The sequence below is a fragment of the Rhinatrema bivittatum genome, chromosome 10 (genome assembly GCF_901001135.1).
Source record: "Rhinatrema bivittatum chromosome 10, aRhiBiv1.1, whole genome shotgun sequence".
Classification (NCBI taxonomy): Eukaryota; Metazoa; Chordata; class Amphibia; order Gymnophiona; family Rhinatrematidae; genus Rhinatrema; species Rhinatrema bivittatum.
The window spans coordinates 85,377,567-85,521,745 of NC_042624.1; the positions used below are offsets into that span (position 1 = coordinate 85,377,567).

Here is a 144,179-nt window from a genome sequence, read left to right on the forward strand (position 1 = left end):
TTTTGGGAAAAAGCAGGGCATGATATGGGCAGCACATGGGTGGGGCATGGGTGGGCTGGGGTTGAGGCAGGATTTCTGCACATACCTATTTATGTGCACAAGCTGTGCGCTAAGGTTCCTAAGCGCCTAACTTTACTTCTGCTATGGATGGCATGTAAGTTATAAAATAATAAAAAAAAAAAAGGTTACTCGGGTTTTGGGGGTCTGGCCTAACGGTAAAAGGTAGGCAAAGTAACAGGGCTGGAAGGCCGATTGGTTAACGGGGCAAACTGGGAATGAACTGAGAAAATGGGTTCTAGTGTCAGCGTACATCTAGTAAAATCCCCCTGGGGGAAGGCAGGGCTGGAGACGGCCGGTACAGCGGCCATTTGCCATTGTGCCGGGGAAGGGACTGCCGGTGCACACAGGTTGCTACTGCTCCAACGAATATGGGTTTTTTTTAACTGAGAGTGTGTGAGTCAGTGAGTGCATGTGAGAATGCATGAATCAGTGAGCATGACTGCATGAGTGTCAGTAAACGTGTCTGTGTGTGTGTGAGGGTGAGAGTGTGAGTCGAAATGAGTATGAAACAGAGCATATGTGAAAATCGGTGAGCATGAGTGTATGTGTGTGAACAAGTCAGTGAGAAAGCATGTGTGTCAGGGACCATTTGTGAGTGAGCATATGAATGTGTTTAAGAATGAACATGTGTGTTAGATCATGTCTGTATATAAGAGAGAGAAAATGTTTTTGCATGTCATCACTGACTAATCCACAATGTCAGAGCGACTGAAATCAAAGATTGCTAGGTATGGAGAGAAGGAGAATTTTTAAAAAAATCTTTTTAATTATTGGATGGAATTTAGTATGTCTGTTCTAAAGTATTTTGTAGGTATTAGGGATATTATTACAATTGTTTGATTTTTTTGTATTAGTGGATACTCTATTCATCAGCTAACATAAGAACATAAATGTTCTTTTTATTAGTATGGTTTTAGTAATAACATATTTTGTGCTTTTATTGTTGTAATTTAGTTAAATTATTGCCTTTTTGAGAGCCAAGACCACACCAACATGTGTAACAGTAGGTCTAATATTATATGACTTCTAAGGGGAAGGATCTGAAATATATACAAATAAGGAAGACGGACTCTCCCCATTCCCTATTTTCCATTGTCCAGTCGTGGTCAGCAGAAAAGTTGGCATCCTTAACCGGCCCTGACTCTCCCCAATTTAAATTTCTTGTTTCCCATGAGAAAATTCAGAAGATATGGTAAATTCTATGTATGTTAGAATAAAATGCCCTCCAAACAATTAATGAGGCGAATGGGTACAATGTTTCTTCCGTTCTAAAGCGTTGTCGTCCTCGTCAGTCTTTTCGAGGGTTTGCCCAGATCAAAGATGGCCACCATATATTTCTACCCCCAACTGCCCGTGCGACAGGAAGGAAACGCCTTCTATTAAGCTGACTCTCTTTGAGGCAATGTTTACCGTGCGGTCGTAAAGTGACGCAAGGAATGCCCGAAATGAATTACGGCACCCACAAGCACATGTCTGTTTGGGAGCCGAGTATGATTTGCCGCGCGAAGATGGAGGAAGCGGTTGCTGGATAGTGAGCGCTCTGGAGGAAGTTGTCGGATATCGCCGGGGATGGAGGAGGCACTGAGACTGGGACGGGAGCGTTCTGAAGAAAGTTGTCGGATATCGCCGGGGATGGAGGAGGCGCGGGGGCAGAAGCTGTCCGAAGAGAACCTTGGGGTGTCTCCGGAGATGGAGGTGGCAGCGGGACGAGAGCTCCCTGGGGACAGTTTCTGCGTATCTGAGACCGCAGATGCTGTGGGCCTTAAGCGCAAAATGTCTCTCTATAGGTGAGGAAAGCCACAGCCTTGGTCGGAGGTGTGCTGCTGCGGCCCTAATGTCGTGCCTCCCCCCAACCCCCCTACCTAATAATGTCTCTCGCTTATGAAGGAGGCGGGAGGGGCTCACGTATTTTACCTATTATAAATTGTACCTATCTGATCAATGACCTGTGCTGCTGTGATCATGGACTAAGACAGCAGACTGACACCTGGAAACGACGTTATAGTTTACCCTGAAGATAACTTGTTTAGTAACATATTATGGTAACATAGATCACGACAGAAAAAAAAATCAGCTGGCCTGTAAAGTATGTCCAGTTATTCGTATCCACGCTTCACACATATATTCGATTTAGAAACATAGAAATGACGGCAAAAGAAAACCAAATGGCCCATCCAGTCTGCCTAGCAAGCTTTCACACTATTTTTTTTCTCATACTAATGTTACTCTTGGCCCTTATTAGTAACATTTTGGTTCTAGTTACCTTCCACCTCCTCCACTAATGTAGAGAGTAGTGCTGGAGCTGCATCTAAGTGAAGTATCTAGCTTACGGGTCGCTACTGTAACGTGCGGTTGAAGATTTCCCGTCTGTAACGTGCTGGGAGCGCACAATTCGGACGCGTAAGGCGATTCAGCGATACAGTCTCCAGTTTCACGCGTCCTTAGCGCTTTTTAAAACAGACACATAACCCTTTCCGCAAGCAGCATGTATATGCTATGTAAATGAACGAATTAGCTGTATAATGAAGGAATTAGCTATTCCCCTCCAATACTGTGACGTGCGCTCAGATTATCTCCTTTGTAACCCGCTATTTTGCCGCGTCCTTAACCTGTTAGTTTACCGCCACCCTCTACTTGGTGTTAGTGTGGTGTTCGAAAATTAAAACGGGAATAAAGTGTAAAAAATGGTGTAAAAAAAGTGTAAAAACATTGCTTACCTGCCCTGGCCCCGTCCGGTCTCCGGTGCAGCCCCAGTCCTGTCCCCTCCTCCCGAAGCAAAAAAAAACAAAAAAAACCCGAAAAAGTAGCAAGGCTCGGGCCTGCTACGGTAGTCCCTTCTCCCTTCTCCTCTCCTCCTGATTTCGGCGCTCAAGGCGGCCGGGTGGGCGTGCATTCATCCAGGCAGAGGGAGCCGGCGGCGAAAGCGGCCTCCGGCTCCCTCTGCCTGGATGAATGCACGGCCCCCGCCGGCAGTGAATGAATGCCTGTGCGATTTCGGCGCTCAAGGCATGAGCGCCGAAATCGCACGGGCATTCATTCACTGCCGGCGGGGGCCATGCATTCATCCAGCGGCCCCCGCCGGCCGCGAATGAATGCCCGTGCGATTTCGGCGCTCAAGGCAGTCACATGACGTGACGTCACGCCTTGAGCGCCGAAATCGCACGGGCATTCATTCGCGGCCGGCGGGGGCCGGGCATTCATCCAGGCAGAGGGAGCCGGAGGCCGTTTTCGCCGCCGGCTCCCTCTGCCTGGATGAATGCACGGCCCCCGCGCTCTATACAGTAAAATGGGTTGCGCGGGCCTAACGCTTGCCTAAGGCTTCGCAGCCGCGGCATGCATTTGCATGCAATTAGAAGAGAGTATCGGGCGCTAGGTGAAGAGAACCGTGCGTGCGGGGAGGAAGGATGCGCCTGGCAATGCCACACTCTTTCTACCGCGGTCTTACAGTATCGAGCCGTAAATTGGTTAGGGGTAGTAACTGCTGCAATAAGCAAACTACTCTCACCCTTATTTGTTTACCCAGCCTGTGCCATTCAGTCCTTGTTGGTTGTTGTCTGAATATAATTCCTCTTTTCTTTATCCCCCCCCCGCCGTTGAAGCAGTGAGTTGTGCTGGATATTTAAAACATTTTTTGTTGGCCTTTATTGGCATTTTATATATATATATATGCTATCAGAAGTGATTTAAAATAAAAGGGAAACATCAAAATATTAATAACAGTAAAAATAAATTGTAGGGTACAGAAGGGACAATATAGAAGACAATTTCCAGGTTTTGATGCTGGGTGATATTGTCCCTTGACAGATTATTTCTAGTCTGATGGCAGGAAACATTTTGCTGCTGTTTCTCCTGTTTCCCCCAGGATTATACAGAGTTTATCCTGCTCATTCATTTGTTGGAAGCTTTTTATTTTCTCTATTCAGTTCTGGGAAATGTATATCACCAATATTTTCTGGGGTCATTTTCAAAAGGATTTATATGTTTAAACCTGGGTTTTACACATGTAAATGGGCTTTTGAAAATTGTTACAGTATGCCATTGAATTGCCATTAGGTTTTACAGGCATAAATAAGAACATAAGAACATAAGAAAATGCCATACTGGGTCAGACCAAGGGTCCATCAAGCCCAGCATCCTGTTTCCAACAGTGGCCAATCCAGGCCTTAAGAACCTGGCAAGTACCCAAAAACTAAGTCTATTCCATGTAACCATTGCTAATGGCAGTGGCTATTCTCTAAGTGAACTTAATAGCAGGTAATGGACTTCTCCTCCAAGAACTTATCCAATCCTTTTTTAAACACATACTAACTAACTGCACGAACCACATATACTAACTGCACGAACCACATTCTCTGGCAACAAATTCCAGAGTTTAATTGTGCGTTGAGTAAAAAAGAACTTTCTCCGATTAGTTTTAAATGTGCCCCATGCTAACTTCATGGAGTGCCCCCTAGTCTTTCTACTATCCGAAAGAGTAAATAACCGATTCACATCTACCCGTTCTAGACCTCTCATGATTTTAAACACCTCTATCATATCCCCCCTCAGTCGTCTCTTCTCCAAGCTAAAAAGTCCTAACCTCTTTAGTCTTTCCTCATAGGGGAGTTGTTCCATTCCCCTTATTTTGGTAGCCCTTCTCTGTACCTTCTCCATCGCAATTATATCTTTTTTGAGATGCGGCGACAAGAATTGTACACAGTATTCAAGGTGCGGTCTCACCATGGAGCGATACAGAGGCATTATGACATTTTCCGTTTTATTCATCATTCCTTTTCTAATAATTCCCAACATTCTGTTTGCTTTTTTGACTGCCGCAGCACACTGCACCGACGATTTCAATGTGTTATCCACTATGACACCTAGATCTCTTTCTTGGGTTCTAGCACCTAATATGGAACCCAACATTGTGTAATTATAGCATGGGTTATTTTTCCCTATATGCATCACCTTGCACTTATCCACATTAAATTTCATCTGCCATTTGGATGCCCAATTTTCCAGTCTCACAAGGTCTTCCTGCAATTTATCACAATCTGCTTGTGATTTAACTACTCTGAACAATTTTGTGTCATCTGCAAATTTGATTATCTCACTCGTCGTATTTCTTTCCAGATCATTTATAAATATATTGAACAGTAAGGGTCCCAATACAGATCCCTGAGGCACTCCACTGTCCACTCCCTTCCACTGAGAAAATTGCCCATTCAATCCTACTCACTGTTTCCTGTCTTTTAGCCAGTTTGCAATCCACGAAAGGACATCGCCACCTATCCCATGACTTTTTACTTTTCCTAGAAGCCTCTCATGAGGAACTTTGTCAAACGCCTTCTGAAAATCCAAGTATACTATATCTACCGGTTCACCTTTATCCACATGTTTATTAACTCCTTCAAAAAAGTGAAGCAGATTTGTGAGGCAAGACTTGCCCTGGGTAAAGCCATGCTGACTTTGTTCCATTAAACCATGTCTTTCTATATGTTCTGTGATTTTGATGTTTAGAACACTTTCCACTATTTTTCCTGGCACTGAAGTCAGGCTAACCGGTCTGTAGTTTCCCGGATCACCCCTGGAGCCCTTTTTAAATATTGGGGTTACATTTGCTATCCTCCAGTCTTCAGGTACAATGGATGATTTTAATGATAAGTTACAAATTTTTCTAATAGGTCTGAAATTTCATTTTTTAGTTCCTTCAGAACTCTGGGGTGTATACCATCCGGTCCAGGTGATTTACTACTCTTCAGTTTGTCAATCAGGCCTACCACATCTTCTAGATTCACCGTGATTTGATTCAGTCCATCTGAATCATTACCCATGAAAACCTTCTCCATTACAGGTACCTCCCCAACATCCTCTTCAGTAAACACCGAAGCAAAGAAATCATTTAATCTTTCCGCGATGGCCTTATCTTCTCTAAGTGCCCCTTTAACCCCTCGATCATCTAACGGTCCAACTGACTCCCTCACAGGCTTTCTGCTTCGGATATATTTAAAAATGTTTTTACTGTGAGTTTTTGCCTCTACAGCCAACTTCTTTTCAAATTCTCTCTTAGCCTGTCTTATCAATGTCTTACATTTAACTTGCCAATGTTTATGCTTTATCCTATTTTCTTCTGTTGGATCCTTCTTCCAATTTTTGAATGAGATCTTTTGGTTAAAATAGCTTCTTTCACCTCCCCTTTTAACCATGCCGGTAATCGTTTTGCCTTCTTTCCACCCTTTCTTAATGTGTGGAATACATCTGGACTGTGCTTCTAGAATGGTATTTTTTAACAATGACCACGCCTCTTGGACATATTTTACTTTTGTAGCTGCTCCTTTCAGTTTTTTTCTAACAATTTTTCTCATTTTATCAAGTTTCCCTTTTGAAAGTTTAGCACGAGAGCCTTGGATTTGCACACTGTTCCTTTTCCAGTCATTAAATCAAATTTGATCATATTATGATCACTATTGCCAAGCGGCCCCACCACCGTTACCTCTCTCACCAAGTCCCTGTGCTCCACTGAGAATTAGATCTAAAATTGCTCCCTCTCTCGTCGGTTCCTGAACCAATTGCTCCATAAAGCTATCATTTATTCCATCCAGGAACGTTATCTCTCTAGTGTGACCTGGATGATACATTTACCCAGTCTATATTGGGGTAATTGAAGTCTCCCATTATTACTGCACTACCAATTTGGTTAGCTTCCCTAATTTCTCTTAGCATTTCACTGTCCATCTCACCATCTTGACCAGGTGGACGGTAGTATACCCCTATCACTGTAGTCTTCCCTGACACACAAGGGATTTCTACCCATAAAGATTCAATTTTGTATTTAGTCTCATGCAGGATGTTTATCCTTTTGGACTCTATGCCATCCTGGACATAAAGCGCCAGACCGCCTCCCAGGTGCTCTTTTGTCACTGTGATATAATTTGTGCCCCCATATAGCACTGTCCCATTGGTTATCCTCTTTCCACCATGTCTCTGAGATGCCAATTATGTCTATGTCATCATTTACTGCTATACCTTCTAATTCTCCCATCTTACTTCTTAGACTTCTGGCATTAGCATACAAACATTTCAAGGTTTGTTTTTTGTTTGTATTTTTATTCTGTTTTTTAATTGATAGGGATAAGTTAGAATTTTTTAGCTCAGGTGAGTTTTTAGTTACAGGCACTTGGACTACTTTTCTAATTATGTGCACTTTATGTGCACAAATAGACTTTTGAAAATTGCTATAGTATTAAAATTGCATAGTTAAATATAAAGTTTCCATTTTTAAAAGCTATTACCCTTTCCAGTACCGCAGTATTTAAAATTGGAAAACCAGTGTGTACTATTTTTTTTATTTTTTTTTTTGCTGATTACACTTGTATACATTTTATATGCTCAGGATTAGTTCAAGAGACAGACTGAATGCAAAAATAAAATGGGGAAAAACACTGGGATTTATAGAACGTAAAATGCAATTACAAGAAAAGATTTGGATTTTTTTTATTGTGAATCCTTGATTCTGTGTGGGGTTTTTTTTTTTTTTGTGAGATGTTTGTTTACAAAACCATCAAAAGGAAAATGTCATGAGGAGAATTATTTGGTGGAAGGAATGAAAGAGGGGGCTTGCGTGCTCAGCAATATGAAATTTGGTGGGGCCAATGAGAGGAAAAAGCAGGCCAGTCATTGGAGAGTGGAGGTATAACTGCATCAGACTTTGTTAAATGAAAACAGTGGAATGACTGCATTGAATTGTATTAGGCTGCCATGGTTAAAGCCTAACTACTCTGGGGTAACTTGTATGGAGCGGCAGTTACAACCCTAAATGCATTGGTACAAATGCATCCAGTTTCCAATGAGACTGGTGTCATTTGCACGGCACAACAGTTAAAACTTTAAAAGTGGTGGTACAGGTGTATCAAGCTTTCAAGAAAGCTGTTTTAATCAATCTACAATGAGAGCAGGGTTAAAACCCAAACATCATTGACCATATGGAGAGGCTGGATGCTTTCAGACAGTCTTGCTAATTTTGTTGATGGTATGAATATTACAAAACTTACTGGTAAGAAATCTGAGGGCCTGGATGTTGAATTAAATTTGGGACTGTAGGAATTTAAAGAGGATGATGACAAAATCCTGGAATAGCCTGCCAGCAGAGGTAACTGAGGCCAGAACTTGTAATGGAATCTGGATATGCTTGGGTTAGTTATGGTAGGGAAAAGGTTGAATCAGGCCATAGGATAACCAGTTTGACACTGTCCAGCCTCAATTCCCCAGACTTCAACTGGGTTGGAGTGGTAACTAGGTACTATCCAGAAGGCTGATTAAAAAAAAAAATAGGCATGAGCACACTGTAGAACATGGGTAGCCAGACTGGCACCAGCAGGCTAAACTTTCTAGAAACCAAATGAGTCCATGCCAGCAGGTTGACTGGGTACTGTCCGGCAAGGCCACCAGGCTTTAGGAAACTTGATGTTCGAACAGTAGTCTCTCTGGTTTTGGTGACTGGATTGTTACAGGACTTAGAGGTGAGATTCAGAGAGATGGGGGTAAGGCTGATGGATGTGGAAACCTGGCTGCTTACTTGTGCAGCATGGAGAACCAAGGAGGAAGACAAAACCTGACTGGCAGACTGGCTTCTGCAGAGGGCAGATAGTATATGTCCTTGGCAGTATGGACCAGAATAAATGTGCAGATTGAATGGGTTAGTTGGCCTTTTTCTACCATCTTTTATGTATTTTACTATGCTTTTGGAGTTGGCTGTATAGCAACTTCACCCTCTGGTCTCTTTATGGAAATTGTCCCAGATTACGACGTAGCCAGTTCTGATCCCCTTTCTCTTATTTGCAATTTGTACTCTGCTCCCTGAGCAGAAACATTCGAAAAAATATCCTGCTGGGCTTCCTTTTTAAAGCGAAGGGGAGGCCAGAGTATTAGAGTATGTTCTAAAATTGTGGTGCATTCCAGTGTATAGCAATAAAAATTTAAGGTGGGAGGGGAGAGGTAATGGGCTCTGACACTTGCTTATTTTTGTAAATTTGTTTTGGAAAGATTGCTGGGTTGGTGCCATAGTGGTAAAGACATGAAGATTGTTTATTAAATCATATTTTTGCATAATATAACTACAGCACTGTGTGTTTTATCTCTTGTTTTATCTTAAAGTTGTGAGACCTGTGGCTCTGAAGAAGCAAAATACAGATGTCCACGTTGCATGAAGTACTCCTGCAGGTAGTCTGTTTTTAGTTTTTGTTATGTTCTTTCTTTTCTTGCTCGTGCACAGAAAATAAATCGGGCATGCACTTTTTTTTATTTTTTTTAAATCCTTTTAAGCTTACCTTGTGTGAAGAAGCACAAAGCTACCATCCGATGCAGTGGTGTCCGAGATAAAGCAGCATTTGTTTCCATAAGCCAGTTTGATGAAATGACTCTACTTAGTGGTAAGTGGATGTTCATCAAAGCACTGCTATGCTGAATCGAATCAAAAGTATCTACCTACCCCTGTCTCTAAGAGTGGCAAGTATCAGGTACTGAGAAGAGTTCTTGTATAAGAGGCTGGGCATATGTACAGTCGTGTAGTGATGAATCTAGGACTGTACCCGGACAGGTGTGTCCGATGGCCTCTCATTGACTTACCTTTCACAAATTTGTCTCCACAACATCCTATTTATTTAAAGGTATTGATTTATATCCCGCACTTCGACAAAATTCAAAGCGGGTTATGGTAAAACACTCAAAATAAAACTAAGACACGACAAAAAAAAAAAATAGATGTGCCAGAAATCTTTCTAAAAGCTGTTTGTGAACTGTAGCCAACAACTGTAAAGACCTAAGAGGATTCAACTTGGAAGGCCGCCTGACAGAAGTTTTTAGCGGCTTTCTGAATGTGGGAGTGCAGGTAGCTGTTTGCTATTCCAAAAAATAGGTGTGGCCACAGAAAAAGCTCTATCCATCCTCTCTCAGCTAAATGGACTGCTCATAGGGAAAGAATATCCAGCTGTCCAGATTGTGAGGATCATGGCGTATGGGTCCGAAGGACTGCAGCAGTCCATGAGGTCTCAATATGTAACTCCTTTTTAGTGGACTTGCAACCACAGAGGTGGTAAAAACCGTGGTTTCCCTGTCTGGATAATGGAGTACAGGAGGAGGGGGTACAACCTGGCAGAGACTCAGCAGCCAGGCCAGTGAGAGGGAGGAGCAGCTGCAGCCAGAGGTGTTTCAGGTTAGGTAGAAAAGGAAGCAGGGGTCTGGGGGAGAGAATATTTATTTATTTATTTAACATTTTTATATACCGGAGTTCATGTAGCAAAATTACATATCACTTCGGTTTATATTTTAACAGTAACAAGCATGTAAGAATGCGGATACATTAAACAAGGGAAATAACATGGATAAATGTGGGCAAGAAACTGATGGGAAGAGTCGGGGGTAGATGATTGCTTTTGGCTGCTCTATGCTGTGCTTCCACCAAAGCCCCCAAAAAAGAAGAAATCACTGAAAGCAAAATCCCATTTCTTTTTTTCCCCCTTTTACCTTCAGAAAAGCAGAAAGAACAAAATAAGCAAAGAAACAAAAAATTAGAGCAAACCAAATGGGGGGAGGGGGGAAGCATTGTAGGCAAAAAAAAAAAAGCAAGTGAAAAAAAACAGAAGTAAATTTATAAGAAAAAATTCTTATTTCCCCCTAACTCCTAAATATTTTGGCTGGCATTGAAGCTTTCTAAATATCTTTCCATCCCTGCACAACGAGATGTTTCTAGTGCATGAGCTCTAGAGACCACTTATGTCTCTTCAGATAGGACACATCTGAAAAAGGAATCTAGATGGTTTTGGCATCTTGTGAACTACTTTTTTTCTTTTTTTTCTTGTCTAATAAAAGGTATCACATGGTACAGAAATTCTAGTTTCCTTTGACAATGTGTGCCATAAGTTAGCTCTGTGTTGTGTGAAGAAATCCGTCCATTTGTTAATATTAAACCTGCTGGATAATTTCATTGGGTACCTTCAGTTTTTGGGGTTTTTTGTTTGTTTTTTAATGAATCAGGGACCGATATTCAAAGCCAATCCATCAATCTACATAAGAAATTAGCCAACAAGGGCCTCTATTTGAAAATTTGCCACCTCCGAGCAGATCAGTGTCACTGGCTAGATTTAACAACTTGCATTGATTTTAAAATCTCTTGTATCCTGCACCCTCCAAAGTTCAGGGCAGGTAACATAGAAACATCCATAAAAAGAAATTCATAGTAAAAATCAACACATACATATATATTTAAAGAAATAAAACTTATAAAAAATGACAGGCACATTTGGGGAGAGGGGGGGAGGACATATTAACTGATTAACCGCAGGAGTCTGATGTTAAATCTTTGAAGGCTTGATTGAAGAAATGTTTTTAGGGCTTCCTCGAATTCCTCTGAGTTACTAATATTGAGGAGTTGGAAAGGAAGGGAGTTCCACAATGCTGCAGCAGCAGTTGAAAAGAGACATTCTCTCGTGCAGTCAAGACGGGTGTGATGTGGTGAAGAGATATCGAGTAACAGCTGTGATGAGCGTAACGTTCTGCTGGGGGTATAGAAACGTGAGTGTTGCTTGTGTCCAAGGGGAGGTGATGTTATATATTAGATTATGGATAATGGTGGCCAGTCTATATCGAATTCTCCATGTCACTGTTAGCCACTGGAGAGAGAACAAACTGGTGTAATATGATTGCATATATTGGAAGCGGTCGAAAGCTGTGCTGCTGCATTTTGCATAATCTGCAAGGCGTGAAGAATGTTTTGTGGTAGACCAATGAAAAGTGAGTCACAGTAATCTATTGATGGGGGGAAAAAATGAAGGATTGGAGAAAAGTTCTGAAATCATTCTGATCTAAATACGGTTCAATGTGTCATAGCATCTTTAATTTCAGAAACCAGGTTTTTGTAATGTGTGAAATGTGGTTTCATGGACAGAGGTGAGTCAAATGTGACCCCTAGGGTTCTGTACCTTCTTAGATATATGGAGAATTTGATTATTGCAATGACTTAGAACGAGAACTTCAGGTTTTGGTTTTTTTTTAAGGTTTAGTGCTAGCCGGTTATGGGAGAACAAACTTTTTATGATTGAAAGGCAAAATATAGCAAAGTCAGCAGTAGCAGTTAATGAAGTTTTCAAGGGAAAAAAGATCTGAATGTAGTCTGTGTAGATTTTGAAAATGAGGCCAAGAGTTGAAAGGTGAGGTCAGGGAGGAGCTGTGGCGAGACCAGAACCTTGTGGTACACCCATAACAATGGTGTGCCAAGAAGAGGAAGAGTCCATCTGCACTTGGTAAGACCATTCAGAAAGATAAGAGGAAAACAAAGAGTGTTAATCCTGTTTCTTAAATAAGCAGTTCAGGCAGTCTTTTAAATTTAAGCAAAACGCTTTATTAGTGAGAGATGTAAGAAAGCAATACAGAATGTTATATAAAACTAAATAAAATCAATCAGGCAAATAAAGTATAAGATAAGATTCCGTAGGGACTAATATCCAATCTGCTATGCTGAACAGCCAAAAAGTTAGCAGAAGTGAATACCAGACACTGATCATTTGCTCTAGTCACACTTTTATACCTTTTCTTATCTTGAACACACCAGCATTTCTTGTTTGACTATATAGGGTATTTCCTCTGCCTTTCTTTGTATATTACTTTCTTGTATCCTGAGTACACATCCATCACAGTGCTTGATATCTATGTGTTACTTGGCATATGCATATCTTAACGAAGGAAGTCTCCTGATTGTTCAGAGTCTGAGGTTCAATACACAACCCGTCAGCATTTCCTCATTAGGAACAGAGAAACAATACACAACTTATTATTCCTCAAGAGCACCGGTCAAGATATTCCGCCATCATTCAAACGGGTTAGGAGGATGCTATGGTTTATTGTATTGAATGCTGAATTTACGTCTAGTAGAATTAACATATAACAAGTACCCATGTCAGATCCTCTGAGCATGATATCAGTGCTGTATAAGAGAAGGATTTCTGTATTGTTATAACGGTGGAAATCAAATTGATATTGATCAATGACTGAATTTTTGTCACATTCTGTTAACTGAACTAGAACACATGATTCCGTTACTTTTGTAAGGAAAAAAGTGAAGATTTTGGACGAAAATTAGCTGGATCATTGAAATTGGAGACGTTTTTGCTTGGGTAAAGGATGAACAATTGCTTTTTTCCTGTCGTGTAGCCAGATGGACTCAGAACAAATGGGTATAGTATGCTCGTGCTAGCAGTTGGAGACGGATCTGACGTCAGTGCGGGTGTATATATACCCCCACAGGAAGCGTAGCAACTTAGTAATTTCCGTCTCCAAAGCAGTTTGGAGAGCCTGCACGCTCGCTGAGCGTGTTTCCAAATCTACTTTCTACGCGGACATGAGAAGACTACTAGCAGGGGAGCCCCTTCCCCTGCCTCCTCTTCGGGACCTTCTACGTCAAGGTCCCATACTCCACGAGGATCAGACTCAATTCTCTCTTACGGTCTGGCCATTGAGAGGGCTAGACTGAAGAAAAGAGGTTACTCGGAGCCCGTGATAGATACACTTCTCCGAGCACGCAAGTTTTCCACTTCCCTCACCTACGTAAGGATCTGGAGAATATTTGAAGCATGGTACGACACTCATGGCACCAATCCACATGCGACCACAATCCCTATTGTTCTGGATTTCCTGCAAGATGGGCTTCAGAAGGGTCTCTCCCTAAGCTCCATCAAAGTCCAGGTGGCTGCACTGTCTTGCTATGGTCCCAGGAGGGATGGCAAGACCATTGCCACGCATCCAGATGTGTCTCGCTTCCTGAAAGGAGTTAAGCACATTCGTCCGCCAGTGAAGTGGCCAGTGCCTTTGTGGAACCTCAACCTTGTTTTGGATTTCCTCGCAGGATCCACCTTCAGACCCCTTCGGGGCATGTCTCTGCGTTCTCTAACCTTGAAGATGGTGTTCCTATTGGCGGTGTGTTCCACACACCGCGTCTCAGAGCTACAAGCGCTGTCCTGTCGTGATCCCTTTCTCAGAATCACTCCAGAGGCTATCCATCTTCGCACGGTTCCCTCCTTTCTACCTAAAGTGGTCTCACAGTTTCACCTTAACCAAACTATATCCTTGCCTACCACGGCGGGTTTGAAGAAATCTGAAGAAGGGCGTTTGCTACGCTATCTCGACATCGGCAGAATGCTGCCCAGATATCTGGAAATGACACAAGAAGTACGAAAGACGGACCATTTGTTCGTCCTGCACAGTGGGAAACGACAAGGGGAAGCGGCCTCTCGGCCCACCATAGCCCGCTGGATTAAAGAAGTCATCAGAGCAGCTTACGTGGAGGCTGGGAAGTCTCCACCTCTACAAGTCAAGGCTCATTCTACCAGAGCACAAGCGGCATCTTGGGCAGAATCCAGGATGCTGTCGCCTGCAGAAATCTGTAAAGCGGTGACGTGGTCCTCCCTCCATACCTTCTCCAGGTTCTACCATCTGGATGTCCAGGCCAGGGAGGACACAGCATTTGCGAGGGCGGTCCTACAGGGTCCTCAGGCAGCCTCCCGCCCAGGCTGGGAGTAAAGCTTTTGTACATCCCATTTGTTCTGAGTCCATCTGGCTACATGATAGGAAATGTTGAGATTACTTACCTGATAATCTCGTTTTCCTTAGTGTAGACAGATGGACTCAGCATCCCGCCCAGCTGCCTGTGTACATGGGTTTCACCGATTCAAGGTAAGCCATGTCATCTGTTTCCATAAGAGCGTACACTCTACCAGGTGTCAACGCCTTCCGGTTGGGAATGCTGGCGGTCTCCAGCTACTATCAATCGGTCAGGGGAATCCTGTTTCACTTTTCACTGAGCGTCAGTACACACACATCCATAACAGCTTTTGCAAGGAAGATTACTAAGTTGCTACGCTTCCTGTGGGGGCATATATACACCCGTGCTGACGTCAGATCCGTCTCCAACTGCTAGCACGAGCATACTATACCCATTTGTTCCGAGTCCATCTGTCTACACTAAGGAAAACGAGATTATCAGGTAAGTAATCTCAACATTTTTTAAGATGTGAAGGCATGTAACCTGAAAATAGAGAACGGTTAATGATTTGTGTTTTTGAATCCAAAATTATGTGACTGGAAAATTTTAGTAGTGCTGTTGAACAAGGGTTTAATGGTGAAGATGATGAGTTAAGCATGTTAATGGTTTGTAATACCTCGGTAGTGGTTACTGGTTCAGATTTGGTTCAGAGACTGGGTTTGTTTGTAAGGGGTGTATATGCTGGGAAAAGTAGCGCCAATGTTGGCTATCTTGTCTGAGAGAAATGAAGCAAACATTTTGCATGAATTCTGGGCAGTCCTGGGAATATGGTTAGGTCAGGGGTACTGACTTAGCGGTCTATTGCCAATCTTCAGCCCTAGTCGGGTAGGCTAGGCAGCTCTGACTGGCTTTAAATCTAGCTAGCTAGAGTTAGGTGACTTTTCAGCTACAGCTTAGCTGCCTATGTTTAAGATGAGCATGCTGTTAAAAAGATCCCCCATACTGAATTGTAGTTCATTTCCTTTGTGCCGTTTATGACTTTCTGTTTATTTTACATGTATCCTCTCCTTCGCAGTCATATTTGAAGAGTCCTGATATTTTGAGTTCACTTGCTGGTACAATTGCCCTTTCATGATCTTGCTCATATGTTTCCCTTCATTGTGCCCTTTTAAGACTAGAACCGTCCCCAGTTTTCACATGGCGCAAGTAAACGAAATAAGAGACACTTTTTTTTTTTTTTTCCTTTCCTTTCTTCAAAACTCAGACTATCGTTTTCTGGAAGATGTGGGAAGATCTTCTGATTGCGCTGCCAGAGATGTTTTGCTGCACAGACCAACGAGTTGTAGATTTGTAAGTAGACCAATGCAGATAAAGATTCAGAGGCAAGAGATGCCAACATTTTCGGGGACTGGGTGAGGATATTCTGACATCTCTTTGGGAGGTGCTGTCCCTTTCAAGTCTGAATGAGCCAGCCAGACTGACCCTGACAGTCACTCTCTCCCCTAAAGACTTTTCTGGGAAAAGTGCCCCCATGCCTGCTTCTGTTGTGCAAGTCATTTTTGCCAGAAAAAGAGCAGAGAAGGCAAGAGCTTCAAAGAAACCACTAAAGCCGGGGTCCTGTAAATGGGCTTTTTAAAGCAGCAGTGCTGTGATCAGCCTCATGGCCTGGCTGGAGTAGAGTTCAAGCCTTTAGCCCGATTGGGGCTTGGGCACATTTTGAAGCAGATCTGCTTTGAGATCCAGGAAAGGGGAGGGATACAGTAAATGGAGCTTTCCCTGTACGTACCTGGATCAGTCCAGACCGTGGGTTATGTCCCCAATCCAGCAGATGGAGTCAGACCAAAACTCTGAGGGGGCGTCACCATAAGTACTACTACCCCCTCTGCAGGAGTTCAGTATCTTCTGACTCCAGCAGATGCGAGTAGGGGAATCTGGGCTTGCTCCCGATTGCCAGTAACCTTCTTTTGTTCCTCTTGTTTGAGGCTTTCTTCTCTGTGTTGTTAGCTTTGGATCAAGTTGTATTTCTTTCAAAAAAAAAAAAAAAAAAAAAAAAGTTAATTAGTTAATTGGGGAGGCGTGGCTCCTTTCCTGTGCTCTCTGCCTCCTTTGCTTCTCTCCCGGCTCTAGTCTGCGTCCGTACCGAGGGTAAGTCGCATTGCCGTGTTTTTCTTGGTTGTAGTTTCTCTTGCAGCTCGGCTGGACGCGACGGCTGGTGGGACCGGCCTTCTTGGCGTTTTTGTTTTTGTTTTTTTTTTTTTTCTCTCCCTCCCGCAGCCATTTTGCCGGCACCTCGTGAGCGGCAGGGAGCAGGGAGATCCTCTTTAGCGGGTTGTGAGGCCAGGACGGCCCCCCCGCGGCGCCGCTTTACCTTCGGCGGGTAGTGCAGGCCATCCGGGCCCCCCCGCAGCGGCGCGCCGGCTCGCGGCCCCCCCCCCCCTCCCCCGAGGCTACTCGACTGTTTTGGACTGCCGGGTGTGTTTTTTTTACTCGCGCCTGTCATGCCGCGGCCGTCGCGTTGCTCGGCCTGCGGCGAGCCAGGATCGCGTATTTCAAGGGAGGGCATCTGTGCTAGATGCCTCCCAGGGGGGGAAGGTTCGTCCGGGCTCCTAACACATTTTTCAACGTTGGCTTTGCCCGGGCGGCGTGGGCCGGCCCCTCCCCCATTCTTGGCGGGAACGGCGGCCATTTTGCATGCGCTGCGTCCCGAAGGAGCTCCGACAGCGCTGGGGGATGGGGAGGCCTCGGAGGGCTCTCCCCCGAATTTACTACCGGAGTCAGATCCGGAGGCGGACCCGCAGGGGCGGGGTCCCCCGGGGTCCCCACCTGCGGAGGTCCCCCCGAGTAGACCGGGGTTTTCCCCGGAGTTTATCCGGCTGATGCACACGGCATACCTGCAGGAACTGGCTGCTCCTGCGGGACCTCCACCACCCAAGCTACCACGACCTTCGTCCCTCTCTCCGGCCCCCCCCGCTCCGGCGGGCGTGGGGGCCCCACAGCTCCCCGTCCACGCCCGGATCCCGGTGGGCTCGGGGGGGACTGGGTCGGCCCCAGTTTCCCCTGGATCGGACCCTGCGGCTTCGGGACAAGGGGACTCTACGTCAGAGGGAGAGGATCCACGCACGCTGCGCCTCTTCCAGCGGGAAGAGCTGGATGACCTAATCCCGCAAATCATTCAGGGGTTGGATCTCGATCCCCCGCCGGACCCGCCAGCTCCCGTCGCGCCCGCTGTTGTCACGTCTTCCAAGAAGGGGGATCCGGTCTTGGCAGCCCTTCGTCCGCGGGCGCGGGCTTTTCCCATTCACGAGTCTTTTCTGCAACTCCTCACCAGGGAATGGGATTTCCCGGAAGCTGCTCTAAAGGGCAGCCGCGCCATGGAGAGGCTGTACCCGCTGCCGGAAGATTTTCTGAATCTCATCAAGGTACCCAGGGTGGACTCCGCGGTGTCGGCGGTCACGAAGAGGACGACCATACCGGTGACAGGTGGAGCGGCGTTAAGGGATACGCAGGATCGCAAGTTGGAAGTCTTCCTCAAGCGAGTCTTCGAGGTCTCCGCAGTGGGGCTGCGGGCGGCGATGTGCAGCTCGCTTGCACAGCGGGCTAGTCTTCTCTGGGTGCAGCTACTGCTCACTTCTCAGGTGTTGCCACCCGAGGAGGCCGCCCAGGCGGATAGGCTGGAAGCCGCGGTGGCATACGGGGCTGACGCCTCCTATGATCTTTTTAGGGTCCTCGCCCGCTCCATGGCCTCGGTGGTGGCGGCGCGTCGGCTCCTATGGCTACGCAACTGGGCGGCGGACACGTCCTCCAAGTCGAGTCTGGGTTCCCTGCCTTTCAGGGGTAAATTCCTGTTCGGAGAGGATCTGGACCAGATCATCAAGTCTCTGGGGGAAAACGCGGTCCATCGCCTGCCGGAAGACAGGTATCGCTCCACCAGGGCATTTTCGTCCTCCCGGACCAGAGCCAGAGCACAAAGACGCTACAGGAATTACAGACCGGCGGCGTCTCGGCCCTCTACCCTCCAGGTCTCAGCCCTGGTCACGCTCCTTTCGCGGGCGCCGCCCCGCGCGTCCCGCTTCCACGGCGGGACAACCTTCTCCCAAGTCCTCTCAATGATGTTCAGCTCGCCCACTCCGCCGTCCCCAAGATTGGGGGGCGGCTGGCGTTCTTCTACAAGGAGTGGGCGCGGATCACCTCGGATCAGTGGGTCTTGGACACCATAGGACACGGCTACGCGTTGGAGTTTGTCCGCGCTCCCAAGGGACGGTTCGTCTTCTCCCCCTGCGGCTCGGCCATCAAACGAGGGGCGGTGCAGCTGACGTTGGACAGACTGTGGGAGATAGGCGCCATTGTGCCCGTACCCTCCGGAGAGGTGGGCTCGGGCCATTATTCCATCTACTTCGTGGTACCGAAGAAAGACGGTTCCTTCCGTCCCATACTGGACTTGAAGGAAGTCAACAAGTCCCTTCGGGTGGTCCGGTTCCGCATGGAAACGCTGCGGTCGGTGATCGCGGCGGTGCATCGGGGGGAGTTCCTGGCCTCCTTGGACCTGACGGAGGCCTACCTTCACATTCCCATCCGACGGGAGCATCATTGTCTTCTACGTTTCAAGATTCTGGATCAGCATTTCCAGTTTGTGGCGCTTCCGTTCGGTTTGGCAACGGCCCCGCGCACCTTTACCAAGATCATGGTAGTCGTGGCGGCTGCCCTTCGGAAGGAGGGCATCCTAGTCCACCCTTATTTGGACGATTGGCTCATCCGAGCGAAGTCTTTTCAGCATGGACAGGCGGCTGTGGCCAGGGTGATAGAGTTTCTGCAGTCCCTGGGATGGGTGGTGAACTTCTCCAAGAGCTCCCTCGTGCCCTCGCAGCGCTTGGACTTCTTGGGGGCGACCTTCGACACACGTCTGGGCGCGGTTTTTCTACGTCGGGACAAGGCGCAAGCCCTGCGGGATCACATACAGCGGTTCTCTGCATTACCAGCTCCCACCTCCTGGGACTATCTGCAGCTCCTGGGGGTCATGGGTTCCACCATCGACATGGTTCCTTGGGCATTTGCGCACCTCCGGCCCCTGCAACGAGCACTGCTATCCCGTTGGAAACCACTTTCGCAGGACTACCAGGTGATACTGCCACTGCCACAGTTTGCCAGGGACAGTCTGGCCTGGTGGATGGTCCCGGAGCACCTGGCTCGCGGCGTGTCCCTCGACCTACCGAATTGGGTAGTGGTCACCACCGACGCCAGTCTCTTAGGCTGGGGAGCAGTCTGCGACCGCAGCGCCACGCAGGGGACGTGGTCCGCGGAGGAGGCGAAGTGGTCCATCAATCGTCTGGAGACCAGAGCAGTCAGGCTGGCGCTTCTCCACTTCCTGCCACTCCTTCGGAATCGGGAAGTCAGAATCTTATCGGACAACGCGACTACGGTGGCCTACATCAACCGACAGGGCGGCACTCGCAGCCCGCAGGTCACGCTCGAGGCGGCGATGCTGATGCAGTGGGCGGAACGACATCTGGCCCGTCTGGCGGCCTCGCACATCGCGGGCGTGGACAACGTCCAGGCGGATTTCCTCAGCCGCCAGCTTCTGGATCCCGGAGAGTGGTCCCTCTCCGACGAGGCCATGCAGCTGCTCGTTCGACGGTGGGGCTCCCCCCACCTGGATCTCATGGCGTCCGCCCAAAACACCAAGGCTCCTCGGTTCTTCAGTCGCCGAAGAGAACGGGGGGCGGAGGGCGTCGATGCTCTCGCGCTCCCGTGGCCGGCCGATCTGCTTCTATACGCGTTCCCCCCGTGGCCACTGGTGGGAAGGCTACTGCGACGGATAGAGGCTCATCGAGGGACTGTCATCCTGGTCGCGCCAGAGTGGCCAAGACGACCTTGGTTTGCGGACCTCCTTCACCTAGTAATCGACGGACCCATCCGGCTGGGACATCTGCCCCGCCTTCTCCACCAGGGACCGGTATTTTTCGACCAGGCAGAACTATTCTGTCTTGCGGCCTGGCTTTTGAGAGGCGTCGACTTCGACGACGGGGATACCCGGAGGCGGTAGTGTCCACGCTGCTGCGTTCTCGGAAGACTTCGACGTCGGTGGCCTATGTGCGAGTCTGGAAGGTGTTCGAGCTGTGGTGTACCGGCCTGAACACAAGACCCTCGGAGGCGTCTGTCCCGCAGATCCTCCAGTTCCTACAAGCGGGGGTGGAAAAGGGGCTCGCTTACAACTCCCTTCGGGTTCAAGTGGCCGCTCTTGGCTCCCTCCTGCGCGACGGAAGATCACTGTGTCAACACCCGGACATCGCCCGTTTTCTCAAGGGGGTCAAGCATTTGCGTCCTCCTTTGCGGGATCCTTGTCCCTCCTGGAGTCTCAACCTGGTATTACGGTCCATGTCAGGACCACCGTTTGAACCGCTGCGGAATGCGTCGATCAAGGATCTCACTCTCAAGACTGTGTTCCTGGTGGCCATCTGCTCTGCTCGGCGGATTTCGGAGCTCCAGGCTCTGTCGTGTAGAGAACCCTATCTCCGGTTCTCCGATTCGGGAGTTTCTCTCCGTACTGTGCCCTCCTTCCTTCCGAAGGTGGTGTCTGCGTTCCATGTGAATCAGACGGTGGAACTTCCATCTTTCTCTTCGTCTGAGCCGAGATCTCTTCGTCTTCTTGATGTTAAGCGCACCCTGCGTATCTACCTGGAGGCTACGAATGATTTCCGGACTTCTGACCATCTCTTCGTCCTTTGGTCCGGTCCCCGGAAGGGATCTCAGGCCTCGAAGACGACCATTGCCAGATGGCTGAAGGCCGGCGTTGCTGCTGCCTACATTGGCGCGGGGCGGACTCCTCCGCCCGGCATTGTAGCGCATTCTACACAGTCTCAGTCAGCCTCTTGGGCGGAGACCCGCTCGGTCTCTTCGCAAGAAATCTGCAGAGCGGCTACCTGGAAATCGTTGCACACGTTCTCAAGACACTATCGACTACACCTCGCCTCTTCCGTCCATGGACACTTTGGCGAACAGGTTCTACGAGCGGGCCTCGCAGGACCCCACCCGGTTTAGGGACGCTTGGGTACATCCCACGGTCTGGACTGATCCAGGTACGTACAGGGAAAAGAAAATTATTACTTACCTGCTAATTTTCGTTCCTGTAGTACCATGGATCAGTCCAGACGCCCACCGCATTTGGGTCTTTCTCATCCTGCTCAGCTGTCTCTTTTGGGCGCTGATTCGGCTCGGCTCAGCTGGTATATGCTCAGCTGGTATATGGTAGTGTCTTTTCTGCTGTTTCTTTCACGTGTTCCCTGTTTCATTGTTTATCACTGTTTTCTTGGGGGTTGACACGCGATGTGACCTCCCACCCGTTGGTGGGACGGTACAGTTTTTCTCTATTTAAATTCAGCGGCTTCATGTTGCCGTCTTGTTTAAACTTGATCCAATGCAGGGGTTTTCTGTTTACTCGGGCTTTGATATACTCGATACTGAACTCCTGCAGAGGGGGTAGTAGTACTTATGGTGACGCCCCCTCAGAGTTTTGGTCTGACTCCATCTGCTGGATTGGGGACATAACCCACGGTCTGGACTGATCCATGGTACTACAGGAACGAAAATTAGCAGGTAAGTAATAATTTTCTTGTTTGACCCATGCCATTTTTTTTTGTACTGCAGAATCACCACAATCCACCCTCACGGGTGTGAACAATCAAAACCTACAGAAAAGAAACGTGAAATGCAATCCTTATATTAATTCTAAGGGGCGCACATCAAAAATGAATAAGTAAAACACTTCCTCCAGTTTTAATCATAGGTCACAAGATAATGAGTCCTGTTAGTAATTTTGTTAATGTATCATATGCAATAAATCAGCCTCTTAAAGAATCACAGACTCGTTAAGTCACTTTAGATTCTGTTACTAAGCTTATCCAACAAAGTTTTAAAGAGTTCAAAATAATGCTTTACCCAAGGCAAGTCTTGCCTCACAAATCTGCTTCACTTTTTTGAAGGAGTTTATAAACATGTAGATAAAGGTGAACCGGTAGATGTGGTATACTTGGATTTTCAGAAGGCATTTGACAAAGTTCCTCATGAGAGGCTTCTAGGAAAAGTAAAAAGTCATGGGATAGGTGGCGATGTCCTTTCGTGGATTACAAACTGGTTAAAAGACAGGAAACAGAGAGTAGGATTAAATGGACAATTTTCTCAGTGGAAGGGAGTGGGCAGTGGAGTGCCTCAGGGATCTGTATTGGGACCCTTACTTTTCAATATATTTATAAATGATCTGGAAAGAAATACGACGAGTGAGATAATCAAATTTGCAGATGATACAAAATTGTTCAGAGTAGTTAAATCACAAGCAGATTGTGATAAATTGCAGGAAGACCTTGTGAGACTGGAAAATTGGGCATCGAAATGGCAGATGAAATTTAATGTGGATAAGTGCAAGGTGGTGCATATAGGGAAAAATAACCCATGCTATAGTTACATAATGTTAGGTTCCATATTAGGTGCTACCACCCAAGAAAGAGATCTAGGCGTTATAGTGGATAACACATTGAAATCATCTGTTCAGTGTGCTGCGGCAGTCAAAAAAGCAAACAGAATGTTGGGAATTATTAGGAATGGAATGGTGAATAAAACTGAAAATGTCATAATGCCTCTGTATCGCTCCATGGTGAGACCGCACCTTGAATACTGTGTACAATTCTGGTCGCCGCATCTCAAAAAAGATATAAATGCGATGGAGAAGGTACAGAGAAGGGCTACCAAAATGATAAGGGGAATGGAACAGCTCCCCTATGAGGAAAGACTAAAGAGGTTAGAACTTTTCAGCTTGGAGAAGAGACGGCTGAGGGGGGATATGATAGAGGTGTTTAAAATCATGAGAGGTCTAGAACGGGTAGATGTGAATCGGTTATTTACTCTTTCGGATAATAGAAAGACTAGGGGGCACTCCATGAAGTTAGCATGTGGCACATTAAAAACTAATCGGAGAAAGTTCTTTTTCACTCAATGCACAATTAAACTCTGGAGTTTGTTGCCAGAGGATGTGGTTAGTGCAGTTAGTATAGCTGTGTTTAAAAAAAAAAAAAAAAAGGATTGGATAAGTTCTTGGAGGAGAAGTCCATTACCTACTATTAATTAAGTTGACTTAGAAAATAGCCACTGCTTTTACTAGCAATGGTAACATGGAATAGACTGTTTTGGGGTACTTGCCAGGTTCTTATGGCCTGGATTGGCCACTGTTGGAAACAGGATGCTGGGCTTGATAGACCCTTGGTCTCACCCAGTATAGCATGTTCTTATGTTCAGATAGATATCTCCAAATAAATGTGGTGAGACCAGCGAATCCGTAGGATGATGATGAAGAAGCACTGGACTAATAGCAGGTTAGATGGGTCATTTATGTCTCTTCCCACTATTGTTTACTAAGTTACTGTGTTAACTGACACAGGCCATGCTTTGATCAAAACTCTGCCTCGAGTATTTGCGATATCTATCTAAATATTTCTTCAACAGTCATTTCCAGTTCATAACAACATCTTCAACTTTACAAAAATGGCACACCACCTCCTGATGATATTAAATGTCAGAGATCAGCAGCAGTCCTCGCTCACAAACTGTGCTGAGGCAGGTAATTAATTGATGAAGGAGCAGAGCAGCTGCCAGTTTCAGCGCAAGGGGCGGAGACTCTGATCTTCCATTGGCAGAAACCTGTTGCTGACAGCACAAATGGGAGGAGCCAATGCAAATTTCCAGTGATGTAATGAGCAGAGTATTTACAAGGAGGGTAGTTTTTCAAACAGCTCGTGTCATGCCAGAGCTTCTGCATACTTCCTACCTGCAGGCTTTAGCCTGAATTTTCAAAGCGGATTTATGTGCATAAGCTGAGAATTCGCAGGTGGCCCCGGTGCATGTACGGTCACCCATGCAGAAAGTTACACCCCTCCCCCCCCTGCAAGAACATTAATGCGTATACTGCAGACAAAGCCAGACGGCCAATCCAGTCTGCCCAGTTACTCTGTACGTTGTGCTGCCAGCCACAGCGTGCCGTTTGTAAGATATCATTCCTTATCAAAGGCAGGTTTTGGTTTGTTTTTTTTGCCATCTTCCTCCTTTGTACTCCACCCTGTTGTGGAGGGGGAGCATTCATGGTCTCCCCTGTCTTATTCATCCCCAGCACCCCTCCCTTCCCATGTTGAGCTTTGTAGTAACCTATATTAGCCAGCAGTATGAGCATGGCTGTTGCCCAGACATCTGACCTCCTAAGTCTACTGCATTGCCTACCAGACAAACAGTTGCATGTTGAGCACCTGCGTTTCCACTAGGACTTGTGGCATCTTATAGCACTCGCTTTGCCATTCATCCTGGCAGCCCCAACTCTTGCTGATTTATATCATTTTCTTCACACCATTGAGTTTTGCGTTGTAGAAATCTGTGCAAGAGACTTTAACTAGTTATGGGAGATACCTTGATGTTATGCTTTTGTAAACTTGACAGCTCTGATTCCTAAACAACATTTTTTGGTTGATCCTGGTTTTAATTTTCGGCTCTTGCTAAATCACATTTTCTGTTTGCAAACTTGCTCTTTTGTGAATTATATTTTAGCTTAATTTCATGAAGAACAGGGCTCGGAAGCACCATATAGACCTGAAAATTTTACCTGTTGGATTCACGAAGAGACGACAGAATTCAACTTTTTTCAGTAAAAAGTAAGTTGAACATTTTGGCTGACATGTTTTGTTGGGATTTTTATTCTGACCACTCATTAGATAAATATTGTTGCTTTGATATTAGGGCCCTTTTTTGGTACAGTGCGAAAGAACAATTTAAACAGATTTTTAGACCACAGTTCCCTGTACATAACCCGGATCAGTCCAGACCGTGGGTTGAGCCTCCTGCCCAGCAGATGGAGACAGACCAAAACTGAAAGGGTATCCTATATCAGGACAGAGCCTACCCTGCAGCCCTTCAGTGTTTGTCTCCGGCAGATGCCGGCAGTTCACCCTGTGGTTCCCTGGCTTAATTCCTTAGCCTTTTACCCTGTTGGGTTTCTTTTCTTTTATTTCTGTCAGATCAAGCAAGTATTTTTATTCTCTTTAAACTAAAAAAAAAAAAAAAAAGACAGTTTTGTCAGACTTTGAACAGGCTCTGTCTCTCTCAGGAGATAGCGCTGTCTCCTCGCTCTTGGGGGGGGGGCCTAGGGGGGGTTTTAACCCCTTGTTTTATGCAGCCTAGGCTCCCTTCCTGGTGAACCTTCTGTTGGGTTGATACTGGTGGTCCAGTCCCTCCCCCTATTTAGCTACCATTTGCCTCACTATCTCTCGAGACGCTCATTCCCCTGCATTTTTAAAGTTTAAAAAAAAAAAGAGGCTTGTACTTCAGCTTAAGTGCTGACTGTTTTCACTGGCAGCTTTTGTTATTTAACTAGGGAGCGAGCAGTGTTCATTCACCTGCTCCTCAGCACCAGACAGCTCAGCTATTTTTAGCTCTCCTCGTGGCTTTTTTTCTCTGCAGTCATGCTGCGTTCTAATCGGTGCCTGGCCTGCAGGGAGCCTGCTTTTGCAGCTCTCCCGCGAAGGGCTTTGCTCGGGGTGCCTGCCGGATGGGGAGGGCCCCTCCCCGGCAGCGATCAAGCAGACTACCCAAGGGAGGTCCTCTCGCCGCATGGCCAGGCTGTTCCCGAGGCGGGAACAGCAGCCATTTTGGGGATCTCTGCAGCTCCCAATTCAGAGCTGCAGGAGACAGAAAAGCCTGACTTTTAGTTTTCTCCACCCAATTTGAGCCTCGTGTGGGCTCAGGGCGAGGCCCCCTCCCCTCCGGAAAATCCAGGCCACATTTTTCTTCGGAATTTGTGCTATTAATGCACAAATCTTATTTGGCTAGTTTACAAGAAGAGCAGGAACCTCCTCTGGGTCCTCCCCCTGCTAAAATTCCACAGATGCCCTCTCTGCTCGCTCCTGCGGCACCGAATGCGCAGGGGTCCGTTCAGTTTCGAGTGGTACCTGGGGGTCCTCCACCCCCGGATCTTCTGGCTCCACCTGTGGCACCAGATCAGGATGTGGATTTGGCTGGTCCTGCCCCCCTTCTGGAGGGGGATGACCCCCGAGTGCTCCGCTTGTTTCAGAGGGAAGAGCTGTAGCCGCTTATTCCCTTCATACTTCAGGAGCTGGGAATTGAGATTCCTCTGGAGGATACGATCGCGGCCGTGATGCCGGCTCACGTGGACCCGGTCCTGGCGGGACTCAGGGCTCCTCCACGCACTTTCCCCTTCCATCCTATGCACAACCTGCTGCTCCTTCGGAAATGGAAAGCTCCCGAGACGGGCTTGCAAGTGGGGAGAGGTATGTACAAGCTCTATCCCCTCCCCGAGGATTGCCTGGAGATGCTTAAAATTCCCAAGGTGGATTCTTCTGTGTCTGCGGTCACCAAGCACACCACTATTTCTGTGGTGGGAGCCACTGCTTTGAAAGACGTGCAGGACCGCAAGCTCGAATTCTATCAAGCGTATCTGCGAAGTCTTGGCCTTAGGAGTTCGGGCAACGATATGCAGCAGTCTCATGCAGCGGGCAAGCCTTAGGTGGGTTCAACAATTGCTCAGCACCCAGGACCTCCCGTCTGCAGAGGCAGAGCAGGCTGAATGGTTGGAAGGCGCTGTGGTGTATGGGGTGGATGCTCTTTACGACTTACTTCACGTACAGGCCAAGGCGATGGTTTCAGCGGTGTTGGCCAGACATCTTCTTTGGCTGCGCAATTGGTCGGCGCATTCTTCCTTCAAGTCTCAGGCACACTTCCTTTCAAGGGTAAGCTACTTTTTGGCGAGGACCTGGAACAGCTTATTAAGGCCTTGGGGGAGAACAAGGTCCATAAGATGTTTTAGGACCGCCCAAAACCCTCAAGGTCCTTTTTCCCTACCCGTTCCCGCTTCCGGGGTCAGCGAAGGTATAATAATCTAGTGCATGGTGCCTTCTCTAGAGGAAATTCCTCCAGGTCCCAGTCCTGGTCTCACTCCTTACGGGGCCGTCGTGCCTTCCGAGATGGTAATCCACAGCACTCCACCGCAAAGCCTGCCTCCCAATGAGATCTGGCTGGTCCATTCCTCCATTCCAAACTTAGGTGGTCGTCTCTCATTGTTCTTGGAGGAATGGGCCAAAATCACGTCGGACCAGTGGGTTCTCGAAATAATAGAGAAAGATTATACATTGGAGTTTGCTCGAGACCTGCTGGATCTGTACCTAGTCTCTCCTTGCGGCCAGCGAAAGCATTCTGCCGTATGTTAGACTCTTGCCAGGCTTCAGGAGCTGGGGGCCATAGACCCAGTCCCGGTGCCGGCCAGTATTCAATCTACTTTGTGGTGCCAAAAAAGGACAGTTCCTTCCATCCAATCTTGGACCTCAAAAGTCAACAGGGCCCTCAAGGTACCACACTTTCAAATGGAGACCCTGAGGGTGGTAATAGCAGCTGTTCTCTCCGACAAATATCTGACCTCTCTCGACTTGACGGAGGCTTACTTACACATACTTCTGATGCTCACATCGAATTGGTATCTCCGATTCAACATCCTAGGCCAGTATTTTCAGTTCCAGGCTCTGGCCTTCAGTCTAGCCACTGCGCCGCACACGTTTACAAAGGTCATGGTGGTGGTGGCGGCCGTTCTCCGGCGAGAAGGAGTCCTAGTCCATCCTTACCTGGACAATTGCCTCGTGCAGGCCAAGTCGGAGACCCTCTGCAGGCTGGCAGTCGACCGGGTCCTTGCTGTCCTCACCTCTCTCGGATGGATAGTCAGTTTTCCCAAGAGCAATCTGCAGCCAGCCCAGGTCTTGGAATTTCTGGGGGCACACTTCGATACCAGCGTGAGACTACCTTCAAGTGCTGGGAACCATGGCTTCCACTATAGACCTGGTCCCCTGGGCTTTTGCACATATGCGACTCTTACAGAAAGCTTTGCTATCCCGCTGGAAACCGGTGTCGGAACAATTTCAGACAATCCTCCCGCTCTCAGACTCTACCATTGCCGACATACTGTGGTGGCTATCGCTGACACACCTTCTGAGACTCCTCAGTGGATTGTAGTCACAACAGATGCCAGTCTCTCCAGGTGGGGAGCAGTCTGCCAGTCTCAAGCTACGCAGGGATACTGGTCCCCAGTCCAATCCCGCTGGTTCATCAGTCGCTTGGAGGCCCGGGTAGTCCGCCTGGCTCTCCAGTTTTTTTCTGCCTCTGATTCGCCGCAAGGCAGTGCAAGTACTCTCAGACAACTCCACCACTGTGGCTTATATCAATCGACAGAGGGGCGCCTGGTGTCCCTGGAAGCCAGCAAGCTCTTTGCCTGGGCAGAGCATCACTTGGAGCGCCTAGCAGCCTCCCATGTAGTGGGAAAGGAGAATGAACAAGCCAATTTCTTGAGTCGTCAATGTCTCAATCCAGGTGAATGGGAGTTATCAGACTGAGTAATGGATCTGATCGTCAGCAGGTGGGGTCTGCCTCACCTGGACCTGATGACGACCTTGAGCAATGCCAAAGCTCCCAGGTTCTTCAGCCACTGGAGGGAGCACTGTTCGGAAGGAGTGGATGCTCTAGTCCTTCCCTGGCCCCACAACATCCTTCTATATGTGTTTCCTCCTTGGCCTCTAGTGGGAAAGATCCTACAAAGAATAGAACTTCACAGGGGACCAGTCATCCTCGTGGCTCCCGAATGGCCCCGCAGACCATGGTTCGCGAATCTGGTAAACCTGGCGACGGACGGTCCTCTTCGCCTCTGTCATCTTCCTTGCCTGATCCGGCAGGGTCCCGTGTTTTTCGACCAGGCGGATCGCTTCTATCTAGCGGCCTGGCTTTTGAATGGCGAAAACAAAGAAAGAAGGGATATAAAGAGGAAGTTATATCCACTCTGCTTTGAGCCCATAAGCAGTCTACTTCACATGCTTATGTCCGAGTTTGGAAAGTTTTTGAAAATGTCTGCGTGGAATCGGGTGTCTCAGCTCGTTCACCTCCGGTTTCTATGATTCTTTCTTTCCTTCAGAAGGGTCTCTCCAAGGGTCTTTCCTTCAGCTTGTTGCGCGTCCAAGTGTCCGCTCTCTGCTCCCTCTTAGGCACCATTGAGAGTCACGTGGTAGCGTCTCACCCGGATGTTGTCAGTTTCCTCAAGGGCGCCAACCATTTGAAGCCGCCCGTCCAGGCCACTTGTCCTTCGTGGAGTCTTAATTTAGTCCTTCGGGCTCTTTGTGAAGCACCTTTCGAACCTCTCCGTCGGGCTACCCTCAAGGATTTGACGCTAAAGACCATCTTCCTGGTTTCTATCTGCTCCGCCAGAAGGGTGTCTGAGATTCAAGCGTTGTCCTGTGGGGAGCCTTTTCTGCGGTTTTCTGATTCAGGAGTTTCTCTCAAGACCATACCTTCTTTCTTGCCAAAGGTTGTTTCTTCCTTTCATGTCAGTCAGTCGGTGGAGCTTCCCGCGTTCTCTCCTGAGAATATAGCGGGTCCAGTTGGGAGTGATCTTCACCTCCTTGATGTAAAAATGCGTTTTACTGCATTACCTTCAAGTTACCAATGACGTCTGGTGGGTCTCAGATCATCTTTTTGTTCTGTGGAGTGATCCAAATAGGGGCAACCAAGCTTCTTGGGTGGTTGAAGGAGGCGATTTCTTCGACCTATATCTGCCAAGGCCGGGCGGTTCCAAAGGACCTAAAGACTCATTCCTTGCGTTCTCAGGCTACTTCTTGGGCAGAGAGTCAATCTGTCTCTCTGCAGGAAATATGCAGGGCTGCTACGTGGAAATCCCTGCATAACTTTGCTCGACATTACCGCCTTGACGTACAGGCGCCAGTGTCTGGTTCCTTTGGTCGGCAGGTGCTTTGAGCGGGACTGTCTCAGTCCCACTCTTTGTAGGGAAGCTTTGGTACATCCCACGGTCTGGATTGATCCGGGTACGTACAGGGAAAAGAAAATTAGTTCTTACCTGTTAATTTTCATTCCTGTAGTACTACGGATCAGTCCAGACACCCTCCCCTGTATTTTCTGTCGTCCACTCGAAGCTCTTTTTGCAGGTTACTGGATGTTTTTCATCGGTGATAATCCTTCAAGGCACCGGAAGCATCTGTTATTGATGACCATGGATATGCAAGGGCGTTCATATAGAGTCCATTCAGTGTTGTTGCAATTGTTTAATTTTAGTGAGTTCTCTGGTTACTTGCTTGATCTCTTACTGTTGTCTTTATTCTTATCTGCTTTGACAATGGTTATACTGAAGGGCTACAGGATAAGCTCTGTCCTGATATAGGATACCCTTTCAGTTTTGGTCTGTCTCCATCTGCTGGACAGGAGGCTCAACCCACAGTCTGGACTGATCCGTAGTACTACAGGAACGAAAATTAACAGGTAAAAACTAATTTTCCTTTATCTTGCCAGAGTCGTGTGCTGATAGGAAACAAAAAGAAAAGTATTTTTGGGTTTTTTTCTAGTGCAGCACTAGTAACTGTGTGTGTGTCAGTGCTGAAGAAATGTGGAAGCTGAGGGCCATATTCAAGACATTTTTCTCCCTGCTGTATCTGTAGGAAAAAAATCTTTATTGAAGTGGGCTCTTAGTAGATTGTGATGCCTGTGTTTTTTGTTGGCCCTTGAGAAAAAAAAAAAAAGTGTTGCACTACCCAGGGCCTTTCTTCAGATGAGAACTTTATTTAGCAATTTCAGAAACTCTCCTTATTTGTGAAAATCACTCTTACTATATTCTTATGGTTTTTTTTTAAATCGTTATAGCTCATTGTTCATTATTTATTGGCATGCAAGATGTATATAAATGAAAGCATTAAAGGCCAAATCTTAAATCTGCCACGTGCACAAATATCGTCATTTACACACGTCACTGGGCCCTGCACATGCACTTTCAAAAGGGCCAGGCCACGCACACAAATGACCATACATGTATGATTGCTGGGCCCTGATTGGGGGGAGGGGGGGAGAATGTGGTCTAGGCAGGATGGAAGCCAGCGTGCGCAAACTACTTCTGCTCCAGGGGAGCAGTAAGTAGTGAAACAAAAAAATTGTAAGTTTTTAGGGACTGGTTAAGGGGGTGGGGGAGAAGAGGGAGAGGGCTGGGGTCGGGAAGTTCCCTCCCAGTCCACTCCTTGGAGCGGACTGGGAAGGCCCAATTTCGTCACTGCACATACTTTTAAACAATTCGGCCCCCGTGCTCGTGCTGCCCGCACATAAGTGCAGGAGGTCGTTCAGCGGCGGTCCGGAACCCCCGCTGAACGACCTCCTGCAGTCGATCTCCTGCCGGCGCCATTTCCATACGGAAAATGGCGCCGGCCATACCATTTTCCGTACGAAAACGATTCGCGGCAAGAAATCGCTCCCGGAACCCCGCTGGACTCCCAGGAAACTTTTGGCCAGCTTGGGGGGGCCTCCTGACCCCCACAAGACTTGCCAAAAGTCCAGCGGGGGTCCGGAACGACCTCCTCCGTCGAATCGTTTTTGTCTATGGCCGCCGCCATTTTGCGGTGGCCATTTTGAAAAATGGCGCCGGCTGAAGACAACACGATTCTATTGAGGGGGCCGTTCCGGACCGCCGCCGTTCTGGACCACCGCCGGATCCCCAGGTAATTTTAAAGCATGGGGGGGGGTTCGGGAGGGTGGGGGATTTAATTTAAAGGGTCGGGGGTGGGTTTTAGGGGGTTTTAGTGTGCCGGTTTTCCTGCCCTCCCCCTTCCCCTGATTTACGATTTTTTAACGATAAATCGGGGGAATTGGTATTGTATCGTGGCCCTAACGATTTTTTGACGATTTAAAATATATCGGACGATATTTTAAATCGTCAAAAAATCCCTAATAAGAATCCCTAATAAGAATTGCCATACTGGGTCAGCCCAAGGGTTCTTCAAACTCAGCATCCTGTGTCCAACCGTGGCCAATCTAAGTCATAAGCACCTAAATATTAAATAGATCTCGAGCTACTATTCCTTATTGATTAATAGTGGTTTATGGACTTCTCTAGGCACTTATCCAGCATTTTTTCAACCCATTTACACTAACTGCTGTAACTATATCCTTTGGCAATGAATTCCAGAGCTCAACTATGCATGCAGTGAGAAATAATTTTCTCAGATTTGTATTAAATGAGCTACTTGCTAAATTCAAGGAGTGCCCCCTAGTCTTTCTATTATCTGAGAGAGTAAATAACCAATTTACATTAATCCTCCTGTTGGCTAAGGGAAAATACTGGAATTGTTTTCTAAGTTTACCACTGGGTGTCACTCTTATTAATGAAGGACAAGTTCCTCCATGCAAACAGCCCTTTCAGCTGGAAAATCAACAGTGCCTTGTTTCTGCTGCAATTTTAGGTTCTTTGCTCTGTAAAACTTCAGATTCACGATCATTCCAAACCGCACTAATGAACAGAAATAAAAGGTTAAACAACAAACAACAAATAATAGAAGGTGATATGAAGTACATTTCTTAAGCTAGCCGGTGGGCAGTATTCCCTGCATGCAAGTGGACTAATAGGGTAGCCATGCCACTTTACTGCACTGATGCAAGGTTTGGTACCTTGTTGTTAATCACCCCTCTCCAACAAACAAGTACCCCCGCAGAGGACAGGAGTATTCTCTGTATACTTTCTGTACATCAGACTTTTTGTTCTGAATGATAGTTAAGGGGTTATAAAAATAGATTTTTTTTTAAATTAAATATGTATCAATTGTGCGGGTTTTTTTTGTTTTTTTTTTCTTTTATCAAAAAACCATGATGGGGCATTGTTTGGTTGTTTTGATTGCATTGTTTTCCCATTGATTAAATGGTTGAATAAGATTTGTATTGAATGTAACATAAGCTTTGAGCTAGAGTGGCCAGTCTGATAGGCCAGATCAGCTCTCTTAGCATAGCCCTTCATCCTGACTTCCCTGCCCTCCGTTGGTGGGGGGAGTTGTGAAGCTCACGCTCCAGCGTGCATTGCAAACCCTGGGCCTCTGAGCAGAATGAAAGATTTGTCTGTCACCCACCCATGTGTAGGGAAGAGGCTCAAGCTCCTGAAAATTTTTTTTTATTTTTTTTTTAATGCTCAGAGCATTGCATTTACCCATCAGACTGTAATTTTCCATGTAGTTTAATTTCTTGGGAAAATTGAATCACAACATAATTTTCCTTTTTTATTAAAAAAAAAAAAAAAAATACACATGCATTGGGGACATATCAGATTGAGCGGAAGCATTTGCTTCTTGTTTTGAATGGAAGCGGACGCAGATGCCTGAATACACAATCTTTCTTTCAGTGAGCAAAAATAGTGCTTGCGGGGGAATCTCAGGTTGTCTGTTTTCTAGCTGCCCCCATGTCTGTTAGGCTGTGGGGATGACTGGCCCACTTGTTCTCTGCGTTGATATTTTTCTTCCATTTTGGCAGATTTAATGAATTATTATTAGCTGGAGGAAAAGGTCATACTGGGATGACTCACAATTGGTCTTTGGACTGTTTTTTTTGAGCGAGGTGTTGTTTTTCCTATATTCGTGTGCATATTTCCATGGAAAATTACACTGCAGAAAGCCATCTGTGTCCACCTTCTTGATGTTACCCTGCTGCGATGGAAAATCTAAAGGAATACGTCAGCTTGAGAGAGAGCTTAAACCAATAAACGAGAGACTACCTGAAGGGAAAAAAAAAAAAAGCAAACGGCCAAATCTAGGCATTTTATGGATCGCAGAGCTTGTGCTCCGTTGCGCAGCAATCAGAAGGCAGAGCTACTAAGAGCAAGGCCTCCCGGATCCTGCCTGTGCCAAAGATTTGTGACTCGCCCACACGCAGGTTCATACACTAGGGGAGGAAAAACTACAATGTTTTTGGTGTAACTACAGAAAATTTAAGTTTGCATAGAGTTGTGATGACTGTGACCCGAACTCTGAAACTGTTAAAAGTGTTTGAAAGATATGCTACTGCAGCTCTGACGCAGAACATCACGATGACAGATTGAAAAGAGCGTGTTGGAGCAGCACTTCGCTGTGTCTGCAAGGAAGAAATGCTGCCCTGCAGGTGAATATTGCACACATCAAAGAAGAACATAATATCTGTATATTTGAAAGTTATTTATATGGTAATTTCCTGCATGGTGGCTGCCAGGAACTTTGTGGGCAGGTTTATCAAAATATTCCTTTTGTTTTTTGCTTCGGTTTTTTTCCCATGAAAAATACTTTTAAATCTGGCACAGTTTCCTTAAAGTGCTCCATTACCCTGCTGGGCTAGTTCCCAGAGCCTGGGTTTTGTGACAAGCCCCCGACAAGCAGGCCGATTCAGTAAAAGTCGCAGGCAAGCGCCTGATCTCCCAGTGCGCGCACAGGCCACTCTCCTGTGCACGCGATTCAGTATTTAAATGAGGGACCGCGGTAAAAAGACGCTAGGGACACTAGCGCGTCCCTAGCGCCTTTTTTTTTTTTTTTTTTGACATGAGCGGCGGCTGTCAGAGTTTGACAGCCAATGCTCAATTTTGCCGGTGTCTGTTCTCAAACCCGCTGACAGCCACGGGTTCGGAAACCAGACGCCGGCAAATTTGAGCGTCTGGTTTTCGAGCCGCAGGCCAATTTTTTTTTTTTTTTTTAATTTAACTTTTGGGACCTCTGACTTAATATCACCATGCTATTAAGTCGGAGGGTATACAGAAAAGCAGTTTTTACTGCTTTTCTGTGCACTTCCCCGTGCCGGCAGAAGTTAACGCCTACCTTTTGGGTAGGCGCTAATTTCTGAAAGTAAAATGTGCAGCTTGGCTGCACATTTTACTTAGGGGTAGATTTTATAAAAGTACTCCCACGCGTACTTTTGTTCGCGTACCAGGCGCAAACAAGTACACCTGATTTTAATAGTTACAATGCGTAGCCTTTAAAATCAAGGGGTTGGTGCGCGCAAGGCTGTGCAAGATCAGCAGCCTGCGAGTGCAAGGCCTCGCAGCCTGCCTCCGTTCCCTCCGAGGCCGCTCCAAAATTGGAGCGGCCTCGGAGGGAACTTTTCTTCCACCCCCCAAGCCCTATCTAAACCCCCCCTACCTCTGTTGAAGCCCGAGGCAGGCGTAACTCGTGTGCGCCAGCCGCGCAATTCCCCGGCCCGGGAGCAGATTCGGAGACCTCAACGCCTGTGGCCCTGCCCCCGAATGAAGCGCCACTGCGACACGCGTCCCGGGGAACTTGGGGCAGGTTTTCGGAGCGCACTGTACTTTATCGGCCTGAAGGGAAGTAGAGATTAAAAGGCGGCCTTGAGGGTGGAATCGTGGCAATACTCAGACTTCCATGGAAAACAATTTTAAAGAAAAGATGCTTGTACCTTTTTGCAGATACACATGGAGGATAGCTGTTCGGCCTAGCTGAATGCTGGTGCGTGCCAATACCATTCTCAGTTGAGTGAAATAGCAAATTTAATCCATTTTAAATTTCTCCCAGCTATGGCTTTTTTCCTAGGAAGCTATGTTTTTAGTAACATTCAGTATGGTATGTGCAGTTGAGATTTACTTTGCAGACTTCTTGGATTGCATTCTTTAAAAAAAAAAAAAAAAGTCCAGTCTAGTTGTGCAAATACCATTTTTATTGAATCATTTGTAAAAAAACAAAAAACTTCTGAATGATTTTTTTTTTTTTTTTTTTTATCCTTTGGACCAGGGAGAGGAAGAGGAGTGACCGGAGCCTGGCAGAGCTGATTCTGCTTTCTCCCAACCCTCTCCCGGCTCACTATTCTGTCTCACCAGCTGAGTGGCGAGAGCCATTGTCAGCAGTATGGGCATGCACTCCCGTCTCTGCAGCTCCTTCAGCACAGGTTGGGACTGAGAGTGGTCAGGGCTGTGCCAAGGAGTGAGGGAATGAAGCAGGGTAGGCAGGGTGGGAGAAGCAGGCTCTCTGCAGCAGTTGCAGCCATTCCCTCTCCACCTCTTTTCCTTGCCTTTCTATTCTCATAGCTGTTGGAGGCAAGGGGAAGAAACTGACAGAGGGAGACACCACAAGGAGAGAGTTGTCATGAGCAGGAGCTGTGGAAGAGAACTGAACAGGTCATGGAAAATAGAAAAAAGAGGGAGGAGCTAATCCTAGGGGGGGGGGGGGTCCATCCTCCCCCCAATTGTCCTTCCTTCCTCTCCTGTGAGAGGAAGGAAAGGACAATTGTTCTTGGTGAGGAGGGCATACAAATTGATTTTTCTCCAGGTCCCACACCTCTCAAATCAGCTTTTGGGGAAGAAAGGAGAGGCAAGAAGAATTGCTGTGCAGAGAGAGAGATGGCAAATGGTTGAGGAGGGAAGAAGGGGAAATAAGGGGAAAGAGTAGAGACGGGGATAAGATTGCAGAAGAATAATATAGAAACTAAGGCCTAGATTTATCAAAAAGCAGTAAATATCGCATGTGATATAAAAAGGGGTGATAAATACTTTCTGACCTGGCACCACAATCAAATTAAATATCCAATTACTCTTGAAGTGAGACACCTAGGCATAACCGTACACAATGAACTACATTTTAAAAAATTTATAATCGCCACAATAAGGCTGCTATAACAAACTACGTATTAAAGAAATGAAGGCCCCCTCCTACATCACTGTGACTTCAGAACAGTTCTGCAGGCACTGATCCTCTCGAAAAGTTGATTTACTGTAACTCCTTACTATTAGGACTCCAGCTTCAACTATCAGACCCCTGCAACTCTTACAAAACATCACTGCCAGAGTCCTCACAAATACTCCGAAGAAATGAGCATATCACACCGATCCTAAAAGACCTCCACTGGCTCCCAATTACTTCTAGAATTCTCTTTAAAGAGTCTAACACTAATCCACAAAACCCTACATAATCAAAATGTTCATTGGCTTGATGCCTCCTTTCGCTTCCAGACCCCTCAAAAAACCACCAGATCCGCTAACACTGGAACCCTACCTACACCCTCGCCCAAATTTACACACCTACTCTCCACCCATGAACGATCACTATGCCTTGCTGGCCCATCCATCTGGAACGCAATGCCCCTAGAATTAACACTCAAGCCCTCCTCACACACTTTAAAAAAAAAAAAAAAAAATTAAAACCTGGCTTATCCATCAAGCTTACTTACCCCTAACACGCCCTCCTCTACCACTCCTTCAACATGAGCACACGTTATTATCGCCATTTACTCAATTCTCCTACATATCAATGTTTTCTTATAAGTTTTATATTTATATAAATTTATACTAATAATTCATTTCTCCTTATGTATTCCCTTTATATCCTTTTCCCCCCCTTTATCTCAACTGTTTGTGTAACCTTGAGATGTTTGAATTTTTGAGATGTAGCTTTCTATTTTCTAATACCATTTTGTTTATATTTAGTTCTCTGTAAACCGATGTGATGTGCAAACTTACATCGGTAAAAAAAAGCATTAAATAAAAACATTAAAATTTTTTGCATGCAAAAACACCAAAACGCGATTTGATAAATGACCGTGTAAGTTTGTAAAGGGATAGAAAAAAAGTACATAACAGGTACAGAGGAAATAGTGAAAAACAGTAAAAGAGAAGAGGAAAAGCTTGAGAGAGAGTAAAAGCATAATACAGGAAAATGTTTCGATTTTCTTATTTTAAAATGCTGACAATTTTGACTCTCAGTTACACAACCTTCTTGGGTAGCAGTGGGAGCTGCACAACAATTTTGACAGAAAATATCCCTGCCCTGGCATACCCCTGTAGTCTGTCAGGTGGCACTAAAACAGATTTGACTCTTTTTTTTTTTTTTTTTTTTTGGGGGGGGGGGGGGGGGAAAACAGGTCAAAACCTTGTTCATGTGAAGCAGCCATTATGAATTGGCCCTGCTGGAAGCTTGCACAGTCATTGCTGTGCCTCTGCCAAGTCTCGTAACTTAAAGTAAACTTTCCATGGCTCAATCCACAATGGCTCATGTAAGCAGTGAATGTTGTTTGCCTTCCCGAACAGACTGGGGTAAAACTACTCTTTCTGGATAGAGTTAATCTTGATTAGCTGATGGGAGGTTTTATATTTTTTTGTTTTATTGGTTTAAAAGACTTATTGGTACTACGCTGCACACTGGGCCAATCCTTATTGGTAGCAGACTCTGAACCTTTTTTTTTTTTTTTTTTTTTTTTGCACATGGGCCTAATTTATGAAAATATTTTTCCCCATAGGCACAAACTGGGAGAAAATCCTTTCTAAATTAAGCTGCTTCTTTTAAAGTCTTTTGTTACTCTCACGTGCGCTTTCCTCTCATACCAATTGACGCAGGAAGCCTTCTGCCATTTCGTTGGATGTAAGGTCCACATTTAGTAGGCTGGCGAACAGCAAGTTACCCAGTTAAACTGAAGCAGGTAATTGCAGCTAATACATCCAACAGGACAAGTCTACCCACTGACTATGCTGGGATAAATTCCCCCAGATAGTCATCCTGGTAACTTTGCCACTCACCGGCTTAGTCAGAGCTCTAGAGACATTATTCCAGTTTGTCAGCATCCAGAGAACTTGACTCCATGATTCAGTGCCAACAAAGCTCTGGTTTACAATCGCTGTTCCAGAGAGACTCTGGTCTAGGACCACTGCTCCAGAGAGATACCAGTTCGGCACCCTCTGTACCCAACATAGACTGTAATCCAAAAAAACATAGTAATCTACTGACCACAGCCCCCATGGTAAATGGGACATAGGAGGAGGGGATCTTGAAGGGGTGTAACTGACATGGTTTTGTGTGCTATGCAGCCTCGCCGTGCTCTAATATTGTCTGCTATGACACTTCCCCACCACCAGAGGCTTCGCTCACAGTTTTGCCAGCCACATCCTCATTGGTCACACCACACCTGAGCTTCAGTCTTATTTAACCCAACCTGCTCACTGCTTCGGTGCCTCTTCATCAAGTCTTCTTGGCTTCCTGTCTTGCCTTGTGGCCTTTCCTGGCCTCTTGCCTTACCTTATGGCCTCCAGGCCTGCTAGGTTCTCCTAGCCAATCTTGTGCCCTGTTGGGCTTCCCTGTTTTTTGTTGCCTGTCCTTGGCTAGTCCAGTCCTGTCCTTGTCCCATCTTGTCTTGGTTCCTGTCTTTGCCATGTATCCTGTGTCCAGCTCAGCCTGCACCATGATGTACATCCGTAGACGAGCATTACTGGCTCCCAGAACCAGGGCTCAACCTGTGGGGGAGAGGGTTTGGATGGGCTGCTCTAGTCCGGTCCTGCAGCCCTGTACTGCCACTGTGGGGGTGCCAGTCCGTGACAGAAGACTTTGCTTTCTCCTGCTCTGAATTCACAAGTGCTAAATTCTTTGTACGTAAAGTATACTATAAGCACTAAATCTCACCCCATCCCTACCCCCGCCAAAAAAGGCAAGTCTAGTGGTTCTTTGTCCTCCTACTGTTGAAAGCAGTTAGTTTTGGCCACTGGATTTCTAGTGTACTGATCTTAGCCAAAGTTGTTTTTGGTTAGAAAATAGCTAAAATGTTTGCATATTTTTATTTGCCACTTCTCCTCTTCCAGTCTATACTTCCTCCTGTATCAATATAAAAAAATGTCATTAGGCTTCTGTGCATTAATATTTAAATAAATGTAGAAGTTGCTTCCCCAAACCCCGGAGTGTCTTTCTTTTAACATCGGCACGCTTTCCTTCGCTTGTAACGATTTTTTTTTTTTTTTTTTTTAACATTTACTGAGCTGAGCTGTTAAATTACAATCTATGGCCCTTTGTACTAAGTGCAGAATTGATCATTTGCTGCTGTCTCTAATGGGGTGCCTACAAAGATGCCAGAGTTCATATCAGCTGTTGTAAAAAAAAGAAAACATTTTTTAAGCTTCAATTACTTAGAAAATTAAAACCACTTTTACTACCTTCTGATTTTTGTCGGTGACACAATCTCTTCTCTTATTTTAACAAGTCTCGACTATTGCAATGCATTATATCTTGGTTTGCCAAAATCTACTATATACCCATTACAGTTTAGTCCAAAATACCACCGCTCGTTTACTCTACAATATACCACTCAGAGCATATCACTCCGGTGATATACGGTAAGATATAGGTAACCATCTACACTGGTTACCTATATCTTACCGTATCACATATAAAATACTTATATCTTACCGTATCACATATAAAATACCTATATCTTACCGTATCACATATAAAATACTTAACATTATACACAACCTTTTATACAATACAAATTCAATATGGCTCTGTTCATTGCTCAAAATTTACAAACCAACAAGACAATTAAGATCAATGGATAAATGCATGCTGGAAGTACCATCAATAAAATCTGCCCACTTAGAATTTACCAGGAAACGAGCTTTTTCTGTCGCCGGACCAATCCTCTGGAATACTATCCCAGCTGAAATTGATCTAATAGCAAATGTAAAAGAATTTAAAAAGGCTTTGAAAACACATCTCTTTGCCGCGGCATACAACATTACTTAACAACTTTTAGAGTTAAATGAATTCAATGTCATGAACCCTAATTAATCTGTTTTGACTTTCTATAATGCCTTTTTAGATGTAGTTTATTAGTTTTAATTGTTTTAGATGTTTTTATTTGAAATATTATAACTGTTTTAATTAGTGTTTCTTATTATGTATGTTTATATACTTGTAAACCGCTTAGCCAGACAGATACTGTTTAATTTGCGGTATATAAATTCTTTTAAATAAATACATCAAAATACTGTTTCCATCATATCCCTTACTGTTATTATGCAAATATCATGTTTGTTACCAATAGATTTTCTTAAAATTCATTTTTTTTTTCCTTCTAACAGTTCCCAGATCTGGCCTTTGAACAACTCCATTTTTCAGGACAACCCATATGCAAATTAACCTGGCCCTTATATCGCATATATGCTGAAAACCAGGCCTGATTTGAAAGGGGGTTGAGTTGGGGGTGTTCTGAGGCCTACATCTGGGACCTGCTGCAGGTGCCTTCATGCTTTTTTTTTTTACTTTTATCCTCTCCAGAAAGTGTCTTGAGTCGTAATAATGTTAGACGCCTCTGTGTCATAGCCAAGGTTTTGTTACTGGATGGTGACTGAAGGTGAGCCATGTCTGAACTGCAGTCCCGGCAGACCAGATTACGCAGGATAGTCTTTTTTTTTCTGCCATCGTGTTTCTGTGCACGTGGAATGCCGGACATGGTAGTGGACTGTGGCAGCAAGTGGTACAGAGAAGGGCTACCAAAATGATAAGGGGAATGGAACAACTCCCCTATGAGGAAAGACTAAAGAGGTTAGGACTTTTCAGCTTGGAGAAGAGACGACTGAGGGGGGATATGATAGAGGTGTTTAAAATCATGAGAGGTCTAGAACGGGTAGATGTGAATCGGTTATTTACTCTTTCGGATAGTAGAAGGACTAGGGGACACTCCATGAAGTTAGCATGGGGCACATTTAAAACTAATCGGAGAAAGTTCTTTTTTACTCAACGCACAATTAAACTCTGGAATTTGTTGCCAGAGAATGTGGTTCGTGCAGTTAGTATAGCTGTGTTTAAAAAAGGATTGGATAAGTTCTTGGAGGAGAAGTCCATTACCTGCTATTAAGTTCACTTAGAGAATAGCCACTGCCATTAGCAATGGTTACATGGAATAGACTTAGTTTTTGGGTACTTGCCAGGTTCTTATGGCCTGGATTGGCCACTGTTGGAAACAGGATGCTGGGCTTGATGGACCCTTGCTCTGACCCAGTATGGCATTTTCTTATGTTCTTAAGTTCTGATAGCTTATGGGTCACGAATCCTGTCCTGGCAAAACAAGAACAAAGATGGTTCCCTCGACAGCGCCTCTTGAATGCTGTTTCTTTAAACTTTTATAGTTCTGTACATTACATAGAAGAATACATGTGCATATTTGGGACACATGGTAACAGACTGGTCGCAAGATTCAGACTTCTGCTAATTCCATCCCCTCTAGTTCTGTTCATAAGATGTAACGTTTAAAAAAAAAAATAATGGAGGATCTGGCATAGATTCACTTGGAGAAAGCTCCTTGGGTGTGGTTTTATGAGACACACAAGCGAGTCTGTTAGATGTGCAGCACTTCATTCCAGCTGCCTCACGGTGAGCTTCTGCCCTGCATAGTTCAGTGAAGTGCAGTGTACCATTTGAGTCAGTCCTCAGGTGCTTGTTATATTAAGCCAGATGTCCCAGACGCTTAGCTGTGGCAAATGTTCTTATAAATTCCTTGTGAGACAAACGCACAGAGAGCGGCATTGTATTGCTGGATGTTTGCTGGTCCAAGCTGCTCAGAGGTTTTCAGGAATGGTTCCAGACTTGAGCTCTCTCTGCATGAGATCTAGATATATATATATTATATATTTTTTTATTTATTTTTTTAAATTTTAGACACTATTCCCCAGAAGTAAAATTAAGGATGTATTTACTATCTTTTTTTTTTATTATTATTTAATTTTCATGTCTGTGGTGTGTGCCAGCTTTTTTTTGCTTTTCGTATACTGCGGCTGTTTCAGCGCTGTGTAGCATGTCCCTTAGTAGGGCCGCTCTGCATAAGGCAGACTTCATAAGATGAAATCTGGGCATTGCACCATAAAGACATGTACCCTTGCTTGTGACTGGGTCCACTTATCAAATGCCTTACCTGTGGCACATACAAACAGTAGGGAGTAGATCTGAACATCAGAAGAAACTGCTATTTAATAGTCATTTACAGTGAAGCTACAGTGTTGCATTTCCCAGAGGGCTTAAAGCTTGTACCTGAGACCACAGAGGGCAAAGTGACTTGCCCCAGTCAATAGACACATGAGTGAGGTTGTGAACCTGGCATCCCTGGTTCTCAGTAGGCTGCTGCTGCTCCTCCAGAAACAGACTAATAGTAAATTTTTAAATCTCATTTCAATTCACAACTATTTTTTATCAGAATCTTTCTCTGTCACTTTTTTTTTTCCAATACATTTTTATCTGTGAGGTATTTGTGCTGCAGGAGGAAGTAATTTCCCTATTTATCTGAAAATTTTCCATGAATGCAAGGTTTGCAGATTCCATGGTTTCTTTTTTTTTTTTTTTTAAACCAGCCCTCCCCCTGTTTTTCTAACTGGTTCCACAGCCTGACTCTCCCTCTTTCTCATATCTATCACTCATTTTCCTCTGATGCTCCTGTCTCTTCTCTGTTCCAAGAAGAATACCCAGAAGCAAAATAAAATAGCACCAGTAAGGATAGATGTCTAATCTGCCACTCCCTTTTTAGCATGTTCCAGTTAATGCCTACCAGGAGCCTGTGGTATGTGGGGGATACTTAAAATGGGTGTATTTCTCTGCATGCAAAAACCAAGAAAAGAAATACTCCCTTATATTTCAGTCTATGTACCAACGGTATCCTAGTGCCTTGGAAACTAGAGGACAGGAAGCTCGGAACCACCTGTGGAGAAGAAAAACAGTTTTTTGGGTTGTTTGTTTAAAGAGAATAAGGGGGGAAAAACCCCAGAAATGTAGAAAATTGATAGATAAAGACCTCCACGCTCATGTAGTCTATTGTCATAATATGTGGGGGGACATTCAGCAGCACCAAATGGACTCGTTTCTCCAAGCTGCTAGAGGTTTTTTTTTTGTCTGAGCACGAGCAGGGACATGTACTCCGTTTCTCCTTACTTTTGTTTTTTTTTCTGTAAACGTTAAATTTGATATTTTCTTACTGAGTCTTAGTTGCCTCTACAACACCCTCAACAGCAGTTTTCAGTGCTTACTTTTAAAAAAAAAAAGTCATTCAAAGACCATGCTTCCTTAGAATAAGACAAGGAAGGAAAAAAAACCTAGGGTGAGCAGATTACTTTGCTGCAAATGCAGTTTTTTTTAATGTCCCTCATGGATGGTCATGAGCTCTGCTAGTGATATGTCAGGCCATTGTGCAAGGATGTCCCCGTGCTCCCAGCGTTCCAGGGCCCTTAAGATTGAGCAACCGCATAAATCTCTCTGGAGTTGCAGCAGATCCTTCCACAGTGCACCATAGCTTACCTCACCAGGAAAGGAGTTGAGCAGCAGCTCAAAAACTCCCGTCAGGTCACAGCCCTGGGTGTCAAATAACATAAACCACTCTGCTTACGAGAAGAAACAGCATTGGTCCTCAGATCCATTGGAGCCTGCATGGACTAAGCATAAACGCTTGAAGCTCATTGCATCGGAATCTGTGCTGACAGGATGTCTTTTGTTGGTGCCATCAGCGCAGGGTTCACTGGCACACCCGAGGTACGATGCATCAAAACATTATGCTGCTTTGGAGCGCTCGAGACAGGGTGCAATAACATGATCAGTGTACCTTCATCCATGATGCTCGCAGCTCGTGTTTCAACGCATCTCAAGGCTTCTTTGCAAAGACAGCATTTTGCATCCAATCCTCTGATTATATTACCTTACAATGCACAGTGCAACACTCCTGAAGTGACTGACACTTGCATCACCACAGCTTTTCAATGGGACTACTGAAAGAGCCATCAATACAGTCAAAGTAACATTTCGAAAATGTCCAGGCATTTCACTTCATCTAAACCCATGGTTCCCAACCCTATCCTGGGGATCTCCCAGCCAGTCGGGTTTTCAGGATATCCACAATGGATATGCATGAGAGAAAATTTGCATGCACTGCCTCCATAACTTTTTATGCAGCTTTAATTTGGCCACAAATGGCATTTAATATATCTGGTTAGCCATTTAGACAGATAACTTCTTAGTTATCTATCCAATTGGCTTTTGAATATCCACCTCATCACTTCCAACATGTATATTATATTTACTTGAAAGGTTTTAATGATCCAAAGACAACGACAAACCTTTTTCCATTTCAAAAATATCAGCAGAAACCAGGGGTCACGATTTAAAAACTCCAGGGAGGAAGATTCAGAACCAATGTCAGGAAGTATTTCTTCACGGAGAGGGTGGTGGATGCCTGGAATGCCCCTTCCGGAGGAAGTGGTGAAGACTAAAACTGGAAAGGATTTTAAAGGGGCATGGGATAAACACTGTGTGGATCCATAAAGTCTTGAGGATTGTGAATGAAGAGTAAAGGCATGGGGGGTGGCTTGCAGGAATGATGGCTACTACCTGGTGATTAATACCCTTATTCAATAAACATACACACGGTTAATGTGACTCCAACATTGCTCTATGCTTCAACGTTAAGAGGAAATCTGGGACAAAGGATTTGCATTCACAAATAAGCGTGGGAGTAGCTTGCTTGTTGTGGCGGTTACTACCCCAAACCAATTAAGCCTGATACTTCACTTTGAATACATATATAGCGCAGCTCACTGCTTCAATGGCAGGGGAATGAAGAAAAGAGGATTTATAATAAGACGACAACCAACAAAGACTAAATTGCACAGGCTGGGTAGACAAGCGTGGGAGTAGCTTGCTTATTGAGGCGGTTACTACCCCTAACCAATTAGGCTTAATACTTCACTTTGATGCAGCTCCAGCACTGCTCTCTACATCGGTGGAAGGAAATTAGAACCAAAATGTTACCAATAAGGGCCCTGACCTCAACATTCAGAGTATGAGATAAGTATGAGAAAAATAACTGTGAAAGCTGACTGGGCAGACTGGATGGGCCGTTTGGTCTTCTTCTGCCATCATTTCTATGTTTCTATGTTTGTTACATTGCTGTGGAGCCACTAAGGCGTCTGAGAGCTGGGTCTGTGTTGATGCGGTCGGATGACGCCACCCATGCATAATGGCGGATTCATCCTGCTGTTTATGGAAAACTCCGTTCACAGGTAAGCAGACTTACTTTATTTTACTTTGAACAGTTATTTTAGCATGAGCTTTGCTTACCTCGGGTCTCTGTGTGGAGAAAGGTGAGATTCTTCCAGGGTTTTGAAGAGCATTTTCTGCTTTCTCCGAGAAGTTGTGCCTCATAAGTGCATGCCTGCAAATCAGCATGTGAATCCAGTACTCACTAGATCATTTACATAGAGTAGTATTCAAAGTAATATGTGAATTATGGGAGCTATTTTACCAAAGTAGGTTATAATCAGTCAGTGTACCTCTTGGGTCTTGTGTATATAATATATTGCTTGTCACTACATAATCATTCAGACTACATTCCATAGTTTGTTGTTTTTTATTATATAAAAAAAAAAAAACAAAAAACTTGAGACAAAAAACAAGTATCTCGGCTTTTTAAATTTTGGAATGGATTGAAACAGACTGAGACTGCAGACCTTTATTGCAACACCCGGCAGAATGTCATCAGTAATGGTATGTTCCCATATCATTTCTTCAGGAGTAATTGCTCAGGGTGCGGTGCACTCAATCCAGTGCCTTCTTTTTAGTATAAATCTGTTTATTGTTTCACCAATATACAGAATATCTAAGGTAATACATGTTGTGTTTCTTATACGTGCAGTGCTTTACATAGAAGCATAGAAATGACAGCAGAAAAGGACCAAACGGTCCATCCAGTCTGCCCAGCAAGCTTATGGTAGCATCTGCCCTGCCATACAAGTCACCCCCACACTTATCAATTTCCCAGACCTTCAGAGTCTGGGCCCTCGTTGGTTGCTGTTTGAATCCAATTTCCTTTTTCTCCCTGCTGTTGAAGCGGACAGCAATGATGGAGTTGCATCAACATTATGAAGACTTATTGGTTAAGGGTGGTAATTGCCACACCAGCAAGTTACCCCCATGCACTCGTTTCTTCATTCTCATTCTCTAGCCTTTAGGGATCCTTTGCAACAAAGTACAAAAACATTCAAGAGTTACTTGGATGAGATAATAACCCCCATCTTATGATATTCTTCCACCTAAAACTACCAATACCCATCACCCTACCCAACTAACCTCTACTGTCGCAAAACTACATGAAGCAGGGAAATCTTTAAAATCGTTTAAAGAAAAATCACATTGAAGAAGAAAAGACAAGCAAAAACTCAGTTCTCTTGGAAGTATTAGATAAAATCATTCATCCCAATACCTTTTGATTGGTGCTATATCCTAGCTAACTTATAGGCTATCTGTCACTTCTTCTTATTTCTCTTTGTGTTTGAATTCTACCATCTTCCTGTTTGTTATGTCATTTCTGCTTATAGCAGTCTGGAATTGAGTCCGGATTTGCTGCCTTCTAGCATCGTTGTTTGTGCTAGCATGCTCATCATAAGGATATAGGGAAATCTGAAGCCACATCATGTACCAAAGGCTCTTCCATTTGGTTAAGGAGTCTCTGAAGGTGGCATGGGTGGAGAGGCACAGGACCGCCTGAGGTCCTGATGCCAGAAGTGATGTTCCTGCTCTAGTGGGTAAAGGATCAGAAAGGCTGTTCTCCTCCCATTAGAGTGGGGTTGTGGTTTGCTGCTGCTGTCTCCATGGGTAAGTAGAGATGTGTAAGGCGTGTCAAGGTTCTTCCTTTGTGTAGGGTTAATTCAAATGTGAGTTAGCTAAGAGTGCAAAAACTGTGTTGAATTAAAATCAAGAATAAGAAATTATGTAGCATGTGTCCAGTCTTGCTTTACATCTGTTCTTTCATCCTAGTGATTCATTTTTTGTTGATGTGAAGAAATCATTTGCATGCCAGTTGCCATAAATCAGCTCAAGCACTTGTTTTGAAGCTGCATTTTCTCTGTTGCTGTCTTTACCCTGATTTAGCTTCATTTATTAACTATTCCTCTGTACCTGTTAAACTATTTGTATTTATTTTTTGCTTAATACATCTGGCCCAGAATGATCACCTTGCCATTGGATCTTCTGGAGAAACTGCTTTTAACGTGAAGGTAGGGGGAGGTGCTGCACAGAGGTTGTGGGGCTCCCTTTTTGGATTTCTGTCCTTCCGCATGGCGACAACAGTCTGACCCTGTTGACATCATGCACATGATGTCTGACCCTGATGACATCATGCACATGATGTCATCCAGGGCACGCTTTGAAAACGACATAACGTTGGGTGGAGACATCAAAGGGAGGACAATTGGAAATAGTATGCTTCTCTGTCTTTTTGAAAATCAATAAGAGATTTGAAAAAGAGTGATACTATAGTGCAAGAGACAGCACATCTGGCTAGCATTTATTTTTAAGATTGAATGCACATTCTTTTTATTCCCCAGAACCATAAAATAATTTTTTTCCTAAATCTGGATTAATTGAGCACCAGTAGACCTCCGGTTTCTCAGGGCCGGGAGCAGCTTTTTCTGCACCCGGAACAGATATTCAGAATTGCAACCTCTGTGGCTTCTCCGGCACAGTGCTTTCTCTTTTGGCCGCACAGTCACAACTGTGTCTCCGGTGGCAGCAGCTCCACCGAGGGCTCCTGCCCAGCACCCCTTCTCTTCCTCTCCACTCTCTCCTGTTTCTCACAGTTTTTTTTCTCTCTCCCATGCCCTGTATTGCCTCTTTCTCTCTCCCACCATTACTCGTTCAGCATTCCCCTTTCTCTCCCCCAGTAGCATCCCTGAACTCTCCCATCCATTCCTTGTCTAGAAGCTTCCCTCCTCTCCAATTCCTGCCCAGTTTCCCCTCTGTCCCCCAACCACCTGTTCAGCAAGAGACGTAACCCCTCAGCCCAGCAGCAGGAGCCCCTCTGTCATCCTACTCAGCTGCATACTCCTCTCCCTGCAGCCCCTTTCCCTCCACTCCTCTGCCTGACCATGGCAGCTCCTTCTCCACTGCTCTCCCCCCTCCCCCCCCAACCTTCTGCCTTTCTTTGGCTGCCCCCTTACCATCTCCTCCTTCCATGCTCCTTGGGCTGCAGTGCTGTAGATCTCCCTACAGCAACAATAGCTGCAGAAACTTAAAATCAGCACAGGGCCTGGTGGTTATGCACCTGAGGCAGGCCTGACCCTTCTCCCGCAAAAGCTTATTCGTTGCAGTATCCTGAATGGCTAAGGGCCTCCCAGGTCAGCCTGGGCAACCACTTCTTTTGCGTCCTTCAGCCTCGCGCCCTCTCCCTAATTCATTTCCAAGCCCTGAGATTTTGGTAACAAAACTCGGCAATCATTATATCCCCACCACAACCCTGCCAAGAACGATGGTGAAAATGACATAATTGGGCATCATACTTTTAAATATTAAACTTTGTTAGGTGTGTGTGTATATATACGCATACACGCACACATAATACAGATTTCTTTCAGAAATCATGCCACAGTATCTGGTAAATGTGTCATCTGTAATTTTTGGAGATAGACCACAAAAAAGAAAATCCCAGAAAATTCCTAAATGTCTCGTACTCGACTGAGTGAAAAAAAATCTCTGAAATGGCTGGCTAGACTGAACTGGAATTGTTTCCCCTTGCTGCTCCTTTAAATTGTTGCCACTTCAGTAACTGACAAAGTCCCTCCATTACCAGACACTTTACGAAGTAACACAAAGCCCTGCAAAAAGTCACTCAGAAACTAAACATAGAAACATGATATTTATTTATTTAACGCTTTTCTATACCGATCTTCATGGTTGGAAGACCATATCAGACCGGTTTACATCGAACAGGGTAATAGTAACAAACAACAGTAAAAATAGTAAATATTAGTAAAAAACCGGAAGAATAAAGTTACATTTAACAAGGTTGGTAAACTTGGAGCTATATACTGTTGGAAGGAAAAGGCATAGGAGCGCAGTAAACCAGAAGTGTAAACAATATGATAAAGGGTCTTATTAAGTGCTGGAGGGGGTATAGTGATTCATAGTACAAGATGATGTTCGGTCGTCTGGTGTGTAGCCGGGGGATCTGAGAATGCTTGGTGGAAAAGCCATGTCTTCAGTTTTTTCCTGAATGTTAGGAGGCAGGGATCCAGCCTAAGGTCTGGTGGGATGTTGTTCCAGGCAGCTGGGCCTGCTGTAGAGAAGGATCGGTCTTTGGTCGAGATGAGGCGTGTTGCTTTGGAAGGCGGTGCTTGTAGGATTCCTTTGTATAGTTCTCTTGTTGGTCGATTGGAGGTATGGAGTTTGAGAGGGTATTCCAGGTCCAGATGAAGGTGATTATAAATGGATTTGTGGATTATGGTGAGCGATTTGTGGAGGATTCTGAAGTTCACTGGAAGCCAATGTAAGTTACGGAGTATGGGTGAGATGTGTTCTCCACGTTTGGTGCTGGTTAGAAAAAGATTGTATGGCCTATCCAATCTGCCCAGCCAACCAATTAATTTAGCTTTGTAATTCCCATCACTTCTTTAGAGATCCCCCTGCATTTATCCTGTGCTTTTTTTTGAATTCTCCACTGGGAGGCTGTTCCATTTATTTCCCCCGCCCCCCTGTAATATTTCCTAAGATTACTCCTTAGTCTACCCCCGTTCAACCTCATCCCATGACCCTACTTCCTGTGCATGGAAACCTTTGCTTTATTTGAATGTCTCTGTCATATCTCCCCTAACTTGCCTTTCCTCCAGTGTGTACATGTTTAGATCTATAAGTCAGTCCCTTGGTCTGACCCAGCATGGCAATTTCTTATGTTGTGTTCTTATCCCCATATGCTTTAGAATGACGACCACTGACCATTTTAGTAGCCACCCTCTGGACTGACTCCATCCTGTTTATATCCTTTCGAAGGTGCAGTTTCCAGAATTGTACACAGTATTTCAAGTGAGATCTTACCAGGGACCTATAAAAGGGCAATATCACCTCCCTTTTTCTGCTGACCATGCCTCTCCCTGTGCAGCCAAGAATTTTCTGGCTTTTTCGTCACTTTATCTACTTGTTTGGCCATCTTAAGATCATCAGATACAGTTACTGCCAGATCCGGCTCTTTTGTGTTTAGAAGAATTTCATTTCCAGTACTGTGTCTTTCCATTCGGCTTTTGCATCCTAAATATACTGCTTTGCATGTTTTTTAGCATTAAATCTTAGCTGTCAGACCTTAGACCATTCCTCAAGCTTTACTAGATCCCTCCTCGTGTTTTCCCATACGTTCCTGGCTGTCCAAACCTGCCATACCAAAACTGTATGAATTCTCAAACAGCATTAACTGTATGAAAATTCAATACTGCAAATATAACACCTGACCCTAAAATACCAATACAACTTCTAGGTGGCAAACAGATAAGGCTGGACTGCTACAGATCCTACATAGAACCTATACACTAGCAGAATACCGCACCTTGGTCTCCCATATAGAATAATGAATCACAAATTTGAATAAAATCAGGCAGACAGAAATTGAATTCTTTCTTCTGCTATCCCCTCCAGCTTCTCTCACACACACCCTCTTCCTCACCTCCCACCCCCTCCACCCTTTCTGGTTTCTGTTCCCTGAGGGAATGGAAGGGGAGAACAAGGAAGAAGAGAGGCTGCCTTAGGGAGTGGATGGCCCTTTTTTTTTTTTTTTTTGTTACTTTGCACTGTGCTCTGTCAGCTCTAGGCTCACCCCCCTCTAAGTCTCTTCCTTTTATACTGCCTGGGAAGGGTGGGGAGGGGCTGGAGCAGAGGGTTATTCTCTGCTGCCTGAGATTCTGGGCGCTGACCAATAGATTCATCATCGGAGCAGAGGCTTGTGTGTGTATGGCCACAGGTAAAAGCATTCATGCTGAAGATGCACTTCCTGGCCCTGAGCTCCATTCTTGTTATCAGACTCCCCTGCTGGTGTATGGAAAGCAGAAAAGATTCTCGATTTTTCTATTTCCCGTTGCACATAAGGGAGGACCACCATAGTGTACTTCTGTGTTTGTAATAAGATTGCATGAGAACAATTTTCTAATTCTTGTATTTTGCCCCTAAAATGTTTTTCAGATAATTTTGTGACCATACACAGGAATGTTCAAAGAGGAAAAAGTCTTTATGAGAACATCTTTTAAAAGAATGTTCCAAGGAAGTAATTACCAGAATAAAATATTCCTTTGAAATCCCTTTGTATGGTGTAATTACGTTTCCTTTGCAAATATAAACCTTTGTTTAATGATGAGTATGATAGAAGACTTAAAAGCCTTGGTGGCAGTTGTATAGCATTAGTCAATAATCCAACTTTTCTCTTGTAGAAACAAGCTAGTAAGTGTCGTAGCATTAATTTAGTATGAAAGCAAATACAGAGGTTGTGAATCTTTCAAATTAAGATAGATCAAAACAGAATCCTAATTTTGATAAGTGAGATGGAAAAGTATTCATTGCTAAGGACTGCAAGTTTTATAAGCTCGTAAATATCTGATGGTGGGAGAGTGAATGGACACCTTTCTGTGAGAAGTCACAAGCTTTTCTTTTATAGCTTTGTGACTCAGTCTATAAAACTGGATTTATTTTACTTTTTCTTGTGTTACTAGAAAGTGATCGGTGAGTCATTTCTTCTGGCCCTTCACCTAATGTTTTCTTCCATATTTGTCCTGCTAGCAAACACTGTGATTGTATCCTCTCTCTACAGAGTTAAATCCAAAAGAAATCTGAAGTGGTTTAAAAAATATAGTGATATAATTTTAGTCCAAATTTAAATTGTTTTTACAGACTTAAAGTTTAAAAAAAAACAAAAACTTGCTTGAAAGCCACCTCAAGCCTTTGTGGTTGAGGCCTGAGTTACTACAGATACAGAAAAACCTACTTCCGAAGAACGGTATTGAAACATAGGGACTTTCACCCTATTGTGTTAGTATCTAACTGGGAGTGGGATTGGGATGGGGGAGTCTGCTCAGAAAATCTTTGGAGGCAATGATTTTGGATATTAAGAAAGATACTGGTAGTTGATGTGTGTTCATTAATGTGGAAATGGGAGGAATGTTGCTTATTAAAGTTAGCCTATATGTTCCGAATGTTGATTAGAGACAGTTTTTTGATAGACTTACGGAGCAATTGGTTCCTTTTGATAAGGATACTTTACTTGTAGGAGGGGATTTAACCTAACCTTAAAACCTGAGGTGGGCAATTCTGCTCTCCCAGGATTGGCCTTGAAGAGGCATAGACCTAAATTGTTAACTATGCTTAAGACTTTGACTCTCAGATGTTTGGAGAGTTCTTCACCCATGTAATATATTGTAGGACTGACTTTACACTGGTAGAACTCACTCTGGGTGAGGTGCATGGAGCAGATAGCGCGAGTCATACTTGGTCTGACCATGCCCCAGTTTGAGTGAAATTTTGGACTATTCACACAGCTAATTTATGCTGGTTTTTTGGCATACATTTTTCAACTCATACACGAGTATATACGCTATTTTCAAACACTCCTGGTGAAGTTCCTAGGAATATGCTTAAAATTCAAAAGAAATTTCTTAATTCTGTCTGGAGGCAGAGACCTCCTAGAGTGAGAAAAGAGACATTGTACTGGCCTAGGGACATGAATGGGCTAGGGGTACTCAAGGTTGAAAACAACTATTTAGCTTCTTAGCTTAGGGTGTTGGCAGATTGGCAGGATAGATGTTCAATGCGCTCTTACCTATTGCTTCATCCTACAAGTGTATCTAGGCAGTACCCCGATGCAGGTATATCCATGGCTAGTGAAAAGGATCGTGGTAGAAGGGGTTTTACTTAACCCATATTTGAAGCATACATTACGATTTTGGGATAGATACTACCAAAGATGGTCTTTGTGGGGCATTGCTCTCCACTGACTCTTATTGGACATAATAAGGGATTTTGACTGGATTTGGAAGTAGCTGTGTTTCAAAGTTCGGAGGTGCAGGAGCTTCACTGTTGGGGTCAACTTTGTGCCAAGAGGGTAGTGGTGAGCATTGTGGAATTAAGAGAGAAGGTCTCTGTACCTAATTTGGATTTATTTGCATTTTTCCAAATTACACATTACTTAGAACATGAAGTAGGAAAAATCTCTCTGGGAGTTGCACGTAGTGTGTGTTAAAATTTTGTGCTCCAAGCCTACTGCCTCTAAGGGCTTTAACTAAAATCTACAAATTTTATTTATTTCCTGTTCTTCGGATAAGCTTAGGCATGAAATATCTTGGGAAAGGGATCAATCTTCATTTTTCTTTGGAAATTGAGGCTATACATTTTTTTCAGGGGGCTAAATTCTCTATTTCTGTGCACTTAGCAGAGAATATGCTTAAGGTTTTTTGTAGGTGGTTACATAAATTCTATACTTAGGTGCCAGGCACATGCTACGGGGCTGTGGACAGGAGGAGGATTCCTTGGGGCATATTTGGTATAACTGTAATGTGATGTGATTTCTCAGTTTTGGAAAGAAATTAAAAAAATTCATCCATACATTGGAGACCTTAAACACAGTTGGAGTATGGGCAGGGGGCAGCAGATGGAGAGCAGGGAAAATATTTTTCCTTTATCTTTTGGTTCTTGCTCATGTTTGTCTTGCTGAACTTCTATATGCCGCAAATAAGTATTATTTGCACTGTTTCTGTACAAGTTATTGGTAACTCTTTAAGAATTTAAATAAGAGATGAACATGATGCTAGGTATAAGACATACGATCACGGGTATCTGAATCTTTCCTGGTACTTGTGCATTGTATAGAGTTTGAAAGTGGAAGCATGTTTGCCAGTTGTACCAACTGTGATCACTTTCTTTTGAAGGGAAACTCCATGTGCAAAATTAAAGGTGGGTTATTGTGCTGCCGGGTGATGTACTATCCTGGCTAGACCACCTTTGAGACAGTGTGCTTTACTACTTTTGCTGGGAATATACACTGTGTGTGGACAGGAACAGCTGGCTTGTGACATCACTAACTGTGCCAAAATTTCGGTTTAAAAAACTGTATTAAGAATAGTGCAAGCTAATTTTTGCTTTTTAAGAATCAAATTTTTACAAAACATTGTTTGAAAAGAGAAGGTATTTAGTCTGAATTGGCAGTTGTGCCATTAAATCATTCTTATGCATGATACCGATATATTGCTAGCACTGCACAGACCAGTGTAAGTTTTTTTAAAAATGGTATTTAATCTTTCTTCAAAAAATTTTTTTTATATTCCTTGGGTTTTATCAGGTTTAACCCTAAAGCCACAGGATCTGAAGAGGATGAATGCTGCAACAACAGGAGTGCCTTAAGCATAAATGCCATGCTGGGTCAGATCAAAGGTCCATAAAGTCCAGCATCCTATCTTTGACAGTGGCCCAATCCAGCTCACAAATACCCAGCAATATCCCGGATCCAATCCTCCTTGCTCATAACCAGGAATAAGCAATGGCTTTCCCAAATGTACATGACTAGAAATAGTTTATGGATTTTTCCAATCATTAAACATATGTAAAGGTGCAAAATTTGTTTTAGAAACTTTGTTGTGCTATATAATAATCTACTGTCTTTTTGGCTGCAGTCAGAATTGTAGCCCACTGTAAGCAAAATCACTCAAATCACCTACCAGTTCTGCAAAACAAAACCTTATCCACTATTACAAATGTTTTCACCAAGCCCAAAAAATGTTTTTAAAAATGTGCATATCAGGAAAACATGTTGATTCACTCGCAAAAGGTGTACTTATCAGAAAAGTGGTTGCTTAAACTCTTCTCTACTGTCTTCCACTGTACATAATGCTCCCGTAGCCTGCCGGACATGGCCAGTGTTTCATCGATAAACTACCTTCATCAAGGGTCTAGGAGATTTTAATAAAACAAAATATAAATGTAGTCAGCGAAGAAAACTAATTCAAGAAAAATATGCATTCCACAAACTTCAAACATTTTACCTCTTTCCAGTCTGCTCATATATAGCTTTTCAATATGATGGTACAACGCTGTCAGAAAAGCCACACTATAAAAGCCAATAAGCATATAGGTAGAACTAATCAGGGTTAAGCTTGCAAAGCAAAACCAATTCCTCAAAATGGCATTGGTTGTAAATCTTTAACTGGCCAGTCGATTTTTCTTTATTCAAACCTCCTGGATGGACTGTATTTATTTAATTTATAAATCCATTTCTCATCGAACATTGAAGTTCTATTGATTTGTCAAAGGAAAGAGGCTCCATTGGTTGAGTAATGCTCATCATTATTTTGAGGAGCTTAAGTTTTCCGTGCTTGAGAATCCTCGAGTTAATTCTCATGGGGGGTAATCGTGACTTAATTCTTCTTAGGAAGGAGCACTTTTAATATATTTTTGATGATTTGACTAAAGATGTTTGCTTTTAGGATTTCCTGTAGAGTTTTTACTGTAATTCCTGGATTTTTTTCTTCTAAGAACTTGTCTAATCCTTTTTAAGCCCAGCTACACTAACTCTTTTCACCACATCTTCTGGCAGCTAATTCCACAGTTTGTGTGCTGAGTGAAAACATACTTTTCTTTGATTTGTTTTAAATTACCCATTGGCTTCATGGCATGTCCCCTAGTCCTAGTACTATCTCTTCTCAGTTGTCTCTTCTCCAGGCTGAAGAACATCAACTTATGTAGCCTCACTTCATAGGGAAGCCATTCTATCCTATCTATCATTTTGGTTGCCCTTCTGTTATTTTTCTAGTTCTGCTATATCGTTTTTATGAGATGGGGCAACCAGAACTACACACAGCACTCCTCCAGCACACCCTCCAGGTGGTGATCACAGGACCCTGGACTCTTTAGGAAGGAAGGTCTTCCAAGGGTCCATGCTGGCGGCCCGGATTGCATGTTACCAGCTGTATATGAGCCAATACTCCAAGAATCTCTGGAAACAAGTTCAGGATCTGGTTGAGCGCCTCCCTCAACAGTTCCAGGAGGTCTTCCTGAAAATGATCCAGCAAGGATTGGAATGTGACAAGTATGAGGTCAGGTCGGTTTGCAGTGTCTTTGAAACAGTGGTGAGGCATAGGAACTCGACATGTGGCCTGGCTTTGGGTTTCAGACCTCTGGCCAGAAGTGGAAGAGCGCATTGCGGACCTACCTTATACAGGGGGAAAATCTCTTTGGAGACAAGATCAAGGAGGCGGTAGCATGGCTTAAGAATTACCATGAAACCCTTCAACATCTGTCTGCCACTTCCTTGGACCTGCAGTCTGTGGATAAAAGGCCATCACAGCAAAGCTCGAGGTGTTGCTTTTACCGCCCGAGGAAGTATTATCCTCCAGCTAGTAGAACAAGGCCTTAACATGTGCCAGCTAGACTACGAATGAGGCAGCTGTGCACCCATCAGCTGCCACCAGCCCCACAGCAGAGTCCTGCTACAGGGTTTTGACTGGCTGCGAGGGAGCTTGAGCCAGCAATACGTACCCACGACGAACAGCCCCCCCAGTGGGAGGCAGTCTACAAAGCTTTGCAGACCGTTGGCTCGGACATCTTGAACCAATGGGTCCTATCCATTGTTTGGGGATACAGATCAGACTTCTAACGGGCCCCCCTGGAGTCCCCTCTGTGTCCATCTTGGAGATTTTTGACAAACCAGGTACTTAGAGTAGAGCTCTGCCCTCTTAATGGCCCAAGTGGTCGAGCCTGTCCTGCCAGATCAACAAAACAGCAGGTTTTACTTGAGGTATTTCCTGATTCCCAAGAAAACAAGGGGCCTTAGTCCTATCTTGGACCTGAGGGCTTTGAACAGGTTTCTTGTAAGAGAAATGTTCAAAATGGTTTCATTGGGTGCCCTAATCCCTCTCCTGAGGAGAGGGGGCTGGCTTTGCTTTCTTGACCTAAAAGACTCCTACCCTCGTATTGCAATCTCTCGCAGTCATCAAAAGTACTTCCGGTTCCTGGTGGGAGAGGAGCACTTTCAATATCAGGTGCTGCCTTTCGGTCTTTCATCCGTGCCACGTGTCTTCACAAAGTGCCTGGAGGTAGTCGGAGCATATCTCAGGTTGCAACGAGTGCAGGTCTTCTCCTACCTGAACAATTGGCTCATCAAGAGTGACACCATACAGGGGGGCATTATAGTCTCTCCAATCTACCATCCAGATCGTGGAGACCTTGGAGTTTCTGATCAACTACCCGAAGTCCCAGCTGGTTCCATCCTGACGCTTGGACTTCATTGGGGCCAAGTTCGACACGGCCCAGGGCAAGGCGCTTTTGCCCCTGGACTGAGTGCTGACCCTGGTATCCCAGGCCCAGGCAATCTCTCGGAGCCACCAAGCCTCTGAGCACAAGCTCCTGCATCTCTTGGGGCCCATAGCAGCGACTGTTCCTGTTACACCATTTGCTTTGCTCCACATGCACAAAACACAATGAACTTTGTGCTCCCAGTGGCATTGGGCCACCCAGGACCTTCAAGCATACATCCTAGTTACCACACCACTTCAAGAGTCCCTATAATGATGGGAGACACTGTCCAACCTAGAGGTGGCATTCCTTTATAGGTTTCTCCGCCTCAGGTCACTGTCACTAAGGATGCTTCCCACCTGGGTTGGGGTGCCCATGTCTGAGATCGCTGTACCCAGGGTCGATGGTCCATGGAACTCTGGGAAATTTGGTATGCTCTGGGAGTGTTCTGGGAGCACCTGATTAACAAGGTAGTCCTGGTTCAAACAGACAACCAAGTGGCAATGTGGTATCTGAACAAACAAGGAGGCATGGGCTTGTTCCTCCTCTGCCAGGAGACTGTGCAGATCTGGTCCTGGGCGCTCTCGAGGGCATCCTCCTTTGAGGCATATACCTGCCAGGGACCGAGAATGTGACAGCAGATGCTCCAAGCCATTCGTTCCGCCCTCATGAATGGTCCCTAAAACAGGAGGTTGCTGCTCGGATCTTCTGCCTTCCCCCTTCCCCGTGCAACAAGAAAGTGCACCAGTTCTGCACCCTGTTCAGGATGGACAGCAGGCTGGCCTCTGATGCCTTCACTCGCCATGGGGGCTCCGGCCTCCTATATGCATACCCACTGCTTCCACAGATATCAAAGACCCTTCTGAAGCTCCAGCAGGACCAAGGGACCATGATCCTCATTGCACTGTATTGGCCACAGCAGATCTGGTTCCCACTACTACAGGATCTGGCCTCCTGGGCCCCGATATCTTTGGGGACCTCTCCGAACCTGATCACATGGGATCAAGGCAGGCTGCGCCATCCCAACCTCCAGCCCTTGGCTTTCACAGCTTGGATATTGACCAGATGACCCTGCAGAACCTGGGCGCCTCAGCTTCTGGTAAAATCCAGAAAGCCTTTCACTAGGAAATGAGCTGTGCCATGACTCAAGTTGCAGTCCGGCCTGCATGTAGCAGAAAGATATACAATCCTTTAGCCAGTTGGACAAGGTCTGCTTGGACACTGCAGCACCCAACCTATTTCTGTCAAAGGATAGAAAGAGCTGTGTAGACTGCCCGTGGGCTGCTGAATGGTCCAGGTAGAAGGCCAGGGCCCTTTTACAAATCTAGTGTGTGCAGGGCCCACACACCCTTGTGGGAATGCAGCCTTGGAAAGAAGGTGGGCAGGATGTTAGTTCCATCTCAATCAGTCTTTGTCATCACTTTTGGCAGGAACTTAGAAGGTATATGCAGCACCTCCTTGTCATGAAAGAATTTTGTATAAGGTAGGTATGACATCAAAGCCTGAAGCTTGCAGACCCTGCATGCTGAGGTGACTGCAATCAGAAAAAGGACCATCCAGGACAGGTATTTCAGATCACAAGATCGCAGGGGTTCAAATGGGGGGGCCTTCATAAAATGGGATAAAACCACATTGAGGATCCAGGAGACCGCTGGAGGATGGATCGGCGGCTTGAGCTGGAGCAGTCCCTGGATGAAGCGGTCCATGAGAGGCAGCAGGGAGATGGGCAAGCCATCCACTTCCTGGTGATAAGCCCAATAGCAATAAGGAAGACCCTCACGGAGGTGGTCTTCAAGCCAGCCACAAAGAGGTGTACCAGGTAGTCCAGAAGTTTAGAGGTGGGGCATGAGAATGGATCCAAACTGTGTCCCTCACACCAGTCAGAGAACCTCGTCCACTTGAGATTCTGTATGAGCCATGGCAGCTTCGGTGGCCCACATGCATGCCCGTGGATGAGATTTGCAGGGCTGCAACTTGGAAGTTCCCGCCACATCTTCGCCTCTCATTACTGTCTGGACAAAGATGGCCAACGCGAAAGCAGTTTCGGTTACTCTGTCCTCCATAACTTTTTCCAGTTGTGAAAATCAACTCTTTCTGCCTTGGGCCCTTTATTCGGGTTCAGGCTGTCTCCCTCTGTAGCTGATGGCACCGGGTTGTTGGCACCTGGTTGGCACATCTTGCTGCTGTTCATGAGCAGCCTGTAGCTAGGTATTCACCCATGTGAGAGGACTGCCATTCTGCTTGTCCTAGGAGAAAGCAGAGTTGCTTTACCTGTAACACGAACTCCACCCGTCTTCCCGTGGAATTGTTTTCTTTCTTGGGTTTGTTTTATTTTTCATGAACTCTGTTATAGGACTGAAGAGGGACCCCACATGGGCATGTGGATAGTAGCATGCCCAGTGTGTTGGTCAAAGTTTCCCGTGTCAGGCTCCATCTGATGATGCCACCCATGTGAGGACTAACATCCTACTGTCCTAGGAGAACCCTTGTTACAGGTAAGCAACTCTGCTTTGCCTTCTATCCTATGACTTTTAAATTTCCTGATGAGTGTCTCATGATGGACTTTGTGAAATGCCTTCTGAAAATCCAGATACACTGTATCTGCCAACTCACCCTTAATATATTTGTTAGCCCCTTCAAAAATCTAACATTTGTAATGCAAGACTTCCCTTTGCCCCATTAATCTGTCTCTATCCCAATGGATAGTAGTTTTGCTTTTCGGAATAGCTTCTAGCATTTTGTGTGGCACTGATGTCAGTCTCGTCGGTCTGTAGTTTTCTGGATCACCCTTGAAGGTATTTTTATACATGGGTGTTACATTGGCCACCCTCTATTTCACAGGTTATGTAAGTGATTTGAATGAGATTACTAGTAAATCTGCAATTTCTTTTTTTTTTTTTTTTAATTCTTTCAGAACTCTGAGATGTATTCTATCCCATTCTAGTGATTTGCTACTCTTTGTAATATATTGATTTGCTCTATTACATCTTCCTGGTTCACCATGATTTGATTCAGTTCCTCTGAATCATCACCTTTAAAGAATGTTTCTGGCATAGATACCTCCTGAACACCCAGACCAAAGGAAGGAATTAATTTACTTTTTCTGCTTTGGCCTTGTCTTCCTTTTACTCCTTGGTTATTTAGTGGTCCAACCAACTCCTTCAAAGGCTTCTTGCTTTGAGTATACTTGTGTAAAAAAAAAAAAGGCTTATTTTGAAGTGTAGTTGAAGTTAGAAGCCTGCGAGGGAGTTGGACCACTGGATGATTGTAAACCGTTGTGATGGTAAAACCGAACGACAGTATATAAAACTCGATAAATAAATAAATGATTGAGGGGTAAAAGGGGAACTTGGGGAAGATAAGGCCACAGCAGAAAACCTACATAAATTAGTGGAACTAACCACAGTCTGCTTGGATCTAGATGTTGTTGTAACATGACAGGGCAGTGAGCCTCCTTTAAGAATGAGCACGGAGTTCCTCTTTTAAAGAGTTGCACTGAATATGACCTCACATCTCAGGAAAGGCTGTGGTTAGCACGCTGAGAGTCTACATTGATTCCAGCAAATAAACTCTGTACATCTCAAGTGCTGAAGAAAGCAATAACTCGGGCTTTCAGAATTAACGGTACTTAGCAACAAATTTGTTTTCTGCTGTTTTTGCTACTGAGTGCACGTACACTTTTGTTTCCATGAGGTTACCTAAAAACCATAACAGTTTTATACAGTAGGCAAAACTGATATACAAGCATACTAATACTTTTCAAGAAGATTTCAGCTCCATTATATTCATTCTAACTTTGTCTTCTATGAAAACTATAACTTTAGAGGCACAAGGTCTTTTGCTGTAAAGATAGTTGTACTTATGAAATCCTTCAGAGCCAAGCTTTGTGAAATTGTGGTTTATGTTCATGACTCATGAAATGGAGCTTTGGCAGCAGTGGGATCTTGAAACAGCCTTCTAATTAGGAATATATGCCCCTCCCTCCTGCCACCCCTGTCATTAATAAACAGGTTTGTTATTTCTTACAAAATTACCAGTTGTAATCTGTTTTGGGGCAGATTTTAAAAGCCCTGCGCACGCAAAATCCAGACGGATTTACGCATGCAGGGGACTTGCGCGCCTATGTTGCATTGGCTGCCGGCGTGCGCAAAGCCCCGGGACGTGCGTAAGTCCCGGGGCTTTGCTTGGGGGGGGGGGAGGGGGGTGTTCCGTGGGCGTGGTGCCTGCCCAGGGGCGTGGCCGAGGCCTCCGAAACAGCCCCCGGGCTGGGGAATGGCGCACCAGCACCCTGCAAGTTACGTCTGCCTTGGGCAGGTGTAACTTTGTTAACAAAGGTAGGGGGGGATTTAGTTAGGGCTGGGGGGGGCAGAAAAAAGTTCCCTTCGAGGCCGCTCAGATTTTGGAGCCTCCTCTGAGGGAACGGAGGCAGGTTGCTTAGCTCGGCGCACATGTTGCACAATTGTGCACCCCCCCCCCCCTACACGCGCCCACCCTGGATTTTATAACATGCGCACGGCAGAGCGCGCATGTTATAAAATTGGGCGTAGATTTGTTCGTGCTGGGTTGCGCAAACAAATCTACCCCACCTCTTTTTTTTTTTTTTTGTTTTGTTTGGGGTGTGTTGTTTTTTGTTGTTTTTTTTTACTTGAAATTGAGATATTGTTGTGTCTGCACTTTGTGATTAAGCATTAGGAGAATATCACACAGATAAAGGGATGTAAACAAAATATTCCTATATATTTGTTTAGTAATTTTAAGATATTTTGTAACAAAGACTTGTTTGTTCACATCAGAGCTTTTTTTGTCTGCTATAAGCTGGTCTGTCCATTTACTGTTAGCTAAATGAAATATGTAACTCTTTCAGATGATTTATCTTGTGGTACAAATGTATGATCTCCTTCCGGGTGGTGAGAGGAGCAGAAAGCTGAGCATTTCTGCCTTTACTTGCAAGGCACAACCCATATCTCCTGGCCCTCAGTGTCCTAGTTATTTAATATAAAACATGTTTTGTGTTGGGGGGGGTTTTTTTTGTTTGTTTACAAAACCTCATCAGGGAAACAAATTTCATCGTAAAAATAAGTGATATGCTCTCTCTTCCTGAAATATTTGCTGGGGAGCAGTGTATATGGAATTTGAGACATTTTTAATCATTCAGTTGATTGCCTCAATTTTGTCCTGCCAGACCAGTCCAAACAAGTGGATTACACTCTTGCGCCAGCAGGTGGCAGTAGAAATCAATTTCCTTTTCTGATATCATCTGAGCCTATCTATTCTAGGATAGCAAGATAACTTGCCAGTCATTCTCTGCCTTCTGCTGGTGAGGACTGCTCTGGGATAGCAAAAAAAAAAATAAAAAATGGGGCAATGGCTCATGGGTGAGTCAGTTTCTACAGGGAAGGAAAATTAGCTGCGGATTGTTATTCTTCCTCTCGGGGGGGGGGGGAAGGTGGGAGAAAATCCAGTTCCAGCTTGGGCCTTGTAGAAAGGTTGTGAGCAATGGTCCACAAAGAGCTGGACACACATGGAGTGAGAGAAATGCTGAGAGAGTGAAAGCAGCTACAGCCACCCACACCCTGGCCCATGGAGAGAAGTAGGAAGTACCTGCAGAGTTCCATAGCAAGTACTTTCTGCATCAAATGTGATGTGCCAGAAACCCTGTCGGAAAAACAGGTACGTAGGGGCATGCAGGAAATGGGATCTGAGCATGCCTGTGAGGTGCTGGCATCAGGGGAAGAGCCAATGCCGACATAGAGGGACGATCGAGTGGTGGCAGCTCAAGGTAAGAATGTCGGCGCGGAGGCCAACTCAAGGGAGGAAGCAGGCCCAAATCGGGAAGGTCAAGACTGTAGGAAAGCCTGGGGGGACATGAAATTTGTTCTCCTTATCCATAAGGTTTACAGAGAAATGAAAGAGGAAACTGGAACAGGGAATAGAGGACCCAGGTCTCCTCTAGGGACCCCTAGAGAGAGTGAGGTAGGGCTTAAAGAATCTGACATGGGGGGGGGTAGTAGAAAGCTTTCTCACTCCACGACATTCCCCTTTGGTTGACAGTGTTCAAACAGGAAGTATAGAAGAACTGAAAGGCCCTTGTGGTTCTGGAGATGACTCGGGTGATGAGACAGTCAAATGTCATAGTTAGGCTCTTTTGCAGCAAAGAGCGAAGTGCCCTCATTTCGAAAAGTGGAAGCAAACCTTAAATCTGGCAGAAGGAAGTCTACAGGTCTTCCAATCCTCCTGGGTATTAAGATGCCGATCAGAACCTTTCTCTTTCATTCAGCCATAATAAAGATGATTATTGCAGAATGGGATACCATAGACACAGATTTAAAGGCTAGACATTTAGGCCTCAATATTGAAAGCAATCCACTTAGGTAAGTTAACTGGATAAGACTTATCCATCTAAATTACATGGGATATTCTGCAGGACAGCTATGCTGCTAAATATCCCCATATTTGGCGCTACGTAGCCAGATAAGTTATATCCAGCAGAGACCACATGACACGAGCGTGTAAGGCGTACATTATGCCGGCTCCATGTGTCTCTCCCTAAATCTTAGTATTTTCAATGGCTTTAAGACAACTAAAGCGATCTTTCCATGTAAGCAATGTGGGAGCCATATTTATTTATTTATAAATTTATTTATTTATAAATTTTTATATACCGCCGCTCATCAAAGATATCACGTCGGTGTACAGTGAACAGGAACTTACGCCGGAGCGTTTTACATTTAACAGAGTTATATAAGCGTTATACAATTAAAAAAGGCAAGTATATAAATATTTGAACATAAAACAAGTAGAATCTTTTACAAAAACAGAACTATCATTTAGTTGTAACTTAACTGAGCTGAATTAAAACAACACTATAGAGTAAAGAGGGGAAAAAGGTAAAAGCTAAGGGAGAGGGTTAGAGGGTGATGGAGTTCTAAATAATAAGTGGTAAGAGGGGAGCGAAAGTGCTAATCTTAGATTAGGAGCAATATGGTAGGATCATTAGAATAGGAGCAGAAATAGGGGAAGTTAGAGATGGTATATAGACAGGGGGTGTCTGGTAGAAGGCAGGGCAGGTAAAGGAGGGGAGGACATATTTATTTCAAGTATAGGCATGTGTGAATAACCATGTCTTGAGTTTTTGCTTGAAAGTTTTGGGAGATGGCCTTGCAGTTCGGTGGGCCTTGCAGTTCGGTGGGCCTTGCAGTTCGGTGGGCATGGTATTCCATAACAAAGGGCCAGCAAAAGAAAGCGCTCGCGCTTTGGTAGAAGCATAGTTATATAGTTTGGGCGAGGGGGTCTGTAATGTGGCAAGGTATTGATTTCTGGTGGGTTTAATAGAGTTTTGAAATTGTAGAGTATTATTAAACCATTTCATTTCAGGATTGTGGAGGGCTTTATGGATAAGTGTTAGTGTCTTATAGTGTATGCGAGATTGAATGGGGAGCCAGTGTAAATCCTTCAAAACTGGCGTAATGTGTTCCTTTGCGTTTGTATTAGTGAGGATGCGGGCTGCAGTATTTTGCAGGATTTGTAAGGGGCGGATGGCATTTTTAGGTAGGCCTAGGAGGAGTGAATTGCAATAATCTGTTTTGGAAAACAACATGGCTTGTAAAACTGTCCGGAAATCAGATGCGTGAAGTAAGGGTTTCAATTTTTTGAGTGTATGTAATTTGAAAAAACACTCTTTAAGGATTGCGCTGATAAATTTTTTGAGGGCCATTTGGTCGTCAATAATGACTCCTAGGTCTCGGACTTGGTGGGAGAATTGTATGTGCGTCGATGTTATTGGTGAGGTGGGAGAAGCATGTAGAGGGGTGGGAGGAGAAATGAACATGAGTTCTGTTTTTGTGGAGTTGAGGGCAAGTTGTAAGGAGGTTAGTAGATTATTGATAGAAGCGAGGGTAGTGTCCCAGATTTCAATGGCTTTGGGTATGGATTCCGTTACTGGAATAAGAATTTGTACATCATCAGCGTACAAAAAGTGTGGAAGCTTAAGATTGGCGAGGAGATGGCAGAGTGGTAGGAGATAGATGTTAAAAAGGGTAGATGAAAGTGAAGAGCCTTGCGGGACTCCTTGCTTCAGGGGGATTTCTTTTGAAAGGTGGTTGCCAATTTTGACTTTATAGTTACGGTTGGACAGGTAGGAAGTAAACCAGTTATGAGCAGTACCAGTTATTCCAATCTCGTGAAGGCGTTGGAGGAGAATTTGGTGGTTAATGGTATCAAAAGCCGCTGAGATATCCAGGATTACTAGAAGATGAGGTAGATTTTTATCTAGGCTTTTGAGAAGGTAATCAGACAGAGATAAGAGCAGGGTTTCAGTACTATGTAGTTTGCGAAATCCGTATTGTGAGGGAGAGAGGATTTGGTGTTCTTCTAAATAGTCACTAAGTTGACGGTTGATAGTTTTTTCTAGGATTTTAGCAATAAATGGGAGATTAGAAATTGGGCGGTAATTGGCAAGGTCTAATGGGTCGAGCTTAGGTTTGTTTGTTGTGAAAAACTGGGAGGAAGGCATGCTGAAGTTAAAATGATGTTGGGGCCTCCTGGTCTGAGGATGTCTACCAGAGTGGAGGATTTATTATTGGAGGTAACTGCAGTGATGATAAAAGTTCTAGAAACAAAGCTGAATATGATTTCCAAAAAATTCAACAAATAAATGAGTAACTGACTGATACTAAAAATCAGCTGGTGGGCACACAAACTAGAATAGCAGAGAGAGAGAGACGCACAAGGCCCCAAAGCAGCATAGACACAAATTTCCTCACAAATTTTATGGAGAACAAAATTGAAGACTTGGAGCATAGAACCAAGAGGAATAACTTATAGTTTGTGGGGTTCTCAGAGTCTATTTTATATAGATATGCCAGCAGAAAAGGACCAAATGGTCCATCCAGTCTGCCCAACAAACTCATGGTAGCACCAGCCATGCCTTTCAGGTCTCCCCCATAAAGGTATCATCAGGGGATAGCAACTGCCGTGCCTTACAAGTTACGCTCTTACTTAGCTTCCCAAACCGTTAAAGTAAGGGCCCTTGTTGGTTGTTGTCAGAGTCCAATTCCCCACCATCTCCTGCCATTGAAGCAGAGAACACTGTCGAGTTTCATCACGAGCATAAGACTCATTGGTCAAGGGTAGCAACAGCTGCATCAGCAAGTTACCCCCATGATTATTTGTTTTCCCAGACCGAAAAAATTAATGTTCTTATTGGTTGCTGTCCAAAACGAATTCCTTTTTTCCTCTTTTCTCCCTGCAGTTAAAGCAGAGAGTAATAATGAGTTGCATCAATGGTATTTTGGCTTGTTTGATTAAGGGTAGTAACATTTCCATCCTCTAGCCTTTAGTGATCTACAGTGTTTATCCCATGCCCCTTTGAAATCCTTCACTGTTTTTGTCTTCACCACCTCCTCCAGAAGGGCATTCCAGGTATCCACCACCCTCGTTTGGTTCTGAGTCGTCCTCCCTGGAGTTTCATTTTGTGACAAACCCCCCCCCCCCCCCCCCCCCGTTTCTACTGATTTTCTTTCCAGTGGAGAAAGTTTGTCAAATGTGCATCATTAAAACCTTTCAGGTATCTGAAGATTTGTATCATATCTCCCCTGCACCTCCTCGCCTCCAGAGTATACATATTTAGGTCCTTCAACCTCTCCTCATAAGTCATTTAATGGAGCCCCCCCAACATTTTTGTCGCCCTTCTCTGGCCCGCCTCCATCCTATCTCTGTCCCTTTTTAGATTCGGTCTCCAGAACTGAACACACTATTCCAGGTGAAGCCTCACCAAGGACCTGTACAAGGGGATTATCACCTCCTTTTTCTTACTGGTTATTTCTCTCTCTATGCAGCCCAACATTTTTCTGGCTTTAGCTATCGCCTTGTCATGTTGCTTTGCTGTCTTGAAATCACTAGACACTATCACCCAAAGGTCCCTCTCTTGCTCCATGCACAACAGCCCTTCACCCCCATCACATACAGCTCTTTTGGATTACCACACCCCACATCCATGACTCTGCACTTCTTGGCATTGAATCCTAGCTGCCATATCTTCAACCACCATTCAAGCTTTCTTAAATCACGATTCATTCTCTCTACTTCTTCCGACGTATCCACTCTATTGCAGATCATAGTATCTGCAAAAAGGCAAACTTTACCTTTTTATCCCTTCTGCAATGTCGCTCACAAAATGTTGAACAGGACTGATCCCAACACAGATTCTTGCGGCACTCTGCTTATCACATTCTCTCTTTAGGTTCTGTTTTCCATCACACGCTGTCTTCTATCCGTCATCCAGTTTGTAATCTGTGCCACCACTTTGCACTTACTCCCAAGCTTCTCGTTTTATTCACGAGCCTCCTATGCGGGACCTTATCAAAAGGTTTGCTGAAATCCAAGATCACATTGAGCGCTCTTCCTCGATCCAATTCTTTAGTCACCCAAGCAAAAAAATCAATCAGGTTTGTGTGACAGAACCTTCCCCTGGTGAATCCATGTTGCATCGGGTCCGGCAATCCTCCAGATTGTAGATAGTTCACTATCCTTTCCTTCAGCAGTGTCTCCATTACTTTTCCCACCACCGAGGTGAGACTAACCTGTCTATAGTTTCCAGCCTTCTCTTTGCTCCCACTGTTGTGAAGTGGGACCACCACCTCTCTTCTCCAATCACTCGGCACCACTCCAGTTTCCAGGGATCTATTGAGCGTGTCAGGCAGCAGACTTGCCAGCACATCTCTGAGCTCCCTGAGTATCCTGGGATGAACCTCATCTGGCCCCATGGCTTGGTCCAACCATGATTTTTGTTCCCTACTGGAAGGTTGGCTGCTGAGGAAACTGGGGCTGGAAAATCTTGTTGGACAAGTACATTTTGAGAGGGCACCCAGGCTGGGGCTGCCACAATAAAATCAGAGCAAGCCACATGTCGCCATTGTGAAGTTGCTAAATGGCGTGCACAAGCTATTAATCCTGCAAACTTAACGCAAATGCACCAATCTGAGACATGAGGGAACAAACTTAGGGTTAGGGGGTTTATATTTTGAAGGTAGGGGGAGGGCATTTGGGTGTGGATGCCAGTTGTTGGGGAATGTCTTTCGTTGCTTTAGCACAGATACGTTCAGGAACTTCTGGAGTCCATTTCAAGTGGGCTGAGCACCAGGTAATGTCTATCAGTTCAGGCTAGGAAGCTGCCAGAAGAGTGGTAAAGATAAGAATCTTTAAGCAGAAGAACTTTAATATATATTTTTTTTTAATTAAATATGGGTGACCATATACGAATTGCTTCATGGAACAGAGCAGGGTTGGGATCCCCAGTGAAAAGAAGAAAAATGTTGCAAGCCTTGAATAGGTGTGCATACTGTCCATAATCAACCCTTCAACAAAGGTAACCGTAACGGTAACAATCACAATGTTACCATTACGCAAGCCTTGAATAGACATAAAGTACAAATAGCGTATAGACAAAAATGCATTTGAATGATGTGGAAAGTAAGAAACTATGCAGAGATTGGGTGGGGAAATGTTCTTACTCTCAGGCAGACAATAGAAAAGGAGGAGTAGCAATATTGATTAACAAAGCACTGCAATTTGAAATACTGACTAAAATGAGAGATCCTGGGGGTAGATAAGTGATTATAATTGGCAAATTATTTGGGCAGAGCATATCACTGTAACATTTACGCCCCTAATGTATACCAGCACTCTTTTTCTTTACCAGTTTAGTAAGTATTTTACTGCAATGTATGAAGAGTCGGTTGGTTTTAGCAGGAGACTTCAACTGCATCAATGTCCCAGATATGAATAAATCCTCTCAAATGCAGAGATCAGCATTGGGGAAGCAAAATGGGATATCCTATCTATGTACAAATTTTAATCTTATAGACCCATGGCAAATGTTGCACCCTAACAAAAGGAATTATACCCACGTTTCACAGGTGCATCTCACATTGTTGCGAATTGATTACATGTTAGTTACAGACACAGTTTTCTGGTATACTCAAAGCAGAAATATGCGACTGGGGGATATCAGATCATTCTGTGATCTGGGTAGACCTTTGTCCATCAAATATGTATTCAGATTTAAAGCTTTGGAAATTTCCTAGGTATCTGTTGGAAGATGAGGAACTTGTAGGTTATATTCTCTCAAAATGTTTGGAATTTGCAGAGAACAATGTTGGGGTTTCTGGAGTCAGGGAAACCCACCTGAGGAGCAGCACAGGGACTGCTAGGCAGGACTCTGGATGGAAGAAGAGCCGCTCGTCTGCCTAGCCCGTCCCCTTCCCTGCAGGTTGAGTCTTGGGATCTGGGGGCCAGTAGGTCTTTGTGGCGGTTATCCATGGAATGAGTCCCAAGGCTAGGCAGGCACGGTTTGGACGAGGTAAGGCTGCACGAGGCAGGCAGGCTGGACAGATGAGGCAAGGCTTGGCTGGATACTGGGCAGGACCTTGAACTAGACAAGAGACAGACTAAGGCAAGGGCAAGGATAGGAATCTGATACAGACAGGACTGGAGAAGTTACTAGTAATAGACAGGACAAGACCAAGGATAACAAGGAATAGAGAAAATATAAGCCCGAAGGCACCAAGGCAGGCCACTAGGCAACAGGAAGGCCGGGATAAGCACAAGGCAGGGTACTAGACAGATTGGCTCCAAAGGCCTCAAGGCAAGGCACAGGGCAAGAAGGCACAAAGGCTGCAAGACAAGAAGCAAGAAAGCCTGTAGACCACAAGCCAAGGCAAAGAACGAGGGTCAGAGCACGGAGGCAGAAGTGACACCATGAAAGACGAGGAGTTTCCACCAAGGCAGGTTACATAGTTCTGAGACTTGGCATGGCAAGTGGTGAGGTTTACTAAGGGCCTTTGCTGGTGGGGAGGCGGCTTTGCAGGAGTCAAGGTAAGATAAGGCTGCATAGTATCAGAACAACCCTATACTTTTTTGGGAAACAAAGCAGTCATGAGGAGAGAAATTACATCTTATAATATTTGGAAACCCAAGGAGATGACTAAAATGATTAAGAACATAAAACTTTTGGTATAGTGGGTCAAACAAAAGGTCCATCAAGCCCAGTATCCTGTTTCCAACGGTGGTCAATCTAGGCCACAAGTACCTGGCAGGAGCGCAAGGGGTTGATAGATTCCCTGCTGCTTATCCCAGGGATGAGCAGTGGATTTCTAGAACTCCACCTTGATAGTTTTTGGACTTTTCCTCCTGGATCTTTTCCAAACCTCAGCTATGCTAATAGCTTTCACCATGTCCTCTGGCAATGAATTCCAGAGCTTAATTATGCATTGAGTAAAAAAATATTTTCTCTTATTAGTTTTAAATGTATCACCTAATAACTTCATTGTGTGTCCCCTAGTCTTTGTACCTTTTGAAAGCGTAAAAACTGATTAATATTTACTCATTCCATTCCACTTATTATTTTATAGATCTCTATCATATCTGCACTCAGCCATCTCTTCTTCAAGCTGAAGAGTCCTAATCTGTTTAGCCTCTACTCATAGGGGTCTCATTCCATCATTTTGATTGCCCTTCTCTATACCGTTTCTAATTAATTCTGCTATATCGTTTTAGAGATGTGGTGAACAGAACTACACACATTACTCGAGATGAGGTTGCACCATGGAGCGATACAGAGGCATTATGATATTCTCTGTTTTTTTCTCCATTCCTTTCCTAATAATCCCTAGCATTATATTTGTTTGCTTGGCTCCTTCTGCACACTGAGCAGAAGATTTCACCATTTTCAACAATGACACCTAGATCCTTTTCCTGAATGGTAACTTCTAATGTGTAATCTTGCAGTGTAAGCTATAATTTAGATTACTCTTCCCTAAATGCATCACTTTGCACTTGTTTACATTAAATTTCATTGGTCATTTGCATGCCTAATCTCTGTTTTGCAAGATGGTTTTAATGATAGTTTACAAATTACTAGTAGCAGGTCTGCAATTTCATTTCTTGGTTCTTTCAGCATTCAGGGATGTATACCATCTGGTCCAAGTAATTTGCTACTCTTTAGTTTGTCAATTTGCCCTATTACATCCCCAGATATACTGAGATTTGATTCAGTTCTGCTGAATCAAATCAGCTTTGAATATCATTTCTGACATGGGTATCTCTCTATATCAACAGGATGTCAATAGGAGCTAGTGGTTACACACACCATATGTGGCAAATATCAAAATAGCCTGAAGTTGATCTCTGCAGGGGCCCCTCTCTCTCGTTCTCTCTCTCTCTCGTTCTCTTATAGGAGGCAAAGTACAATCCTCAATATAGGGAGAAGCTAGGGCAAGAGGCTACTGGCAAGTTATCCTGCTATCTGAGAATATATAGGCTCGGAGGATGTTATCTGCCTCCACCTGCTGGTGCAATCCACTTAGCTGGACTGGTCTGTCAGGACTCCACAAAAGTATATTGAATAAGTTTTTTAATTTCACCATATTTTGCAGTCCTGATAATGTCTGTTTGACTTGTATGATATTTTACTCTCTCTTGTTTTTAGGGAGCAGAGGTTCTACTGGCATTTGAAGCTTATATTTCCCCAAAGTCATGCAGAATACATAGAGAAAAGGTACCTATTTTAACTTGTAAACTAATTTTGGTTAAGTCATAACTTGTTTACATTGTGTAAATCCCCTAAAACTAGTGTGCTACCACTGCATCTGTTTGCAGCTTAAGAAATCAAACCTGAATCTAGCAGTAGTGATTTTCAGTAGAACATCTGGCTGGCTGAAAGAGGAATCCCACAAGAGATGTTGTAATATGTTCACAGGTGAATTGAGAATCCTGTTTCTCCCTTTCTTGTCTTTTGTAAATATTTTTTTATTAAGACTTAATATATGTTCAATAAATCAAGCATCAAAATGCAAAGTATAGATAAATAAATCTGAGGGTACAGTGAAACAGTCACAGCAATACTAAACATTGCTGATTCAACACTAGGACCAGATCAGTAGAAGAAAAGATATTGACACCAGATAAGACGTTCGCATGTATTACCATGATAGTTAAACTGAAAGCTGTGTCCACTAGGAGTAGCCTAGTGGTTAGAGCAGCGTGCTGTGAAATGGGTAAGTCGGGGAGAAAATCCCACTGCCGCTCTCCTTAGGACTCTGAGCAAGTCACTTCCCCCTCCATTGCCTCAGCTACAGACTTAAGGCCTGATTTATTGAGGCTTTTCCCCGTAGACATAGAATGGAAGAAAAGTCTTAGTAAATCAGGCTTTTGGATTATGAGCCTTCTGGAGACAGAGAAATACCTACAGTACCTGAATGTAATCCGCTTTGAAATACCTGAAAAAGCAAGATATAAATCAAATAAATATCAGCACTACCTCATACGCTTACTGTTGCTCCCCTAGTCTTTTACTCAAGGCTGTTGAATTGTGAATCCTGTTCCTTTATTTGTAATATATTTTGTTTTGTGGCACAGGGTACCAGACAATAAAACACTTCATGAGATCCTAAACAAATACATCAGTCCCAAAGACTCTGATCCTGTAGTTCGTCAGAGGTAAAGTGAACAAACATCTTCCTGTCTACTAAGATTTATTTATTTCTAAGCATTTGATATTCCATCTTTTCCTAAGATAGGTCCAAGCTGGATTGTAACGAAGCATTGAGTATATAAGTAATGGATACAGACAGATATGGTATATAGATGGGTAGATTGCAAATAAATAGATTAGCAGTAGGGAACATTAGATTGGAATAAGGACCTGGGTGCATTGGGTATAATTTGCTAAATATAGTTAAGAGGTAAGTTAAACACCAGTGGTGTGAAAGAGATGAAGAAACCAGTTAAAGGTCCAGAAGGGGCGAAGTTTGTGGAATTCGTGATCGGAAAGACTTCTACTGTGCAGGTGCTAGAGGATGTTGTTTCTGCTATGGAGTTTAGGGAAAGATCTTGCTAATCAGCCAGGCTTTGACTTGTTCTTCCAGAAGGTGAGGTTGCACGTTTTCAGGCAGTGTTAGAAGAAGTAACTTGTTCCATATTTTAGGGCTAGAGCAGCTGAATGAGGAAACATTTGTGCATGTTAGTCTAATTAAAGGCAGTGGAGGGAAAGACAGTCTATTCCTCTCATCCACACCAATCTCTCACAATCCTCTCATCCTAGCAGTCTCTCTCGTGTGTGCACACCAGCCCCTCTCATCTCCAGCAGTCTCTCTCTCTCTCTCCTAGCAATTTCTCTGTCTCTCTTCTCATGTGCACATAAGTCCTTCTCCTCCCCAGCAGTCATGCTTTACTGGAACTGTTTACATGCCCCAAACAAATTCCTTACTAATATACCAAGAAACTATTCATTAAGGTTCCAAAGACCGTCTTCAAATATCATAACAACCTTGGTTTGCCTGCCTGCCCGCCCCTGTATAAATAACATATGCAGGGTGGGCTGCTGAATGCTTCTCCCTTCCCAAACTGTCAATCTACCTCTCCACAAAATTAGCAGCCATTCACTACTTCTCACCACCACCCTGTAGCCTGCATACCCTGGCAGGCCCCTCTTCCCCCATCCACTCTCTTCAACAGTGTGCTGTTCCCCAACTGCCCCCTCCTGCACCAGGCCACCATTTAGAGCACAACAGACTGCCATTCTTGACAGGGTTACGCTGTAATATTCAGCACAGGGAAATGTAACTATAACATGTTAAACAATCGGAGGGAACATATTTACCGTTTTTGCTTTTTTTTTTTTTTTTTTAACTGGAATCCCCACAGAAGACTCTTTCAGAAAGCTGAATGTTAAAGCTGCCCACTTGAAAGGACATAAAAGCTCTATAAAGAGCCACAGAATCAGGTTGGGATAAAACACAAAGCTGGGAGGTTAGACTCCTTGTCTCTCAGCTTAACCAGAGCAACCTTTTCATATAACACAGAACATAGGCAGTCACAACTCCAAGCTGCAGGATAGAAGCAAGTACAATAAAAAAAAAAATCCTCTATACAACACCCAGATAGTGCTTTTAGTCACAGAAATCCATGCTATCTTTTCAGTCTCCCTGTATCCAGCTTCCTTAATGTGAACTCATACAGGCCAACTTTCGACTTCCGCAATGGCCTTATCTTAGGGAAGAAAAGGCCGTTGTGGAAAGACTTAATTCTTTGCTTTGGTGTTTACTGAGGAGGATGTTGGGGAGATACCCATTCCAGAGACGGTTTTCAAGGGTGATAAGATGATTTGACCCAAATCAAGGTGAACCTAGTAGATGCACTAAGCCAGATTGACAAACTGAAGAGCAACAAATCATCTGGACCGGATGGTATATATCCCAGGGTTCTGAAGGAATTAAAAAAAAAAAAAAGAAATTTCAGATCTATTACAAGTAATTTGTTACCTATCATTAAAATCATCCATTGTACATGAAGACTGGAAGGTGGCCAATGTAACCCCAATATTTAAAAAGGATTCCAGAGGTGATCCAGGAAACTACAGACCTGTGAGCCTGACTTCAATGCCAGGAAAAATCATGGAAACTATTATAAAGAATAAAATTATAGAACATATAGACAGACATGATTTAAGGGGCAAAGCCAGTATGGATTTACCCAAGGGAAGTCTTGCCTCACTAATCTGCTTCATTTTTTTTTTTTTTTTTTTTTAAGTATTAATAAACATGTGGATAAAGGTGAACCAGTAGATGTGGTGTATTTGGATTTTCAGAAGGTGTCTGACAAAGTTCCTCCTGAAAGGCTTCTAAGAAAACTAAAATGTCATGGGATAGGAGACTGTCCTTCTGTGGATTGCAAACTGGTTAAAAGACAGGTTTTTTTTCACAGTGGAAAAAGATAAATAGTGGAGTGCCTCAGGGATCTGTACTTGAACCAGTACTTTCTAAATAAATGATCCGGAAAGAAGTATGACAAGTGAGGATGACACAAAATTATTCAGAGTAGTTAAATCACAAGCGGATTGTGACAAATTTCACTTGCAAGACTGGAAGACTGGGCGTCAGTATGGCAGATGAAATTTAATGTGGAAAAATGCAAGGTGATGCATCTGCTTTTGCCGCGCATGCTAAAAAAAAATTAAAAGTGCAGAAAATTTGAGCCGATTTCCGCACAGGTCTTATCACTGTGGCTCCATTGAATCTACCCCCGAATTCTCATTGATGCCAATTGAGGAGACAAGTAGTGTCAAACAACCTTTCAGCACTTTAGTTCATTAGCTGACGGTTTACTAGTCAGGGTAATGTGATTAGATGTCAGGAATTGGAGGTCTGAAGCTGTTTGTGATTACTGTCCATATTCTAGAGACAGCAGCGCTAGATAATTTTACCCAAACTTTATAAGGAGCCTCCAACAGCTTAGATTTTTCACTTCTAGCTTGTCTGTGTCTTGATACACTTGCTTTTGTCTGTAATCCTGATCAGATTTCCTTTGTTTTGTTTACTTTTGACCTAATATATCTTATTTGTTAGCTTTTACATGCTTTCAGTATGAAAGATGGTCACCCTTTTTGCTACAGCTACACCATTTCCACAAAATCTCCTTTTGTAAGTTCAATGTTCAGTTGATCGTGCCATGTACATGATTGGCACTTACATGGGTTTCAGGTTCAAACCACCACAGCAGCTACCTAGTCTGAAATCCATCATGGTTGGCAGGTCTAAGCTGGAAGATTTTGCTGCAGTTTTAATATTCCTCCAGTGGACTCTGAAATAAAACCCGTGGCATGGCCACGGCCCGCCCATTTTGGGCTCATGCGCACCCAGTCGGCGTTGCCCAGTGGTTCAAGAAGAGAGGCCCTGTCACAGGGCCGTAACAGACATGCCAGGCATGCACATCTAGGCGAGCAGTGGCCAAGAAGAGGAAGTGCCCTCAAAGCCGCCGGTGGACCCATAGTATCGGCGTCCAAGAAAAGGACTAAGACTGGGAGGCTGGCAGTCAAAGGAAATGCCCTCACCGGAAGGCACCCATTCTCCTCCTCCTCCACGTGTGCTAGCCCTGCGGCATTCAAAACACATGCGGGCCAGTAAGTGCTCTATGCTGATCTCGTGCAAGCCCCACGAGTTTTGAATACTGCGGGCAGGCTCATGAGGCATAGCAGCAGAACAGGTGCCCCCTTTTTGCTTCTGATGGGGAACCTGCCTATTTTTGTTTGTGTGTATGGTATTGATAGCCTCCCTGGGTATGTGTGAATGGTAGCCTGCCTGGGTGTGAAGTGTGTATGTGGATGGTCACCTGCCCTGGGGTAGGTGGAGGGGGTTGTGTGTGAATGGTAGCCTGCTTGGGGAGGTGTGTGTGTGTGTGTCTGTGTGGGGAGGGGTGTATCCCTTATTCTGTCTTGGGTAAGGATCTCTGTGTTGCGTATGTGTGACAGAGATGCAGTATTTTGGCTAGCGTGTGGTTTCTCTGTAGGGATTTGTAGCAGTCCAGTTCAGTTTGCCAACTAGGTATTCTAGGGGCTGGCAAAATTAGTATTCTAGGGGCTGGCATAATGTTTGCCTTTGCTGCCATTTTGTAAATAAGGCTGCTTCTGTGCCATATGCAAAGTTAAAACAGTCAAAAATTTTTTTTGAGAAAATAATCTCTAGACACACGAAAGAATATCACGAAACTGAAATACCAAAAGAATTCACAGGGCTCAGACTACTTCCTTTAGTCTTAATGCAAGCCTCTGTTAATGAACTGCCCCCCCCCCCCCCCCCCCCCCCCCGGTAATCTTCTCCAGGGCTGGATTTAAGATTTGGGTGGCCATAGGCAAAGTGTCATGCCAACGACCTTTTGAAGCTGTGCCAGCACATGGCCTTAAAGCAAGTAGAAGCAGGCTCCTCTTTGGCCTGGATATTGTGCACCTTCAAAATTTGGCACCCTAGGCAGTTGCCTATCCACCTAAATTTGGGCCTGATCTTGTCAAGTGCTGTTCCAGTGAGAACCCACAGTCCCGACCAGCAGAAATTTCCGGGTTCTGCTCAGCATTGGCCGATGCTTCGGCAGTGCCTGCTTCAGGGGGAAAACATCCATTCAAACACATTCCAAAGAAATCTAACAATTTCCATAGATTTAGGCTTTCTGTCCTTTTCTTCTATTTGGAGCAAACCTTTCTTTCAATTTCACATAAAGGTTGCTTGGTATTTCTATCCCTAGCCAAAGTAATAATATTTTCCTGTCAAATATTTGTTCAACCTGGTTTACTCTAGCCTGTTTACCTCATTTTCAGATTAAAGACTTATATCCTGTCTCGGTCAGGTATCAGCATTTTCATGAAGGTGGAAAACAAGAAGCACAACTCAGTCAGGTAAGAGACTGATGTACTTGTGAGTCTTTAAGTGAAAATGCATATACAAATGTTAATTGCAAGCTCTGTTCTGTGATGGCAGTACAGATTTTCTGCTTTCTGTATCTCTCCCAGTCCTTCAAGCAAACCGTACTGACTCAAGGAGCAAGTGCTGAGGAGTTAAGCCACATAAGTTTGTCAGAGCTGTTGGGTTGCAAAAAGTGGTTCCATCAAATTGTGCTGGTTTTAACTTGAGAGCTGAAATTACTTTTCCCACCACCTTCCAAAGCATCAAGAAAAGAGCAACTCTGTCATAATAAGCAGATTTAGAAGAGCCAGTTAACTCTTAATATTTGAATGAGGTCTAGATTAATCAAAATGCTATAAATTTTGCATGGATAACGCCCATGATATGGAAAAGGGTTGTGGCTATGATAATTTAGAGTTACCGCACTGTGTGTTATTTTAGCACTTTACATAGGTATTTTATTGCAACGCTTGTTAAATTTGGCACGCCCTGCGATATTTTTACTTTGCAAGCAGAAAAGTACCCAGACAGGCATTTTCTTATTTTGGGCTGCTTCTGGCTAGATAGGGAGAGAAAGCGAGAGCAAGAGAGCCTCTTTATAAGGCTCTCATAGTAGTCAACTATTTATACCACTATAAGAGGGTAATCTAGTAACTTGAGGTGAGGTTTTGGTGATGGACTAGGGTTTTGGAGCCAATTTTACTTGTGTACTGTGCTGTTCGTACATCTGACTATACATCAGTGAAGATTGGATGGGATTTGGAGTGAGGAAAGATACACAAAGATGAGATTTCTACAGTGTACTCTTGTCCTAGCTTGATAGTACCCAGCATCAAGCTAGGACGAGAGTACACTGTAGAAATCTCATCTTTGTGTATCTTTCCTCACTCCAAATCCCATCCAATCTTCACTGATGTGTTCTGTGCTGTTCATACGTCTGTGCATGTAAAATTGGCCCCAAACCCTACTCCACCACCAAAACCTCACCTCGAGTTACCAGATTACCCTCCTAAAGTGGTATATATTGATGACAATTATGCGTGCCACTCCAGAGTCTCTTGCTCTGTCGCTCTTTTGCTCGCTCTCTCTCTCTGTGTTGCTCTTTTGCTCGCTCTCGCTCTTTTTCTCTCTCGCTCACTTGCTCTCCTCCACTCCTGATAAATATCGAGAATTCTATTTTGGGTATATTGCACAGCTTAACACCAGGAAAAACAGTGCAGTTATTTCCAGCATTACAACATGCATCACGCTATCGCATGCTGTGTTAATGCCCCTCGTTTTCATAGACCCCACCCAAACTCCTCTTTCAAAATTTGCATGCGCGATGCAGTAAATAACGCATGCGTTAGGGCCCTAACGCCCGCGATAATGGCCTAACGCATTTTGATGAACCCGTAAGTGTTTTGCATGAATCATGCAGAAGGTCCATGAGCTAACCTAGCCCCAATGCATTTTCTAAAGGCTTGCATCAGCCTCCAGGTTTTTCACCAAAGATTTCAGTGCTGCCCTAATTATATTAGATTTAGTCAGTGCTCAGAGTATTTTGTTCCTCTGTGTATTTGTTCTTTTTTTTTATTTTTACCCTAAAAGGTCACCTCCAGCATTAGGGAAGCAGAAAGGGAAGTAAGGCAAGCAGAGTCGCAGCAGATCACTGTGTTCAGCATGCTGCTCACTGCAATGGTTTTGATGGAAACTGCTGAGCAGCAGCACCGAGAGATAATGGGGAGTTTATTCTGGTTGACCAGTGAATCTTAATTAAGTTTGCTAAACTGCATTCCTTTCCTGAAATGCAACATGTCCCGATGACATTTAGCTGATCCCCTGAGGCATAGAATAGTGTTTAAAAAGAAAGGCATTCTGAAAGCAGTTGGGGTTTTTTTTTTTTTTTCTCCTCCTGTGTTGAGGATAAACATCTATTTTTCCTGTGAGATTTTCATTCGGTGACTTGTGTGGTACATAGAAATTTAATGTAATTTGAAATCAAATAATGAAAAAAAAATTGGCAGCTTTATTTATTATATTTATTTATTTTGCCTCTTAGCATTGTATAGGAGTCGCTGCTTTGTGCGCCTTTTGATTAGCATCCTGGGGAAATGTTAATCTTTTCCTTACAGCACAAGCCCAAGGTACAATCCTATTACTACTTTTTTTTTTTTCTCTAGAGTTACCAGACATACGTAACACTCTAGTCTCTGTAAGCTCCATAGTCAAGACACACAAGCAAGCCAAATAAGAGACTTCAGGAAGTGTATTTGGTCCAGTAAGCATGGGCAAAATCAACAAGGTTCTGATCAGGGAGAGCCAGGGTTGCTGGTTAGGAGGGCTTGCATATAGCCTGACGCACCAGGGCTGTTCCAGGCATGCAGTGCTATATGTGGCTCTTTGTTCTTGATCACATCACATCACTACATATGTTTCAACATTTGTCCAAATGCCTTTTAGGAAGGGTGTAATATTTAGAAAACTTGAGTGCCCGCATGTAAAAAAAAAAAAAAAAAGTTGTCTTTGTATTTTTTTTTTATTTTTTGCTTTTGTTTTGCTATCTTTTAAAAAGAAATGGTGGATGTTTTTGCTGTGTGTTTTTTGTTTTGTTTTTTGTTTTTTGCTTTTTCCTCCTCTTTGGCCTCTTCAGTACAGCTAGGGGTCAGCCCAGTCCACAGAGGCTCCTTCTAAGCCCAAGGTCTCAGGCCTGGGTAAATTAGGGGTACCAATATTTAGGTGTTAGCCACCACTGCCTTTCAGTAAATTCTTTTCTTTTCTGCTCTATAAGAAAAAAAAAAAAACAGTATGCATGGTTGGCCACCCCAGAGGTTGCTTGAAGGATAATTTGTGAATACTGTGATAGTCAAGTGTGTTGTGATCCAGTTCAAACAGGATTTTAAAAAAAAAAACAACCAAAAAATCTTGGTATCGCTTTATATAATATTTTTTAACATCTGAAAACTTTCAGTTTTACAAATAACATTTATAATTCTGAGCAGGCCTTTTCTCAGCAATAATAGCACATCCTTCCATCCGAAAAGCATTTGCTGTGTTCTTACCTTTACCTCTAATGGCATCCATTCTGTGTAATTTTTCCACACTAGTATAAATGACTTTGCTTTTCTGCTTTTGTTTAGCCAAATATTGGTACATTCTATTTCAAAACTCTCTCATTAATGAAATCCTCAATGATAGCTCTTATAGTCTTTTTTTTTTTTTTTTTTGCCCCTTTATATATTTGATACGAAATACCTACAGTATCTGAATGTAACCTGCTTTGAAGTGCCTGAAAAGCAGAATATGAATACATTATTTTAAAAAATGTTTTTCTTGCTGCCATTAATCCAATTAAAACCAGTTTTGCATATAATACCATTGCAGGTCATCCTGCTATGCCAGTCCAAACAGGTAGGTTTATGTCGCCCCCCACTACGCGCAGATGGAAGCGGAGCACCCTGACTTTGTCCATGACATCATCATCACTAGGGATAGGTGGTGCAGCAGATGCTAGGACTCTGTGGTGCAGCAGCACCTCCAGAAGGCACTGGTGCTGCTAAGGGCCAGGCCCCTGCGTTCATCCAGGAGAGCGAGTCCACTGTCCCAGAAAGAGAGGTTCCCAGACCCCGAAAGAACTTGGTAGAGCCTCCACGAGGGTGGGGAGCAAGGGTAATTTGTATCTTTACAGATCAGGTTCACAGTGTTAAAGAGACACTTTCAATCTCCTCCTCCCCACCGCAGCCCCACACTTCCCCACCTTCAGCTTCAAGAGAACTACAAAAAAAAAAAACAAAAGAAAATGTCACCTATTCAGAGCTTGCTGGAGAAGGGCCTCTCGGGCAGGAGACTCCAATTTAGAGGCAGACCTGATCACAGCTTTTACTGTCCCGTGGAGTAAGTGCAGTGCTTGGCGGGGGGGGGGGACGGACCTTAAGACGACTTTTGGACTTTTCTTGTTGCATCAGGCAGAGATAGGGCCACTATGGAAAAATCTGAGCACAGCTGCTGCTGCTCTGCATGCAGTTCCTGGAGGTTGGCATCAGCCACAGGGCCTCTCTTTGGCAGCTTACTGAGAAAGACCTTAGTTCACAGCAAAGTCTCTGCCAATATGGCACAGCTTCCCATGGACGTTTCGGCCCCTCAGAAACCTTTGAGTTTTGGGGTGGTTTTTGGGGATCCTCGCTCTGGTGGGGAGACCTTCACGTTGGTTTGCTGCATCAGGTTTGTGAATTTGGAGAGCTTTCACCTAAACTTTTTTTTTTCGTCTTTTACATCAGGCTTTCTATACCATAGAGAAATCTAATGGCCACTGTAAGCTCCCTGTTAGAGCCACCAGCCTTCAATTAGGGTCCTCAGTTTCTCTTAAAAGGCACCTATAAGTTTTTAGCTTTGAGTGGCTGAGATTAAACTCTCTGCAGCTCAAGATCTCTAAGTTTGAAAGTGATGCCTGGGTCTAGGTGGCCAATTTGAACTGGTGAATACTGGCTTATAGTGGTGCTAAAAACAAAACAAAAAAATCTCTTAAAACCCCAAGAAGGCGGAGGAGCAAGCTGTAGAATAACCAGGAGTGGGTAAGGCAAGGGGTGTCCTATTAAACCAAACTCAAGTCTTTCACTTATCTGATCACTGAAGGGGGCGGAGCAGGCCCCAGATGGCGCTTCTAGCTTTATTATATAATAAAACACACGCACAATTTATTATATAATGAAGCTAGAAGCTCCACTTTCTTATTTTTGTGCACCATTGATCTTGTATTATCTTTTAGGCACCTATCTTCTTTTTGCCTGTTCATTTGTAATAGCTGCGGTTTGAATATCAGAGGCAAAAAGTCATCTGGCTGCTTCATCTGACACACATTTGCCATATAATTTTTCATAATATGTTTTGAAGGTTTAGCCAGTATTTTAGTATCTTGTACCTGTCTCTTATGACTATTAAGATTTGGATGACTTGAGGTGTTAATTAAGCTTGCCATTAATTTTCCAGGCTTATTGTTAAATATATTATTTTTTTGCATATATTTTCTAAACCACCCAGAATTGTGGATGGAGCAGGATATCTTTTTTTTATAAATATGTTTCGAGTTTATATTTGTAGAGAAGAGTATCTTTAATTGCTGCTTTTTTTTTTTTGAGTGTCTGTGTTTGTTTTATTTTTTATTTATTTATTTTTTTTGGCATGCATTCCCTATGTATCTTCTTTGCTTGGTGCGCTTTTGTCCATGTCTATTGTTCATCTCTATCCTTAAATTTTTCTTTGTAATTTTAAGATATAGTATCCCCTCTTGAGACTGCCTTTGCAGCTTCCCATCCTGTAGCTGGTTCAGACGTGTCTGCCTAATTATGTATGTCATAATTTTCCCAGCACTTATATAATGACATGCAAAACTTCTTATGGTACAACCAAGGGTGGAATCTCCAGCTAAAGGGACCTCACTTTGTATAATTTAAGACAAAAAAAATTTGCCAAAAGATAATCTTGATAGTTTGGGTTTGATTTGACCCTTCATAGAAGTGAGTGTAATAATAAGCTGGGCAGCAGGAAATCATGTTGTGAATTGTCTGGTGCCCGTTTTTCTTTCAGCCACCTTGTGTACCTGTTAAGCAATGCAGAGGGAATGCTGCGGTTGGTGGAGTCATCTCGGGCTGAGAGGCTTTAAAAACTATAATATTTCCAGGTGTGGTGCCATGCGGTTCTTTCAGTTCGTGCATTTTAAGAAGATCATTTAAAAATTCTGTATCATTAAAAAGGCTGCAGTGGAACTGAAAAAAGCACACATGATTATGGGTTGCGAAAGTTGTAGCTTAATGCTTTGACTTAAGGTTAAGCCAAACAAAGACAGCTTTCAAGAAACACTAAACTCCTTATAGCTTCTTCTTGAAATGACTTCCGTTGTCAGTGCATTTCATTTTACTAGATTTCAATGTTTTGCAGAAACTGCCTGGCTTTCATTTTCAGGTTTTATTTCTGTCTCCTTGCCTTAGCAGAATGCAGAATCTCCAATCACAAACTCATCACTAGTGAACATAAATTCAAAGTTAACAAGAGCCTCTGTGCAAGCGGCTGCAGGAGAGCAGCAGGGAAGTACTTCTCTTGGGCATTGCTGCGCTGCCTTTTCCCATGGCCTGATGGTGCTGATAGGAATTATTTGGCAAAGAATAAAAGACAGGAGCGGTAACTTTGAAACAGCTGCACGGGCGCACATGTATACACGTGCCAGCTCACGCCAAGGGACGTGGCCATATTATAATATATGCATGCATGGTATAAAATAGGCTATATGCACAATGTTATATGGACACGCGCGCAGATGCCGCCTCTGTCACGTAAGTAGGAGGATTTCAGTAGACGTGCACCCCTACGCAATTACCAGTTTCCGTAGTTTGTTCCCAGCTCTCCCAGGTAAGGGATGGGACTTCTTAAATCCCCCCCCCTTGTTAAATAGCCTCCCTTTTACCCCATTAGCACCAACCCTTAAAATACTGCTGATTAGCCTAGAATTTTTTATTTTATTACTTACACGCCATCCAAAGCAGTAGTAAAGTCACACAGCAGGGGACCCTGGCATGCGCTTGTGCACACAAATACTTGCACGTACATTACATGTTCAAGTCCCGGATTGCCCATGTCCCGCCCATTGCCCTCTTTTTTTTTTTTTTGCTCCTACTTATTTGTGCTCGTGTTCACGAGCACCTTTTAAAATCCGCGCAGCATGCTCTGGGCTTTTAAAATTCATTCCAAAATGGGGAATGTAATAGCCGATCCATAGTGCAGCCACAATGTCCGTATTTGTATGTAATTCTGGTCACCGCACCTCAAAAAATAATATACAGCATAACGAGAAGTACAGCAAAGGGCTGTATTGGGACCCTTACTTTTCAATATATTTATAAATGATCTGGAAAAAAATACGACGAGTGAGGTAATCAAATATGCAGATGATACAAAATTGTTCAGAGTAGTTAAATCACAAGCAGATTGTGATAAATTGCAGGAAGACCTTGTGAGACTGGAAAATTGGGCATCGAAATGGCAGATGAAATTTAATGTGGATAAGTGCAAGGTGATGCATATAGGGAAAAATAACCCATGCTATAGTTACACAATGTTAGGTTCCATATTAGGTGCTACTACCCAAGAAAGAGATCTAAGCATCATAGTGGATAACACATTGAAATCGTGGGTTCAGTGTGCTGTGGCAGTCAAAAAAGCAAACAATGTTGGGAATTATTAGAAAGGGAATGATGAATAAAACAGAAAATGTCATAATGCCTCTGTATTGCTCCATGGTGAGACCGCACCTTGAATACTGTGTACAATTCTGGTCGCTGCATCTCAAAAAAGATATAATTGCGAAGGAGAAGGTACAGAGAAGGGCTACCAAAAAGATAAGGGGAATAGAACAGCTCCCCTATGAGGAAAGACTAAAGAGGTTAGGACTTTTCAGCTTGGAGAAGAGACAGCTGAGGGGGGGATATGATAGAGGTGTTTAAAATCATGAGAGGTCTAGAATGGATAGATGTGAATCGGTTTTTTACTCTTTCGGATAATAGACTCGGGGGCACTCCATGAAGTTAGCATGTGGCACATTTAAAACTAATCGGAGAAAGTTCTTTTTCCCTCAACGCACAATTAAACTCTGGAATTTGTTGCCAGAAGATGTGGTTAGTGCAGTTAGTATAGCTGTGTTTAAAAAAAGGATTGGATAAGTTCTTGGAGGAGAAGTCCATTACCTGCTATTAATTAAGTTGACTTAGTTTTTGGGTACTTGCCAGGTTCTTATGGCCTGGATTGGCCACTGTTGGAAACAGGATGCTGGGCTTGATGGACCCTTGGTCTGACCCAGTATGGCATGTTCTTATGTTCTTCCAGGCAACCTAGACTGGCTGCTGGGCTCAGTGGACATGTGGTCTGACCCAGCATGTCATTTCTTATGTTCTTAAGAGTTTGGGCTATAATGCCATTTGCCTTCACCAGGTTAAGCAAGTCGTGCTACTTTCTCCTTTGCAGACAAGTTAAAGGAGCCATTAGATATAATGTACTCTAGTACCCGTCATCACTAATGCTACGTCATGGTTAGCTCAAATGGCACTCGTGGCCTGTACCGTGTCTGCTGCCATTTTAGAGTATCCAGCAGTGAGACGTGGAGGTCTGTGCCCTTGATGATCTTACTCCTGAGTCTGGCATTAAAGGAGGTGCATCAGCCTGTGATGGGTCAAAACTGGCTTTCTGGCTGCTCGTCCATACACATTGCCCTGTGTGGACTGTGTTCTGCAGCGTACCTGCCACCTTAACACGTCTCCTTGCATGCTTTTAAGCAAGGCCCGTTGCTTTAGGTTGAGAGTGTATTTTGTAGCAAGTTTTATGGAATTCTCTGTCCAAAATAGTCGTATTTTTATTGCATATCCATAATTTAAAATGTTGCTATACTGTATGTGACTAAATGGTTTTACTAATTAGATATTGAAAACTTGTTATAGCTGCATAACTAATAAGTCAGGTGTTCCCTGTTAGATTGCCTTCAAGTCTTGTCCCTAGTTTAATAGAGGAGAATTGATTCACATGCTGCTTGAATGAAATTTCTCAAGGAAAGCAGGGTCTTCACCCATGTGCATTGATGCAGTGTTAAAGATTTGACATACCTGTTAAATACGCATAATAAAAATGCTGTTTTCCTTCGCCTGGTTCCTGTCGGGCATTTAAAGTACACTAGTGTTTCTCAGTTTTTAGTTCTTTCGCTGAAATGAGAGGTATTTTTTTGTATTTTGTTAAAATGATCGTGGATGGTCTGCTTGCTCAATATCATATTACCTAGGGTAAAACCCAAGGTACTCTCTGAAAACGCTAAGCTTTAAGTATGAGTATTAAACCATTTTCAGTCCCTTTTCTTTCTGTTAATTTAATGTGTTTGAAAGAATATTTTAAAAAGGAGAAATCCTGCAATAGTGTTTGAATCCACAGACTTGTAGAAAACTTAGATGGCCCTGTTTTGAAGTTGTCCTGCTTTCTGCAGAATGGTGGCAGTATGCTGTGTGGGCAAAGAATATGTGCCACGCCTCGAGTTTTCTCGGAGGATATCCATGTTGGATTGCAGGACGGCTTAGCTTAAAACAGAATGACATGTATAATGGGCGCAGTTATTTTGTGTAGTGTATTAAGTTTTCAGAGCCAGCCTTGTCACTAAGGAACATATGACATGAATTATAGCTTCTCCCAAAATAGAGGGTTTTAGGGTATACTTATAGAGCATCAATTATGGAATTCAAGCAGTACTGGAGAATAAATATTAAAGGGGATGTTTTCAAAAACTGATTTTAAGCGATGGAGACAGCGCCAAGAGTGGAATAGTCACTCATCCAACAGGGATTTGATGAGAGAGAGCGAAGGGAAAAAAAATACAGCCTGCTTGTTAGTATGGGCTGCAGTCCAGCTGCAGAGGTCTTTGTTGGTTTGTGAAGCTCCAGCATGTAGTGTGGAAAAGTAGGATAGCAGCTAGCTAGCTAGCGCCTAGGCAAGGATGACTATAGGGCTTAGTAACAGTAGCACCCTGTTCTCGCTTATTGAAACTGCACAGGGTTTAGAGTAGCAATTAGCCGCAACAATTTGCTGGATTGAAAAATGAAAGGACTGACACCATTAACAAAATGAGTAAGAGAAGCAGCTAGGAAACTAGAAGATTTTGAAAAAAAATATGAAGGTAGCTTACATTACAAAAGCATTGTCTAATCTTTTTGTGTAGCAGCACACTCACTTCATCGTGGCTCACCATCGTTTTCCCTCTCACCTCTATTTCCCCCCCCCCCCCCCCCCCAGCATTATGACCTCCTCTTCATGTTCCCTGGCATCATCACCTCACCTTCCCTCTCAAGTCATTGATCTATCCCTTCCGTGCCCCCCACCCCTTCCTTTATCCTGGAGCCAGGAGATGGCAGGGATCTGTGTCTACCTGCTGCATCTTCCTCCTCTGCCAGTTTCCCCCCTGCATTCGAAACTGCATGGGGCCCAGGGCTGGTGCAAGGGGATTCGGCGCCCTAGGCACCTTCAGCCTTGCGCCGCTGCCACCAGTCCACCCCCAGTCGCAGCCCCGACTCTAGGGGCAGGGACCACATGCCGCCACTCCCCCACCCTCCCCCTCCACCCCAAAAAAACCTCACAAAACACCTGGTCCAGCGGGAAGCCCCGAAGTGATCTGCCGCTCCCGTGTCCTTGGCTGCCACTAACCAAAATGGCGCCGGTGGCCTTTAGCCCCTACCATGTGACAGGGGCCAACCAATGGCACTGGTAGCCCCTGTCACATGGTAGGGGCTAAAGGCCACCGGCGCCATTTTGGTTAGTGGCAGCCGAGGCCCCGGGAGCGGCAGATCGCTCCCGGGCCCTCCACTGGACCACCAGGGGGGTGTCGGGAGGATGGCATGACAGGGGAGGGGGGAAGCAGGGTGAGGCGGGGGCTGGGCAGAATTTTGAAGGGGCACTTTTTGCCCTTTCAAAATTCTGCCGCCTGAAGTGCCTGCGAGCGGCAGTGGCGCCCCCTAAGTCTCTGCGCCCTAGGCACAGGCCTAGCTTGCCTAGTGGTTCCTCCAGCCCTGACGGGGCCCATAGGTCTTGGGAGACTGTGGGGCCCATTGCAGTTTCAGTTGTAGAGGAAAACTGGCACAGGAGGAAGTAGCAGATAAGCACTGTTCTCGGACTCCCCCTGCTGGTGTGTGGACAACCTGCAGGCCAGGAGGTTTAGAGGGAACAATAAAATGAAGACTTTGCCACAGCACGTCAACCTCTTCGTATCAGGCTCTGGCTAGTTGGAAGAAAGTTTGCTTCAACCATGGCACACTGATTGAGAAACACTGCCTTAATATGTAACTTTTGCATGAAATGTTGCCAACTGATTTATTTTAGTTAATTTTAAAGACTTGGATGCAAACTTGAAAACTCAAGATGTGTGTTCCTTTAACATTTTTCTGTGCTCCATGGAGACCATTGGGCGGGAAGGGCTACATTTTGTGACTTTTGGCGTTGTCGATGGGAATAGTGCATCACCAGAGAACAGTTATGCACTTCAGCAGCTGTGTAAGGGAAATATCAACTAATTTCAACTTTGAAAAGCAATAAAATAAACTAAGAAGGTTGCATCTTTCACTTTTATAAATGGTGCTGAGGTTTCCAACAGTGTTGACTAAATAATGAGCTGGTTCACAGTCTTTTTCATAAAAAGCTGTGTGCTGGGGTTTACATTTCCCTGTTTAGGCTGGATGAGACAGACAAGCCGGGGAAGAAGCTGCATCTGTTTATAAATGGAGAGTCCAGCGAATTAAGAGAGAGATTATACGAGGGCTTGCATAAGAAGTGTGCTGCGGAGGAGGGCAGCTTGTGGTAGAGGAGGGCCTTTGTGATAATGTTAAGGATCAGATTTACGAAAGTGGCTCTCTTAGGTAGTGTTTGTTTGCAGCCCTTTTTGCCGGTCTTTCAAGCTCAGAAACCTCAGACCATGGATCTCGATTGCTGAAGCGAAGGAATAGCTCCGTTAGACTAGCTAAGGGGGGAGAATCTTGGGAACGTTTTAATCTGCTCGCTTATTTCTCTTGCATGTTACTTCACCCCCCTCCCAGTATTTGTTGGGGAGCTCCTTCATAAATGTATCTCTGCAGGCTTTAGCTTAAGATTTGCAGTGTGGCAGTTGATGAAGAAGCTGAAAGATCAAGGGAAAAATAGATATTTATGTATCGAGTTTTATATACCATCGTTCGGTTTCACCATCACAACGGTTTACAAAGTTTCAAATTTTAACAGAGTTTCCAAAAGATTTGTATGGTTGCTAACATAGAAAATATCATTTTTATAAATTTAGTTTGTAGGTTAATCTCTACATATTTCAGTTCTGTGTTATAATATAGTCTTGTATTTGGTTCATCAGTTTGCATAGTGTTAATAGGAGGGGAGTGGAGTTTTGGAGTCATTGGGTGAGTTGGTAGGCTTTGGTAAACATCCATGTTTTTAGCTTTTTTTTTTTTTTTGAAAGTTTTTTTTAAGTTTTCTTGTGTTCTGAGTTCGATTGGGAGGGTGTTCCAGAGTTTTAGGGCTTCCTAGTGAAATTGCTCTCTCTTGCGTTGAGGTGAGTTGTTTAGAATGAGAAGGTGGAATCTTTAATAGTCCTTTATTTGCTGATCTGAGGTTTCTGTTTGGAGCATGCAATTTTATGGATGAACTTAGCCAGTTTGTTTGATTTTCGTATATTATTTTATGTAGAATGGATAGTATTTTGTATTCTATCCTAAATTTTATTGGGAGCCAGTGTAGTGATATAAGTGTGGGAGTAATGTGATCATGTTTTTTAGATCCAGTGAGTATTCTTGCAGCTGCGTTTTGTAGGATTTGGAGTGGTCGGATGGTGTTAAGAGGTAAGTTGAATAGAAGGTAGTCTAGGTTGGAGAAGATGAGTAGTTGAAGGACTGATCTGAAGTCGTTGGGGAGAGGAAAGGTTTTAATTGACGTAGTGTTAGGAGTTTGTGGTATCCGTCTTTGATTTTAGTTGTGATGTGGTGCTTGAAGGAAAGTTCCTTGTCGATGATGACTCCAAGGTTGTGTGCATGATTGACTGGAGAGATATCCACTTTTTGGTTCATTAGGTTGAGTGGTGGTAGATGAGTGTTGTTCTTTCTGTCTAGTATGATTATTTCAGTTTTATCAAAGTTTAGGATGAGTTTCATGTTGGTTAGAAGATGCTTTATTTTGTTTAGGTAAGTGGCTGTTTTTTTGTAGGTTTCTTCCAACAAGTTGTGTATTGGGATTAATATTTGTATGTCAGATTAAGGTTTGAAAGGAAGTGGCATATTGGCAGCAGGTAAATGTTGAAGAGTGTTGCTGATAGAGCGGAGCCTTGGGGGACTCCGGTGTCTAGGTTTATTTTTTTTGAAAGGGTGTCGTTGATCCACACTTGGTAGGTTCTTTGTGATAGATATGATGTGAACCATTGTAGGGTTTTTTCTTTTGCACCAATTTCTGATAGCCAGTCAATCATGATAGAGTGGTTTACCATGTCAAAGGCTGCTGATAGGTCGAGTAGGACTAGAAGGTAGCTGTGGCAGTTTTCGAAACCTTTGAGTACGGTGTAGTTTAATGATAGTAGTAGTGTCTCCATGTTCAGTTGTTTCCTGAAGCCAAATTGCGAGGGTAGTAGGATGTTGTTTTCTTCAAGGTGGTCATTGAGACTGGAGTGGACTATTTTCTCAATGATTTTGGCAATGAAGGGTAGGTTTGATTATGGGTCGATAGTTTAGTGGGTTTTCTGGATCAAGATTGTTCTTTTTCGGTATGGGTTTTGATAATTGTTGATTTTAGGCATTCTGGGTAGTTTCCTTCAGTGAGGGATAGGTTTACGAAGTCAGCATTTTAGTTATTGATGATTTGATTATTTTTTATCGTCGTTATGGGTATAGAATCATAGGGTGTTTAGCTGGGTTCATTTTTTTTTATGATCGTTTGGATCGTTTGATCGTCTTGATATACTAGATATACCCCATTCATCTTTGTTTTCCTTTCTCCTGATCAGAGAGGTGGGAACAGTTGTGGGGTTTTTTTTTTTTGGTTTTTTTTATATATATTTTCCATGCCATAGGCCAGAACTTCCTAAACTTGCCTTGGAGACACCACAGCCAGTGGGTTTTTCAAAGTATCCACAATAAATATGCATGAGAGAAATTTGTATATTCTGGGGCCTTGTTTCACAAGGATGAAATTGCAGCTCTGATTTGATCAAGTAGTTTCTTGCCTCTGAATAACGGCCTAGTAATGCTTTGGGATCCCATTATTAAAGGGCTCCACAAGTCCTTCAGGGTTTCCCCCTCTGATTGGGATGGTCTTATCTGCCTCTCCCAAAACTAAAACTAAAATGTTCTTAGCAAAGGGACTCTCAGCTGTAGCAATTTTTTTTTTTTTTTTTTTTTTTTGTAATGTATGCAATATTTCTTTCCAAAAATTCTTGTCACATTCTACAAAATATGAATAAATGAACATTGCTTATTACTTTTTAAGCATTCTGGCATTTGAAACTACCCCATTTTGAAATAAATATGCATGAGAGAAATTTGCATATCCTGGGTCTCTGTCATGTCCAGCGAGTCTCGAAGCAGCGGGGACAGCAGGCTGGGGCTCTATCAGGGAGAGTCATTCTAACTGTGGAGAGACGGGAGAACAGTATTCCTACCATTCAGGTATTAAGGGCTCTCATTGGTCTAAAGGGAGGTCAACCCTTGATAGAATACCCTGTGTAAACAATTAATCCATGAATCCCTGGGCCAGGTCTGCAAAAGGTTTTTAAACCTGTTTGAGTTGTTGTGGATATAAAACCTGGTTTGCCTGGAAAGAAAATGATCCTGTATTCATAGGAACATAAGATTTGCCAAACTGGGTCAGACCAGAGGTTCATCACACCCAGTATCCTTTTTCCAACAGTGGTCAATCCAGGTCAGAAGTACCTGGCAGGATCCCAAAATTTGTTGTTTCTCCTGCATAGTTTAAGCCAGGATCTTATTTTTGTTTCATGCTCTGTTATGAGCTCTTACCACTTATTGGTCAGATCCTGATAATCTGCAGTGTATGCAGATTTTATTTTGTGCATGTTGAATATCCTGAAAAGCCAACTAGCTGTGGGATCACCAAGACAGGTTTAGGGCGTTGTGCCATAGGTAATCTAGACAGACATTACTAGTGCACGGGGATAAGTGAAAACTAAATCAGTGTAAATGATAAAATGGGCACTCTGGAAGAATAATCAAAATTTAGCAATTATTTGTATTTTAATAGCTAACATTTCAGTTCTATCAAACAGTCATTGGAGTTTTGATAAAAACAAAATGTTGGATTTTAGATAGTAATGTGGCTTTTGGAGTCTTGTCCTTCACTAGATTAGCTGTTGGGAATTGTGTCTTCTTGCCATTGGTCATAAGCAACCTTTTGCCCATTTTCTTGGGTTTTTTTCTTTTTCTTCTCCTTTAGGCTCAGGCATAAGCATACTTTTGCACTTTCATGAAAAAATACCCAACATTTTAAAAAATTAAACCCAGAGTTTAATATCCGCATAGACGAGCTCACTGGAGGGCTTCAAGTCTGGTCACTAAATAGATGTGCACCGTGGCACATCAACTCGAAGACTTAAATCCCATCTGGTACCACAAAATTATCTTACTACTTACAACCAGCATTCGTAAAGCACATGAACGTGGGTTTAGGCATAGTTCTGGAAACCCACAACTAATGCATGCACGGGAAGAAATGAATAGAAGTGCATCACTGCTCTTGGCTTTAGCATAGACTTTCCTTTTATATACCATGCTCTATTTAGAAATTACAAACTTGGGGCCTGACTCACAGGAACGGTAACCTTTTTTTTAAACAGGTGTGCGGGCGTACATGTGCAAGCGTTCGTCGGCCCGCATCCAGGTACGTGGCCATTTTATAACACATGCGCATGTTATAAAATAACCTGAACACATGCACATGTGGCCGCAATTTTAAATGGACGTGGGCCTATGCACGTAACGGCTGCTTCTACCACGTAAATGGGAATTTAAAAGACGCGCACCGACGCCATTAGCAGTTTTACCAGTTTGTTCCCATTTCGCCCAGGTAAGGATAGGACTTCCAAAATCCCCCCGTTTAATAGCCTCCCTTCTCCCTTATTAGCCCCGACCCTTAAAACCCTGCTGATGTGTTTAATTTCTTTTGTTTTATGACTTACAAGCCATCCATAGCAGAAGTAAAGTTACACGGCAGGGGACCCCAATGCATGCCTGTGTGTGCAAATTTCAAGGTGAAATCCAGGAACTCCCATGCCACACCCCCTTTTCAGAACTTTTCATTTGTGTGGATAGCAGGAGATTCGTGCGTAAACAGGAGGCTTTTAAAATCCACTCAGCACACGATGGCCCAACTTATGCGTATATCCTGGTTTTGGCACTGGGCTTTCAAAATTCATCTTTAAGGCTTGCCTTCCATTCTGTGTCTTGGGGGGGGGGGGGGGGGGGGAATTAGTGATTCAAGCCCTTAGTACCATAATCTGCTTGCAGGGACATTTTGTTGTCAGTGCATCAGACTTGGATACATTTAAATTAAGAGTGTTTATCCACTTGTCCACACCATACTCCATACTTTTCAGGGCAAAATATGTTTTATTGGGGGACAAAGTATATATGTATCCAAAAAAACTGAAATCCAACAGTTGGCTAAGTCTTCATTTCCCCAAGCCAATACTTGGTGGAAACACCTTTGGCAGCATTTACATCTGTGAGGCTGTTGGGATGGGTCTCCACTACCTATGCACATCTGGATTTGCCTGTATTAGATCATTCTTCTTTACAGAAGTGTACAAAGAACTTGGCAGAGCTTGGAGAGCTTTAATGGACAACAATCTTGAAGTCGTGGCTTGAGGCCTGGGCTCTCACTTGGGTCACTTCAGGACATATCCCTTTTTGTTGCTTAGCCTTCCAGTGTTAAGTTTGGCTGTGTTTCAGGTCATTGTCATGCTGAAAGGTGAACTTTTCATCCCAATTTCATCCTTCTTGCAGAGGGGAGCAGGTTTTACTCAAGGAAATTTCTGTACCTTTTTCCATTCAGTGTCTCTTCAGTCCTGACAAGTGTCCCAGTCCCTGCTGTTGAGAAACTTCTCCACAGTAAGATATTGCCAGGGATGGTGTTCTCTAGGTGATGTGATATGTTGGGTTTGCGACATATGTAATGCTTTGCATTCAGGCTACAAAAGTTCTGATTTAGTTTTGTCTGACCACAAAACTTTTTTTCTACCACCTCGCTACTATGTCCCTGAGTGTTCCTCTGCATACTTCAAATGGGATTCAAGGTTTGTTTTCTTGTGTAATGGCTTTATTCTTGCCACCCTATCATTATAGGCAAGATTTGTAGAGTGCTTGGGATATTATTGTCACATGCATGCTGTGGCCAGTCTTGGCCATGGAAGCTTTTAGCTCTTTCAAAGTTGCTGTTGGCCTCTGGTCAGGGAGGCCACCAAGTCTCCTCCTTGCTTGGTCATCTAGTTTGGAGGGATGATCTAAATTAGGCAGGGTTTTGGTGGTGCCGTACATCCTCCACCTTTTATTAATTGTCTTGACCATGCTCTTGAGGAATGTTCAAGGACTTTGCAGTTCATTTATTCCCACTTCCAGATCTGTGCTTTTCCACAACTTTGTTCCAGAGTTCTTTTGACAGCTTCTTGGTGCTCATGGTTGGATCTTTGCTTGAAGAAAAATTACCCTTCCTACATTTTGTGTTAAATAGTGATTTGCTAATTGATATTGTCTTTGTCCAAGACCTTTTCTTTTTTTTTTCTTTAACTATCATAGTATTACCAATATTAAGTTAATTGTCATTTTTTCAGTGACCATCTGAAAAATCTGAGTTAGTGTAGCCTGCTGTCATTCTGCCGATTTTTCATTTCCTGCCCCTCCCCTCAGCCCCACCATTTATAGGTTAGCCATGTGTCTCACTATTATATAAATAAGAATTCTTCTTTTTTTTTTTTTTCTTCTGCTTCCACTTCCATGTTCCAGCTAATAACCACACCAAAGGATTATTCACTGCCCAGGAATGAACAGTGGTCTGTTAGTTATTAGCTCTGCTGGGCCACAACATTCAGGCACTAATGCAATTAGCTTTGGGAAGGGTTTTTAGACATGCTTCAGCTACTTAAATGAAGATGGCTCAGGGTGACCAGCAATGCCTGTATGTGTCCCTTGGATTGCCAGCTCCTTTCAACCAAGCAATTGTATTTTTATACTGCTGGAAAAATGTGTGTTCCCAATCGGGGAAGCTTTGTTCTTCATCTATGGGAAGCTTCCCATAGAATTTCACTTGAAATCTTGCAGCACTGCGTCCTAATAGCTGTACTGATCTTGGAGAAGCTTGTTCTTTGCTGGTTGTAATAACCTTTTATTGGGCCAATGTGGTGATGATTTGCCCAAGCTTTCAGAACCAAATATGTGTCTTGTTTATGTTCAGTCTGAAAAACAGCTCTCTCTAATCCCATACAGCGTCTTTTGTTAAAATCGTGCAGGATGTTTTTGTCGCACCTCTCTCTTTTTAGCAGAATTTTATTAGTTCACGAGCCAAGTTTGCGCCATCTTTTTTTTTTTTTTTTTTTTTTTTTTTTTTTAGAACCATAGAGAATAAGTGAAACATTTTCCTGTTCAGTGGCACAAGGCATAATATTGTGTTAGGACCCAAAAAACAAAGCGGTAGCCGATCCAGTGGGCTGTGTAACAGTGAAGACAATAGGAATCGGATGATGAAAACAAGCCCTTTATTAAAAACGCCCGACTCTGGCCAAGTTTCGCTCTTTTGCACAGAGCTGCCTCAGGGGCAACTGAAAATGGACATACAAATAATTAAAAACAAGATAAATGACATATATAAATATATTCACTCAAAATGTACAATGCATGAACTAAAACATACATGTATGTCATAAAATCATGTTTCAAAATCATAAAAAAAAAACAACTACATATATAGGTGTATAAACTTATGAATGCAATAAATTAAAAGACAACATATATGTATGGCAAACATCCAATTGGTACAAAAATAGATTCAGAGTAAAATATGTTACAGGTGAAGTTATGCAAAGAGATTGGAGGGGATGACTTTGGTCATGGATGGTTTTAAAATATATGAATCATGGAGTCAATACTGGTTCTGAACCAAATTATTAGGAAAAATTATGAAATCTTTAATAGTTTTAATCACATTATGCATAATGCTTACTTCATTTAACCAGGACTTGAGTTGGTCAATGTGGAAGTTATCGCATTAATTTTCCTATATCAAACAAAAACAAACAAATGAAATGAAAAAATCAAAAAGTTCAAAAATGAAAAAATAATAAAAAATAATAACAACCAATGTGTGTGGAAAACTTTTAAGGGTCTACCTACAGCGTAGATGAGTTCGCATCAAATCAAATGAGCATTCTCTTATCCACACAGCATTGCCATGTGATACCAGCATTGAAGTCAATAGCATTCAATGGATTGCAACTGTAATGAACAAAAGATAATGAAGGTATTATTTGCACATAGACAGCGCGCATTATTTGTTTGATGTCGGTGTCAGATATCTCAATGAACCATGTGCAACGTTATAAGACACTATGTATTGATTTTTAGCTATAAACTTATTACTCACGAACCGGACCTAGCCATATTTATTGACATATTCAAGGTGGCCGAAAATTCTTCAACCCATTGATTCATTAGTTTCCAATATTTGACCAGAGGGGCCCCTTCCTTTTGAGTGCAGATACAACTAAGATGTTCTAATATGCGAGTTTTCATTGATATGAAACAAAGTCAATACAGTGGCAGTAAACAGCACATTCAAATAGTTTGGAAGCCAAATGGAGGAGTGAGATGGGATGATAGTTGGCAAGATAGGGTCTAGTGAGGGTTTTTGAGGAGTATGATCACAGCATGTTTGAAGGCAGCAGGAATGGTAGCATTGGAAAGTGATAGATTGAGGGTCTGACAGCAGTAGAGATATAACTGAGAACTGGGTGGGGATGGAGTCAGAGGACTAAGTGAGTTTGGAGTAGAGAAGATGGGCAATTTCCTCCACTGTGACTTCTGAAAAGGAAGATAAAGTGGCGGAGGCCAGGAGAAGGGGAGAGCAAAATAGACAAGAGGGAGATAGAAGTGTTCCAATTAAGAACAATAAAAAAAAAATACAAAAAAGAAATTGATTTTGCAAAAAAATCGCACTATGCAAACAAAATACAAATGGCAACCCCACCATTTTATTCAATATCGTAAAATCCTTAACCTCGCAGAGAACTATGGCATACAATATTTCAAATGCTCACTGTAATAAAATTGCTCACTGTTTTCTAGATAAAACTCTAAAAATTTCCTCTGAATTCGCTCACTTGCCCATTCCAAAAATAGACCTATTTCCACTAATATGCTCCTGGTCTATCTTCTCAGAAATTGATTCATTTACCGTATCTCGTCTGCTTACAAAATTGAAAATTTTGAACTCTCCTTACAATCCCTGTCCAGGTTCATTACTGAAAGAAAGTAGAGAATACATCTCACCATTTATAGCGTAACTACTAAACCTATCCCTTAAAATTGGAACATTTCCTAATATATTAAAACAAACCTCAATCTTACCCATTCCAAAGAAAAAAACCTCTCAACTTCATTGACATCACTAACTTTCATCCAATAGCTTCCCTGACTACTCTTGATAAAATTATTGCATATGTTGTTCTTCATCAACTCACAGAATACATTATCGATAATATTCTTCACTCAAATCAACACAGCTTCCGCAAAGAACACAGCACAGAAACCTTACTCCTTTCCTCATTTGATTCCTTCATCCAAGGCTTTGATGCCAATGTAGACTTATATCATTATTCTCGACCTTACTGCAGCTTTTGATACTCTAAATCACAACATACTTCTTACCAGTTAATAGGTATTAAGGACATGGGGCTCCAGTGGTTCAACTTGTTCATATCTAATCATCCCCAGCAAATAAATCTAGGTACCCACCATTCAGATTGGTATACTACCACATATGGAGTTCCACAAGGCTCCTCATTATCAGCCATACTATTTAACATTTACCTACTCCCTGTTCTGTCACCTCTTAACCGTATTAGGCATAGATTTCAAAATCTATGCCAACTATTTTCAACTCCTCATACCCCATACATCCTCTTGGTCCCATACCTTTTCCTTAATTGTTCTCTATCTAGATACCATAAAAACATGGTTATCGCACAACTGACTGAAATTAAATGCTGCTAAAACTGAAATCATACACCTATCAACCATACCCAACTCCTACTGCTGCCCTCCCTCACTCTTCAGTTTTGACAACCACACAATCCCTATTGTTACCCATGCCCGCAATTTAGGAGTCATTCTTAATTCCAAACTATCTATGACAAATAACTTATTGAACTTAGTAAAAAAAATTCTTTCTACAAATTGAACTTTCTCAAGAAACAAAACCTTTGCTATTTCCTACTGACTTCAGAACTGTCCTGCAAGCCCTTATTCTTTTGAGTCTAGATTACTGAAACTCATTGTATGTTAGTCTTCCAGACTCAACAATCCATCTGCTCCAACTCATTCAAAATACTGTAGCTCGTCTTCTTACAAATACTAAGCTTTGAGAACGTATTACTCCAATCCTTCTTGAACTTCACTGGCTTCTCATCCGCAGCGCATCATTACAAAATCTTGACCCAAATCTTTAATCTAATCCACAACCCCTCCACCATCTAGCTGTATACCTCTCTGTACTTGTACCAACCACAGCACCCCTTACAGGTTCCCACGGTAAGAATTGCTAAGTTTAAAATGACCAGAAAACATGCTTTCTCTGTAGTAGGTCCCTCTCTCTGGAACTGTGTTCCAACATCATTCAGACTCCTGACTAACCCCCAAGGAATTTAAGAAAAAACTAAACCTATCTGTGCTCCATCACTTTGTTTACAAATCCCAAATTAATACCTTCCCCTTAAGTTCCTCCCTTTTAGACTGTAAATGTTTGTATTTGTTTATACTTGGTAAAATTTCTTATTTTGTAATAAGCTCATGTTTTATTGTTTAATTATGCATGTTTACAATCTGTAAACCATCTAGACCTTTATTTTTTTTGTATAAGCGGTATACAAAAGCTTTTAAATAAATAAAAACAATTTGTGAATATTTTCATGGAAGTAGCCAAAGTAGGGGAGGCAAAGGAAGTTTGAGGAGGGAATTCAGTATGGCAAAGAGACAATGAGGATTGGATGCAAGAGTGTTTGATATATGCACATAGTAGTCTTACTTGTCAAGTACAAGTGCTTGTTATGAATACTACCTCTGTAACACATCCTTATTTGTTGATTTGTAGCACCATTACATATCCTTGAGTCTCTACACGGTTTACCCTTCTCCACTGAGAAAACTGACCATTTAGTCTTACTCTCTGCTTCCTATCTTTAACAAGTTTGTGATTCACAATAGGACATTGCCTCCTATTCCGTGACTTTTTAATTTCCTCAGGAGTCTCTCATGGGACTCTTTGTCAAATACCTGCTGAAAATCCAAATGCAGTGCATCCACCAGCTCACCATTATCCACGTGCTTATTAACTCCTTCAAAATAATATAGCAGATTGGTGAAGCAAACTTTCCCTTGTGTAAAACCATGTTGGCTGTGTCCCATTAAACTATGTCTTTTTGTATATGTTCTGCGATTTTTGTTGTTTAGAATAGTTTCCATGTTTCCTGGGACTCACTGGTCTAAAGTATCCCAGATCACCCCAGGAGCCCTGTTTAAAAGTTGGGGTTACATTGGCTATCCTCCAGTCTTCAGGCATGGTGGACGATCCCAACAAAAGTTTACAAATTGCCAGTAACAGATTTGCAATTTCATTTTTTAGTTCTTTCAGAACTCTGTGTATACCATCTGGTCCAGACTATTTGCTACTCTTTAATTTCTCAATCTGCCTTATTATATCCAGTTTCACCGTTCGTCACTTCCGTTAATTGGTTTTGTCATTTCTATGGAGGGAGGGGGGCAGACCCAGGATACGATTAGCAGTTCTTATGCGAGAGAAGAAATGTGGGGGTTTAACAGTCCCGGATCTGCGATTATACAATGCTGCCTGTCTTTTACGTTATGTTCAAGACTGGGCGTCCCAGCAAAATAAGTAGAATCCTACTAGAGGAGGGGGCCCTCCCCTCCCACGGGATGTATTTATTTCCTCTCTGCCACCTTGGCTTTAACTCCTTTTGGATGGGGGTGGATGAGAGAGCCTGGAAGAGGTGGAGAGCTCTGTCCCACAGTTCACCCTCCGTGACCCCTTTTCTGCCACTTACAGGCAATAGGGATTTTCCCGCTGGTATGGATCCTTCTGTTTTTCACATCTGGCAGGAAAAGGGGCTGTTTTGCCTTGGAGACCTAGTAGATGCGGAGGAGCCTAGGTTGTGGTCCTTTCAACAGTTGTGTGATCAGAGGGACATCCCTGTCTCCTTTTTTTGCTTATTTACAATGTATGCATTATGTGCTGTCAATTAGCCTGGGGAGCATGACCCTTCTTCCCCTTTTTGAGGCAGAAGAAGGTTTTGGTTTTTTTTGGAAACTGCTCCCCCTTTTAATAAAATCTGTATCTGGGTACGCTCTTTACACAAGTCCCTGCCCTCTTCATCTAGGCAGATTGGCTGAGCAGTAGTGTGCAGACTTAAGAATTGAGATTGAGGCGTCTGACATCAGCACGGCACGCGATGTGCTGTATTAAACGTCTGGTTTCTGCTGATCTGCCGAGAAATTCATTTCCAGGTCATTCACAGATTCTATCTATCCAGGGATCTGGGGGGCCTCTGCCAAATGTTTGAAATGTTCTCGTGTGCGTGGTGATTCCTGGCACATGTTCACTGAAGGTCCAGAGCTGCGCTCTTATTGGCCACAGGTGTTCTTTTGGCAGTTGAAAATGTCTTGGGGATGGACTGTTACATGGGTTGGTGGTGACCTCTTTTATACTTGGTAGCTTTTCCCTGATACCTGTAATCTCCCTGGAGGGGGGGGGGGGGGAGGGCAATGTTTTATTTGTTCTATCTATAACCCTAGGTAAAACAGATTCTCATCCTACTGGAGCTCTCCAGTCACTCCCTCCTTGGAACTTTTGAGGAAAAAAAGACCTGGGGGCCAAAAAAGATGGTCCCATCCTTAAAGAATTACTTCATGCTCTGGGCGCGGGTATCTCGCTGGAAGCTTGGGTAACTGTAATCCACTTTTTTTTCCCTCTTGTAGTTCTGCTTCATTGGGTATTCTTGTGGGGTTCTGGGTGTGTGAATATGTGTATATATGAGCCATGGGGGGGGGGGATGGAAGCGACTTGTAATTATTGAAACTGGATGTATTGCTTGATGCTGCTTTTTATCTCTTTTGGTCTTGTTCTTTACTCTGGTGGTTTCACGTTTGTTTCAGACAGGTTGCTTTATTAAAGATTGTTTAAAAAAAAAAAAGCAGTGGCCGGTATAGATGACAGAATGGCAGGTGAGGTAAAGAATGTAGGAAATGGGGGAAGGTGGACTTGTGTTAGTGGTTTGTAGCAGGGAATAAGATTGGGGAGGATTAGCTTCAGAAAGAGAGAAAATGTAGTGGAGCCTCTCCAGTACCAGGCTGGCTGTTCGAGGTGTGCAGGGAGGGTTGTGGCGACTTCTGGAGTCAACCGTTGAGGCCGCTGGGGAGAAGCATGCAGGGAAAAGACTTGCTGGCTGAGCTCGCAGACCGCTTTGGCAGTCGGTGACCGTCTGTTCCAGTCCTTCCAGGCAAAATTCACACTGTACTAGTCTGCTGCTAAAATCCTTTAATAATGAAGATTACCATCAATCAATACTAAAAAGATAATCGGTGTGTTAACTTCCATTGGGCTACCTTTACTTCTTAAGTCACTTTTTTCCCTATCCCATTTCTTTCTATTGCTGCTGCTGTTGAAGCAGTATCTTCTTTCTCTAACATTCTCCTTGAGGGATTGAAGGAGAAGGGAGAGAGGACCCTGCTACCTTTAATTTTGTGAATCAGCCAGCAGAGTTAACCCCGAGACCAAAGCAACTCCCCCCCCCCCCCCCCCCACCTGAGAAACCAAGCTCACTGCCCTACGTGGCTTCCTCACATTGTCTGCCTTCATTGGCAGGGAAGAGAGTTCTGCACAGTAGCACTGCCCTACGTGGCTTCCTCACATTGTCTGCCTTCATTGGCAGGGAAGAGAGTTCTGCACAGTAGCACTGCCCTACGTGGCTTCCTCACATTGTCTGCCTTCATTGGCAGGGAAGAGAGTTCTGCACAGTAGCACTGCCCTACGTGGCTTCCTCACATTGTCTGCCTTCATTGGCAGGGAAGAGAGTTCTGCACAGTAGCACTGCCCTACGTGGCTTCCTCACATTGTCTGCCTTCATTGGCAGGGAAGAGAGTTCTGCACAGTAGCACTGCCCTACGTGGCTTCCTCACATTGTCTGCCTTCATTGGCAGGGAAGAGAGTTCTGCACAGTAGCACTGCCCTACGTGGCTTCCTCACATTGTCTGCCTTCATTGGCAGGGAAGAGAGTTCTGCACAGTAGCACTGCCCTACGTGGCTTCCTCACATTGTCTGCCTTCATTGGCAGGGAAGAGAGTTCTGCACAGTAGCACTGCCCTACGTGGCTTCCTCACATTGTCTGCCTTCATTGGCAGGGAAGAGAGTTCTGCACAGTAGCACTGCCCTACGTGGCTTCCTCACATTGTCTGCCTTCATTGGCAGGGAAGAGAGTTCTGCACAGTAGCACTGCCCTACGTGGCTTCCTCACATTGTCTGCCTTCATTGGCAGGGAAGAGAGTTCTGCACAGTAGCACGTTGCTAAGTTGCCAAGGCACAAAGCCAGGCAGGGGTTGCTTTTCAGGCATAATTGGCCTGATCTTCAAAATACCACGGAGTCAGAATGGGAAATAGATCCCAATGTGGTGAGGGACTGGCAGGAGAGTGCTTGCTATAAGCTTCCTTGACATTTGCAAGACCAAGCCAATCCTGTGGTTCAAACTAAATAAATCAGATTGCCATGTGCTTTTTTTTTTTCCCCCTCTTCCATTCTTCCTTTAACCACCGCACCCAAATGTACTGAAATAAAAGATGAGGCCATTGTTGATGAATTCCGTTGGTCTGACATTCTCATTATGGGTTGGAGGAGGAGGGAGGTAATTTCAAACTATCAGCATTGGCATAAATGCCACATGTGGACCTTGTTTTGAAAACACACACACACACACACACACAATTTTGAGAGAATAGATTTATGTGCATAAATCACTGTTTACATGCATCGGTCGCTTTGAGAATTACATTTCCTACATTTTAAAGCTGGTTTATAACTTTCTGTCTTATTAAGCACTCAGGAAGTCATGCATTAGTAAAGAAAATTAACAGCAGATTATTTTATCCAGCCAATAATGGGGCCAATGCAATACCGTGCGCACAGCCAAGCGCAGTGTTTAACCCGTGGTTGGACGCGCGCCCACAAACCCTTATGCTATTAGGGGATTAGCGTGGCTGTGCACAGGTTAGGAAAACAGATACTCGTAAAATTGAGCGTCTGTTATCCTAACCCGCTCGCATTTGTCCCTAGCACCTCCTTGGCAGCACAACCCCTCATTTAAATATTCGATTGTGCGCCCAGGAGAGGTGGCTGGGTGTGTGTTAGGAAAACGGGCACTCAACACTGAGTGCCCGTTTTCCACACATTTACTGTATCGGCCTCATTGTGTCCAGTTTGTTTAACACTTTGGAAAACTCTTCAAGAATTTTATGTACAAAGCTCTGCATTCTACATGATTTTTTTTTTCTTTTAACAAAAAAGCCACTTGGATTGTTCCTGTTATTAAAGCACACAAAACCGTAATGTTCTGCTCACCCAAAATGCTGCTTGCATATGGAAGGCCCTGCTAAGTCTTTTTCTTAGTGCATGCACTAAGAAAAAGTGCATGCACTTTGACCCCCATGCCCTAAAATGACAGGCATGGGGGTCAAAGAATGTTAATCATTTTAACCCTGTAATGTGTAAATTTGCATATGATGGAATTCTTTAAAAATATCATAGCAGTTCTACAAAATATAAAACCACAAAATAACATATAGATCTTTTTTTTTTTTTTGTTAAACATGATTACGTTTTTGTGTGTCTCTTACTTTGATCAAGTCTTATTGTATTGAGTGTGGTTGGTGCTTTAAATTTTTGTTTATCATCTAAGGTGGACAATGTGCATTGTGTCGTGTGTGTGTGTGTGTATCGTGAGGAAGCAAAGGAGCACCCCTTTGTCAGATGCGTGCAGGAATTGGGGGTTTGTTTGGCCTATTTGAGATCACCAGACTGTGTATTGGGGGTGAGAGATCTTCAGAGGTGGGCTTATTACTGCTGGCTTCAAGTCTGTAAGAATGGATCCAAACTTCAATATAGCCCCATGAAATGCCTAGGGATCTTTGTTTTACAGTTTTTATTTAATTTATCCTAGGAATTTATCAGTGTTTGTTGTAACAAAAGTGAGAGAAAATCAGTGGGGGTCAAAAAAAGAACTTCAAGCAACCAGCTCCATATTCCTTTAAGGTCTTTTCATCGTTTTTTTGCACCTTTTATGACAGATTTTTATTCCCTCTGGCTAGCTTTTGAGACCCGCACTGCCTTCATTGAGCTTAGTGCAAAATGAAGTAAGCATGGAACTGCCTGGATAAAATTATACATTTGCATTTAATGGTGACGTGGTGGTGGTTTTAGCTCATTTTGCATTGACCGGCTGAAAGGAGCATACTAGAAAGCTAGTCACAAGTGTATTAAGTTAATCCAGTTAAAAAGTATGGCCCTCAGCTTGCTTGTTGACCTTCTTTGTTTCCAGGTGGACTAACGCAACAACCACACTGCCGTAATTCTCTTTAGTAAAACTGAGGCATGCTGAGCACATAAAATACCAGTAATGAGATCTTTTAGGTGAATGAGTAACAAGATAAACCGTTTTCATCCGAATGGCTCAGAACAGTCAGCTTCGAGGCAGATTTCATACACAGACACTGTATTGTTTTGTAATTATAAATATAGCTGTATAAAATAGCTAAAGCACACTGGGCGGAGTTTTACCCACATGATAGAAAATAGACTTGTGTTGGTTTATTTTTAGAAAAAGTACATTTTTCCCAGGCCTCATGAAACTTAACAATTTTTTCATCATTTTTAGATATTCTAAGAAATGTAAATGGGGGGGGAACCCTTAAGTACTGTATACAACTAAAAAGGCACTTTTGGATTTATTTTAAGGTATTATGAACTGAATTCTGGAAAAAGTCTGCTTGAGAATTTGAAAAATAAGACGATAATTGAGTTCCCAACATTGCATGTGGTGTTGAAGGATTTCAAGAATGACTTTGTTGGGCCTGGCCAAGGTAAGCCCGGTTGTCAGTGCGTAGGATTTTAGCTGAAAGCGAATGCTGAATAATACGCAGTGTTACACATTTTCCTTTGACTGAGAAACCTTTTCTCGCATTTTGTGTGCGAGCGCCATTTTGTTAAACTTCATCAAAGTAGATGCATTCAGTTTCCTGAGCACGTACATCCCATATTTCTTGATTTAGTTTGTGTGTGTGTGTGTGTGTGTGCTGCTCCTTGTGCCATGGAAACGCCTCATAAACAGTGCCATCGCTCAGACTTCCTAGCTTACTCCATACTGAAGTTTGCACAAAAATGTTCTTTAAAACAAAACATTTACATAGTTGTTTAAGACGTTGGAGGGCTTACAGTGCTTCCCACTAATGTCATTTCCAGATATTGAGTAATTCCTCCTCACCCTTTATCTTCCTTCCCCCCCCCCCCCAACACAGATTTGGGCGTAGGAGCCAGTGATAGATACTGGAGAGGAAATGTGGTCTGGTGGTTGGATGATGAGTTAGGAAACGTTTTTTGGGTTGCAAGTTCAGACCTTGCACAGAGAGAACAGAATGCAAAACTTCAGGATGTGATCCCTTTTTTGAATCTGATGTCATCACACAGCTCAGATTTGGCTGTCTCGGTGCCCAATTATATCAGTTACAGACAGGAAACATTTTAGAGCAAAATTGTTACCTAACTGTCACTACCACCACGCAAGAATTTGTTGCAGTGGTGACTCAAATTTTTCTAGGAAATGTAAAAGATTAGATTATATATTTTTGAGCCTTTCTGTATGTGGTGGGGATTTTTTCTTCTGTTCCTGTTTCCTCTCTTCTTTCTCTGTTTTTCTATCTTCATGTTTATTCTTTTTTTTGTCTTGAAACATTTATGCTTATTTCATTCCCGTCTTTACTTTCCCCCTCCCTCCAACATTCCTTCTCTGTTTTTAGCTTCCATGCTCCACGGACACCTTGCCCGTCTGTCTCTGCAGCTGCCATTCTCCCTAAACTTCTCCTTCTCTTTCCTCTTGCTCACAGTGCTCGCCACCCTCCCTGATAAGCCTCTTCATCCCCTCCGTATTTGCAACCAGTGGAATAAACTCTTCTGGGTTTCCAAAAGCTCTGTGGCCTGTGTCCTTCAGATCCTCAATGTGGCAAGCAGAGCTTCCCCATCTGGCCTGACCTCATACGTGTTCCACCCAGCCCCATGTCCCTTCAGCGGCCCTACGGCCACATACACCAGCACTGGCAGCACCATAGCCATGTGTGTTGCTACCTCCCCTAGAGGCCTCACAGACACCTCAATTAATGACTCGAAGGCAGTCCCAGCACTGCCTCCATCCATCCGCTGTGCACTTAAGGGTCTGACAGGAGAAAATGTCATAGTATGGGGACTTCGTCCAGTGTTCTGTGCTACATGGAGGTCTTTGCTGTTTTAACAAAGCAGAAGCATCCGACAGGAGGGAGGACTGCTGTATCGCTACTGATGCAATGCTAGTCCAATAACGCATTGGGGAAAAAAACAAAACAACTTTGCATGCATTTTAGGGGCTTGGGGGTGGAATTATGTGATACCTGGAAAATTGTTCCTTGATTACAAAAAAACAAACAAACCCACATTCGTTGTCTTTCTACAGCAACTGAGAGAAAAAAATGTTAATTGCTAGACTAAGCAGATATGAACAGAAAGTGCTAGAGCAGCTCTCACACGCATCCCAGAGGTACAGTTTATAAATACCTACCTGCCTCACTGGGTAGACACTGTCAGTGTTTGAATGTGTATTTTTTTTTTGTCCTGCATTTTTTTTTTCTTCAGCATTTTTGCTGACACAACAACTAGGGGAAATTACAATCCCGGCTTTATAGCCTCTATGTACAAGGCACACTGGAAGGCTGTGAAGGGCTGTGCTGTTCATAAAATGATTAAATAGTTTTTATTTCCAAACAAAATGTGTCTGAGGAACTAACGGCAAATGCTACCTAAGGGAAATTTTGAAAAACAGCATAACGAGGCTTTATTAGCTAATTTTGCCCTGGCCACAAGCCATTGCCATGTGTCATATTTTATCAGTGCCTGGAAGTAAATATTTATACAGATGGGGAGGAGAGGCATAAGAATTGTTATAAATATCAAATCCTTGTTTTAATATTTTTCTAGAGACCTGTGAAACCAGAAGTCCAACATCATCTGCTTTATCTCAGCATGACGAGGAGGAAGAAGGGGAGATACGAGAGAGCAGCTGAAAGCTACAGACCTCCCTAAATAGCTGTCGAGGAGAGGAAAGAAGCAGTGTGTATGTGGAAGGGGGGGTGGCCTGATATCCATATATAAATAATGCGAACATCCAATTTTTTTAGATAATAAAATGTGCTTTATACCACACTTGCTTGAAATTCTTTGTAAATGTGAAAATGTTGGCTCTTTAGCTATAAAGCAGCAGTTCTCAAACTCCTGTGCTAGTGGTCCCTGAACAGGTCTGGTTTTTAGGAGATCTGAACTGAATATGCATATGCGAAAGGTTTAGGACTCAGGTTCATTTGCCTGTGTGGGCTGTCCTGAAAACCAGATTAGTGTGAGGACAGGAGAGAAGCAGATGAGTTAAGAAGCACTTTATAATGTTATCTCACTTGTTCCTCTCTGTGTAGGTCAGCATTATTATATTCATGCTTGCGTGTTTTATGTGCTGTATGTCAGAGTAATGATTTTGAACATGGGACACAGATACCTCTCTACTGGACATAGCTCCAGATCAGTATTGGGACCAGAGGATTGCTTTGTACAAATGTATAGAAGTCTTATATTTTAGAACCTGTGTCTGTGAAACTGCAAAGATGTCTTAATTTCGAAAGATCACAGGTTTATGCTTTTAATCAAAAAGTCTCCAGACTTCAAATTTAGGTCCTGATTTATTAAGGCTGTTCTCCCATTCCATTAGATAAATGCTTAGTAAATGAGGCCCTTAGATGGCAAGAGTGGCTGAATTCAGATCCAGATTTTTGAAGCTCATTCAGCATAAGCTGTTATTGAGCTGATACCACAAAGACAATATGATATGCCTTTAAAGGTTTGCAATGGGGAGTGTTTTCCCCCAGGAGTGTATGCTTTTAATTTTTATCATAAAGGAGTTATAGCTGCTATGGATCATGTTTCTATTTGTGGTATATTTTTCATTCAAACTTAGATTCTTGTGTTGATTATATTTTATAAAATGATGAAGGGGGGAAAAAGTGATTTGATTGGTTAGTAAGTGCCCAGAATATTATGGATAAATAAGCAGATCCCTGAAATTGCTCCTTTATATAGCATATTGATCATCTACCTTTAGGAATACAGCTTCTGGATATTTGATGACATCATAAAGTGGCTATTCTAGATTGCGTGGAGCGCCATGCCACATGGCGCTATAATCCTCCAGGATACAATTTTGGATGAACTCCTAACCATTCATAAATGAACTGACCCCAAGACAATTCACCCCTCTGGAGATGGAGAAACAGATTGAGGGAAGACTTGATTGATCATAAGATTTGGGAGGATGCTGAAATCTGCTTCTGAAACCAGGATCAAGTGCTCTGTAATAGTAAAGCATCTTGAACATTACTGTTCCTCAAAGTCTGAGTGAACAAAGTTGTAAACTCAATTACCAGGGTTTTTTTTAGAAAAATTGCAGGAGATATCAAAAGTGAAAGCGAACTTAAAAGATCGGTTCACATATGGGTGAACTTGAGGAAAGAGTTTTGACTCTGGAAGCTTCAGTCAAGGGGGGAAAAAAACCCTCTTGTAGGAAAAATGTGATAGAGATTCACGGAACTAAATTACCAACTGATGGACTTTAGAATCCAACTCGTAGAGAAACAATATAAGAATAATCACAGTTCTAGAGGGCAGCGAAATTGGGATATGAAAGCCCTGATCTGGGAAATGATTTCTATAGAATTCAGCAGAGATTATACAGAAAAATTTGAGATTAAAAGGACATATAGAGAGTTCTTGGGCCAAAGCTAAAAGGAGACCAAAGTTCACAGCTACCAATTATATATTTCTGTATTATTAGTTAGAAAAGAATTCTTTACAGCATGCAAAAAAAGACTATGGAAAAAGATGAAAATATGTTTCAAGGTTTGTCAAGAGGGAGAGGATTGCAGAGAGAGAAATTTCAAGAGGTGAAAAACTCTGTAGTCCAGAGGGAAATCAATTATACCCAGGGATTTGCCCCGGGCTGTCTGTGTCAAATGGAGAAGTGAGCAAAGAGCCTGAGGAAGCTGAAAAATTCTAGGAGCAGAGAAAAACAATCCACCACCAAAATACGAGACATATGACTATGACATGTGGATGAAGAAGAAACCATGGTGGGAGTGGATGAAGTGTGATCATGCTCTGGGAATAGAGGATAGAGCAGCAAATAATTCTGTGCTAAGGAGGTTTAGACATATGGGGGTGTGTTCACAGGCCCTGGGAAAAGGGGTAAGTCCTAGTCATTGTTAAGGGTAGTCATTGCCTGGTGTTCAGATTTAGTGCCCACCCTCAGGATTATTACTACAATAATCAGACTAAGAATAGTGGGAGGATCCCCAGGTAACTGCAAATGAAGCCTTAATGTACCAGAATTCCAGCACCTGAGCTGGAAGAAAAAGGAGAAAGATGGCACTACTGGGCAAAGAATGATTATTAATAATTATATGTGTATGAGGAAGGTGTGTTTTGTGGTTATGCATGTATATTTCTCTGTGTTGGGAGAAGATATGGGAATGTTCTGGTCCTAAGACCCAGTGAGAAGTTAGATGGCCTAACCTATTATTCGGGATTAGGAAATTGAAGGTAAGATTTTGGGAGGGAGTTGGGGAAGGGATCAAAAGTATGTGGGTATGGTGATTTATTGGCTCACAAAATTATTCAGAGTACCTAAATCACAAGCGGATTGTGATAAAAATGCAGGAGGACCTTGCAAGACTGGAAGATTGTGCATCCAAGTAGCAGATGAAATATAATGTGGACAATTGCAAGCTGCTGTGTATATAGGGAAAAAGTTGCACGATGTTAAATTCCATGTTAGGAGTTACCATGCAGGAAAAAGATCTGGGCTTCATAGTTGATATTACATTGAAGTCGTCAGCTCAGTATGCTGTGGCAGTAGAAAAAGCAAACAATGTTAGGAATTATTAGGAAGGGAATAGTGAATAAAATGGAGGATGTCATTATGCCTCTATTGCTCCATGGTGAGACCGCATCTTGAATACTGTGTGCAATTCTGGTCGCCACATCTCAAAGATATAGTTGCACTGGAAAAAAGTATAGAGAAGGACAATCAAAATGATAACGTGCAATGGAACGGCTTCCCTATGAGGGAAAAGCCAAAGAGGTTAGGACTGTTCAGCTTGGAGAAGAGACAACTTGGGGGGGGGGGGGGGGTGTGAAATATGATAGAGGTCTACAAAATCATGAAAGGACTTGAACGGTTAAATGTGAATCAGTTATTTACTTTTTGGATAATACAAGGACCAGAAGACACGCCATGAAGTTAGCAAGTAGCACATTTAAAACAAATTGGAGAACATATTTTTCACTCAACGCACAATTAAGCTCTCAAATTCATTGCCAGAAAATGTGGTTAAGGTAGTTAGAGTAACTGGGTTTAAAAAAGGTTTGGATAAGTTCCTGGAGGAGAAGTCCATAAACTGCTATTAATCAATACGGAATACCCACTGTCAGCTGGCATTAGTAGCATGGGATCTATTTAATGTTTGGGTACTTGCCAGATCCTTGTGACTTGCATTGGCCGCTGTTAGAAACAAGATGTTGGGCTTGAAGGACCCTTGGTCTGACCCAGTATGGCATATCTTATGTACTTATGTTCCATTGTTGTTTTGCACTCATGTTCTGAGTTATTTAGCAAATGTGGCTCAGTATTTTGAAAAAAAAAAAAAAAAGTGTAAAAATTTAACATGATTGCAGTTAATTTTCTTGTAATATGAATGGCTTTAATAATCCAGTGGAAAGATATATAAGAATAGAGACAGGATGGAAGCGGTCCAGAGAAGGGCATCCAAAATAGTGTGGGATCTGCACCTAAAGACTTTTGAGATAAGACTGGAAGACCTAAATATATATATATCCTGGGAGAGAGGGGAGATATGATATAGACTTTGAAATACCTTAAAGGTATGAATGGTACACAAGAATTAAATATTTTCCATTGGAAAGGAAGCTGCAAAACTAGGGGTCATGATATGAAACTCCAAGGGAGAAGACTCGAGAATACTGTCAGGAAATATTTCTTCTCAGAAAGGGTGGTGGATGCCTGGAATGCCCTCCCAAAGACGAGAACAGTAACGGAATTCAAAGGGGCATGAGATAAACATAGAGGATCCCTAGTGGCTAGGGGATGGCGATGAAGAAATGGGGTAACCTGTGTTAACTTTAGACCATGCCCTTACCCTCCCAGGATTGGGTGGACCCAGCTGGAGAAAATGCATTATTAGCAAGTTGCCACATATTTTTTTATAGTTTGCTACAGAATCAACATTCCCGAAAGCTTTCACACTTCTTAACTCAGTCTTCTGAAGAAATCTGCAGGGTGCCTGCCTCCCTTCAGTCTCTGCTCCAGCCCATCCCCTCCTGGACAGCCTGCAGGGAACCTTCCCTGGTTACCTCCACCCATCTTATTCTGTCCTGAAGTGAGTAGGGTGGGTTGGAGTGGAGAGAGAAAGCAGTCAGAATGTTTTTAATCCTTCAAAGATCTCGTTTAAATCCTTCTCAAACCAAAGATGATTTTGATATCATTCCTGGATGGTGGGGATGTCCTTTTAGAAGAATTGAATCTTTATACAAAGGCTCTTGCACTTCCCTATGTTTGCCAGTTGTACATTATTTACCAAGACTTTTGTTTTTTGCAAGTCTGCAACTGCTGGTGTCTGGCAGCTGGCAGAGAGGGCATTAATTTCAGTTCATAGAAGCCACGAGGACTGGCACTACTGCAGACAAGTTTCAAACTTAAGCTGGCCCTATCTGTTACAATGTGTCCAATTGATGTGCGCACATCTTCTTTTGTAATTAATAGCAATGCAAACTGCTGATGTGGAGAGCATTTTTAGCAGACAAGCTCATATACTTGGAAAGACCAGGACTTTTACCAAGAAATATAAAAGGAAGGTTGCACTATTTGAATTCAAAATAGAAGTGACGTTGCACAGTTAGGTTTGTCTTGATAAATTGTTGATTTTTGTGCTTGGTACATTGTTTTATTGGAATATAGTTTAAATATTGTTAAACATATATGGTTTTCGGTAAGAAAAAAAAAACAAAAGGCTTGTATAATTAGAGGAGTGAATCTTTATGCAAAATTATGCAAATTGTCACAAAATTTGCAATCTCTAGCTGTAGAATCTTATAGAAACATAGAAACATAGAAATGACGGCAGAAGAAGACCAAACGGCCCATCCAGTCTGCCCAGCAAGCTACGCAGTTTATCCATTTTTTTTTTTTATCTTCCCCCTCCCCCGTCACTATTGGCTTCCAGCACCCTCCGGCCCCAATTCCCTTCCACCCCTCCACCAATGCAGAGAGCAGTGCCGTATCCGCATCCCAATGAACATCCAGCTCAATCAGGGGTAGCAACTGCCGCAATAAACGGCCACACCCCTGCCCCATACTCTTACCCACCTCTGTTTTGTTTGTTTGTTTTTGGTTTTTTTGTTTTGGGTTTTTTGTTTTTTGTTTTTTTTGGAGATGGCAGCCCTCCAACCTTCCGCTCCGTGAAGGTGGAACACAAACCACTGGCATCCCGCTCCGTGAATGCCTCTGTGGCTACTGCCGCTCCGTGCAGTATTTTGCTGCCTGAAGGTGGAACAACTACTGGCCACTGGCATCCCGCTCCGTGAATGCCTCTGTGGCTACTGCCGCTCTGTGCAGTGTTTTACCACCACCTCTATATTTACGCCCACTAGACTTGATGGATCCACAGTGTTTATCCCACGCCCCTTTGAAGTCTTTCACAGTTTTAGACTTCACCACTTCCTCCGGAAGGGCATTCCAGGCATCCACCACCCTTTCCGTGAAGAAATACTTCCTGACATTGGTTCTTAGTCTTCCTCCCCGGAGCCTCAGCTCGTGACCTCTGGTTCTGCTGATTTTTTTCCGTCTGAAAAGGTTTGTCGTTGTCTTTGGATCATTAAAGTTTTTCATGTATCTGAAAGTCTGAAACACCTCCTTTCCTCCAGGGTGTACATATTTAGATTCTTCAATCTCTCCTCGTACGTCATCCAATGAAGATCCTCCACCTTCTTGGTCGCCCTTCTCTGTACCGCTTCCATCTTGTCTTTGTCTCTTTGTAGATACGGTCTCCAGAACTGAACACAGTACTCCAGGTGAGGCCTCACCAAGGACCTGTACAAGGGAATAATCACTTCCCTTTTCTTACTCGATATTCCTCTCTCTATGCAGCCCAGCATAGAGAAAAATCTGCTGCAGGAAACCGGAGGCCCTGACTTTAGGTATAACATTTTCTGCGTGGGGATGACGTGCATGGAGCGGCAGATGGCAGATAGCGACCCGAATGGTCCATCTTAATCCTCAGCGGATGTTTCCCTTTTGCTAGAAGCACACTTAGGTTCTGAACGTGCCAAATTTGAAAAGGTGGGTGGCACAGGTTTTCTGTAGCTCCTCACTGAGACAGCCGGGAGTTGGCAGTTTTGATTAGAAAAGGTTGTGCTTTGCAGCTGTTAAAATCTTTTATTGATCCTGCAGGGAGATGTATTGCAATAATGGGACAGACAAAGGGAAGATCAGGTGATGTTTGTTTCATGTTACAGCCCAAATGATGGCTGTGTGAAATCATTGAAGCAGATATATAATTAGGGCTTCTCTTTTTAAGCGTGTTTTAGAAATTGTAAATTTAAGCGATATTTCCCAGCTAATTAGGGGTTCTTTGAGGATACAAAAAAATTGGTGCACTAGCAGCCCTGCAATGTTTTGCTTTTATTTTATTTATTTACTTTTTTTTTTTAAATTATCTACACTTGACAGTGGCACAGGCTTGGGGCCGCCACTGACGTCAGCGGGAGCTTTGGCGGTGTTGGCTGGCAGTGCAGTATTCACATCAGCATTCACCCTCCGTATTGTACAAAATGCAGTTGATGTGCTACCTGATATTCTTTAAGTTTGGAAAACGGTGGGGGGGGAGAGATTGGTTAAATGAGCAATGAGCCCCTGCAGAAGCTTTGCAAGTGAAACATGTTGGGCTAGCAGTGTTTGTGTGATGACCATCACCAAGTGCTGCTTGCTTGGTGATAAAACCACACCGGTGGTATTTCCTGGTTGTTTTTGGAAGTTCCTGTATGAAGAATGCAGATGAATTAATAACAAGACTGGACTTTCTTTTCATGTCAGCTACAATAACCTCCTGGCATGTTTCTTAGTTCCTCAGTTTGAAATAATTTGGAACAAGGACTTTTTTTTTTTAAAGTGAATATAGTATCTGATTTGCTTGAAGTAACTGAATCTACGTATTGGAACTTTTAGTTTCACAGCCATCGGATTTGTTCTAGTTATTAGTGATAGAGAAGACATTTTTTTAAATATATTCACTGCTAAAATCTAATTGCTATTGTTGTGGTTTGATCGGGTAGGATCATGTAGGGAAGGGTGTGTTTAATTATAGGTGTGGTTGGATGTTCGCTTGGGCCCTTTGCAGTGTATTTGAAATTGCGTGTGTTGGTTGGTTGGGGTGTATAGAAGCACAGTAGCAAAATTCCTGATGAAAGGGATATTTATATTTTGTAAATTGTATTAAATTATGATGGATACGAATGCTTCAAAAGGAATACAGATTTGATGAAAGTAGTTGTACCGCACATATCATTTATTTCTGTTAAGATTTGTTTCCATTTTTCCAGCAACTCCAAGCTTTGCTGACTCAACATCTAAAAATGAGCAGCCTTAAACTGTTCTAGAATGGTGCTGTACTAGTATGGTGCCTCTTGTTTCACAAGTTAGTGTCTCTTATACAAACAGCCTTTGTTTTTTATTCCTCCTGCTTTGGCAATAGTCATTACATCATGTCTCCAGTGGGGTCAGGTGGCAGGGCGTTAACTCCCTCTATTGTACAGGCTCTTAATCTCGTCCCAAAAAAGCTAAGAAGGGGCCATCCTCAGCTCATAGCTCTGACCTTACACTTGGATCTCAGCCAATATGAGACTGAGAAGAGATTAAACTGCAGCACATAGGACGGGTGCAGAAAGCATTTTGCACAGCTTATTAATTACCGGTATTTGTGTGGGAGGTTTAATCCTCCCGTTTGGCAGTGGTTGCTATATCATTGTGTCCCCAATGGGGTCGGATGGTAATGTGTTAACCCCTCCATATTGTACAGATGCTCAGTCTCGGCTAAAAGGCCAAGCTCATAGCTCAGACTCTGCACTTAGATCCCAGCCTCAGCCTCAGTTTATTACCGTACTCTCCTGACCTTCATTGCTTGCTTCAGCTTACTGACATTAAACTGCCATGACTTCAGAAACAATCAAGAAGACATCATAGTAACATAGTAATGATGGCAGAAAAAGACCAAATGGTAGTAACTCCTGCTCTGTGCAGGTTATTTTATTTATTTAGATTTTTATATTCCGCTTTTCACACTTTTTTTTTTTTCAGCGCTTCAAAGCAAGATTATATTCAGGTACTGTAGGTATTTCCCTGACCCCAGAGGGCTTACACTCTAAGGTGCCGATGCAGTCCGCAGGTTGAATAGGTGCTAATGAATCCCCTAATGCAATAAGGGAATTAGCACCTATTCAATGCGCATCTGAGGTGGAGTGAATCTAATAGCGCTAATCACATGCAGGCGTTAATAGCTGAGGGCATTTAAAACAAGTACAGAAAAGAAACTAGACCTAAAAGATGGCCGAGTTAGGGAAATCAACGTTGTTAAAATCTGTGTCTGTTTTCCGAACCTGCAGATGGATGCAAGGAGGTGCTAGGGGCATGCAAGCTAATGTGACCCCTTAATTTAAATATTGCATGGCACACACCCCCCCCCCTCCCCTTGGGGGCATGTTAAGAAAGTGGGTGCTGACTGTTCAGCACCCACTTTCTACACACTTTTATTGCATCGGCCCCTAAGCCTGTACCTGAGGCAATGGAGGATAAAGTGACTTGCCCAAGGTCACAAGGAGCGACAGTGGGAACTGAACCCGGGTCTCCTGCTTCATAGCTCACTGCTCTAATCACTAGGCCACTCCACTCCACTCCACTGGGTGAGCAGCCTTCTTGATAATTCATTCAGTGCTGCTTGAACGTCCTTTGCTTGTTCCCTAATGTCTGCGGATCATTATGCTGGACCATCAGTCAGGGCCCAGCGTTGGCTGTCATCTAAATTCCTTTTTATTTTTTTTCCCTCCCCACCATGGAAGCAGAGAGCAATGTTGCATCAAAATCATGAAAGCTAAATGATTAAGGATAGAAATCCCCCTGCCTTCTGTTAGAGGTAGTAGCTGTTGCTCAGTGCAGGCTACCTCCCATGCACACTTTTTTCTTCATTTCTAACCACTAGCCTTTAAGGATACCCAGTGTTTATCCCATGCCCTTTTGAATTCGTTTGGTTTCATTCTCACCACCTCTTTCGGAAGGGCATTCCAGGCATCCACCACCCTCTCCGTGAAGAAATATTTCCTGATGTTGGTTCTGAGTCGTCTCCCCTGGAGTTTCATTTTGTGACCCTTAGTGTTTCCTGGACTCATATTGATGTAGAACTTTTCAGAAAGTGAACAATTCTGTTTTCCATGCTTTCCAAAATTACATTTGGTGTTTCTTACCCAGAGGTGGTTACATTTCTAGCCTTGATCTAAATATTTACTACTGAAATGCTGCTTATATACTTTGTAGAATGGTTGCTGTATTTTTTTTTACAATAAATGCATACTGTTTTGTTGGATAAAATTCTGTTCATTCATCTGTATGCCATTTCAAGTGGGAGCACCGGAGGAATTTTTCTTCTAGTAATTTATATATTTTACTACCTGGCTAGTAAGAAATTAAAGACCTGTCTTTGGGTTATATGCAGTATATCTCATATTAAAATGTTTTGATTGCCTGGCTTTTTGTCTTTCCATTCAAACTAATCAGTCACAGCAGGAAAGGTAAGTGGTTGGTAGAGTAAGACTTTATTTGCATATAACTAAAATTGTAAGTTTAAAAAGTAGTGTGCCTCATCCTTTTGCAGAGTGACACAAATTTATATCATTTAGGGATCTCAAACTGTGACTCTTTGGACCTATGCAGGTCTCATTTTCAAGATATCAGCAATCATTCATGAAATTTACTTGCACGCAGTAAGTTTAGTCAATGGGCTACTCCTGTCTTGAGTCTCACCCCCTTGGAGCCTCTTCTCGTGACGCCTTGTTTTAGAACTTCCTTTTCATATTTTGATTTATCTTGTACACCAGACCTGTGTTTTCCAGCTCTCAATACAATAAAATGATCTGGGAGGACCAAATAGTTCATCTCTGTTTGTGGTCTTAGATCCCTAAATTGTTTAAACTTACAAATTTTATAAGTTATTAGGTTTGGTTACTGTGGCACTTGGGAGCTGAAGTGCCCATGCAAGCAAAGAGTAGCGATAAGCAGAAGGAACTGGGGCCAATGCGATAAGCTATGTAAAACCTGCTGTGGGTTTTTGCTCAGGTAATTACACGTGGTTTTCCGTAATAATTTTATGCACATATATAATGCATTTAGTGCAGAAAAATCACGTGCACATACTTGCGTAATAACCTGCAGCAGGTTTTGTGCGAGTGCATGCAAATGGCTTGTGAAGGAGTTAATTCTCTAGTCATGGGCTATGCAGGAAGCTACGCTGTCAGGGAGCTCGGTTAGTGCGGGTTTTTTAGTGCCTGGGTCAGGGCAGGAGTTAAGGGAAAAGGGCCTGTCTGGAGGCCCTTTTATTCCATTGCTGGCATTAGCTTTGTTGAGTTACTTTAAACTCCCTTCATTTCCTGAATATTTTTCTGATGCCAGGTTCTGTGTCCGTGCAGCCTTTTTCCCCCCTCTGGGTGCCTGGGGCTTGCTGATCGCGATCCCTCCTACCACTTTGGTGGCTTTTGGTCCCAGTCCAGGTCCCGGCAATGCTGTGGCTCTGGGCAGTGTTGGCGCTTGTCTGAAGCCTCTGAAGATCACAGTCCTGCTCTCGCCCAGTGGGGCTGATCTATGCTGAGCAGCCCTGGGTGCCTGGCGAGGAAAAGACTGCACGGACACACAACCACACTAATGCCAGCAGTGGATTAAAAGGGCCGGTAGGGGCTGAAACTATTTATTTTTGAATATCATGGTGCCATTGTAATCAGCAGTAAGTTAGAATACCCCTTGCGAGTCTGCAACACTTTCAGTTGCACCAATGTTTTTTCCCACGGCTTTTTGCATCAGGTCTTTTATGCGGGTATTGATGCGTGTGGTTGGTCTTGCTTGCATTTATTAATTTGCCTGCTGGCCCCTTATTACATCCCGTGGAAGCGTCCACTTTTGCCACATGCACTAAAAAAAAAGTACGTGCAGAAAAATTGTGCCAATTCTGCATGGGTCTTATTACTTCTGCCCTGGTGTGCCCCATACATCTCTTCAAATAATCACTAAGATTTCATGTTCTTTGCTCAGCTCCTACAGTGCTTCTAAAGGAAACGAGCAAGGCTTGACAGGCATGCGGGCAAAATCAGCAAAATGGATCCTCATGCAAGTTTCGCTACCGAAAGATAAAGAATTGCTTCAGAATAAAATACAGGAAAATACTGAATGCTTGCCTCAGAGTTTGAATGTGCCTCTTAGAAAAGCTGACTTGCAGATTGCCATTAAATCTTGTCTAACTAAAGAATGGAATTCTTTTCTTCAGTGGTTTCAGTATGAGTTGGATTGCTTGAGTCTTTGACTGGCACAAGCCTTTCTGCTGGTTAGCAGTGCCTATCATGGCACGGAGAGCCCCTTGTCCGGCCTCTGCCAGCTGAAAAGCATTTATTTCTAGTAAATTTCCTAGTTATGTAAGACCATTTTTTTTCATTTACCTGAAATTGCTTGTCAGAATCAAAACATCCATCAACGATCACTTTTAGGGTAAATGGCCTATTAGAACGCTATTAAAAGGTGGATTTCTGTGTCCATGAATAAGAGGTAGTGTAAGCTTCCTAAACCAATATGATTCCCTTTTTTGCAAGCAAAAGTAACATTTTTTTGTTTGTTTTGGGGGGGGGGGGGGGTTAAATTTAGTCATGAATTTAGCAGCTTGTGAGAAGTAGTAGATTGACAGGCAACTTTGTAAACTGAAGTGCTCCTTGTTAATAGTAATAGAGAAAATGAGAACAGGTAAGCGTCACAGGACCCAGCTAGCCTGCCAGTTCCTAATGGAATAACGTGGAGCCTACTCATCTCATATCCTTGTATCAAAGGATCCTTTGTGCTTCTCCCATGCTGTCTTGCATTCTGTTATGGTTTTGATTTGGGAGGCTCGTCCATGTATCTGCCATCTTTTTATGTGAAGAAATATTTCCTTCTGCTACTCCTGTCTTGAGTCCCACCCCCTTGGAGCCTCTTCTCGTGACGCCTTGTTTTAGAACTTCCTTTTCACTAGAAACCCTTGTGTCTGGTGCATTATCTATACTTATGAGTGAGACATTTTGTTTCATCCAATCACCCTCCTGTTTTCTAAGGTACACACATTTAGCTTCTTAAGTCTTGTTATGGAGGGCTAATAGTGCAGGCCCTACAATTTTGGTAGATTTTTTTTTCTTTTCTGCTACTACCTTTTTCTGTAATGCTAATAGACATCCAGATACATGTAATAAACAGTCCTTGCTTCATAGAGCTTACAGTCTAGTCGAGACACACATGCAGGATAAGCAAGAGACTACAGGAAAAGTGTTTATATCCTTTTGGAGAATGGCCTCCAAAATTGGACACTAACTAATGGTCTGAGCAGAGGTATTATCACCTCCTTTTATTTTCTATTGGTAATACTCTTCTTCTGCACCCGTAGTATTCTTCTGGCTGTTGCCACGGATTTCATGTATTGTTTTGATCACACTGAAATCATGACACGCTGAGATCTCTCTCTTAGTTGGTGCACATTTGTCTTCACTTCCATTATGTAGTCTCACTTGGATTTCAGTGCTCCAAATTCCTGACTCTCTGGGTTTTTTGCATTCTAGCATGCTTGCCAAATGCTTGACCACTTCTTTATTATATCATTCCTTAGTTCTGTCTGGAGTGTCCACGCTTTTGCAGATCTTTGTATCTGTGAAAAGGCAAATCTTTCATACTAAATCCTCTGCAATATCGCTGATAGAATATTGAAAGGAACTGGCCCCAGGCCTGATCCTTGAGACACTCTACTGATAACCCCACTTTTCATAAGAACATAAGAAAATGCCATACTGGGTCAGACCAAGGGTCCATCAAGCCCAGCATCCTGTTTCCAACAGTGGCCAATCCAGGCCACAAGAATCTGGCAAGTACCCAAAAACTAAGTCGTTACCATTGCTAATGCCAGTGGCTATTCTCTAGGTGAACTTAATAGCAGGTAATGGACTTCTCCTCCAAGAACTTATCCAATCCTTTTTTAAACACAGCTATACTAACTGCACTAACCACATCCTCTGGCAACAAATTCCAGAGTTTAATTGTGCGTTGAGTAAAAAAGAACTTTCTCCGATTAGTTTTAAATGTGCCCCATGCTAACTTCATGGAGTGCCCCCTAGTCTTTCTACTATCCGAAAGAGTAAATAACCGATTCACATCTACCCGTTCTAGACCTCTCATGATTTTAAACACCTTTATCATATCCCCCTCAGTCGTCACTTCTCCAAGCTGAAAAGTCCTAACCTCTTTAGTCTTTCCTCACAGGGAAGTTGTTCCATTCCCCTTATCATTTTGGTAGCCCTTCTCTGTACCTTCTCCATCGCAATTATATCTTTTTTGAGATGCGGCAACCAGAATTGTACACAGTATTCAAGGTGCGGTCTCACCATGGAGCGATACAGAGGCATTATGACATCTTCCATTTTATTCACCATTCCCTTTCTAATAATTCCCAACATTCTGTTTGCTTTTTTGACTGCCGCAGCACACTGAACCGACGATTTCAATGTGTTATCCACTATGACACCTAGATCTCTTTCTTGGGTTGTAGCACCTAATATGGAACCCAACATTGTGTAATTATAGCATGGGTTATTTTTCCCTATATGCATCACCTTGCACTTATCCACATTAAATTTCATCTGCCATTTGGATGCCCAATTTTCCAGTCTCACAAGGTCTTCCTGCAATTTATCACAATCTGCTTGTGATTTAATTACTCTGAACAATTTTGTGTCATCTGCAAATTTGATTATCTCACTCATCGTATTTCTTTCCAGATCATTTATAAATATATTGAAAAGTAAGGGTCCCAGTACAGATCCCTGAGGCACTCCATTGTCCATTTAATCCTACTCTCTGTTTCCTGTCTTTTAGCCAGTTTGCAATCCATGAAAGGACATCGCCACATATCCCCTAACTTCAGTTAGTCAGCTTGAGTGACTCACTGCTCTCTTGATTAACAAATGTTGGTCCCTATTCAAACCCATTCACACTACCTCAACACCTTTCCAAGGTGAGTAACTGAGCTGAACTATTCAACTTTTTTACTTAGGTATACACTGCTCCTAGCTTATTTTTAGCTTCTGGCTACTTTTTGGGTTGGGTTTTTTTTTTGTGGGTTTTTTTTTTTTCAATACAAGCACTCGGTTAGTATTAAATACAAACAGTTCTTTAAAAGTCTGGAGAACACTCAGTTCTGCAGACTTTTAAAAATAAACACACTACCTACTGCTACCTTATTGACTGACTAAAAATACAAACAGTCTAACTTGTTTATTCACTGCCTACCTACTGCTAGCTTTTTGATTGACTATTTAAAAATACACACTGTATCCTAAAATCCCATCATCTCAATAATTAATATTCAATAGCGCATACATTATATGACCTTCATACTAGGCGTCATAGTGTGGTAATCCATACCATTTTGTCACTCTGCCTTATGCTTAATCATTGGTCAGTCCTTTTTATATAATATTTTTTCATGTGCAAGTGCTCCGTGTATTAAAACTTTCAGTATTTTAACTTTTCTTCTCAATACTTATCTTGAATTAACATAATTTCTTTGCATGTTATAGTTGCAGCCCGAGTCTCTCCAAACCGATGGTCCACAGCAATATGACCAATCTCACATTGCCTCACCGTGTCAGTGCCCGACACTGTACAGGGTTTCGGACTTGTCGTCCTTCCTCAAGGGCAAAGATTCATTTCGGGTTCATAATGGCTCTCAGTGTTTTTTTTGTGCATCTCTTCTAATACACGGAGCACTTGCACATGAAAAAATATTATATAAAAAGGACTGACCAATGATTAAGCATAAGGCAGAGTGACAAAATGGTATGGATTACCACACTATGATGCCTAGCATGAAGGTCATATAATGTATGTGCTATTGAATATTAATTATTGAGATGATGGGATTTTAGGATACAGTGTGGTTAGTATTTTGATCCCTTGCTCACAAGAAAATTCAATGGTCGATGACAGGGGAGTAATTGTGTATTTAAAAATACAAACAGTCTAACTTGTTTATTCACTGCCTTTCTGACTATTAAAGGCACAAACACACTAAATAATATTCCCAAATAGTTAACTTTGCCCCAATACTTTGGGTTTTGTTGTTGTTTTTTTTTTTTGGATGAACTCTGATTACCACTGTCATGTGTTACCCAGTTTACTACCTTAAGACCCAACCCCAGGCTGCTCAAGTTATTTATGAACCTTATGTGTGGAACAGGGTCAGAAACCTTAATTAAATCTAAGTAATCCATATCCATGGCTCCTCCCTGATCTAATGCTTTGGTCATCCAGTCAAAAGATCTGTTCAGATTTGTTTGCTGTGATTTTCTGGTAAAACCAAGTTACTCTGAATTCTTTTTCTTTTTTAGCAATTGCATTAATTTACCCGGCGCAGCTATCGGACTAACTGGCCAATAGTTACCTGCCTCCTCCATATTTCTCTTTTATGAAGAGGGAGACTATCTGTGCATCTCCTGTCCTGAAAGAATGATTCAGTAGAGCTGTCAGTAAAACAGCAAGAACCTCTTGTAACTTAGTGAGATGTATCCTAGCTTGCCTTGTCCATTTTCAGTTTTGTCAATTCCATGCCAGACATCTACTCTGTAACACAGAAAACTTTTTGTGGGTGGCAGCAATGCAAACTTCTTCATGCTGCCCTGCTAGACAGTGAATAGGTCAGGTTCACTTACCCGTTCACTCTTTTGCCTATCTGAGGCTGTCAGCTGGCAAGACCAACTATGGTAGCTTGTCTTTTGGTGTTGGACAGTGGTTGACTGGAAATTTAGAATAAGGCAATTGGCTTGATTGACATGTAGGGCAGTGATAATGTTGAATTACTTGTAACCAGGTCTAACATTCAAATCTGTAATCTTGATATGATGTCATGGAGCCCTAGGATGTCCATTTATAAATGGACCACGTAGCTCCATGTCAAGGGGGACAAACTAGTTTTACCCTATTGCATGCATGGAGATTGTAGTCCTCCTTTTCTTAGGGAGCTCGATAGGGAAATCAGAACTACATCTCCATCTCCATACATACAATATGGCAAAACCAGAACTGGCTCAGCTTCCCCCATGGATATGGAGCTATATGATGTCACTAATTGTAAACCTAAAGAGTGTGATCATGAATGGAAGGATGAGAAGCAGGGATTTCCGCCGCACCCGTCTCAAGCCAAACCAGACCTGCTTTTTTCTCGTCGCATGCATGGAATTATAATTTCTGATTTCTCTAAGAAATTCAAGCATGCAGTGGGACAAAACGGAGGGGGCAGGATCAGCCTGCTTGGATTGACCTGGGTTGGGTGGTAACCCTAATGAGATGCTTTAGTTCTCATTGGTCAGTTTTGCCCAGCTGTGAAAACATTTCATTATCTTGCTGAAAAGATAGAAACCTCCTCACATTTTGTATGTATTAGCCTTCTGAACATCAATCAGTGTCCCCGTTCGCCTCCTTTTTAACGCAGTGTCTCATTAGCATACTGCGTCACGCACCTGGGAGAGATGGATGGGCACGCGTTAGGAAAGTAGGGGGGGGGGGGCTCAGTCACACGGATATTGCATCAGCCTGTTTGCTTTTCAAGATGTATATAATGCATATGAATAAGATGTATTTGCATGCATTGGAGATCCAAGGCTAGAGAGTTGGTGCCCATGGGAACGTTCTTCCTTCCACGTCTCTCCCTGGTTTTACAGTTAAGTTGTCCCACAAGGTGGTGCTGTTTGCTAATGATGTGCTACTACACTTGTTGGAAAGCTTTTTGCTGTTCTGACAAAACCATTATTCTGAAATGATCATTCTTAATGTTAAAAATTGTAGCCAAATTACACATTGTTTAAAGCAGCAATGCTAGACAGGCATACCTCTGCTATTACTAATAGGTGTGTTTTTTTTCCGATTTTTCATTTTCAAGTGGAACCAAGAAAGCTGTGGCGGGTTTCTCACCATATTTTTAGGTTTATAATGGGGCTGTGTAACGGGGCCGTGTGCCTCCATGCAGTCCTTGTGTGCATTGCTGTCGCTTTCTTGGGGGTTCTAGAAATGTTGGTTAGGGCCAGGTATGAAATGTGCAGGTGCTGTCTCTTCCTTACACAACTCTGCTGATGACCCCCTCGTTGCTATTCCAGTAATAAGTCTCTCTGTGCATACTATAAATAGACTTGTGATGTGACTGAATCTCAATTTCAGTAAGAATAATGGAGCCTGCAATTGAATTCTCAACGCCATTGCCTTGCTCAAGAATTAGTTTGGCACTGACAAAGCAAAAATAACTGCATTTTTTGAAGCACTGAGTTTTGTGATGTATTATCTTCATTGTTCCATTGATTTTGAAACCACATTTGACCATAAGAATAATTTAAGCTGTATTTTGGCATTTATATTTTATAGTATGTGTATTGAGGTTCCTTCCCCAAAGAGCTTCCAGTTGAAGTGGTACCTGAGGAAATTACAAATAAAATGACTTGCTCAGTCACGTGTTGGTGGCAGAAGCAGGGTATGAACCATTATCCTAACCACTTGGTCACTTGCTGCTCCATGAATCCACTCTGGAACCACTCTGCCGAGAAAATGTTATGCAGAAACAAATACCATATGCCTTGATCTTCTTTCTTTGTGCAATGTTGTCCCCTACTCAGCTTTTTATATGGAGGTTGACCGTGCCATCACATCACTGTAATTTTGGGACGAGGAGAGTATAAACCAAGATGCAGCAGTATTTGGGCGCACACATATGATAGAACTGAAAGCGACAAATATACTCCATTCTAGCTTTACCCATCCCTATGATCTCTCGTACGGGCTTTTTTTTTTCTATAATTCTCAGAACATTATGGGGTAGATTTTAAAAGGAGTACGCCCGATTTTATAACTTGCTCGTGCAAGCTATAAAATTGATCGGCGCTCCCTCCCCCCGTTCCCCCCCCCCCCCCCCCCCCCCAACCTTTCCTCCCCCTAGTCCCTACTCTAACCCCCCAAAAATTTTTATTTTACCTTTGGTGTCAGCCGGCAGCCTGCCAGCACACAATCCTTCAACACGGCAGCAATGGCTGCTGTGTCAGAAACCTCTGGCCCTGCCCCCAGACTGCCCCTTTTAGTAAAGCCCCGGGACTTACACGCGCATCGCCGGGCCTTTTTAAAAGAGGCCCGGCGTGCATAACCTTTTGAAAATCCGACCCTATGTGAAAACGTGCAAGTAACTTAAATGAAACTCTGTGGATACACTCGAACCTCTGTGAATGACTTGAACATTCATGGAAAGCATTTCTATGAGATCTTTCCTTTAGCCAAGTAATTCACTATATTGGCAACTGGTCTGAAATGATAGTAATCCTTGCTACTATTTGCTGATTAATTAATTAAATCAACTTATAAAACTGCCCGTCCAGCAAGGGATCTGAAGAAACAATCCATGTATTCAGTAACTTAAAAAAAATAACTCAAAAATTATACAATAAATCAGTTAAAAATCAAATAAAACATTAAACAACAATGCCAAGACAGATAATCATTGCAGCCTAGATCAATCAACTAAATGCAAGGATGAACAGCCAGGTCTTGCAAGATTTGCAGAAGCTTAAATAATCTGTAGTTGGAACGGTTTTCTTTTAGCAACAAATTCCAGAATGATGGGCCCAGGAAAGAGTTTCTAGTTTGATACCCTTTGTAAATGAAGCTTGATCAATGGATATTTTCAAAAAAAACATTTGAGAGGATCATAAGGTTCTTTTTGGAAAGTATGGAGAAACATGTTTCAAATATCATGGACAAGTGTTAGGTAGTGATTTGAATATAAAAGATTTTAAATTGGATTCTATAGGTGACAGATAACCAACAAAGTAAATTTAATGTTCAGTGCTGCTGTGAGGGTGTCCAGCCACCCTAGGTGGTGACATCATCACCCCATCATGTGATCTCTCTCTCAACCGATTCACACTACCCATGTCCCCAGAACTACATTCCAAATCCTCATCAACATCCACATCCCAGTACACAACTCCATCACCTTCAAAAATTGCGCCCCACTCCTTTGCTTCAAAAAAAAAAAAATGCCGCCTTCATGTCGAACTATGGCACCTCACCCACTTCCAGTGAACTAGGCGTCCGCCTAATGCCTCCCACCAGCCCTGATGCTGTTGAAATATGATCATGTAATTCAAGATTGCATAGAATTCTGGCAGCGGTATTTTGAATTAGATGTAGCCAAAGTTTTAAGTCCTGAATAGAGTGAATTACAATAATCCAAGTGCATGGTTAATTGTTGCTAAAGTATTTCTTGTGAGATACAGGGGCAAGGATTTGTATTTTCTGCTGTTACATATCACAAATATTGAAACTATACATTTTTATTGTATTGTGAACTCTGCAGCTATGATGAGGAATATTGACAGCACACGTTAACGTCACAAAAAGGGTGGTGAATTCATGGAAGAGTCTCCCAGTGGAGGGTGGTGGAGACTAGGACAGTATCTGAATTCAAGAAAGCATGGGTCTATCATAGAGGATGTCTGAGGAAGTGGTAGGAATTGTAGAGCTGAGCAGTTGTGTGGATGGGCAGACTAGGCTATATGGTCTCTTTCTGCCATCATATTTCTATATTTTGTTATTTATTAGAACATAAGATGTCAGGCTGAGTAACAGCAAGGGTCCATTGAGCCCTACATCCTGTCTCTGACTGTGCCCAATCCTTGATCCTGGCAAATCCATTCCTTGTTGCTCATTCCCACAAATAAGTAGTGATTTTTACCCAAGCCTACCACCTAATAAGTATTTATGGTCTTTTATTCCAAGAACTTGTCTAAAGCCTGTGTAAAGTCAGCTGTGCTAGATATCTTGACCACATCCTACAGCAGCAAAGCTTGATTGTGCACTAATTGAAAAAAAACTTTCTCCAACTTGTTTTGAATCTGATGCCAGTTATTTTCATGGAGTGTCCCATAGTCCTAGTACTATTTGAAAGGTAAATAACTGCTCCCACTACACTCATGATTTTATAAATCTCTATTTATATCCACTTTTGGTCATCTCTTCTCCAAGCTGAAGATCCCTAACCTGTTTAGCCTTTCTTCATAAAGGAGTTCATTTATTTTTTTTGTTGTCCTTCTCTGTTACTTTTCTAGTTCTGCTATATCTTTCTTGAGGTGGGGCAACCAGAACTACACACAATACTCAAGGTGCAGTTCCACCTTGGCTCTAAAGAAAAGCAGGATGATATTCTCAGTTGTGTTCTCAATTCCTTTCCAAACAATCGCTAACATTCTATTTGCTTTTTGGCAACAGGTATTCTCAGCTGAAGAGTAGCCTAGTGGTTAGAGCAGTAGGCTCTGAACTAGGGAAACCAGGGTTCAAATCCCACTGCTGCTGTTTGTAAGCTTGGGCAAGTTATTTCATTACCTCAGGTACAAATGTAGATTGTGAGCCCTCTGGGGATAGGGAAATGCAGACAGTACCTGAATGTAATCTGCTTTGACCTTCTGAAAGGCATAAAATAAATATTGTCCACAATGAATCCAAGATCCTTTTCCTAATATTGAATGTAGTTTCTGGTTGATTTTAAAAGCCCGCTGAGGTAGATCTTAAATAAGTAGGCGCGTCCGTACTTTAGTTTCCCCAACTGGCGCGTATCATAAATCCGGGGTCGGCGCGTGCAAGGCTGCGCAAAATCGGCAGCCTGACTCCGTTCCCTCCGAGGCCGCTCCGAAATCAGAGCGGCCTCAGAGGGAACTTTCCTTCCGCATCCACCCCCCTACCTTTGTTGTGCAAATTACGCCTGCTTGAAGCAGGCATAACTTGCGCGTGCCGCCTCTGCATCCCCCGGCACAGGCCGCAGTGCCGGGGGACCCGCTCCCGGACATGCCCCCTCCCACCCCTTTTACGAAGCCCTGGGACTTACGCACGCCGGCACGCGAATGCCCTGCGCGCTTAAATCTGGCAGGATTTACGCGCGCAGGGCTTTTAAAATCTAGCCCTATGTGTGCCAAAGTCAAGATATGAACGTGACTTGGCCTAGCGCGTGCTGCATAGATTTTAAAAACCACATGAATATGTGCATATCTCCTGGTACATGTATAAAAAATATTTTCACAAAAGGTGTGGTATGGTCTGGCGGGCCATGGGCAAGCCGGGACTGCACCATGAATCCTGCGCATATTTATGCACACGCAAGCACGCTGGGGTCCCCTACCATGTAACTTTACTTCTGCTATGGACGGTGTGTAAGTCATAAAACAAACAAAATTAGGCTAGTCAGGCTAATAGGGTAAAAGGGAGGCAAGTTAGCAAGGGGGTTTAGGAGGTCATGTCTTTTACTGGGATGAACTGGGAACGAACTCTGGGAAGCAGGTAATTGTTGGCACATGTATCTACTAAAATTCCCCCACTTACACGCTCAAGTCACCATTTCTGCACAGATATGTGTGTTAATATAAAAATCGTGCATGCATGTATGTGCGTATGTTATCGTGCTGACAAACGTGCGCCCGCACACAGGTCTTAAAATTTACTTCTTTGCGTTTCTCATCATTGAATGTCATTTGACATTTAGATACCTCATTCCCCAGTCTGCAAAGGTCCTTCTGCAGTTCCTCACAACCTGCTTGTGTTTTAACTGACTATTTTTGTGATCTCTTTCCACATTGTTCACTTTTTCAGATTATTAATGAATAAGTTAAACAATGGTCCCAATACAGATCCCTGAGGCACTTCACTATTTACCTCTTTCCATTAGGAGAATTGACCATTTAGTCCTGTTCGTTATCTTTTAACTTGTTACCAATCCACATTAAGGCATTACCGCCTATCCCATTACAGAACTGCGACACTTTGACAAAAAGATTTTTACGCCCTCTGAATCCATGATCTGATATTCGACGTGAAGGCTCTCTTCTCATGTTTCGGAACTCACTAAAACTGCCACCTCATCTATTCCTGATGACCTAGCCCAATCGAAAGCCAATGATCTGGCCCTCTTCTTCCAGAATAAAATCTCCAACACTCTAACTAGATTACCTTCCAGCCCTAACACACCACCTTTGGCTTCTTCCTACCTCCATAACTCGGAAGCTGTGTTGGAATCTTTCGAACCTACTTATACTATAGAGATTGAAACCATTCACTCACCCTCTAGACCATATTCCATCCAAATCACTATTTCTAGTACCGGACTCCATCTCTAAATATCTAGCAGACATCATCCACTGCTCACTCTCACAAGGAATCTACCCGGACGCTCTCAAACTAGCTACTCTCAAACCCATACTCAAGAAACCGAACCTGGACCCTGACGACCCTAACAATTATGGCCCTATTTCCAACCTGCCATTTATAGCCAAGATCATGGAAAAAGTGGTAAATAATCAACTATCAAACTATTTGGAAGAACATAAAATTCTCCATCTGTCACAATACAGATTCCGTAAATCACATAGTACTGAAACCCTCCTCATCTCTCTCTTAGACCACACATGCATGGGCCTTGACAAAGGACACTACTTTCTGCTAGCGCTCCTTGATATCTCTGCAGTGTTCGACACAGTAAATCACTGCACCTTATTAAAGCGGCTATCAGATATAGGAATCACAGGATCCGCTCTAAGATGGTTTGACTCATTCCTCAGCAATAGAGGCTATAAGGTTAAAATCAATAACAAGGAATCACCATGCACCAATTCTCCACACGGAGTCCCCCAGGTCTCCTCTCTATCTCCCACCTTGTTTAATATCTATCTCCTCCCTCTCTGCCAACTGCTCACAACTCTAAAACTGAAATTCTATATATATGCAGACGACGAACAAATTTTGATCCCCGTAACTGACTCGTTGGCAACAGCAGTCAAACAATGGGACACTTACCTGCAAACGATCAACATTCACCTTACAGGCCTTAACTTGGTACTTAACACTGCCAAGACAGAACTCCTGCTTGTCACTCCAGAAGATGGTCATCACCAACAACAGTCTCTTGCTAACACCCAAATCTCTCATGCAAGAGACCTGGGAGTCATAATCGATTAGACACCTGAGCTTAAAGAAGTTCATAAACCACACTACCAAGGAGTGCTTCTATAAATTAACCCAAGCCTCTACTATACCATCATGATTTCAGATCTGTTCTCCAGGCTATCCTGTTCTCCAAGGTTGATTATTGCAATTCTATTCTACAAGGTCTCCCAGCATCTACGATAAAACCCCTCCAGATGCTTCAAAATGCGGCGGTGAGAATCCTGATTAATACTAATCGGAGAGAGCACATTACACCTATACTAAAGGATCTGCACTGGCTCCCAGTTAACTTTAGAATACTTCACAAATCGCTCACTATTATTCACAAAAGCATCCACCATCAGACCCCCCTTGACCTGCTATATCCGTTCAAACTTCACTCTATGGCTAGACCTATAAGGGAAGCTTACAAGGGATCTCTACATGCCCCCTCCCCCCCCCCTCCCCAAACAAAGTTGTGCACCGATCAACCATCAGAGATCGGGCATTCTCAACAGCAGGTCCCTCCATCTGGAATGCCATACCCCCGGACCTCCAGCAGGAAACTTGTCTCCTAACTTTTAAAAAAAAAACAAAACTCAAAACATGATTGTTCGGTCAAGCCTTCCCCTGTTCCTAGACTAGCATTACTTTTACAGAATCTAAACTAGCATTTTGTTTGCAAAACCCAGACAAGCATTACGTTCACATAACCATGTCATAGTTTAGAGGTAGGCTATTCAAGCCTCCCCACACACTTATCTGTATTTAGTTTTATTATCATTCTCTCCCCCTCTTCATTTCCAATTCCCAGTTGTATTCCCTTGTTTTATTGTAACTTTATACTTCTTCTAATTACGGTTTCATGTTTAATGTTATTGTTATGGATAAGATCTTTGTTCTCTGTAAACCGATTAGATTTGTCTCAAGAAAGTCGGTATAAAAAAGCTCTAAATAAATAAAATATCCTGTGACTTTTTAATTTCCCGATGAGTCTTTCATATGAGATTATATCAAATGCCTTCTGAAAATACAAATATAATATATTGACTGGTCCACCTTTGTCCATTGGCTCTGAAACTCTTTTTGAAAATGGCATTATGTTGACTACCCTCCAGTCCTCATCTACAGAGGTAAATTGGAATGATAAGTTACAAATTAGCAGTAAAAGGTTTGCAGTTTCCTATTTGAATTCCTCTACTGCCCTGGGGTGAATACTATCAGGTCCCAGTGCTTTGCTACTATTTAATTTGACAATTTTCTCTAGCAGCTTTTCAAGATTCTCATTAATTTATTTCTGTTCCTCTGAATTATCATCTAAGAAAGATGATTCAAGCATGGATATCTCTTTAATATCGTCCACAGTAAAGATTTAATTTAGTTTTTGAACTATGGCCTTATCCTTCCTGAGTGTTCCTTTTGCCCCTGGTCATCTAATGAGCCAGCTGACTCTTTTGCAGATTTCTTGTTTTTTTATGTACTTGAAAAAGCTTTTATTGTTAGCTCTTGCCTCTTTGGCAACTGTGTGCTTAAATTCTCTCATTGCCTGCTTTTAGTGCTTTATATCTCATTTGCCAATGCTAATGTGCCTTCCTATTTTTCTCTTTAGGTTGTGCTTTAAATTTTTTTAAAAGTTGCATTTGGCTTTAGTAGCAGCTCCATTTAACTATGCCCACAAACACTTCTTCTTTTGACAGTTTTTAACCTGTAGAACGCATTTTATGTATTTATTTAATATGCTTACATTCCACAAATTCCTCTGCATTTTCCTAGCAGATTATAATTGCACATCATAAAATATTAAACATAATTATAAAATTATAAAAGTTAAAATAGACAAAAATAACAATTTAAAATAAATCAAGAATCTGCTGTATAATATAATTTTCGCAGCACTAGTAAACTATTTTTTATTAATATTGGCCCACAGCATCAGAAAATACCTGCTCAAATAAAAATGCTATTACCCCTCTACAGAATTTTAAATAGAGCTGCTCGCTACACTTCTCAATAATGGAGCCACTATCGAAAATGCTTTCATTCTAGTTACCTGAAGATGAAATTCACTAACAGCTGGAACATTAGGTAACGTTTGAGATGACGAACGTAAAGAACAAGCAGGTACATACTATCCAATTTTAGCTGCCACATAGTAAGAATCAACATAAATTGATTTTTGTTTTCAGCTAATAACAAACTGTATCCACTGAAAAATTGGTAGCCAGAGAAAAGACTTCGACTCTAGGCAGGAAACTCACCAATGTAATCCAGAAATGACCAGCACTGCTGGATAAATGTAAAACCTGTTGAAAATATTTAGGCACCCCAAAATATACAGAATTGCAATAATCTAAATGGCTAATAACAATGACCTGTACCACTAATCTAAACTCCTCCAATAGTAGCATTCTCCTATGTGGTCTCAGTAAACGTAACTTATAAAAGGTAAACCGCGGAATCTTCTTAACTTGCCATTTTAATGAAAGTTTGAAATCAATATTTACCTCTAGATTTCAGGCCTCCTCTCTTACCTCTAATTTAAGTTTCCAACATTAACTCTCAGTGATGCTCTGGGAGATATATCCTTTTACAACCATAATATAGAGATTTTTTTTTTCACAATTAAGGAGCAGACCATTTTCTGCCAACCAATCTTGAATAAGACTGAAATTATGTAAAGTAGTCTCCGTAGGAAACTCACCACATACTGAGCTAGGAATAAAAAATTGTAAATCATTAGCATAAAACTTCTAAATTAAGCCTAGAGAAGACATTATCCTAGCCAAGGGATGAACAAAAAGCACAACAGACAATGCAGATGCTTGGGGCACACCAATGTCACATGAATATCAGTCAGAACAACTGTTTTGGGGTTTTTTTTTTTTTTTTTTGACAAACCAATTGCATTCTTCCCTGTAAAAATGATTGAAACTATTTCAATACAACCCCACTAGATCTTAACCTAGCAATAATTTCATGTGACACAAAGTGTCAAAAGCCGATGCTATATCAAGTTGCACTAATATACCTGATTTTCTTATAGTCTATGCTACAGTAAACCTCATCTAATAATAACAAAAACAATGTCAGTGTCCCATAATTTTTTTGAAAACCATACTGTTCCTTATCTAGAATAGTATTCTCTTTTATAAACAAATCTGAGTCAATACCCACCTCTCCAGAATCTTATTCAAAGTACACAAATTGGATATTAGATGATAATTAGACAGAAGTGTATCAAATGCAATGAGATCTTTTTGAATTGATCTATTGCTTGCTTTCATAAGAGGTAATCATATTCTTAATAATTGTTATAGTTATTGATGTTTGGGTGGATCCTTGGACACTGTGGCAGCTGACCACTCCCACGGGGGGTAGTCCTGTGAGGGACCACAGTGTCAGGCTAGACTCTGGACACACAAACACAGATTTGAATCTTTTATTAAAGTTTTGGAAACCACCAGAAGTGGCAGTAGTGAGTAGTAGATGTTGAGCCCGGCTGGGTAGGTCTCCCACAGAACACTGGGACAGTGAATCCTCTGCTAGGCAGTGCTGTAGTGGAAAGAGACTGAGAGTTATGAGTACACAATAAGAGGCATTCAGAGTCCCAGGTAGAATTAGGTGAAGCTCCGGGACAGGGAGAGCAGGCCCTCGAGGAGCAAGGACCTGATCCCTTAGAGCAGAGAGACTCAGTTGTATTGTACTCACGTAGCAGTAACTGAGATTCCACTAGATGAGAGATCTGGCACCGGAACAGAGGGCAGGCCCTCGAGAAGCGAGTACCTGGTTCCAGTGAAGCAGTACTGTGGAATAGATGGTAGTTGTACTCACAGATGGAAACTGTTAGTGAAGTCTTCCAAGTAGAAGGGTTTGAAGATGCAGGCAGCGACTCAGGGAACATGGGCCCTCGAGGAGCGAGTACCTGTTTCCTGATAGCACCTGAAAGAAGCAGAAGAGGCCCCCGAGGAGCGGGTACCCCATTAGCAAACCCCAAAGGGTGTAAGAGTTCCAGATAGCGCTGGAATGGCAGAGCAGCTTCTGTACGTAGAGCAAATCCCATCCGTAGAGATACCGTTTCTAACTTGATGAGCTAGCAAATACTGTAGGCTTAAATATCCGGGCAGCGTGATGTCATATCAGGAGGACGCCCCTGCGGTTCGCGCCAACGTGGAAATAAAGATGAGGGTGGCGTGCGCGCGCCCTAAGGTACCTTGGAGCATGGCGGGAAGCAGCACCAAAGCCGGTTCGGGGATGCTGGAGAAGACGACAAACAGCCGCCGTGGCAGCCAGTAGTCCGAGGTGAGCGGGAGGAGCCGCAAGTAGTGAGAGGTAGGCGGGGCGAAGCCGTCGAAGACCGGTTGCAACAATAATCCAAAATGGGCAAGGATCTAAACTACATGTTGTTATAATCTGAGAGATTACTTCATTCAGACCCTTAACGGTTATTTAACCTAAAATCATCTCATTTATTAGTGAGATCACATGGCAAGCAATCCTTCTCAACATTTACCAACAGGCGGATTTTAAAAGCCCTCCGCACACCAAAGCCGGGAGATATGCATGGATCTTGGGCCGGCATGGGCTGCGTGGATTTTAAGAAGCACCAGAGTACACTCATATCTCCTGGGTAGGCGCACAAATCAAAAGGTTAAAGTGGTGGGGTGTGGTCTGTGCATAGTATGGGCTGGACATGGGCATTCTGGGAAGGTCACTCGAAATGTGCGCATAGGTATTTACCCACACAAGCGCGCACCAGGGTCCCCTACCGCATAACTTTACTTCTGCTATGGATGGAGTATAAGTTTTAAAACAACACTGAATAGGTACTGGAAATTTTTATTTTATTTTTTTTTTAATTTTAGAATGCACAATGATTTGAAAAAATATGCTTGGTCAACTTGATTTTAAAAAGCCCACGCACGCAAATACCAGGGGTTATGCGCGTGGCTGGGCCCTGCGCTTGCTGAGCCCATTTTAGAAAGGGCCCGGCCACGCTCGAAACTCCCGATTTTATGTGCAGAAGTGCCGGGCCTGAAAAAAGGGGCTAGCTGGGGGGCAGGGTCTGGGCGGGTCGGGATAGCACCATTAGATGTTATCCCGTGGAAGCGCGCACCGGCGGCACGCGGAGTTCACTTCTGCTTCAGAGGAATAGTAAGTATAAAAACAAAAAAATTGGGGATAGCTAGGGTAGGTTTAGGGGTCGGGGGGAGGAGAGGGGGAGGAAGGATAGGGTTAGGGTCAGGGAAGTTTGCTCCTAGTCCACTCCTTTATTGGGACTGGGAGGGAACTGGGCAAAGGCCCGATCACGTCACTGCAAGATTCTTTAAAAATCCGCCCCCTGCCCGCACGGACATTAAAATCCAGCATGTATATGCATGCGCTGACATGTGCGTGATATAAAATAGTTGCGTCCATGTAAGCGCGCCGGGAATTGTGCACGGGCCTTTTAAAATCTATCCCAGCGTGAACAATAAAACTTTGAATCTTAGCTTCTGGGTTAATAAGGTATACTTAATGGAGCCTAAATTTAATAAGCAAATATCAAGCACACGTGTTTTTGAGCAGCCCTCTTAGTTGTGATTTTCCCATTTTAATCTGGAGGTTTTTTATGACTAATGATTTTGCTCTTTGAACCAGTTCTGCCCAAGAATTGGCAGCTGAAGTCTTTTTCTTCCCTATTAAAATTGAGGCTCCATTAAATGTACCTTATTAACCCAAAAGGCAAGATTCAAAGTTTTATTATTTACACTGAGCATATTTTTTCAAATCATTGTGCATTCTAAAAATTGTTTAAAAAATCTCATAAAAGAAATATTCCACTGGGTAGTACTTGTTTTGGTTTTCCACAGTTTTATACTTGTTGGTCTTCCTTTTTTTTTTTTTTTTGCAAAACTTTTAAAATAAAAAAAAATCAGGGCTAGTCAGTGGGGTTTGAAAGGTCATGGCTAATAGCGTAAAAGGGGGGCTATCTAGCTAGGGGGTTAGGAAGTCCTATCTTTTACCGGGACAAACTGGAGAAACGGGTATTTGTGTCGGCGTGCGTGCCTAGCAAAATCCCCCCACTTCTGCGGTAGAAACAGCATTTGCATGCACGTGCACGTCCATCTAAAATTGTGCACACATGTACGTGTGTACTGCTACTTTTATAACATACGTGCATATAGGCGTGTATGATATAAAATGGCCGTGTCCATTTGCGCAAGCCAGCATACATCTATCCCTGCACGGCTGTTTAAAAGTTACTGTCTCTGATATTAAGTACTCCGTTTTTCAAATTATGGGTTATTCCCTGAAAACAATTAGCAAATTCCACACTACTTGGTCTGATCTCATTATTACCAAGTTTTGATTGCTGTAAAGCTCCTTTTTAACCAGCGAAAACAATTCTAAAGGCTTATTCAAAGAATAAGGAAAGAATTGAATCAGTTCTTTCATACTATGGGTCATTTGTAATCAAGTTTTTTATAAGTGAAGAATAATATTCTCTTCTAATATCACACCGTGATGCCTTATATGATCTTAACACAAAATCATACTGGGCCTTACCCCATTCAAATTTAGATCCATGCCACTTCGGCTCCAACTTTCAAAGAGAAAGTATTTCCTTATTAAACCAAGGTGCATAATGCATTTGTTTTCTCCTTACAACAGTTATTTCTGGGGCAAATTTAATAGATTCCATTAACTGCATCGTTAGCTGTCTATTTTTACACAGTTTAGTTTATTAAAAATGTGTATACCGCATACATCATAGAAATTTCAGAGCAGTTCACAGCAAAAAACATACATTAAATAATCAGAACAATTAGTAACAAATTAAAATGCAGTAGTCAGACAAAATATAATCATAGCTAATTAAATGTCATTCATTAAAGACCTTCTCAAATAGATGGGTTTTTAGTGCCTTTTTAAAAGATTTTAGGCAAGGCTCAGTTCTGACTTTGTCAGGTAAGGAATTCTAAAATATGGGCCCTGCTGCGGAAAAAGCTCAATCCTGGGTGATAGTAAGTGGGGCTGCTCTTACTGTTGGAATTTTGAGCAGATCCTAAGGACCTGTGAGGGATGATAAACTCTTAAGAGAGAGCTCACCCACCTAAGATAATCTAAATGTAACAGTTCCCCTGCCTCATGCAGATTTTAACTGTTAGCTGCTCCTTTTAGTTTCCACATTTTGTCATAGTCTCCTTTTTTTAATGTTATATGTTACCGCACTATTTGCTGGGTGCCCCCTGAGGAGAGAGTCTCTGACCATATGAAGCTCTTCTCGTAATGCCAGGTCGTGCCAGCAGCATTGTGCTCTGTCCTACTGGCAGCAGCAGGTACTCTTGTGTGAAACTGAATGTTTCCCTGTGTGCCCACGCAGCTCAAACATCATTTATGATTTCAGTGTCAAGGCATAAAATATGATATAGTGTACATTTGCATCAAATCATACTTGTATTCTGTGTGAGAATTTTATAGACTTATGGTTGCAACAAATTGATCCAGCTAACCTCCAACCTGTTGTACTCCTGACAAATGGAAGGCTATGGATGAGGGGCACAGAGATGAAATGCAAGAGAAAACAAGAGACAGGACATGCAGGAGAAGCTCTTTGGACCTCCTCATCCTTACTGATAGATAACTTAATTCTATTTTCTTTGTAGGCTGTGACACAGTTTATTGGACCAATGTATGTAAAATTGTCATAGGTTGATCCTTGGCTTTGCACAACCCACTGAGAGTTCTCTTGGATGTAGCCCTTGGTTCTTCCTGCCACCAATCCCTGATACGTGCACCAGGTGATGGTAGGGCATGAGAGGGATGGGATTAGTAAATCCCCTCACCAACTGAAGCAGTGAGAGTTCCTCTTGATGCCTCATGCAGGCTTTATACTGTTAAGAGTAAAAATGCATCAGCTCTTGTCGCTTTTCTTAAACTTCACCAGAGTCACTTAACAGAAACCCTAACAGATACCCAGTTTGGCCACTGTCAGAGACGGGATGCTGGGCTCAGTGGTCCATTGGTCTGATTCAGTGATCTAAATTAGCACTCGGAACAAGAATTTCAGATTTGGAAAAATATAGTTTATAGCCAGAAACTAAATTAAAGTTGTTAAAGATGGAAAGAACTGCAGGCCCAGATTTTGCTGAATTAGAAAAAAAAATAACAGTATGTCATCCACAGGCAAAGAAATTAATTTTGTGAGAGGTGTCAAAAAATAAATAAATAAATAAAGGCAGAGCCATGGGGTGCATTCTTAATTAGATACGCTAAGGGTTCCATTGCTAGGTTAAAAAAATGGGGATAGAGAAATGGACATCCCGGTCTGATCCCTCTATGTAGAGAGAAAGTCAGAAATAAAATACCATCTGGGCATGGGGATTTAGATATAAGGCCTGAGTCTAGGAAAGAAACCTTTATGGAGTCCGGACTTGCTCAGAACAACCACCATATATATATGTATATGTGTGTGTATATGTATATATATATATGTATGTTTTGGTTTTTTTTTGCTAGTTATATTTGGTAATTGTGTGTAATTGTCAACTGTAAATTGTATCTAGTTCTTATTTCTCCTTTGGATGTGTTGAGTCCTGTGCATTGTAGCAGTGAGAAAAGTTTTAGTTTATTTTTTATTTTCTAAGCTAATTGACAGATCGGATTTTGTAGAATATCGTCCATTAAAACTATCTGAGTCAGCACTTTAGAAATTTACCGGTGGATTTTCAAACAAGTTAAGCATGTGCTGTGGAATGACTGCCAGTTTTCAAGGCTCTCGCACAGTGCCTGACTGCTTCTGCAGAGAAAGGAAAGGAGTTGGATGGATGTTGTCACTAACTACGCAGATGAAGGCACAAAGAGGTACAATGAATTAATGATGGGGAAAGGCAGCATCCAAAGGCGCCTAGAAGATTTACGTTTACCACCTCCATAATTCCTCAGCACGCTGGCATCCTGGGTTTTCAGTCTCTCTTTAACCGACCGCTGCCGTATCCTCAGGCAGGTGGAGAGTAAGTTCACCATGCTGCCAGGAGCTACTTTTTTTTCCCCAAGTGGATGGGTGATGAGCTTGCCCTGGTAGCTCATTTTCTTTAGTGGTCTTCTCATGCAGCCAATAATCCCTGTCCTGCAGCTCTTCGGCCAGGCGAGGAAGCTTCCCCCTATTTCCATGAAACAGTTGGCCATAGGTGAGCAAAGGAAGTGGTGTCTAGGCCATGTGTGGCCTCAGTCGCCTTCTGTTTTCTTCATCTCTTAACTCCCCCCCCCCCCCCCCCCCCAATATTCCAAATATCCAAACTGGCAGTTTATATGTTACAGGTATTCAGTATTTCCATACAAATATCTGACGCCCTGCAATTCCCCTACTCATTGTCAAGTTTTTCCCTCAAAGTAGGTGTCAGCCATTAATGAGGACTTTGCTGAGAGCTAAGAAATCCAGACTAAAAAGCCACAGATTAAAAGTAATGTAAAGCAAGACAGCTGTAAGCCGCAAACATATATTAAAGCGCTCAAAATCATCATTTTCACAGGTAAGATTATGGATCATCAGCCTGAGCTTCGTTGAAATTCTGTTCTTCTGTACAAATGAACAACAGCTATTATGCGCAGACATCTCAAGGGGCCTTAAAATAATGTGCTGAAGAGCTGCAAGGCTTATGAAGTTGATTAATGACTGAAACAAATGGAAAATAAATCTTTCTTTTTCCCCTCAAACAGGCAAGGCAGCTGCATCTTTAATCTCTCTCAGTAAAGAATTTCACCAAGTTTGGGGCACATCTCTGAGCTATGCGCCCCTTCTGCCTCTCCCTCATGAGACAGGTAGGCTCCAGTGATAACAGGAAGGAAAGAGCAGAGAAGTGTCAGCTCAGTTGTGGCTAGAAATGGATCCAAAACTGACTCTGTAAACAAAGGAGGTCGGTTTTCCCCCATTCATTGAATTAATAAGCAATTGACACAATGGGCTCATTTTTGGAAAGCTGGTTGTTTTTTTTTTTGAGTCTGTGCAATAATTTGCATAATGCTACAGCACATAGTGTCTTTTTGTATCATTGGATTAAAATGCCTGTAAAGTTGCTGTATGACTTCTGTGTTTCCCTTCTTCTATTTGCTGAGCTTACTAGACAGAAGCACTTCCTACAACCTTCAGTTCCTGTGCAGTGCAAAAACGAATGTAAAGTGCAAGATGTGCTTTTTCTGTAATCTATGTCAGCAGCCACTTTCGTTTGTACGGTGTACAAAAAGCAAGGGATCTGAATCGCAGACTGAGGTTCAGTGTTCACTCGGTGGTCTCTAGGGCTGCCAGGTGAAGTCCGTTAGTGCCTCCCACATAAGCCGGGATTGGGCAGATATCAGTAATGTGAGGGATGGTCTATACTTCACCAGTTACAATAAGGTAGGGCTGACCCAGTCATTGCTGAGTGGAAGTTGTTGTGCCAAGGAGCTGGGTTAAATTCCCAAGCCAGTATTCTGCTCCCTGGGCTAGCCAGAGCTGGGGATGTTGCAGAAGTAGTGTTCATATACCCTGGGAGGAGGGAGTCTAGGTCGTGTCTCAATAGCGACATGAAGAACAGTGGAGGAAGAGCAGCAAGGCAGATTATCCCAAACTGATCATAATGCGCTGCTGTGGACAAAACCAAATCTGGTATGGTCATCTGGCATGGACTAGCATCGCTGCCCCATATAGCGTCTGCATTTTTTTGGATGATATTTACCCTGACATTAGTTACAGATAGATGGCAACCTTCATGTCGTCTTCCCTGTTGCATGTACCTATCCAGTCAGTGCATCATTTTGACAGCTGAAGGCTGTGCCGATGATAGATGAGCAACAGCAAAGGTCACAATTAGCATGGCAAAGAAATAGGACAGTTACTTACCAGCACCATAGGCCAAAACTAGCATATATTCCTATAACAACAAGTACAGTAAAACATATCTTCAACTTTGTATTTTTTATATTTCTGTGCAATAATTGAGCATGGAGAAAGAGAAATTTAACCAGTAGACTAAAGAAAACTGGTCTGGAGGTCACAAAGCTGTCCCAACGATGACTAATCATGAGACACTTCAAAAACTAACTTTTGCACTTGGCAATATTACTGGCAGTCATGTGTTCATCATTAGCCCAATTTCTGCCCCTCACCGAGTCACAAAAAAAACAGTTATTAGTCAAAGTTTCATGCTGCTGAAAAGAGCAGAACCCAAAACTAACAAATGCCTAGCAAAGAGATTTGAAAATAAATCTATACACCATGTGCTGTATAACAGCAGTGGGGAACCTACAGTTCTCGAGAGTCACACACTGGGTGGATTTTTAGGATATTCCTAGTGAATTGAGGCAGTGTGCACCAAATCTATCTTATGCATATTCATTAGGGATCTCTTGAAATGTCTGATCAGTTTGCAGCTCTCAAGGACCAGAGGCTCCCTATCTCTGGTTTACAATTGTATTGAGTACATGTTTGCATACATTGAAAATCATGATCTATTTTACAAAGTTTCCCACACTCCTCCTTTAAAAGGCATATGTGATATTTTTTGCCAGTTTACTAGTTTTCCTCTTCCAGAAAAAAGATTTTCAAAATCATTTCAGTGAGAGACTCGTGTCTCCCTCCTTCCTCCTTGAAAGTTCTCAGCCAAGCATTTTAGATATTGCCAAAAGCATCACCAACCAGGCAGGTGGGAGTGGAGCCATGAAAATGGGCGAGTATTGATTCCTACATGGTCATGACTTCCTAACCTAAGCAAACAGTACAGTCAGCATTAAAGAACTTATTCCTAAGGTAAAAAGGGTGTGCTATGTTAACCCACCAAAACTACAATTAGCCAAAATAAAACCAACAAAGTATTTATGCGAGATAATACCTTGAATGTCCCTTCCACAAACAAGATGGCAATGTTTAGCTCTTGTCAAAAATCTTGAAAGAATTTTACAAGAATGTTGGATATCTTTCCAGAATAATTTAAAAACAAAACAACCTTTGAATTTGTATTTGTCTTGTTGCTATAGAATTGGGTTCTGCTGTATGTAGTAGATGAATGGATTACACTATGTGTTTGTATTCTAATGTTGCTATGGAAGTGCATATGGTTTTATTTGGTGGACATGGTTGATATAATCTCAGGAATTTAGATGCATGCAAGACAAACAGTTAGAAATTGCAACAAAATGCTTCTCAGAATAAATACTG

General features: G+C 43.0%; 1 protein-coding gene across 1 annotated transcript; it reads left to right on the plus strand.

Moving 5' to 3' along the window:
- The first annotated feature begins 1,476 nt into the window (after positions 1–1,476).
- LOC115100206 (box C/D snoRNA protein 1-like) lies at positions 1,477–109,536 on the plus strand. The gene is made up of 10 exons (XM_029618525.1): positions 1,477–1,847; positions 9,193–9,258; positions 9,361–9,467; positions 15,834–15,919; positions 25,148–25,251; positions 72,731–72,799; positions 73,660–73,740; positions 78,389–78,466; positions 106,288–106,412; positions 108,553–109,536. Exons 1-10 carry the CDS (start codon positions 1,630–1,632, stop codon positions 108,636–108,638), a joined length of 1,020 nt encoding a protein of 339 aa, XP_029474385.1. The 5' UTR covers positions 1,477–1,629; the 3' UTR covers positions 108,639–109,536.
- The last annotated feature ends 34,643 nt before the right edge of the window (positions 109,537–144,179 follow it).

What these genes read in the sequence shown, in the direction of transcription:
- LOC115100206 (XM_029618525.1), top strand. Translation starts at nt 1,630, where the DNA reads ATGGAGGAGGCACTGAGACTGGGACGGGAGCGTTCTGAAGAAAGTTGT. An exon ending in GATCCTGTAGTTCGTCAGAG is followed by an intron (nt 73,741 to 78,388) that starts GTAAAGTGAACA and finishes CCTCATTTTCAG; the next exon opens with ATTAAAGACTTATATCCTGT. An exon ending in AAGAAGCACAACTCAGTCAG is followed by an intron (nt 78,467 to 106,287) that starts GTAAGAGACTGA and finishes ATTTATTTTAAG; the next exon opens with GTATTATGAACTGAATTCTG.